A 129,247-nucleotide genomic window follows, 5' to 3' on the forward strand; every position below is an offset into this window, starting at 1 on the left:
ACTAGAAAACAAGAAAGAATCTGTTTTCAATTCCCAGCTTCGGAGGAGAGAAAAAAAGTATTTTCCAACTGCCTGTGTTTATTAGTGAACTAAAGTGCTATCAAACTTCCCACAGAAACATTGGAGGCATTGTAGGATCCTTGTGACATTCTTGAAAATTGCTTTGGAATAGGGCCTAGCTTGGTGTTACACAAAACTGGATGAGAGCACTATTTCTCTTATCAAGAATTAGTCTTCAAGTATTTGTAGTGTTTTGTGGATCACATCAACTGCAATCAGATTAAGATCTTTAGTATTAACATGCTGGAAGCATCTCATAGTTTCTCGAGCTTATGTTTTGAATTTCAAAAATGCACAAAAACTGCTCAAAGTGCTAAATCAGAAAAACTCACAGATTTGTACTACTGTATTAATGTATCACTTCTGGGCTGTTACTAATTAAAAATTCTTAATATTATGAAGTGCTTGATAAAGCATATGGTAGAATGGATGACTCATACTCTTTGTATTTCCTCTTCTACTCTGTCCTATAACTACTTTTCTATGTGGTTAAAAGGCACCTGAGTGCCGTTGCTATTGCTAGCGGCTCCAGGCCACTCTGCCATCAGTTTGTCTTTGATTACCAGCTAGCTTTACCATGAGTTTTCTTGGTAAGTATACCTTAGTGGCTGCTTCTCCTCTTGTACGTGCTGCTTCATTTGTTTCAGGTATTTTTAGAGAGGAAGTTTGCGTGGTAGTTGTGCTGCTTGGTTGTTCGATAACTTTGAATAACTGTGGTCCTTTTATTGATCACAATGTTATGGAAATACAATGTGATGTGCCTTACAACAGGGCCCCTTGATATAAGAATAGTAGGAATCTGACTTCAGTCCTTCCATGCAGTTAAGGCGATCTTTGGGTAGCTTCTTGATGTTATTGTGCAGAGTTACTGACGTTTTAGTAAGATTTCTTAACTAACTCTAGAAAGCTGAAGGTACACTAAGGTGATACTGAAGAAATGGGAAGTTATATCAGAGTATTCTTTACCACAGAAGAATGGCAGCTATTCACAAGCAGATAAGCTGTGTGAGGATCTGCTTTCAGATAGCATTTGCCCAGTGTCTGTGTGTAGTGGCTTGCTCTTGTACTGAATTACCTCACTGACGTTTTGCCTTTTTGATGCGGTTGGAGTCTGTGTGACTGTTGAGCTGAAATACCACTCTACTGTGATGTGTGTTTAATGCTTAAAGTCTATCTTGACTCTTTCCTGAAGCTGCCCTAATGGTGAGAACGTTTCTTCATTGGGAGCTAGATCATTTTTCAGAGTGACAAACTTCTCATAAAAGAAGCATTCATACAAGTCAAGGTACAAGTTGCCGTTCAGGGCCTTTGCTTCCTCAACAGAGCTTTGAGATGCCTTATAGTACAAACGACCAATCAGAACTATGGGAGCTGTAGTTTTTTGCTTTTGGTAAAGGGTACTGTTTGCCTAGGAGAGGGAGTAGCTGAGTATTTTCTAGTGTGCGTGATCACAGTTACTTCTGCATGTGCACAGGTTAAAGTTTAAAAATCTGTTGTGATAGAAATAAATCATTTTATACAGTAGTAATATGGTAGAGCAGTGTGATAGTTTGGAGGGAGCATCTGTATGATGTTAGGCTAGATAGACCCTGAAATCTAGTCAGCCAGTCAGAAGTGATATTACTGAAAAGGGAAATTTGATAAATAATGCCAATAAATGCATGAAAAATGTCTTGCTAAGCTAGACATTGTGTTCATAAAGATTATGCTAAATCCCTCGTTTATTTGTAAACACAAGTATGCTGTAGAAAAGCTAAATGCTTTAAATAATTAAGCTCTTATTTCTATAGCTTTAATAAAATATTATTTCTTCCCCTCGCTCTCTGGATCAGTAGTCTTAAGGGAAGAGCAGAACTGGTCAGTAATAGAACTAGAGGTCAAGGACCTGAACGAGATCTGGTCTGCAGGGATAGAAAGAGACAAACTTCCCTTTCTGTCTTGAGATGCTGGGAATTTCTCACTTTTGCGGTGACTTTTGTGGTGGACTGGGAGTGAATGTCACAGTGCTCTTGTTGGTTTTGCTTGTAGGAGCGAGGGAGGGAAGATGAGAAGTGATGGGCTTCAGCGACTGGAATTTTACTTGCCAGTCTTGCTTTCTCTGGTGTAGGCTTTCCCTATTACGTTCCTGGTCGCTAACGGAGTCGGATGTTCTTTCTTCCCCTAGGGCAGCAGATCACAGTGTTTCTGTGATCTTATCACCCTGCTAGCTGATGCTAGCTGACACAACTTCCTTGGGTCTTTTTCCCTGTTAATGGCTCTCCCAGTAAGGCTAAGACTAGAGTTCTTTCCTTATAGAAAGAAATTCAGGATGTTTTGGAATTCTTAGTTGGCATTTTTACATCTCAAATACAAAGATGGCCAACACTCTAATGGAAGGGTCCTGAAAATCTCTGCAGAATCTGTTACTCTGTCTCAGAAGAGCCACAGGAATGGCATCTAGGTTGGAGACACCGTTTGCAAATCATGTTACCTTTTAGGATAGGGCTGAGATGAGCACAGTGTATTGATGTTTGCTTCATTCCTCAGAAAGGGATCAGGTGTATGCAGCAGTCTCTGGTAGCACAGTCCTGCTGCCAGCTATTTTGCAGCTCTGGCAGATCTGCACAGCTTATAGCCACACGGAACTTGACTGGAGGAAGAAAAGAAAAAAAAAAAAAGAGGAAAAAAAAAAAAAAAAAACCCTCCTTCAGTGTTGATTGCGGGGGGGCAAAACTTAGACCAGAAAGCTGCTGTATGAATATTGCGTAGGTTGTAGCTTCATTTAAGCTGATTTTGCTGAGATTGATTTCCTCAGTCTTGGAGGGTGATGGGAAATGAGCATGCATAGCTTGTTAGAATCTTTTCACCTTTAAGTGGTAAAGCCGTTTCAAAAGTACAAGCCCCTTAGACACTGTACTCATGTTGGGAGTAGTGACTTAGAAAAACTAAGCTGCACTTCAGTACTGTTTCAGCAATTAGGGAAAAAACCTCTGAAGTTGACTTGCTTTTGTTTTTAAATAGCATTCGTGACCAAAATCAACCTTCCTAACTTGGATGCGAAACTAATGAACAAAAAAGCAGTGGACAAAGGCAACAGGTGAGATATATATTATATATATATTTTTTTTTTTCCTAAAATAGATTATTCTGGCTTGGAGACAACACCAAACATTGGGGTTTATTTTATCTAGTGGCAGTAGGTTGTTTTTGAACCAGAGAAAAAAAAATCCCAAACTTTTTTTTTTTTTTTTTACATCTTTTAACAAATTAGAAAGATTAACACAGCTAACGAGAAAAGTGCATTCATCTTTAAATTTATACATGAACAACATGGTTTACTTACAGAGGAGTAGTTACTGCTGTAAAATAGTAAATGCGCACTTGAAGTACCCATTCTCCTCCAGTTCTTTACTGTCTCTGCTCTGCAGTCTCTCTGCAGCTCAGCATCTGCAGATGCTATTGGATCAGATTTTCAACTTGAGCATCTCTGCATTTTAATCATTCCCTCAGGTATCTGTTTAGCTGTAAATAGACACAGTTGCATTTCATAAGCTTGAGAATGTTTTGAGTATTCTGTTATTATCCACAGAATATTTCAGATATCCAAGTAAAATTTGGGCATTCATTTACTCTTGAATGCCAGAATCCAGGTTTGTGCTCTATTTTTCTGATCAGGTCAGGTTATTGCTGGTCAGGTTATTGCTAAATGCAGTGTAGAGGAAAAGGGTGTGTGTGGCTTGAGCAGTTAATGGTTTTTTGCACTCCTTGATTGAAGCATTGCTTCCATATACAATAACATACATCTGCCTCCTTAGGAAGTGAGTTGAGAAATTACTTGATTTCCTTGATCCCTGGTTAGTTTTAGGTTACCATGTATAATGTGAAGAACTTTGTAATTTTTTTTTTTTTTTTTTGCTGTAGTCTGTCATCGTTCCTGTTTTGTAACCAAGAATTTGAGACTTGACTTTACTAGTGGAGGTGTTTCTGCTTGTTTCTGCATAGTTGATTCCCATGCTTTGCTAGCTATACTCTATGTTAATGCTCATATTACATCTCAGCATCCTTTTTTGAGGTCTTCTGGAAAGCATTGAATGCTATGTCAATTATACAAGTTCTCCAAACTTCGTAGGTATTTATTATGGAATTCCTTCTTTGCAGCAAATCCCTCATCAATAATGTAGATAAATGAGGGCCCTGGTGGAGCCATTTCTATACTGTCCTATCCATTTGCCTAAAATCACTTTCAGTTTTTGTGGTGATTCAGCTGTTGTTGTTCATGCACTAACAGCAATGTGGGTATACCAGAATTTTGTACTTCCAAATTAATTTCTTTTGCCCTGTTACCTCAAAAATCTTAGGAGAGGTGTGTCTGCATGCAAGCTACTCTTTTTGTTTATTTATTTATTTCTGTTATCCAAGCAGAAGACGGATTGTGGGATTATATCTTAAAATACATTTTCTCTTTCATGAAAGTGTTCACTCTTTCAGTTGAAATGAGCATATGTCTGGGCTCTAGTTTCAGACACTTTTCAGCAGGCCACAGGCATCTAGCTGGTCCAGCTGGTAATTCCCCATATTTAGCTAGTATTTTTTGAGCATTTAAAACAAGGTTCTGAAAACTGCATCAGTGGTCAGCAGTTAAACAGTACTTACTGACAGCTTGAGTGAAGAAAAGGATCTAACATTATTAGTGTTTGAGTATTTATTTGCTGTTAAATCAGTTGCTTGATTTATTGTGGTTCTTCTAAAGGGAGTTAGAAATCCCCTTTAGAAAAGGTGTGATGGGTTGATAGAGGCTGAGCAAGCACCCTTTCACAAACACATTTAGCTGTGAAAATGGCAGAGGCAGAATTCACTTGGAAAGTTCATCTCCCTTTCCTAAATGCTTGTTGTGTTTCAGCATAATACCCATCCTACCAAATACAGTTATTCATAGGCTGTCATTTTTTTCCTCTCATTAGTATCATTTCTATAGCAACTGCATAAGCTTCTATATAGATAAGCGGTCTTACTTTTTTTTTTTTTTTTTTTTTTTAAAGACTATGGAGAACATTGTTAATATTTTAACACAAGTGTCATTGCTAAGGTCAGTGTTCATCTCTCTGGTTTTAAAATGGACTAAGATGTTGTTTGTCAGTTTGGGTAAGATCCCCACTAGCGTTAAAGTCTTCACAGAAATCATGGCAAATGTTCCTTAAACACTTTTCCTCTTCCTGCTTGAGGTGATGTGATGCATTCTTTTCAGTAAGAAATCTATTTTTTCCCAAAAAGCATGCAGCAAAGCAGACATGTACTAAGTGAATCTTTAATTCTGTAGATTTGGAGACTGTTATTCAGCAACAGTTGGCACTTTGTCATCTCTCATTTGTTTAAAAACTTATCCTTAGGATCATTTGTCATCTGTTTTTTTTGTTTGTTTGTTTGTTTTTTTGTTTTTTTTTTTGTTTGTTTGTTTTTTTTGTTTGTTTGTTATTGGCTGCTTATGACTTTGCTATAAAAGAATATTTGAAGAGTTGTGTGGCTATTCGAGTTGTCTTCACATCTGTGTGTGAATTGCAGGCCTCCTTCATGTTTAGCTTCCAATGGATGTAACTCGTTGAGTCTTACACTACAGCAAAATTATGGAGTTACCTGGAAGAAAGTAGTTAATTTGGTGCTGTTAACTGCTTTGGATAAGAGAAGAACCTCTGATTGCAAGCCATTTTTGGTACCTGATGTCCTCAGTTTTGGAGTATTCGGTGTCTAGATCCTCAATCTTGTTTTCATAACCTTTTTTGATGTAAATGTATATACACACACACTTAGAAATCGTTAAGTGCTGCTGATGCATGAGTGGTGGTGACTGTGGATGACAGTTCCTGTAACTTACTGACAGTACCAAAGAGTACCTGTTTTCACCTTTTGGGTTTTGCAGGTGTAGTTGCCCATAAAATGTTTTATTTATATATGATTTTTCCCATTTTTCCCCTTGTTAAATTCTTCATTTCTATTCAGAAGACTTGTGTCACAGTGCGGTGCTCCCTGACCAGGCTCCTTTTGCTATTTCACACCTGGAAAGTGTAATGTTTTAATATTAAAGCTTAGTTGGAAGGTCCCCAGTCCCTGGGAGTTGCTCTCTGAAATTCTTTTGTTGGTTTTCAGGTTTCAGAATGTGTTGGGCTGAGCTCTGAGTACACTTCCCCCGTGCTGGTCTGGCTAGTTCAGGGACACGTTCACACGCTCTTGATAAACTCTTGAAAAAACATTTGCACCAGCTGATCCACTCCCTGGGCTGTGGGCAGTTGATTCACCCAACTGTCACAGCTCTTTATCTTAAACAAAGGCCACCCGCTGGTCCCCTTGGTGTTGAGATAAGTCAGCTTTTTCTTTAGCTGTTGTACCCTGTATCACCCTTGAGCTTCCAGGGCATCTTGCCCTCACCCATCTCCCCTGAGATTATAGGAGATTATTGGTCAGTCACAATGTGCCACCCGTGTGCATCCATTTGTAGCCTCTTACAATGATTTCCTCCAAGTTTCCCTTCTGTTGGAATTTCTGCTATGCTGGAATTTTTGCTAGTCTGTTTGTAGAAGCGCCCCAAACATAGGAATCAAAAAGGCTGTATCTAAAGACTTTAAAGGGTGAATGTGCAGCATCATTGCTGATACACAGCCTGTAATAGTTTGCAACATCCAGCAATTAAGCAAAACAGTGGATCTAGGTGCCTCAAGAGTAGTGTTAGTGATTCTGAAGTCCACACTAATGTAGCCTTGAGTGTCCTGTTGTTTCAAATACTATTTTTATGCTATTCCAGTGTGTTGGCTGTGACTGTCCTCCTTTTGTGGAAGCAGTGATGCTGCGCTTGTTCTAAACCATAATAAAATACTTTGGAAACGAAATGCTAGTTATTCAACGTGGTATCTTCTCTTGTTTGCAAGCAAAACTGATAGCTGCAAGGCTGTGTGGTGGATGTCTTTGAAAAGCTAATTGTGGAAAGGTTATGGATTAGATTCTGCATAGTTTATTGGAGCATTTGCTCTGCTTAAATCTTTCCTGTTCTATATTCTTTGCTACCTGTGATTCATGCAAATAAATGTCAATAGGTCTTGTCTTTCAGACGTATCTCCCAGGTCTGATTTCTCCTATTTTATGTGTGTTTGGTGTGAGGAGGGATCCTTCTCTGCTTCCTGACTGAATAAGTCTGTGTTCCTTTTTCAACATTTAAAGACAGACTATTTATTCAGAAATTTGTTAGATTGACAGTAGGCTTGAATTCTAGAGAAGGAACTAGAAGAGGGCAAAACCTTCATATTCTCAGTGTACTTTCAGTGCTTAAGTAATTGGGCACCCTAATACTTATCCTCAGGCACATCAGAGGGAAAAAGAAGCAGCACTTGAGACCTTCATCTCTCTTTTCAGGCAGTGTTAGACCCAAACTGAAGCAAGGATTTTTCTGGGTTCTGCTGTGGAAAGGGTTCAAATTTAAATGTCCCATTAGGCACCTTGCTGCAATGGAATGGCTATCAAATATGGCCTTGGGTGAATTTGTACAAAAACTCAGGATCATTGAAGATGACTGCTTCTACTTAGTGTAGGTGCTTTCACTCTTTCAACTTGATGAATCTTTTAAGTGTATTTCTTTTCCCCTGTGCAGAGTGCGTGACTTGGAGAGGTAGGACAGCACTGCATGGGGTAGCTCGGGATTCAGGTTGGCATAAATACACTCTCCTCTTGAGCGTTTTGTGCTTCATATGAAACCCTTTCGCATCCACATTTAATGCATTTCTGAGAACTTAAATTGAAGAGGAGAAACAAACTGGAGGTTCAAATTACTGAATGTAATTGAGTTTTTGTAATTGGATATACTGGGCTCATGCTGAAAGCAGCTTGACTCAGGGCTGCAGCGTGGCGATGGTTGCTTCACGTGTCCGTTACGTTGTTTGAAATAACTCTGCTGTTGATTGTTCTTCCTGCTGCTGCTGAGTACAGCTTAGCATGGTCTTAAGCAGAAGGCCAGTGGAGAGCTCAATATCTTTTAATTGTTCTGGTGTTAGGATGATTTGTCCAGTTGCTTAGAATGGTTTGGTGGTCAAAATTGTTGCTGGGGCCTCCCTTGTTTTGGAAGGGCACCGTGGTCTCATATGTAATAGAGCTCTCAAAAATTACTATGTAATATTGTGCGTTCTAGAACGTGGAAGTTGGTAAATGTTAGTTTAAGTTCTTATTTCTGCTTCTCATGCTTTTTCCTACTTCATAAATATTTAGTATGTAAATATACTTAAAGGTAATGTAGCATTGAGTACAAAATGAAGGCTGTATGCCTTTGAGTAATGGAGCCTAACTGACAAAAAATTCTTTTAAATCTTGGTTTCCTCTTAAGATGAAGCTTTATAAAGCATTTTTCTACTTACTGAAGCAAAGATGAATGTACAGTTTATTGTATGCCTGTGATGGTCTTGCCAGTCTGACAAGAGCAGTTCTTGAGATTTGAACTTGAGTGCTAGAACACGGTCTGTTATTGCAGAAAGGGAGTGTGTGGCTGGGGCCGAGGGATCTAGCCTGGAAGGCCTTAAAGCACTGGGGAGGGAGGACAAGTAAAATCTCTGCCTACTTACCTGGCCTCTCTTTGCAGCCTGGTGGCCAGTTCGACCATATTTAGGTGTCCTTACAAGTTCATCAAAATCAGTGGCTTGGTAAGGGAGGAAAAACCCAGCTCAGTATTCGCCATCTCTGTACCCTCCATCCTAAGGTGGAAATCTATGGCATAAAATTTCCATGCTGACCTATTTCATTATTCTGCTCTTAGGTCAGCACAGCCACAAGTACCTGTCTGTCTAATACTTGAAGTAGATGGGAAGGTTCCTACAAAACTGCCCCAGCTCACAGTGCTGGTAGGGAACAGTCAAGGCTAAGGGTTGGCATCTTATATTGGGGATTGCAATATAAGGTGTGCCGTGTGAGGGGGCATATGTTGCTAGGCCCTTTCTGGATGTGCATGGGTTACAGAAGACTAATCAGTAGGGAACTGGGCTTTAACTGTGTTGCTTGCAGAGGAATCCCGTTCCTTGCTTGTTCAAGGCTGCTCTGCCGACTTAGACTTCTATAATATACATACTTTTACAGGTGCAGTTATGCTGTGTCATTATAAAGCCACCAGCACCTTCCTGCCTGAGGACAAGAGTGACGTTGGGAACATGCAGAGAGCCTCAAGCTGGCTTGGAGATGCAGTGACTCTGTGCTCTACTGCACTACATGAGAGAATTGCATCAGTTAGGGTTTTATTTTCTTGCTCTTCAGTAAATGACAAGGAAAGGGAACAGGGAAGAGGTATTAGGGAGCTAAACATTTGGAAATATGTCCCCTGAGAGAATCCGGAGGGTATTTGGGACAGGTGAAGATGGTGGTGATGGAAAGCAAGTCACAAGCCAAAGACTGAGTGTGTGTGTGTGTGTGTGTTTTCTTTGCCATAAACTATTAGTATAGTTAAGTGGCTCCCCAGGACAAGAGGGACGTGGAACTTCTAGAGAGGGTCCAGCGTAGAGCAACAAAGATGATGAAAGGACTGGAGCATCTATTGAATGAGGAAAGACTAAGCGAGCTGGGCCTGTTTAGCCTGGAGAAGAGAAGACTGAGAGGGGGTCTGATCAATGTATATTAGTACCTGAGGGGAGAGTGCAAAGAGGATGGGGCCAAACTCTTCTTAGTGGTGGCCAGTGATAGGACAAGGGATAATGGGTGCAAGTTGAAACACAGAAAGTTCCATCTCCATGTGAGGAAGAACTTCTTTCCTGTGAAGGTGACAGAGCCCTGGCACAGGCTGCCCAGAGAGGCTGTGGAGTCTCCTTCTCTGGAGATCTTCCAGACCTGCCTGGATGCCACCCTGTGCCACATGGAATCATAGAATCCTTAAGGTTGGAAGGGACCTTTAGAAATCATCTAGTCCAACCCCTTGCTCTAGCAGGGACAGCCAGAGCACGTGGCTAAAAAATAAAGGGGGGGGGGGAGGGGAACCCCCCAAACCATCCAGTGAATGGTGGTTCTGATCTGCAGAACTCCATCTCTGCATAGCTCAGATAGGGCTATTAACCAGAGTACCTACCCAGTGTTCAGTATTTGGCCAAAACTTGCCATACGGTTCTCTGTTGCAATTGATCTCCTTCATGTATTGCATTCCTGCAATGATTTTTTTCAAGTTATTGGATTTTTGAGGCTATTTTGTTTTTCAGATACTGCAGTTTCTTGCCTTTGGGGCCTGCTTGTTTGTTATACCTCTTTTAGATCGCCTGCAGATAGAGCTTTTTCACGTAACTTATTCTTTCCCCCCAATAACGTAAAAGGCTTAAATATGAAATGCTGTGATGCTCTTTTGTCCTTGGGTGTTCTTTGTAACTAGCTGTCACTTAGCTTCACCGTTAATTTGCATCCTGTATATAGTTCTGAGTTCAATTGCAAACCTAAATGAATATAATAAATAATATCAAATATGGAAGAAGTCAGGCTTGTTTCAAGGGTGCAACTATCAAAAGTAATGTATGACCTCCTTTTCACACTAGAGGGCACTAACATCCCATTAAATTTCAGTCAAAAACAATTTTTATTGCGTCTATAGTGTTTATAAGTTAGTCCTGTGACTTCCCTAGTGAGGCCAGAATTCTTACTTTTTTGTAGCCTTTTCTCTGTAGAAATGAAAACTAAAAATAGTTGTATTCTTACAAGGGTGCATCAGATGCTTGCATTAGTGATATTTTTATAACCTAAACAGTAATTTGGGTAACGATTTCTGGAAGAAAAGAAGGTAACTTTCAGCTGCATTTTTCAAGTGCTTTCATTGTGATACTTTTCACTCAAAGCTGGTAAATAGGAATATAAAATAAAAAGCAACTGAATAACTTCCTATTAAAAAAAGAATTAAGATCTCGAGTATACTTCTTGAAGTTCGTAATGGAAGGAAAATCAACGGATGCTGCAGGAATAGGAAGTTATGGGTTAATTGCATGCATTTACCTAGTAATGCTTGTTATAAAGAAAATGTGGGGGAAAGAATCCCTACAGTAGCAGTTAAGTAATAGGTTGTAGTAGAATTTTCAGTTGTTTGTATCAGGACACTTAAACACATGTTCTAAAATTACTTACTTGAATCTAATGCTTGGGCCTCAGGGCAGTATAGCTGTTTAAAGTAGTTTGGGTTTTATTACAAATTTCAGATACTGAATCTTTCTTAAAAACACTTGAAAGACTTGTAATTACATTTTTGTCCTTTGTAGGAATGGTTATTCTGTTGCCTTGGAGATGATCCTGCTGCCTTAAATGTAGGACAGAAGATTAATGGTGTGGGCAGTATGGACCTAATGAACGGACAGTCCAGCAGTGTTAATATTGTGGCTACTGCTTCAGAGGTAAGGATTGCAAAACTTGCTTCTTGAGTATTTAAGACCAGAAAACTTAACTCTTTTGTAAGTGTTTTCAGGAACTCTAGTGCTCTCATTTCTGTGGGTGGGAAGTGAAAAGAGCAATATGTAGTATGGCCATAATAATAAGCCTTGTTAGGCTTTCAGGAGAAAATGTTGGGACAATGCAGAGATCCCATCTAAGCCTGTGATTCTCTGCTTGTTTTTCCATCTGCTTCTGAAATTGGGCATTTTGATTTCTACGGCCTCCCTCGGGATGGACTTAAATTCATGCCTCTTCCTAACACCCACTCAGGAAAAGATCTTCTGGGTGCTTTCCAGTTTTGTGAGGTAGGAGTACTGAGAATAGAGGTTAGAACTGAGTGCCTAAGGGCACGGGTCTGCAAGGTGAGGCTAAATGGGTCTTGGTTTGCTTTCAGAGCAAGGCGGGGTGGAAGGACACAGTGATTGCATGCTCTAGGCATATCTCCAAAATAAATAGCTCATATCTGCGTTCAGATATGAAATAAACTTCTGGATGTGACATCTCATGCCTCAGTGTGATGACTTTTTGTAGTAGGTGAGCACAGAATCGAGGTTTGTATCTATATAGCATAACATAGTATGATTACTAATAACATAGCTATATTCAAAATGAACGGTTAATTTTTGAAGAATGTTTGCATTTACAAGGAAGCTGGTATCTTTCTTGTTAACAAAATCGGCATGAATGATGCCCAGAAATGTAAGTGTTGTGCATCGAAAACCACCTTTGAAGCCTACTGATGCCTGTTTGAGACCTTCTCATTTTAGAAGTCTCTGTGAAAAGGTATGTTTTGTCTTGATAATTTTTTAGGTAGAAAAAATGCAGTCATGTTCAGAGGAGGGAAAAAATGATTATAAGGATTAATAAAAGAATAAAAACCAGTGCCTTTGTTTGTATTTCTGCAGAAGAGCAGCAGTTCTGAATCCCTAAGTGACAAAGGCTCAGCTGAACTGAAGAAGAGCTTTGATGCTGTGGTATTTGATGTTCTCAAGGTTACACCAGAAGAATATGCAGTAAGCACCTGATCGTGGGTGAAAGCCTGGGGGGAGTGGTAGGAGGGAGGGGAAAGGGGGCAACTCTTCCTCCCCTTATCTGCTTTTGTTATGTGCTTAACTTTTGTTATCCCTGAAGTTCAACAATAGAGCCTGTGCTATAGCTCCTTTGCATGCCTGTTCTGCTTGCTTGGTTTTGGGGGGCCATGTTATCCTGGGCTGTCCCTGGTATTTTTCATTTTTTTCATTCCATGTAGATTACATACAGCATAGATTAAAGATTCTTAAAGGTGTATGATATAGCTTAATTCCAACATGAGGGCAATGCAACATGTTTGGCTTATTTTAGTGACAAGAATATCCTTGCCATGAGTTTTTCTTAGGATGTTGTAATGAAATATTTTGGCTTTCATTATACCTATCAGCCTATAAAGTTTTAGATTTCTGTTCTTCCATTCCTCAGTGATGTTTAGGCAATTGCAGATGTTGGCAGATGATATACATATGCCTAAGCTTGTTAATGATACCAATTTTAATGATGTAAACTTAAAAAATTCTGGCCTTGCTAAATATTAGAAAATAGTCCTGTATCACAATAAGTCATATAAAAAGCTTTATAATATTGGCCAACGTTATGGAACATGATAGTTATTTTTCCACTTTTCAAGGTAAAGCATACTTGTGATTAGCTTATACTTGAGCTGTCTGGGTACTATTCTTTACTATGTTACATGAAGCCTGTGTGACATTGTCAAGTCTCTTTGCAACTCTTTTCCTAAAATATTACTGGGAGTAGTTCAGTTGGATCTGTCTTGTGTGATGCAGGATTACAGGTCCTCAGGACAAATCATATTTATTTCATCACTAGTCTGGAAGTATTGAAGGCCAACAGTAACAAAGACAGTGAACAAGCGGGATTGATGCTTTCATAGAGCTTTTATTGGGGATAAACATTGAATATTTCAGTTAGTGTTGTCTCTTCCTGCATGTGTTGCAGGAGAAATTGTTTGAGTTTATACATGGCTATAAGCACTCATATCACATTTACATGTGCTTTCTGGGCTGGATCTTACCGAAGTTCCCAAATGCTTTTATTTTAAGGCCTGCCTTCATTTTGAGGAGGATGCCAAAAATGCTTCAAGATGAACCTACTCTGCAGTACCTGGTTATCTTATGCAATAAGAGAGCTTTAATGCTGCTTAAATATGCCTAGTTCTCATTTAGATATCCGAGTATCGCTTTGTGATGCCAGGAAGCAAGTCAGATTTGGAAGCGTTTGTGCAGGCTTCAGTATTTCTCCTGGTACTCAGAAAGACGTGTGGTGTTTGGCTTTGGAGTGTGCAGTTTGTTTGTTTTTCCTTTAACTCATTTTGCCTATCTTGGAATTTAATGTGGTGTATAAGCTATGCAAAGCTATTCCTGAGATATTACTATTGCTGTGGGATCAGAGGAGGAGCTCCTAGCTATAGAAGGTTCTAGATGCACGTGGCTTTCAAGGGGTTTGAGGTGACCACGAGTAAGTTAGGTGCTTTCTCCTATGAAGAATCTGCATGAATTCAAACCTGCATGTTCTCCACCAGGATTCCTTAGGAAATCCAAGACTTCCTATCAGAAGACTCTGATCTGCTTTATATTCCCATGGGAGTGGGAGGAGGGTGACTCTCTCCAAGGATGTCCTCATAGGCTGCACACACGTTCAGCACTGGCACAATTGGAGCAGAGGAGCAGGTTGAAACAACTAGAGCCAAGGGGCTGCCACGACCACTGTGTGGTCACTCAGGGTTTTTTATTCCAGACTGGATTTAATCTGGTCTCCTGGATCAAATATCACTATGGTGGATGTTGTTCAGACCACACCAAAGGAGTGTTGGATCTTTTGGAATTTCACATACAAGCTGTACTTGGGTTTCAAAATGACATGCAATTGTCGGTGCAGCCATCCATAGTCGAAGACAGTCTGTGCTTTTTTATTTAAAAAAAATATATATATATATAAAAAGAAGATTAATTTCAGGAATTTAGAGAGCAATGAACTTTGTCAATTCCAGAAAAAAAGAGTATTTTGTAAGCATTTTAAAATACAATTACATGATTGTACCCCCTTTTTTTAAATACTGCCTACTATAATATGCTGCTTTCTTAATTTCCAGCAAGAGTCCATGTTTTGAAAAAATCATGTCTTTATTCTTAGCCTACTTAAAGGATTTCTTCCTGTGATCAGGTCTGAGGAGCTTTTGAGGTGGCATTCTGAGCAGCTGAGCAAAACTTCCAGTAGGCAGCACCCAGCCCATTGTGAAACTGGGCTTTAATTAATGGTTATTTCCGTAGCAGGTTCACCTGCTTTTTCCACTAGTTCTGGGTTGTTTAGGTGCTATTGTTTTCTGATAATTCTTGTAGAAATGGGTAAACTAGTGAAAAACTCATGTAGAAATGGGTAAACTAGCGAAAAACTCATGTATCGTGGAGGAAACCCTCTGTTTGAGCTCCTTGTTTGCATTTTGGCCACTTTCTTCCTTTGGATCCTGCCCTAATAGCAAACTGTAAAATCTTTATCTGGGTTTTGAATGTTCACATGAAGGCGGGAGTGCTGCAGCATGGTCGAGGCTTGGGGAATATCGGAATTGATGAGAATGCAGAACTGTTAGTAACCCGTTTCCCTTGGAACGGGCATGTACATCTCACATTGAACATGGATGTGTTACCAGTTGCTTCCTCAGGATGAGGAAGCGGCACAGACGACTGACATCTGTGATTTAGGGAAGGCTGAGATCCATTTCTGCCTGCACGGTGAGGGCTGTCTTCAAAATGTCTTTTTTTTTGAAGTGGCGAATAGAGGAGATGCTACAGAGCCCACAGGCTATCTTACACACAGAGAGAAAATAAAGTGACAAAGTCCGTGCACTAGCAATGCGAGGAAATTGCTGCACAAGAGCCAGCCTGACCGCTGTCCGTGTAATGGGTAGGGAGTCTTGGCTCATAAAACAAAAAATCCCCTTTCAGGGTGTAGATACCACAAGGGTTGGGAGTTGCCTAGTCAAGCCAGCATCAGCATTGGGAAGTCTTACTGCATATCACTGTATTTTGGTGGCAGTGTACAGAGTGGATAACTGCAATTATCCTGGAAATGAGCAAAAATCTGACACTCAGCAAGTAGGAGAGAGACTAGAATTGGAGGATTTGGCAGTAGTTTGTCATGAGAATGAGCTCTCACTGCTATGAGACCGTAAGACGACTTTTAATTTCCCAGCGTTGGAGACAACCCTGTTGTTTCAAAACTTGAAATCTGTTTAGTGAGCTAGTGGGTAAGAGGCAAGATGGGCTAGAAAAGCTCCACTTGTAATCCTGTATTTTCTATAAGCTGCTTACCCAGCCAGAGAAGAGACTGTTTGTATGTTTGCAGAGGGGAAATGGTGATTTTCATTTCCATATCCTTCCTTTTTGGCAGTCATCTACCATTATCACGAATGCAGTCATTTTACAAATGGATTCTGTTCACACTGGAGCTCATTTGCTAACAAAGATGTGCCAGAAGTTCTTCAGCCCTTCAGGAGTTTCTAGTGGAACCAGTAGGAGAGGGTTATTGTGGGAAATGGGTAATACTGTAGCTGTGCTGCCACTGCAAAGACTGGAAAAGGCCCAGCTGGTCTCTCTGAAGGCTGCTGTGCAAAGGGCCAGATTAAAGCTGAAACAAGGGAGATCTTCAGGAGTAGCTGCTGCCGCAGTGGAAAAATCAGGGTTTGTTTTAGCCCATTGCAGTTGACAAAGGCAAATTTTCTCGGAAGATGTATTGAACACTGTGTTTTACAGGTTTGGGGGGAAAAAAAGCAGAATGCCTTTCAGGGGGTATAAAGCAGGACACATTAGTTTTGTAGCATGAAGCCTGCAGACAGGTTTCCAGCTGGGGCTCCCAAGGAGGCTGCTGCTGTTTAAATCCGCCTTGGGCTGCCAGGAGGGCCCGAAACCACAGTCCTGGTGCCAGGAGTGCCTGCTGGTGCCTGGCCCCGTGGAGGCAGCTGTTCCGGGTGCTCCCAGCCTAATGTCAGGATCCCAGGGAACACTGCACGTTCCCCGTGGAGGGAGAGGTGTGGATTGGAGCGCATGAGGCCCAGTTCTGTAGGTAAAGGGATATGCTAATGGTGCAGGGGGCTGCTGGTGAGCCTGGAAGGTGGGGGGAAAAAGGAAGATGCTCTGGGGATGTGGGCTCCAAATTAAGATGCTGGTGAACCTCACGCCAAATAAATACTGGTGGGGGTGTGTGTGGTGGGCTTTTTTTTTTTTTTTTTTTTTTTTTTTTTTTTTGCTTTTCAGTAAATTGCTATTTCTCAGATTGCTACTGTTTAATTATTTTGACAACTTTTTTTCCCCTCACTTTTCCATTTTATGTAAATATTTGGTGTAAATATTTGAGGTAGAATTAAGGGAAGCTCAGCTTTATAAATCCATTGCTTTCTCTTTCTGCCAGTTACCTAAGAGGGGTTATTTATTCTTTGCAATGGTCTTCAAAAATGCAATGGGAGAGGCTTGGATTAGGAGGTGTGCATACTCCTTTTCTTTTTTTGTTCTACTTAAACTTTATCAGATGGATGCCTGGAAAAAAAGAAAGATCATTGCTTATTTTGTGAAGGATATTCAAGTCATGTTTCCTTAAAAACTTTTAAGTGAAACGCAGGAGTTTTCTTGGAGACTTCCTTAACACAGTCAAACACGAAGATGCCCTTGTGTGAAGAACAGGATTGTTTCTGGTCACTGAAGCAGCTTCCCATCGCTCTGGAACCACATTGCTTGGGGAATAAAAGTGCAGGAATGAATCTTACCCCCCGAGCTTCAGAGAAAATAGGACTTCTGATTTTATGCACTCCTGTTGCATTTAGCTTTATTTTACCGAAGAACCCTGGTGAGCATGCTCCAAATGAGAGCAAGCAGAGCAGCTTTATTACAGTGTGTGGAGGAACTCTTGGTAAGTCGGGAATGGACTTTGTGAACCTAAGTACAGTTTCAGCAAGGAGCAAGATCCCAGTGTTTGCTTAGGGCAACAGAATTATTTTACTACTGATACAGTGCTTAACAGACTCGGCTGTTCTTTCAGGGAAGAAAAATATTCTGGGAGCCCAGAGAGACTGTGCTTAAGCCAAGTTGGAAGGCTTAGATATTTTTCATTTGAAGAAGTCAGATTACAGAACAATTTATGAAGTGCTGCTTGCAGAACCAGCATGGCTTAAAGGAAAATCAGAACGTGGCACACATTCTTCAATAACCAAACTGTCTTTTTTTTTTTTTTTTTTTTTTTTAAACATGTCAGACACAAACTTCTCTATTTTTGAAAAATATTTTTTCCCCCTTCCTCACAATGAGCTACTATGCAGGAGCTAGTCCTTGTGGCAGGCACGTGACAGGTAGGCAAAGCTGCAATGCAGCAAGTAGCCAGATAGAATGAGCTCTTGCTTGAGAAGATCTAGGGACCAGAAATAGGAGATTATAGTGCAGATTAAATGACAATTGCCAAGTAAGGGTCTGGAGGAGGGAAAGGAGTCTTCCCTCCTATAGGAAAGGAGCTTGATGCATTTCTGCAAGTAGGTTATGGCTTTTGGGGAAGGAAGGTAATCCCTATGTGCTCACAGAATTGAGAGGAGGAACTGGAAATATTTTTGTATTTTGTTTCATGGGACTTCTATATGTTCCTCAAAGGAAAAGTGCAGTGAGGTAGGTTTCTCATTCAGCTGGATATAAATTTGCTATCTTGATGGCCTTGACAGAAGGGAAAATGTCTTCTCTGGAGATCTTCAAAACCTGCTTGGATGCAGTCCTGCGCCACGTGCTTTAGGTGTCCCTGCGTATGCAGGGGGGTTGGACTAGATGATCTCTGGAGGTCCCTTCCAACCCTAAGCATTCTATGATTCTATGATTCTATGTGCTTGTCACTTGAGTAATGTGATGTACATTTTGATGTTACCAAGTCCACCCTCAAAACCTCTGACAGCTAAAATGTTTTTAAGCTCAATTGTGAGGATTTCATTGAAACGTTTTGCCTAAGGACGTGCAAAAACTCCTGTGGTTATGCATAGGGGAAGAAAGCATCTCACAGCTGTGCCAGTGCCTTTGCCAGAGCCTTACCTGCAAGGTGGTCATTCACGTTTCCAAAAGAGGGTTTTCTCGTGCAGGGTTCTTCAGGGGGTAAGGATATATATTACTCATATATATTAAATAAAGAGGGACCAAAGTGAATAAAAACTTATATTTGGTTCTCTCAGCTCTCTAATATATAAACTTGCTAGACACAACACGTGTGAGACAAAAATATCAAGTTTTCTTACCTTTGTATAGCCAAAATGCTTATTTGAAAAGAGCTACTTGGACAACAGAATGAGGTAAACACTGGGTAAGAATAAGCTCTAGGCTTTAAATTGCATGAATAATCTTGAATGTACAAAGCTGAGAGCTCAAAGAGCAGAGGGGTTATTGTTGGCTTGCTTTGTGTAATAAATTGATGTGAATGCCTATGTTTTTTGGTTCAAATATCAAAACATTAGGGCCACGGTAGGGTAGGGAGCTATCCAGGAATTTGCTTTGGCTGCGTTAAGGAGCTGGAAGGAGGACAGGCAATTTATTGCATCTCTGCGTTACAGAAACCAGTGTCCTTGTTCATCGGGGTTGGAATTGCTCATGGTTTGGTCTTGGTAAAAGTTTTTTATAAGGTTTGAGTGGTGCCATCGAAGATAAATAGTGTCCTCTGAAATGCCGTGGATGAGAACAACAGACTTTTGTTTGCTCCATTTTTGGCTCTGCAGTGAGCAAGCACTTTTAAAGAGGTAAACGGGTGTTTAGGCTTTATGATGTTGACTAATGTTTAAATGTGTTTATAAAATATATTTTTCAACTCATGTGCAGTGCAGTGTCACACATACAAACCAAAACAGCTTTGTGCCTGTAAACTTAGGATTTTGAATTGGGAAAATTTCTCAGGTTCCTGCAACTCCTAACAGAAATGACGAGTGGCTGAAGAAAGGGACCTGCCTAAAAGAGATTCCTCAAAAAGAGTGACAGTGTAATACGGTATTAATGAAGAGGGGTATTGCTTTTGGTGAAAGCAATAAATGTCCAAAAACAGATAAATAACCAGCCTGTAGGCTAATGTACAATGCTAGAGGTAAGAAGCTTCTTTGTTAAAACTTTTTTAGCAGTCTCGCTTTGTTTCTATATAATCCTACATGTATTAATATCAATTGAAAAATCTGTTTAATAATAAATGTTAATCCTGAACTTCATAATTTGCATATTTTTTCTCAATATTAAAATGCCATTCCCTATTTGAAATGTATGTCATTTTTGATGTGTGAATTCTTCTGTGCAGTTATTAGAGAAATCCTTGTTGCATAACTATTTGGTATTGATTCCTATACTAAAGTAGTGATTTGTAGTCAGTATTCAGGTGAATATTTTTCTAGTTTAACTAAATTTAGATCAATTAAGAAGAAAAATTTGAGAGCTGGAAAGGAAGAGCACTTATTTCCTAGCCTTTTCTCTCCCGCAGTTCGTATGAACAACAAATGAGTCTTCTGCTGTATTTTTGAGGCTAATGTTGTAATTTTGTTTTACTGGAGAGAGCTGACACTTGAATGCCACTAGTTAGACGTGTGAGTGTTTGGCAAGACGTTTGACTTCCCCTATGCCTTTATTTTCTTGTTGTTTTTTCTCGGTCCTTGTCAGATGTCCTTCTCTGCTCAAGTAAAGAAGTGCCTTTCTTATTTAATTCCTCTCAAGATCCTCAAATGTCTCAAGGTGTGCCACTGCATTGCCAAGACTGTGCTGCCTGGGTGAAACATTTATTTCTTCCAAGATCAAGTCAACTTTTATTATGCCTCCTAGTAATTGTAAGAAACGAATAGAATGTTTGCAGTCAGCATGTCTGTTTTTAACTTGAAAGCAATCTTCAGTTTTTGACACAGGGTTATTTGCATTTTCTTTAGTTGCAGTGGGTACAAGGGAACAGAAAAGTTGGAGGCAAAGAATATTTTGGACTGCTCTCATATTCCTGTCTTGATGTTCTTATCAATTGTTGACTCAGGCTGAGGCATTGGTCCATCTGTAATGCTTGACCTTATTTAAAAAAAAAAAAAAAAATACAATGCGAATTATTCCCTGGAGACTGGTATTCTGGCTGATTAGTTGTTAAACCACCTTTTTTTTTTTTTTTTTTTTTTTAAAAAAAAAAAAAGCCCTTCTGGGCATAATTTTTAAGTTGGCATTTGAATATTCTCATGTAAATCATCTGCCTTGTAGCACATGCGTGTTGGTTCATGTTGGAGGACCAAGAATGTTCTGGTTATGTACAAGGACAGGATTTACTGCCACCAAAAGTGCATCCAGCCAAGCCCATTGTGGTTGTATGTTGCTGTCTGTAGTACATGATTTCATTTGGATGAGTCTGATTTAGCTTCCCTTCATCTCAGGATGGGGGGAATATAAAATGGCTTTTTGAAGTGCTCTTTAGAAGCAGCAGCGTGTGACTAAAGCCGAGTTCCCCCCCCAGCGTGAGGCCGCACGGCCTCGTTGCTTTGGAGATGCTCTTTCCCGAGGAAACAAAGACTTCCCGAGAGCTCTGGTGGCAAAATAAGCACTTTTCTCCTGCAAAAGAATAACAAATTGCATCAGTGTGTTGGTTACAGACATTGCTAGCGATTGGTATAATTTCAACACTTTTGATTGCCCAAATTGATGCTGGCAACTCTGTCTGCTATAAAGTACAGATGTTTCTCTTTGACCAAACACATCCCTTATTTTTATCCCTTATTTATTTGTTCCTACACCTGCTTTACTTCAGTTAGAAGGTCATAGTGTGTGTGTTTGCTTTTCTCTCTCCCTTTTTGGAAAATTGCCTTCATCTCAGAGGCTATTTTCCTATGGCAATCAGTGGACATTAGCTTGCGAGAGTCACAAAGCCGCCAGCCTCTCCTGCAGGGCAAATAAAAGGAGGAACTGCAGTTTTCAAGGGTGCAGGACAATATCTGTGCAACCTTCCCTGAGGAAGCCAAAAAGATCTCTGGACTCGGTGTTAAAAGGGAACTGCAATGTCTGTCAAATGGAAAGAGTCTTTCCCAGCTGCCTGTGTTCTCTTTGAAAGAGGTGATTTCTTTCCTTCGCACATAAGCAGGCAGGAATCCCAAAGCCTGCACTTCAACTAAGGCTCTGTGAATACTTTTCAAAAGGCAAAGCTTTTGATTTTTTGAAAAATAAAGTCCTTTGATTTCACCTTTGCTTACTGTCCTAAAGATGAGGCACCCTTGATTTAAAAATACTTATTAATTCTGACTCCTTGCAAATAAAATAGCTGTAGTTTTTGGTTGCTCTGCAACTGAACAATTATTTAGCTGGCTGGTTCCTATGCCTCAAATAGGGACATAAAGACTGAAGAATTTTAGGGATATTTCAACAGATTTTTGCATAAGTAGAATAAGATTGAGAATTTCAAGAGAAACTTTGAGCAACTGAAGTTCCTTCTATAGTTTCCTCTGCAGTGTTTCTAAATGAAAAGTGACTTGCCCATGGAACTGCAAGATTGTGCCCATGAAAATAGTTTCTCATAATTTTTTGGCGTTCTCAGCACTTGATTCTTTTGTGCTGGGCAGCTCTGCATTGAGCTGTAACCTCTGAAGCTAGCTACCGAATACAATTGAAATAGTGGAACAGAGAGAACACCTACAGTTGTTACATTAAGATGCTGCGCTGCATAGGAACAGGATTAGTTTTGAGCTTAACTTATGTCTTTTTATTTCAGGGTCAGATAACACTAATGGATGTCCCTGTATTTAAAGCAATTCAGCCTGAGGTGAGTAGTTCAATGGGTTTTGTTTTCCATTTTTAATGGAAGGGGGGAAAAAAAAAGTTCAGGGTTACTTTGCAAAGTCAGCCAGTGCGTAAATTCTGGAATTGGAAAGTGTAAGTCCATTCAATAAATCTTACTTTTTTTTTCAGTTCTTGTATCTCTGAAGCAGATGGTTTTAGACAAAGGTATCTGGAACCAATAGTGTGTTTGAGGAAAGAACTGTTGGTGTTTAAATGTGTTCAACTGATGCTAGGGGTGAAGTATCTCTTATTAATATTCTTGAATGTTCAACATCTTGGCTATACTGATCATAATGTTTTTTGGATTCCATAAAGCTTTTGACTGTGAATTCAGTATTTGATTACAGCTCCCATTAGGTCAAAGAAAATGCAAGCTATTACCTAACCAATAACTGAAGTTACAGTATTCCAAACTATGTATCTTTATAGTCTGTGCTGACATTTTTTGTGACTTTTTTTAACAAACATGGAACTGTCCCAGCCTTACAGTTGTGAGCCTAGCTGTGTGTATTGACGTGTATTAAAGGTATAGTGGGAAGTCCTTCCTGAACTTGACGATGCCATGGTAATAAATTGGAAGCAAATGATACTTTGCAATTTACTGAGGCTTCCACAACTGAAATGTGTAATCTGAAAATAGTTCCTACTCTCTGTGTTTAAAGCTTATTGTATAGATAAACTGCTATTCTGAACTATGGTTAATGACTTTGTATCTGTCTTTTGTGGTGTCCAGGATTTTATTGGGCTGCAGTTATATCTTTTCTGAAGCTCACTTTGAAGAAGACATCTAAGTGCTCATTGCATGAGGAAATAAAGCAGTGCCTTTGCTCATCCTTTCCTAGGTTTCTTTGTTCATTTTGATTTATTTATTTTGGATAAGGGAAAATTATCACAGCTGCATCTTGTACTTGAGATGCATGTGATTTGTGTATCCATTAAGATAATATATTGACGTTTTGGGATCTCCATTTTGTTTCCAAATAACTCCATATTCCTTTCGGTTTGCAGCCTGACTTAAATTATGTTTCAGAGTCTACACAAAAACTATAATAAACTATAAATTTGTTTATTTTTACTGAAATTGAGTAGCATTTTTGTGGGCATTGTTTTGCACTTCTCAAGGTTTATTTTTCTTGCCCATTTTTCAGTAGTGACAAGGTCCTTCCAGCTCATGAGTCACTTGTTGACCATAGAGCTATTGAATTAACAGCAAGCTCTTGTTGTGTAGCTGTTCATTTGTTTTCTTGGGGATCACTGAAGAATGTTTTGCTTTCAGCAGAGACGACTGCTGAAGAAACCCCTTAATTGTGGTTACTATTTGATCATTTGTCACAAATTTTCAAAGACTTTCTTTTGGTGTGTTTCTGCAAATGATTTTTTTGTGCTTTTAGCTTTCATGTCTTCAGCAAACAATTTTCCATCCTGTGTCCTTTTTTTGTTTGTTCATTTGCTTTAATCTTTCAAAGATCCTTTTGTTTGATATCTCTGGCTTTCTTAGGCTGCCTCGAAGGTGTGTGGTGTTTTTTTTTATTTATTTTTTATTTATTTTTTGATAGGCAGAATGTTTCCCTGTTCATTTAATAGGACCCTGTTTTAAAAATTACCCTTTGCAAAGTTTTCAAGTCTTTGGCCATCTCTTCCTGATCCTTTTAAATACTTTCTTCAAAGCAGGGTACTCTTCTTTCTAAGTGTCACAGCTGCCTAGGGTTTTTCTTTTATCTTCATGCTTGAAGGTGTTTTGGATGCTTTTACAGATGCCTCTTCTAGCCATACAGCTTTTAAGGACTGGATATCAAAAAATTCAAAAAACCTTCATTCTGCAGGTTGTTCCAGCTCGGTGATTGTAAGGCATGGGAGGGGAAAAGCAGAACAAATTAAGTAAGTTTATTTCTCAAAGCAAAACTATGGAAATCAGGAGGGGAAAATAAGCCAGTAAAGCTGTACTGTAATTCCTTTAGAAATTTGTTGGTTCTGCCCCATGCAAATTCCCATCACATCTATGTTTCTCGGAAGTATTCCCTGAAAACTAACCTGAGATTGAGGAAGCCCTTTTGTCACTGCTCGCATGTTTGCAGGGAGGTAGTTGAAGGCCTTGACAATGTGCAAACACCCTGTATCTGCCAGTGCTCCAAACAGGGGCAGGCGAAGGTATGAGGGCTTGGATCTGCCAAGCCTCCAGTTCCAACCCAGGATGGAGAAGGGACACATGGGTTGCTTTCCAGGTCAGGAGCAGCTATGGAAAAGGATTTTATCCCATTTTCAGGAGAGAAAAACAGCCATGGAGCATCCCCAATTTGCCTAGGGGGTTTTGACAGCAGATTAATGACATGTGTTTAGCGCTCTGGATTTCTTTGAAGCATTGATCAGGCTACACATGCCATAACTGCGACTTGATTCAAGATGCAGGTCCTCACACATACCTTTAGGTGTATACTCAAACCCAGTTAAATGTGTAATCAAAAAATTAAAACATGGAGCCTATTATCCTGCTTAAACTAAATTGAGGCTTTAATGAATGAGTAAAATGCATTGAGATTGTGTGTGTGCTTTTTTTGTTTTTGTTTTTCTCCCCGTATATCAATACTCAGTAGATGCTCTATTTAGAAATTGCAACTTTTTTTCCATGTGTAGTGGGAGGGATATAGAAACCATCTTCTGTGAATGTTTTAAGACCTGCTGCACATTATAGATGTTGTAGTTCATCAACAGTTCAGTTAGAAGGTGTGACAACTTCCACCTTCTTCTGAAAGTCGTTAAGACTGAGTTTTTACCATTTAATGTCCTTTCATCTATGTTCCCAAATAAGGATCCTGAAAGACGTCTTCCAAGAGGCTTTTTTTTTTTTTTTTTTTTAAAAAAAAAAAAAAAAAAAAAAAACTAAACACAACCAGAGATGTGTTCTCGTCCTCTTTAGGAAGCGTGCAAGAGGAACTCTGAGCATCATAGTTAACCTTGGCCACCTAAATTCCTGCCATGGGCTACTCCTGCTGTCCTGCTGTGCTGTTTCAGGCCTGGGGAAGAATCCATAAACCAGTGGCCCTGCCATGTCTGCAGGGACTCTGGACATGCAGGAACCTGCTCTTTCCTGTCGTTATTTTTTCTCTACTGCACCCTCGTATGCTGAAGTTATTCTCACTCCTAATCTGTTGCTACTCAATCTTTTGCTGAAGTGCTGACTATTGTTCAACTTAACAAAACTAGCCTCTTCAGAAGAGAATACTGGAAATAGTATAGTTCCTTCCTGCTGTTACTGCAAAAGATGACAGTTCTGGTTTTTCCTTCAATGCAGCCCACTAAAATAATGTGACATGTCTCGATGAAGCTAATGAGGTTTTACCAATTTGCTAGGCTTGAAAATAAATGCCCTAAAGAAACTTAAAATCATGAGACATGGTGCTCTTTCTAGCTCAAGCTTCAATTTAAAGCACTATTTTGTGTGGTAATGAAACAGGCCTTGTATTTCCCTTGTTTTTAATAATAACAAGTAGTCAATTAGGAAAAAAAAATTCTTAATTAAATAAAAGATGAATCCTAAAAATAGGTCTTGAAACAGTTCATGAATGATATTTATGGACTCCAAACTCTCAAAAGAAATGAGAACAAGTGTAACTACGTATTTCTAACTTTGATGTCTTGCTGTTAGATGCAAAGAGTGGAAAAATTAAGTACTTTCAAACAACTCTGCATTTATGTTACTCGCTTATTCAGTAAAAATGAATTCTCATCCTTCTTTTTCCAGGAATTGGCAAGTTGTGGATGGAATAAAAAAGAGAAGTACAGTTCTGCACCAAATGCAGTTGCTTTCACCAGAAGATTTAATCATGTGAGTTTTCTTTTTCAGTGTCATTACATGCATGTGTTTTAAAAAAAATTGCCGAGTGGAGTGTTCTGGCTCATAACTTTTATTGTTTTCAGCTAAGTACTTTAGATGTCTGCTTAAAATTCTTCCTTATACAGGAAGGATACCTTACAGCAGACCAGTACTGATGAAATAGCTGTGTTTTTCTTGTGCCCTGTTTCAGTTTAGGGTTTTTTAGTAAATTTCTGACCAATAAAATACTAAGTGTCTTTCCCTGTGGATGCCATCTGTCCCTTTCATAATGACTAAATCATCATTTCAAGTTGAAGACTTAAAGTATAGAAGGATGCTTGGCCTCATAATTGGATATATATTTTTTTATGATGCAGTTAAGTGTTTTTCCTGGAGAAGTTTTTGTCTTTAGAGATTTGAACCCTTTGTAAGTGTGGGTTATTCTTTTTAAGGTAATTCTAGGCAAACTGAGTTCTAAACAATTTGAGTCAACAAAACTTGTCTTTTAAATTGTTTGTGTGACAGAATTTACTCAAACTTTCTCTCTACCAAATGAACTTACAAGAAAGAATCTTAGTATTTTCCACAGTGAAACAAGTAAGTCTGCAGGTAGCCAACGGTCTCAAAAATGTAGTGCTTTTTGATGCCATATTTTATGTTTCAGAGGAAGTACCTCTCTCCTTTTGTAAATGTTTAATGTCTCAAACGTATAAGTTCTATTCCAGACCGATTTTCTGTGCCCAGTTGTGCTTTTTTAGGCATCTTTGTTAATGTTCTTAAAAGCTTGGCTTGGCCCACAGTTACTTTTTTTTTTTTTTCCTACCACTTTTTTAAATTCTGATTTCTTCTTGTTGTGGCCAAATGAGATATTAGATTTAGAACAAACAAATGAACGAAAAAGCCTCTGTTGAGATTGGCCATCCTTTCAGAAGCAGTGCAAGAAAGTCGAGACTCGCATGGGGTTGGCAATAGCAGCTGAGAATGAGAGTGGTGACGCAGGCAGTTCCTGCGGGCTCCAAGTGACCAGGCCTAGAGCGAAGCCCATTCCTGTCTGTTCCAGGTGCTCCTCAGTGGACTCTGCTTCCTACCAGGCACTTCGGTGCTCACCTGAGAAGCAGTAATGTTTAGAATTAAGCGATCAGTAAAAATCTCCATGGCTTTTACATTAATCTGGACTGAATCTGGAAGTTCATTAAACTTTCATTAACTTTTGAAATTTCCCTGGGTTTAAATTATGCATTATGCCTCTGTCCCTTTCCTTCTGCCCCCAGCTTGCCGGAGGAAACCCAGGTGTATTTTAAGTGAGGAGCATATTAAGTTGCTAACAGCTGCTTCTCGGTGAATGGATCTGCTGATAGTGTTTTGGCAACAGGAATAATGACGCACAGTAGCTGTAGTCCACAGAGTGATGTAGTAGCATGTGTCCAGCATCAGCCGTCTGACCATACATACGGTGCCTGTGCAAACAGCTTGAGCTTGGGAAGATAACTCACTGAATCATTACATACCACAATGCTTTAAGTCTTAAAGCATATATTGGTACAAGGTAGCCTGTAGATCTACACATCTACTATTAAATATTTTGTTTTTCTTAATATTTTCTTTCTCTTTTGCAAGTTTTTCTTAAGAAAAATAGTTGAGCGCTATTGTTGTAACCAGTGGGTCTGGCAGAGTGGATAGCTGTCAGGTTTGCTTGCTTCCCATGTGGCTGTTGCCTGTTTTAGAAGATTATAATTTCAAGCAAAGAAAGGTCTATCATCTTCTGAAGTTTGCTGTTAGGCATTGATCTGAGAAACTAGTTCAGAATCCATGTAAAGTTAACCTTAAAACCAAATTAGTGAAAGGTACCTGTGGGTAAAAGTCTTTCCTGAGCTTCCTATCCTAAGTAAGTAGGAGCTATGCTGTTGCGCAGCTAAAAATGAGAGAAACTTCAGGTTGATTGGGCTTGAGACGTGAGAATGGTGCCACAAAATTTCCCCCTTAAAAATAAACAAATTTTGTGTTTTGTTAAGTGCAAAATGCTGACTTTAAGTAGTGCATAGCAAGGGGAAAACTTGTGTTCCCCTAAATAGGGGGCTGCTGCTGAGGTGAGGGGTGGTCATGGCTTTTACCTGAGCTGTCAGAAACTGTAAAATGTGGGGCCGAGGGGGTGTCCTGCCATTGGAAATCCCTCGAGCGCAGCAGGGCGCCTGCTACCTCAGCGCGCCCCGCTCTCCTTCGGCGGAGCCCCCTAGGGGCCACAGCATTTATGGGCAGAAGGTTCCAGAAACACCAGGAAGGCGCCAGGGTTTTGAGTTAAAGGTGCTGCTAATTAAAAAAGAAAGGTTATTTAGCTTTTGGAACGGTAATTATGAACTTAAAAGCACCAGTACCGGTTTAAAATTGCTAGCACAGATTTGATTATGCACATCAGGCAAATATGGAAAAGTGAAAAAGCTGTGATTCAAGGAAGGATATGTGCAAAAAATCAAACAGTCTTTTATATGCTGAGATTAACAAGGAGACCTTAAACGCACAAATACTTGTAAAAGCTTAAACACTTGGACTGTTATCTAAGGTGTTAATGCCTGAGTGCTATGGGGCAGCTATGGGGAGTGAGAAATGATGCAATTTAAATGCGAGAGGACTGCTGTCAAAATGACTATATGTATGGAAAAATAGCTAGTGATTCAAGTAAGAACCTGGATCAAATAGAGGAGTTTTATATAGCCTGTTAAAACAATTGGTTTTATTTAAATCTTTTTTTTTTCTTAATATTTGGTAGAAAATGAGTCAAGGTATTGGTAGGTCTCTGGTAGGACAAGGACAGAAGTTCCGTTAATCTCACTGAAGACGTTTCGTGTTCAGAGGGTAGATCCCTGCTCAGATCCCTCTCATTGTCGAGGAGCAAGTTGGTTTTCTCAAGCTATATAGCTACAAGAGAACATGAAGTTGAAGTATAACTTTTTTTTGATAATACTTTGAAGGGAGGTCAAATATTTTTGCATTCGGTACTTACGTATTTTATAGGAATGCTCTCTGCACAAAAACTGTCACCCTGACAAATACAAAAAATGGTTATCTGGAGCTATTTCGCTTCTTTATTTGCCCTTTTCTTAAGCCTTAAGATAAAAAGGAAAGGGGAACAGCTCCGTCTTAACTTCACTGGCTGATACAACCAAAGACCCACAGAAAGCAGATGCTGTATAATATGTTCCACTTTGCGGGGTCGTCCCAGTTTTTCATTGACTTCAGTAAGAAATAAATTTGAAAAGTTAGAAATGTTATCAAAACTCTTTCAAAACAAAGCTTGTTTTTAAAAAAAAAAAAAAAAAAAAAAAAAAAAAAAAAAAACTTCAGTGTAACTATGATGCGAAGCAACTGGCCTTCATACTGTACTGAATATAACTGATTTCTTGCACAGCCTTGGAGTCCAGTAGAAGTTAACAGGTAAGAACATGAAAGCATGAATTTGAAGGCAGATTTTTTAAGTATTAGAAATTTCTCCAGGCGAACTGGAGAAATGATTTGAAAAACTTGAAGGCAATTGAAGACTAATATTTATTAGGCTTAGGTGGGAATAAATTGTGCAAATGCAGGATGGGAGCTACCTGTGTGGGCTGCTGCAGAGGTAGATGAGAGGATCTTGGTTTTATCACAAATTAGAGCTTCATGTGAGGGCAACAGGCTGTGCTGCTCTGGAAAAAACAGTGAAGTTCTTAAGCAGTAGTAGCACATTTATTTAGAATAAATAAATAAATCTTAGGTGGTTTTGAGTCCTACTCAGTGACTTTAAAGCTGTGAAAAAGCTGTGTCTGGTCTTAGGCATTATTTTGTAGAAGATATTATCCAGCTGGGGAACTAGAGGAGGAGAAAGAGAGAAAGAGAATGAAAAGCATGGGTTTTTTTAATTTCATTTTTTGAAAAGCTGAAAGTTGCTTATCTTTAAAGGAAGAATTTAGATGCCATCTTAAGCTTTTGAGTAACGGAAAAAGTAATTGTAAAGGAAAGAGGAATCATTGTGTTTCTGTCAATGGTGAATACAGTGAACAGTAGACTGTATTTATGAAAATAATATATTGGATTTTTTTCCAGATGTTTAGGACAGTCTAGATAAAATACTGTGAGAATTGATACTTGGGAAACAAGAATGATACTTGGGAAACATGAATGTGTTAAAAGCTTAGAATTAATTTTGTGCAAAGATCTTCACTAACACAACATGAGAAAATCGACTTTCAAATATTAAAGCAAGGAAATTTAGAAGCTGATCTTAGCAAGTCTTTAACATTAAAAAAAAGAATTAACAAGTTCTTATCTCAGTTGTATTGGCTGGAGTTCTTATAGCATAAGCTTTTCTATATTTATTCTTTATATGTGTAAACTGAATGTCATGTGACCTTTCAAGCCATTCCTGAAATGTGAATATGGAAAAAAAAAATTTGAAAACTGTAAACTTTATTCTTTTTAGGTAAGCTTCTGGGTTGTTAGAGAGATTCTCCATGCACAAACCTTAAAAATAAGAGCCGAAGTTTTGAGCCACTATATTAAAACAGCTAAGGTAAGAATTTTTTGGAGAGGGTGGGATTTACCGTGGTGACAGTTCTCGTACTTAAGTTGGTAAGTTCAAAACTTCACATAGCTACATACTTGTCTTGACAGCTCAGTTGTGCTTGTATCTATTGACATGAATAGGTGCTTGGCTTATCTATGCAACAAAATTGACAAAAATGGTGACAAACTAAAATCCCCACTTACAAGTTTTTCTTTACCAAAAAAAAAAAATGCTCAGCTAAGGAAACGATGCTTTCCTTCAAATGCCTGTTGCTGGGGATGTGAGTTGCACAATGTGGCCCTTCAAACACAATCAGACTTGTTTGTTATGTTGCAAAGAGGGATTGTTTTTTCCTAGGTTGTTGCTGTCATGGGATGGCAGGTGTATCGCCCTTCTGCACCACAAAGTAGTGCTTGCCCTTTATCAGTAGTTCTTAGTGGGCTGCTTGGATTTTACAGCTGTGAAAAACTGTAGGCCGGGGGGGACTGGCAGCAGGGCTGCTTTTAGATAGGAGTTCTGCAGCACTCTTAACTGGTGAGAAACATTTGGCCTGCTTCAAAACCACCAGCTAGAAAAATATCCTTGCGCTGTCCCTTTTGGTATTTCAAAAATAAAATCCCCCTTATATTTAGCAACTGCTCAGAATCAAAATAAATCGGTCATATTTTTGTCCCGTTGTGAAAGGCCTCGTGAGCACAAAAGCTTGGGCAAGCTGGCTTTCGAGGGAGGGAAAGTCCATTACTTTTTTGCCCATAGTGTTCTGAGAAGTCTGATTTCTTTGCTCGTGTTGTGTTTTTCTATAATCCTCATTTACCTTAGTGAATTTTCTAAGTGTGTCAAACAAGCCTGGCAATACTGGGATTGAATATCCATTTGTGATTAATATTCATTTCATTAGTGGTGAAACCTCAGTTTATCTGCTTCACCAGAAAACTCCTGCAAGTAATTCTCTTCTCTAGATGCTCAAAGCCATCGGAATGACTGATGATGCCCAGGAGCTGAAGGAACAGCCTTTTCTACTGAGGCGTTTCGAACCTTTTCAGGATGATAGTACTAATGATTAATTGGCCAAGGCATATTGGCTGCTGAGTACAGAGGGAAAAGAAAAGAAGGGAGCAAAGTTCTATATCTGAAAGGAAGCACTTCTCCACGGTGTTTGTTTGTAGATTTAAGAAAATTACTGATGCTTGGTGCATTTGATTTGTGTTTTTTTGTTTTTGTTTTTTGTTCCCCCCCCCTCCCCCCCACTAGTTATTGTTGTCGCACTTTTTCAACGGGAGAAGCACTCCAGTTGCACGGTTTTCAAATTGCTCATTTGATTTCCTTCTGCAACAGTTATTTTTTTTAGGTGCTTTGATGCAGTATCAGTACTTGGGTGTTAAAGGTGTTTCACAACATTAAATACTGCTGTGTTTACATCATGCACAGCTGGGTTGTCCTTCTTAGCATGTTGAGTTTGAAAATTAGAAAATTTCCAGCATTTTGGATATATGATCCTCTCTCCTGCTTTTTTTTAAAGGAATTGAATATAGGTGACATGGATTACGAGCAATCTGAGCTATCAGTCAGCTAATAGGACCTAATGCAAAACCCTAGGTGAAGTGCTGACAAATTAGAAAGGGGTGCCATGAAACGTCATTTAGATGCACATCAGTTCACTATAATTAAATCATCAATGTAGAGTGTATGGGATTTCCATTAAATACTGCCATGAATTGAAAACGCTTTGTGTACATTTAGCTCAGTTCTGCATGCATCGTTCCCAGCAATTGAAAAATCTGCTTGTGTAATATATATACTTTTGTCCACAGAAACTGTATGAGCTGAATAACCTGCACGCTCTTATGGCGGTTGTGTCTGGCCTCCAGAGTGCTCCAATCTTCAGACTAACTAAAACGTGGGCGGTAAGTGAGCAGCAGGACCATTGAGGGGGGTTTCTTCCTGAAAAAAACTTATTTTTAAGCTTAAAATAAGCTTTTTAAAAAGCTTATTTTCAAGGATACAACGATTGTTACAGATAGTTTTGATCCCTTGTGCTGCGTACATAATGTTTCTAGTGCCTTTTAAGTCTGGTTTCCTGTTGATTTCCGCCCCCCCCCCCCCCAGATTCTGGCATAGAAATATTTTCCTTTGAAAAATAGTTCCCTGCAGATTCTATTAAATGCAGAGGCTTCTAATTTGGCCAGAAGCTATTTTGTATTTAGTTGCTGGAAAATCCTGAATGCCAAAGTGGGTCATATTTTAATCATTTAGGGGCTTATATTTTTGGATTTTTTTCTATAGAGAACAGATGTTCAGAAACCCCAATTCACTTCCCATAAAAAAAATTGCAGTTTCTTTTACTGATAACTGAATTTAATGATTTTGCCCAGTGCACAGCATAATTTTCATGGTTACGGTAGCTGCACCAAACAGTATCTTTGCATGTCTGCCTTTGTACCATTTTTTATATACTTTGGTAACATTTTTGTTTGACACCTCTTTTCTGATTAGAATATTAATAACTTTTGCCTAGTTGGGTCCTTGATCAGTAGAACTTCAGGAATAACTCTCCGTGATGGAGGAAAACACTGAGCTTGATTCAGCCATGGGTTGTGCAGCTGTTGAGTTGTATAAGGAGGGGAGATGGGCTTTGGCTTTCAAGTGTGACAGAAATAATCAAGTGACTGAAATTCTTCTGCAAGTTGTCCATGTAAATAGATCACTTAAGGGTTAAAATTTTCAGACAAGATGTGTCAATGCAACTTGGTCCTTTTTCAACCTCTGAAATGCCAGGTAGACTCTCCCACACTTCTGCAAGCATTTCTCATACAGTTCCTAGGCAATCTTTGTTTTTCCATCATCTTATTTAAGCCTTTACAAAGTTGCAATGTGTGCTGCAGATTTAGATGTCTTTCTCTTGGAAGTTCAGGTTTTTTTTTTTTGATGTAATTCTAAGCCTTAGTATATTAAAAGGAAGAACAGCCATGTGAAAAGGGACACGATATAATTATGGTCATTTGAAAGTTATCCAACAATTGTCTAAAATGGGGACCTTGGGAAGCACTTCCTGGCTGTTTTTGAACCAAATTCTGTTACAGGAGTGATCTTTCTTATGCTTTCATCCGGGAGCACAAGAGCTTGCAGCAACCTACAGTCATCTCAGCTTCAGACCTAGTAAAGCTAATTGCTGTGAATGTAATTGCTGCCTCCAAAAGCAAAGTCACCATTTTTTGTTGGAATGGAGAGTTTGAGGAAGGCCTGAAGTGTTTGCTGGGTAGTGTAATGTTGCTAGTACAGGATGAAGTGCACTGTCACTGGGAATGTGTCTGGCTGTGCCTCAGTGTCACTTGTCTCATTGCCTACATTACTCCTGAAGTCTGTAGGAAGTAATAAGCTCTTTTAGTGTCCTATTCAATATTTTGTCCCATTCAAGATTTGAAGATAACGATGAAGCTTTGAGACAGTCACCTATATTTCTTCATATTAGAGTGCAAGCTTGGGCTTGGAAAGCATAACTGAGTAAGTATTAGACATCTGCAGTTAGGTGGTGAATTCTGCCCCCTTCCACCAGAGTCCTTAAATTCCAACTCTCCTTTCTGGCGTTTCAGAGGTGCTTGTCAGTTCTGGAATGCCCTCATTAGAGGGGGAATAGAGCCTTGCTGGCTAAGTGACCTGTGAGCCTCAGCTTTTCTGGTCTCTGCACATGTCCACTGTTCTTTGCATCCTTTGAGCATAAGGTAGAAGAAGAGGCAGTGGAAAAGATTATTTGGAAAAAGGAATGGCTCCCAAAGTGAAGAAATTACAAGCACTTCCATGCACAAAAAGGCACGATTGTTAAGTTAGCAGGTTCTCAACACTTTCCTGTGAACTTGGGGAGCAGAGGCATGGAACATTCTGGGAAAAAACTCCAAACTTGTTTGGAGACTGCTTAAAGAGTTCAAATTGATGCATCAGACTTGAAGAGGATTGTGCAGAATGGCATACTATGAAGAAAATGCAATTTAATTCCAGGCTGAATTTACACTGTTACCATTTCTGTTAGCCTTGTCATACCTTTTAGTCAAAACAAAACAAAAACCCCTATAAAACTACATTCTAACCTTCTGGACACTAACTGGAGACAAAATACTTTAGGCTATTATAAGTCATCTTTGAGAAACTTCAGAAAGGCGAATGTTATGCTTGGGTGCCTGGAAAGCATTCACACCACTGCTGTTTCTTTGCCCTGGAACTGGCAGGTGGCTGCAGCCTTACAAAATGCGGGATGGTGCGAAAGTGAAGGATGCCAATTGCTGCAACTGCAGAGCAGCGAGCCTCAGCAAACAGCTCCCTCTGCCCAAGCGTTAGTTGAGCTAATGAAGACGAATGGGTAGAAATTATAGCTAAAAAGAGGTGTTATTTGAGTAGTGAAATTGTAGCTTTCCACAAGAGGCGTTGCACTTGAACTACTGTGATCGCGTAGCTTGATTTCAACTGAAAGAGAAAAGGAAATACGATAAAAACTTAGCAATCTGTACCTGCTTAATTTTTGCCCTACTGGGGATCTTTATGCAGTGGTGAAATTCCAGCTTGAACACTAGAACACGGAGTCTCCTGCCAAATGTTTAGTATAAGCATTTTCTCCCCTTCTTTAAATCTTAGTTGGAAATTAAAGTCCAACTTGCAATAGTAGCCCAACTAGATGTATCTCATCTTACTTGGTTTCTGAGTCTTACAGAGAGCTTAATTGCTATTAATTCTGTCAAAGGAAGATGTGGGGGGGTAGGGGACAGTGAAGGAGACTCACTCATTTAAATTACATATTTGAAGTGGAGATTCCTGTGATACTGCAAGTGAACTGCTTGTTTCGTGTCAGAACGAGTACACAGTGTGTAGCCAAGTTCTCATAGTTTTCTGGAGAGAAAAAACTCATCAAATCCTTACTCTTTTCCAGACCATCAAGTTAATGGATGTGTATGTATATGCATTAGTTGCTTTTAAAGCTGTAGCTTGATTAAAGGTGTTTATCAGATCCTAGTGCTATTCTGATTTTTTTTTTTTTTTTTTGAGAAAGCTCTGTATTCAAAAATGAGAACATATTTGGAAGTTGGGTTTTTCTAGAACTGGATTAGAAGAAAAGTTCTAAGCGCTTGAACATTAACTTGTGGAAAACTGCAGTGAAGAAACGAATGCTGTAGAAGTTGGCATAGATAACATCACAATTTCATGTACTGTTAATTTCAGTCAGGTGACTCTTAGGAAGTATTTGAGAAGTATCAACTTCTTGGGAAAAGTGGTATTTGAGTAGGCATCAACACTTACACCTTATTTTTTGAGTCTATTTTTAAAATAATTCGCAAACTAATTTTCTCTGTAAACTTTGAAAGTAGTCATCCTTAAAGAGTAAATGTTATAATTTAAAAAATATATTTAAAGCAAAAAAAAAATCTGTTTAAGGGCAAAAGAGAAGATAGAATAATCAAACTTTAGCGTATCCATTTTCTGCTTATTTTCTAGTTACTGAGTCGGAAGGATAAATCTACATTTGAGAAGCTGGAGTATGTTATGAGTAAAGAAGATAATTATAAAAGGCTTAGAGACTATATCAGCAGCTTGAAGATGACACCATGTATTCCTTATTTAGGTAAGCTGAACTGTTCCTTGGGAAAGCATTGAAGAAAAACACGTTGTACTGATGACTACAAAACCTGAATACCCTTTTAAGCAATGCTCAAAAACTCCCTCAGTACATAAGCGAGTACCATTTGCCTTTGGTACTCTGTATATGGCAAGCGAAAGCTTCCTTAGCTTCAGGAAGAAATTCCATTAAAGCTCCTAACAAATTCAGGTTTTGCATACAGTATCCGTTTTCTAGGAAATGGGTTTCCCGTTTTCTAGGAAATGGGTTTCCCGTGTGTTGTGCAGATACCATGCTGCCTTCTGGAGAAGCCCTTCAGCTGTTAGGCCTGGTAGTGCTCAAGAACTAAATACTTAAGGTCACACAAGTGATGGCCTTTAAATAAGGAGAAACTATAAAGCGGCAGCCTATGAGATACACGTAGATCTTAGTAGCTGCATAAAATTAAATGTTTGCCCATTTGCTTTGCTTTCAAGATAAGTTCCTGTGGTCACTAAAGCTCAATTTTAGGCTGTTACCGAAATCTGTTTTTTGGGGGGGATGCTGCTTGTGATTTTATCCATTTATTTAGCTGGGCTATTAATTTTATTTAATCTGATAGTAGTCTTTTTGCTGAGATCCTTGTGCCTGTCAGGAATTTTTTTGCCTTCATACCTTGATCATTCATTGGCATTATAATCTGGAACGATACACCTAAAATATATAAAACTGTTTTGTGATTTGTTTGAAGTTCTGCATTCTTTTTGCTCAATTAGAAAAATATCTTGTTGTGGCGAGCCAATAAGAGTTTAAGTCCCGAGCGTCCCTGTGAAGTTGCCTGGCTTCCTTCTGGTGTTATTTGCTGTTCTAGGAAATCATTTGACACTGTCCTCTGCACTTTGAGTCTTCAAATATTTAATGTACAGACAAATGTTTATGGTTTGTTGTATTTGATTATTTTTAAATTTCCTTCCTTTTTGTGCAAGCATGTGTGTGTGTATGCACGTGTGTGGATATGTAAAGCAAAAATGTTAGAAAACAATTGTAAGTTCTACTAGCAAGAACCCTTTAGATACAGTAGCAACTTCTTGTCAGACTTTTCCTGTAGAATAAGCTTTGGGCTTGCCAGTTCTTTGAAGTCAAACGTGCATTTCCTTTCTGCTTGGAGCAGGCAGGCAGGAGTTTTATCTTCGAGCTTTGCTGAGCCCAGTTGTAGTTAAAGAATGTTTTGTTATCTGCTTTCATGCAGCAGGAATTCTTCCTAATTCTGGAAATTAGGAATTCTTCCTAGTTCTTCCTGGGTCTCCTCCAACCTCTATTTAATTTATTTTTCCAAAGGAATAATGAATGTGAACTAGTGCAGTCCCCCTGAAACTTTTATAGAGTTTAAATGCATGATAAAAGCATTGTCTCTAAGGTCTTAGTCATGATAAATCTGGTTCTATCTTGGCAGACTGGCCCTTGAGTCAAATTTTATCGTTTGACCAAAGCTTGAATCTCCAGTTAGACTTGAGCAGATTTGCAATAAGCTTGGGGGATGCTTCAGCCTGTGCTGAAAACCTTTTCAGGAACATAGGAGACAAACTCTGAATTTCTGAAGTCATTAGGAAATCATAGAATCACAGAATGCTTAAGGTTGGAAGGGACCTCTAGAGATCATCTAGTCCAACCCCCTGCACACGCAGGGTCACCTAGAGCACGTGGCACAGGACTGCATCCAAGCGGGGTTTGAAGATCTCCAGAGAAGGAGACTCCACAACCTCTCTGGGCAGCCTGTTCCAGTGCTCTGTCACCCCCACCGTGAAGAAATTTTTCCTTAAGTTCCTGTGGAACTTTGGATGCTTCAGTTTCTGGCCATTTCCTCTAGTTCTGTCGGTGGCCACCAGTGAAAGGAGGCCAGCACCATCCTCCTCACTGCCTCCCTTGAGACACTGCTCAGGTCCCCTCTCAGCCTTCTCTTCTTCAGGCTGAACAGGCCCAGCTCCCTCAGCCTCTCCTCATAGGGCAGATGTTCCAGGCCCCTGATCATCCTTGTAGCCCTGCGCTGGACTCTTTCCAGCAGCTCCACATCCCTCTTGTACTGTGGAGCCCAGAACTGGACACAATACTCTAGATGCAGCCTCACCAGGGCTGAGTAGAGGGGCAGGATCACCTCCCTCGACCTGCTGGAGACCCTCGTCTTAACACACCCCAGGATCCCATTGGCCTTCTTGGCCACGAGGGCACACTGCTGCCTCATGGTCAACTTGTTGTCCACCATGACACCCAGGTCTTTCTCCGCAGAGCTGCTCTCCAGAAGGTCGGTCCCCAGCCTGTACTGGTGTCTGGGGTTATTCCTCCCCAGGTGCAGGACCTTGCACTTGGCCTTGTTGAATTTCATGAGGTTTTTCACCGCCCAGTTGTCCAGTCTGTCCAGGTCCCTCTGGATGGCAGCACAGCCCTCTGGGGTATCGGCTACTCCTCCCAGGAATTCAACTCAAATTCAACTCAAAAATTCAACTCAAAGCATTTGAAAATAATAAGTTGTCATACACAGGGTGGACCAACCTTAATAAATGCTACTCTGACACTCCATTAATCATAAACTGGCAACTTAAGATCTTTCTTTCATGACTCAAGAGTTTGTACAGTGTGAACTTATCATGTTCATTTTGTAATTTTTTTTTTTTTAGCAGAAGGTAGATTTTTGTGGAAAAGTGTGTCCTCTTCCAAGGAGAGGAAGTCTGTAGGTTGAAGAAATGAAAACTGTCAAAAGTTTCTTGAAGGAATGCTTCAGAGACTATTTTCCAGCTTTTAAGTTTACCCGAACTGCTCTTTTATCCGCCTGCCACAGCAGAGGGGAAAAAAGGGAATAGGGCATAGGTTGCCCAAACAAAGGGCAGTTTCAGTGTTGTAGTCTTAAACTTTCGTTTCATCTAAAATTCTTGGGGTCTGGGGATGGCGTATGCTGGCTCCAATTCTGTGCCCTCTGCTTCTGTGTGGGAGAGAGTTCATTTTCTAAACCTTTAGTATATCTGAACTCTTGTTCAGCTTTAATTGCTGCTAATTTGGAGCAGGGGAGGGATCCCTAAATTAGATGTCATGATCCTGACAGGGTTTTCTACCATCTGTGTGAATATGAAGGCAAGAAGTAGGAAGAGAAGCACTGAGTAATTTGGTCTTCTAGAGCTTATCAACCATTTCTACAATGATCTTATTTGGGATGCTTTACCTAAGCGTGTTACAGAAAGTAGGATATGCAGATCTTGAGGAATCCTTTACACCATGGAGAAATAATGTATTTTTTAATTCACCACTTCATTTTGAAAGCTTCAACAGTGACATGGTAAGAGATTTTCAATGAAATAATACCAAAATAATTCAAATAAATTGTTAAATAATGAATTTTCACATTAAAGAAAGATGGTGTCATTTCACATAACTGTATCTAAGGGTTGATTTGACCTGGAAAACTATAATCTTTTTAAGTGAGAAAACATAGAGCTTTTTTAAATCTGTATTTTTTAACCAACTTTAATATTTGTTAAGGTAATGCATGTTGGACTAGAACGAAGGTAAATATGCACTGCGAATGCAAACACCTGCTGCTGTGAGTTACTCAAACCTGTAGGCTCTAAAAATACCATCTCTCACAGTAGAAAATGGTTTAAAAAACAGGGTGGGGGAAACACAACGAGAAAAAAAGAACAGTTCTTGACCTGCTTTTTGTAGAGGCAGATTGTGCAAAACAATGATTTAAGTGTAACAATTTTCTGAAACTCAAACTCTGGACGTTTGATCGCTGGAGCACTGTGGGAGTCGGCTCCTCAGTCTATAGGTCTGATCATCATCTGAACTGCTTTCAGGGAGTAGGAGCCTCCCCGGTACTCGGCCCAAAAGATGCCGTCCTGGTATTTGCTCCGGTAGTGGCCGCCCCTGTACCACACGCCGTTGAGGTTGGAGTGGGCGCACGCGTTGTACCACCAGCCGCCCTTGTGGAAGTGAGCGCAGTTCCCTGGGGAGCGGAAAGAAACAGGTCAGCTGCAGCCCGTGTGGCCCAGCCGAGGCGCGTTCCTCTGCCGTCTCCCTCGGCCTCTCGGGGGGAAGCCTGAGGCGCTTCGCACCCTGGTGTGCTCATCTGGGTTGCTGCTTTTACCTAACTCATGTGTTCTGCACTCATCCTCGCCTGGCGGGGTGGGTGTTAAACCACGTGTCTAGTGTTCCTGTTTGCTGCAGATGCAGGGACGCACCTGAAAGCTAAGGCGGTGAAGCTGGCCTTCAGGGAACTTAAAGGATGTCCTGCTCAGAGATGCTTAACCGGCACTCCTGTCATTTGATGCGGTCCCAAGCACCACTTGGGGCAGCACAGCTCTGCAAAGACTAAAGTTTAGTCATTTTGGTCAGAATATCCCTTTGAGATGATTTCTCTTATAAGGAGGCGGGAACAAGAAGAGATCTGCCTCTTTTTCAGGTGCTGGTATGTAACTAAGGCACTTTCCTGTTGTTCAGGAGACTTGCTGGGTGGTGGCTGCAGCACTGGTCTGAGGTGTCACCCAGGAAGGTGCGTGCACCTCAGTCATGTACGAGTAGTAAGGATGGCATTTAAATATAACGTTTACTCAAATGTGTTTGCTTGAAGAATTTGATTAGAATTGAATTTGAGCTGTGCAGTAGCTTGAAGGGGGCTTCCTCAGTGAGACTTTTATCATTACCTGCTTAAAGCAACTTTCTATGGAATTATCAGAATTCCCCTGGTTTGTGTGTTGTGTTGCTTTAAAGGTGGTATCTCCATGGGTGCCTGCTATGTTGACTCTCTCTTACCTGTGTACATATCCCTGTCTCTGTCCAGCGTTGTGAACTGCTTTCCGTTGTGCCATATCATGGAGTCGCCGGCGTTGCCCTGGTACGTGCCCAGGCGCAGCCGATAGAACTCGCTCTCGGGCTCCAGGCGGAAGCTGCTGTATTCCGCGTAGACCTTCTTGTTGCTCCAGTCTTCCAGTTCAATCAGGAGCCTGTAGTTGTCCTGGTTGGTAAGCATGTAGATATTTTCCAGTCCCAGCCAGTACTCTCCGTCGATGTTTCCGAATCCTTTCTGCATGCAACAACATGAGACTGTTAGTTTAGTCTGCCTTGCTCATCAAAACATGCGTCAGCAGGAATATTGTAAAACAAGGGCACTTGGGTACTGGAGGTCTTTCATGGTTTCTCCATGCATTTAAATGCTTTCTTTCTGCTACTCATAGCTACACACCGAGTTGATCTGCTGGCAGTATAAGGTACTACCAGCATCGGTAAAGGCAGCAGAATTAGCAGGGTCTGTTTTCTGCGATGTCCTCTCCTTTGGAAAGCAGAGCAAAGAGAGGAGCTGAAGAAATATTGCGCATAGTAGGCTAGGGGGGATCAGTAAACATATATGAGTAAGGAAATGGAAGGTGTTGTGGCTTAGCGTGGAAGGAGATTTATAGATTGACAATCTCGTGTTCGAAAAAAACAGCTTTTTGTTGCCTTTTGTGTCCCAAATGATGGTACCTGATTAAGCTCGCTATAAACTTAATCAGTCAACTTGTCTGTAGCCTTCACTAGATTTGTTAGAAATCAAATCGTGAACTTTTGGTATAACTGTGAAGGGTTATTTTACACCTAGTGAGGAAAACTGCTTGTCAAGGTGTGGAGCTCCAGCCAGGGAGGGTGTTTCCATCACTTAATGTGAGTGGTAACTGTTGGGCTTTGCAGTTTCCTCCAGCTGGGCAGGAGCTGCGGTGATAACCCCCTGCAGGGGAGTCTCTCTCCTGCTCCCCAGGAAATAAACATCCCGGCTCCTGACTCAAGTTGCAGTTCCACTAGGGGCTTGAGCTGATCTGGGATCGCGCTGCTGCCAAAAATGGTAGTGCTGCCTTTCTGCTGGCTCCCGGCCGTGCTGGTGGCCGAGCGAGCGGCAGGGCCACGAAGAGCCCAAATGGGGCAAGGGCGGAAGGAGAGACTGTCCCTGTTGCTGCTGGCGCAGTCCTCCCTTTGCCTTCTCCCTGTTTCCTGCCTGGCGTGTGATGACTCCAGAGCAACGTGCAGTCGCTGCCTGCAACGCTCTGTCCGCTCATTTTGTGAACCAGAAGGTCAGGAAAGTCCTATAGGCAAATTAAATATTCACATAACTAGGAGCATGTGAGGAGTGCCACTGTAATTCAGCCTCCAGAGCTGAACTGTGCAGAGCTGAGCTCCGAATATGTATGCAGGAGCGTTCTACCAGCCCTGGGTCTGGAGAAGACTTCACAGTGAATTCTAAAGGTGGAGGTGATGTCCATTACGAAGAAGCTGACATTGAGGCCCGGATCCTGCAAAACTGTTGCTGTAAGTGTTTACCTCCTCCACTTGCGGAGGCTGCTTAGGGGAGACGGTTTTGCTTCTCAAGCACTGCACTGTAGCTCTCAGCGTCTTAACCGAAATCACATGCTTAATTAGGGCTTTGTAATAAATGACTTCCCAGTCACTATCTAGAGTAACATCTCTGCACCGTCATGTTGTGCTCTGAGATATTCTGTATTTGTAATGCCCAAGTAAGTTAAGGAAAGCAATGTGTCCGAATAATACGCTTTCCCCTGAGGGACTGCAGTGCCTGCTGACTACATCTTCTGTACAATTCATTTAAATTGTCTCACTTAAGCAACTAACCCTTTACTTCCAACATTTCAGTATTTATGATTCAGTTTACACATTTGCAGTGAACAACTACCCTGGAAATATTGTCCTCCCCACCCTGCCTTGAGTACAGTTGATAATTGCTGCCACACCAAAACAGCTGCTGGTTTTCTGAATTCCAAAATTTACCTTGTAACTGTCCCAGTTCCTGAAAAAGTTGACAGATCCATCTGTTCTCTTCTGAATAACTGCCCATCCTCCAGGGTCCAAGCTGTTCTCGCACCATAACTGCATCGGTTCATTGCTATTTTCAGGTTTGATCATATAAATCCCGCTGTTGGAGTACCCAGCTTCTTTGGCTTGTTGACAGTCTTTGAATGGACCTTTTTGAAAAGAGGCACTGTGAGCTGTCAGGCTTGGCTACGCAGTACACAAAGTGGTGAGGAATATTCTGTGTGTCAGGGAAAGACTTGGAGGTAATGCGAAGCCACTAATAAGGTTAAAACTACCATGGAAAACAATATAAAGTTATGGTCTCAGATGAATTGCATACCCACACATTAAAAATGTGTGTCCCTGTATCCTCTGCGTTTTACGAACGCGTTGGTTTGCTGAACAGCTAATAACTCTTCATGTATCACCTGGGGTTTTAGCCTCATGTACCCTGTTCAAAAGTGCCTGCTCCAGCTTTTGGTATTCAAAAAGTGCTTTGCAATTCTCACTGGTTTTTCATCTGTGCAACTTAAAATGGTTTGGTGTGAATGTGCTTCATGACCCTAGTGCATCCTTTTGAAACTTGCTGAAGTTTAAAATCATAATGAAAAAAAAGCCAATCCTCCACACATCTGAATACATACAGTTTTTAGGTAGTTTCTCTAGGAAATATTTACTGTCAAATATATTGATAAGAGAATTTAGAGAAATAAGATGATGATATACTGCTTAATTTCTTTGCCTCCAGGCACTTTCCCATTTCCTGGCTCAGCCAGTTAACCATACAGAGGATTTTTATAAGTTTCCTGTGCTGCCCTGGTATGCTACATGTGGAGAGGCCATGGAGAAGGCTCTGGGCAGCTCCCAGGGCTCGCTCGCTTCCACTTGGGAAGGACAACGCTGCTTTAGGCCATGGGAACACTGGCTTTGCCACTTGCCCCCCTATTTACACAAGAGCATCTAGTCCTTCTCTAAGCAGCGTGCAGCTTATGTGCTTCTGAGATCTTTGCTTTGCTCTGTCAGCATTTCACACTTATTTTTCTTTTATAGCAGATTTTATGCTAGCTGTCATGACTTCTGCTGGGTTTAAGCAGCTGATGAGAGAGCAGTTACTTGGCCACCAGAACAACACCTGCTCTTCATTACTTATTAGAGAGGGGTGCCCCAAGTGGATTGGAAAATCCAAATTCACTAAATCTGAAAATAATTCCCTGATGCCTAACATAATTTAAAGGCTAATTTTTCCTCAAACCTACTTGAAAGTGTGGAGAACTGTCACAGGCAAAGGTGATGTGCAGGGAACCAAAATGCCACCTGTGAGCTTTGCTTTAATTAAAGCAGAGGTCGAGTGAAAGTGGCCCTCACCCCACCCTGAGGCTCAATGAGAAGATCAAATTGATACTTGCAGGGTTTTTTAGGCTGTAGATTTGAGGTGGTAAATGCCAGTTGCACCTAATAGGAAATCCTAGGGAGATTTTGGTCTAAGTTTGGGCTTAGTTCTGTCTCATTCCCTTCTCTTATACTACCCAAAGCAAATTTGGATTTGCGTAACTAAATATTGTAAAAACATAAAGCAATAATGACATTAGAAGAAGTGAGAGTGGAAAATGTGTGTGTGTGTTTTTTTTTTTTTTTTCTTTTTTAAAAAGAACGAGTTGAATACTGAGATTGGCTCAATAGATGTGCTCTGTACTATTTCATATGCTGTCAGCTGGAAGAGGAATTGCAGCCTTGCTTCACCATGAGACCCGAGCAGATTTTGGAGTGATTTTTAAGTAGTTTTTGAGGCAGACAAAATCGTACTAGTCCGTTTATGTAACTAACTTAGGTCACTACTAAAATTCAGCTCGCATTAAGGCCACAGGATGTAACTTGTCTGTTTTTTGACTCTCAGTTTGTCTGTGCTTAAGATAAGTTGGGGTTTGTTTGGGCTTCCTTATTCTATAGCCATAAAAACAATTTTTAAAAGGAAATTCTTTGCTGCCTGTAATGGTTTTAAGTTCAGGGCATAAGAACAAATGCACTTTTAATTCTTGTGCATGGGAAATGCTGACATTGGGGTACATGGGCACTCTAATTAAAAAGCATGGTGTAACATCTGTAATTTTCCTATTCAAAATGCAGTGAGGTGCATGATCTTTGTGAGGCTCTGCTGAGAGTAGTGTGTAAACGCATCATTATTGGAATGCTGCAGAGTGGATTTCCTGGGGAATTTTCTAGTATCCCCTTTTCCCTACAGTTACAGCTTGCAGTATAGTGGGAATTGGGCTTGGGTACGTTGGCTGCTGTTCCAGTGATTGTGGTTGCCCATTCACAGCAATGCTTTTTTCTCAGCTTTGAGTAACTCCTACTTTTATGCAATTTATACAAAATGCGTCTCCTAGAACAAGAGGTCCCTCCCCCCCCCCCCCCCCCCCCCCATTTTGAATTTTACTTCCAACCCGCACTTCTAAGATGCAGGTTAACCCTTTTGTAAACTTCTGAATGTGCAAGTATTTATAAGGTGAAACTTCTTCAGAAGCAGTAGGAGAAATACCCTGAATTGCTGATCTAGTTTTTTGTTCTCTCATACTCAAGTCTTTGACTATCCTACTTCTAATAGGGGCTGTTTGATTTTCCCTTGTCTTATTTGACATATTTATAAATTATAAATAGTCCTTATGTTTCAACTGGAAATTTCATTTTTCATTCACACAAACTATTTTGCTTCTGTTGTTTACCTTAATCTCAAACCTTGGAGATAACTGGACATTGCCTTGCGCTTTATGATAAATTGTGTTTGTTTTTAATGATTGATGCTCTGCCAGCAGCGGTAATTCCCAACCCTCATTTCCTCAGGGCACTGCAAGGAACACTTAAACTACCGATTGGGGGACTTAAATACTAATGAAGTTGAATATTCTTAAAATTGCCTGTGATTTCTTTGTGTTTCCTTGCAAATACGGATGCAAAATCAGAACTTTTAAGCAGTGGGAAGAGGGAGCGAAGGCTGTGGTGGGTGCTTTAGAGGAAGATGCTTAGTGGTGTTGCTTCACTGTGTATGCAACAAACACATCCCAGGAGAGGAAAACATGCATTTTAAACAAAACTCTGAATTATTGTTCAGAATCATACTTTGGCTGTCTGACAGACGTTAACGTAATGCTTTTAGCAATTTGCTTTTGTCATGATCTATGACTGAAATTCTCATGACATCTGGCATTTTAGTTGGGCTCATGCCTGAATTTTTCACAGCTGCTGAATAAAAATAATTGCTCTTTACATCAGCGGATATTTACTTGGAGTGTTGCAGAGGAGTCTCAACTGTGTCTTCCGACTGGGACTAAAAGCAGTTAAAAAAAATAAAAGGCATTTGCTGTGTAACCTAACAAAAGCAGGAGAAGAGATGGTTACTTGAAAATTATAAGGAAAATATGATGAATCTAAGGATTCAGAAAAGCATGCTATAATTCTGTCGAACTTGCGAATGATGAAAGTGCTCAGGGATTCTCTCAGGGAGTTTAATTTGGAAAGAATTTTTTTCCTCCTTGATAGTTTTGTTTCTAGAGCAAAATGAATCTGCAGTGACCTGAGAAGTGTAACTTGTGAAAATGTGATAGTTGTCTGAGTGTATCTTCATATTTCGTATTATTTATGGTATTAACTTTCCCTACTAATATCAAATTACTGAGAATGTGGCTGCTCATTTTATATTTTCACATTTGGGTGCATATACTTGGATTTGCTCTCGAGTATTTCAACAAAACAATAAAAAAACCAAATAACAAATCTTGTATCAGTTGTCATGGTGTTGCTGGGTATAGGCCTCTCTTTTAAAACCATTTACAGTAATATTACAATTACAACAGGAATTACTTCTGGCAAATGTACCTGTATAGCTATTAAGGGCAACTATTTAAGATTATTTCAGTTATTTAATGCACACTAGCTGGTTTTGCATTCCCTGTTGCCGATCACCATACCATGTAGCTAATAGCATCCTCAAAGGAATGGTGTTAAAGAGCATAGGTGGAAACAGTGTTCATTCCCATAACTCCAACTCAGCTGCTTCTTATATTATAAAACAAGACTTGTGAGTGAAAGTTAAGTACTTCAGACTGATATTTTTTGAGCATCAACTATTTCCTCAAACAAATCCCATACAATGATAGTGTAAGAATGAGACTCTTTGGGAAGCTTAAGTCTAATGCTTTCTTTGGGGGAGTAGGGGAGGAAAATGATAGTTGGGGAAAGGGCGAGCTGTGCTGGGTGCTTAATCGTTGTTCTGGTTGCACTGCTCTAAAACACAGGAGTTTCGGCTCGCGTTAGCGGCAGCGACGCATAACTCACCTTCGTTAATGAGGGCTAGCGGGGGCACTCGGAAAGGGCTCTTCGTGGGCGCCGTGGCGGGCTCGGGGGGCGGCCGCACGTCCCTGTCCCTGGGGTAGCCGGGGTCCCGCTGGATCTCGTTGCCCCCCAGCAGCACGGGCGGGTAGGGCTGCCCGTGGGGCACGTGCTGCGGCACCACCTGCACGAGCGGCGGCGCGCCGTGGCCGTCCTGCCGGGAGAAGAGCCGCAGGCACTGCTCCTCCAGCAGGGCAATGGTCACCGACTGGTTGTTCACCAGGTCGGTCAGCGCAGCGTACTTCACCTCCAGCTCCTTGTACTTTGTTGCCATCTTCAGCATTTCTGTGGTAACGTTAAGGACTTTGTTTTCCAGCTGGGAGAGCTCCAGGGAGTTATCACGCTTTCGAATTATCTCATGCAAGAGCTGCATGTAGAGTTGAGTGACCCGTGAGTTCATATTACGGCTCTCTTTCCTCAGTAATTTCACTTCGTTGACTATGTTTCCATCCACATCCACCACCAGTTGCAGTATGTCAATCTCCCGCTTCTGCTTGGACAGTACATCCTTCAGGTTTTCTATGTCCATCCTTGTGACTTCGTCTTTTCTGTTACCAGTAGCCGGTCCGTTGGTGTTCACACAGATGGGCCCCGTAATTTTTTGTTCTGGGACCAAGAAGGTGTAACCACATTTCTTGCCTTCCTCTCCGCTGCCCGCTGATCGGGGGTGTCTCCGTTGGGATGCTCTGCTGAGCTTGGAGCGGCCTCTACAGTGTCCGATAGACAACAGGAGGAGCAGCAGTGCACCCAAAGTCCACTTAAATAGCTTCATCTTCAAGCAAGTATGAGGGAGCTATTGAACAGAGAGAAGACAGAATGTTTAGTTTCAGAGCTCATTATAATAACCACTGTTCTGGGGGAAGGCGCTCATTTGCACCTGAGCTATCATTAAAACTAAACTGCCTCATCTGATGGGATTTGCCATGCAATGTGCATGTGGACAAGTGTTTGGAATCTGTTGCAGGGGGTGAGTGCCCATCAGATGGGGTTGCAAAGAACAGCTTTCTATCCTGAGCAGCAAGCCCTAAAAAATTGCTGGTTATATTAGAGAATTTGTAATGAAAGCACTTTCAGAAACAATGTTCCTTTTCACGTTGTGTTATGTTTTTGTTATAAATTTGACTGCTTAGATCTGTAGTCTGTGCAATGAAAGCATGGGGTTATAAAACCGTTTTTGCAGAATATCTTGAAGGAATGAAAGCAGAGACAGAGTGGCTGATATATATATATTTTTAATCCAGATTACAAAAATTATAATGTTCATAATTTGGATTAAGCCAGCCTTTCTGTACTTTCTTTTGGGTTTGCATATGGCCATATGTATATAATGTATGTACTGTAGGCACCTCTACTCCCCTGTATACACATATGCTTTTCAAGCTTACTCTGTGTAAGCACACATACTTGAAAGACATGAAGTAATATATTAACCTGGCTTTGATATTAGTGTTAGATTAGACTAATGTAGTTGTCTTTGATTAAAGTATTGATTAAAACCACATTAACCATATTAAAACCCTACAAGTAACCTAAAAGCCTTAAAAAATGGATAACACAGCTTGCTCAATCCTTTGGTATCTCCTCAGCTAACTTTTAAGACGAATGTTTTTAACTTATGGCTAATGGATCTGAGGTGGTGGTTGACCGCTGAGCGCGGCTGGGAGCCCCCTCTGGGCCGTCATGCCCAGGAGTGTCCCTTGGACGCCCTGGTGTTGTCTACAACGCGCCTGTCTTCACTGGCAGTCATGTTACAAGTTCTGCCTCAGGGAGGAAGGGAAGCTGTTTGCTTTTAACACATATCAAAACCTCTTTCTTACTTGACATAAATAGCAAGTATACAGAGAAGGTCGAGAAAATGTATTTATATTTAAACATTTATGCCTGTGTATTTTATTGCTGGTATGTAATAACTGTTTTGGTATATAAGCCGCTGCTGGGCTTATAACGATAAATAGTGTTTTCAAAAACAATTTGCTTACATTTTTTTAGTACTGGCCTGCGAAAGGTATGCTTTGTATGAAAACACTGGAGCATTGTTTTTGGCGCAACAATTACGTAGTTTTCTTTAGTTTCAAACATTTTGAATAACACTTGGCAGTGCTCTGTTGGAAATTCATTACATTATGAATCATCTTTTTGCCTGAGTCACGGTAAAACATGGGAAATAGTATTGGGTGATTCTCAGCTTGACAGAGAGGAGCTCAGTTAACTGTCTGGACTTCACTTTCTACGTGTTCTCTAAACTTTTTTTCAGTGTTTTATGTGCAATGTTTTCCCATGCAGAGAAAGCACCTTCATGACACACTAAGGATGACACTGTAGTGGGAGCTGAGTATTCCACTCTTCCCGCTTTCAGCATGTAACAGCTTCTTTGTATCCCCAAAATAACCTGTGTGAATAACCTATGAATCTCTGGTCATTATTATTAAAGATCCAGTACCCTCGTTGAAATACAGAATGGCTGTGGGGAAAAATAGCCCATTTAACCCTTTGTTTTAACACAAAAGCACATGTCCCTGAAGAGGGGTGTTGCACACATCCTGGCGTGCTGCTGTTTTATTGCATCTGCGGAAGGAACTTCAGTACTGCTCCTGTCAGCACAGAAAACCTCATACTGGTTATGTCAAAAATCTTCCAAGTTGGGGGTAGGGCTTCAATACCATTTTAAGCCGAATACCATTCCTTTTTTCCTCCCCACCCCCCCCCCTTTTTTTTCTTTTCAGGCTGATCCTAATACAAAAAAAATATATTTCAAAAATTACTCTGACCGTTTACTTTAGAAAAGTGCTATTAGTAGTAAGGTACAAAATTCTGCTTAAGAGCTAAGTAAAGCTTTCAGTGAAAATCTATTATAGCATGGGGTGTAATATCCGAAAAAGCGGTATGTTTTAGCTGTCTAAACAAAAAGCTATTTGTTCCTTGTGGAAATACCGTGGCTGACAAGTCAAGGCATAAAACGTGGAGCTCCGCAGCACGGAGCAGAAAACCTGTTCTCTCCGAGCCCACAAAGGCCCCTTCTACCCGGTGGCCTCAAAGTGCAGCACGTCAGCTCAGTGCGCGTCTTCATCCGGAGCATTTGTGCGAAATGGCAAATACCGAGCACCCTCGGTGTGAGCCTGCCTTTCCAGCTGCATGCGACGGGAAGAGAAACAGCCAGGTTTCTTAGCAAAGAGAAGTGATCCCACTGAGGATAAAGATGCTTCCATGGCATCTATGAATATGGTACCACATCATCGACTTTCTTGTTATGCAGATTTTCATTTTCTTCTAAAAGTTTGTCTTAGCGAGTAAAATCAACAAAATTATCCAATAAATGTCTCCATCTCCATCTTTTATTTATTATTATTTTTTAGTTTTAAGCAGTGTCTCTAACCTCAGAGGCTTTACTGGAGTGGAGACAGTGCTACTGTAGGAGAAGTGTTCACATGGATTTTTGATGATACAGTATCTGTGTACTCTATAAATTACTTTGCCCTGTATAAATATGTCTCTTCCTGGCGAGTCTCTCTGCTATTGGTAAAATAACAGTATTACTTACATTTGTGTTGAGTAGGAACCAGGAATAATAGATTTGGTTTTCTTGGGCAGATGTATAGTGTACTGAGTCACAGAATTTTACTTTTGATATTAACAGGAATGTTCTGATATTAAGAGCAATCTGATTCATTTTAGAAAATGAAATCTAAAAATCTTCAAGTGCTTTTGAAGTAGCCATTGGAAGTGTGTCACTCTTAAGCCGAACTCATAGAAATTCTCTGTGAGAATTGCAAAGTTTGCCACACCAAATGTTTTGAAAGTATAGTACAATGTCTTCACGTTCCTGTGAAGTTTTATGCACTTCTTAGGGCTTCTTGGCAGCTGGAGGGGTCTCTCCATTCTTTGGATCTCATTATGTTTATATGCAGCATTTTAACAAGCAGAATAACAGCCAGGGGTGTTTGGTATTCAGAGATGAGTTATTTAAGTGCCCCAGAATTCCCTATGAGACAGGTATGGAAGACACTGAGCAGTGGTACCCTTTGCTTCATTCACTGCTGTATAAATTTTAAAAATTGACCAAATAGTGGATGGTATGAGCAATAAATTAAAAGTTGTAAAAAATACTGGAAATAGGAGTGCAAAGAGTGCAAGTTAAACTTCAGGATTTCTATGCTGAGACCAAAATTCATGTAAAACTTTTCCTCATGCTTCAGATTTTTCGTTTGGCAACAGCTTAACAGTAATAGTCTATCGTTTATTTAAATTATCACTTCAACATTTGAACTTGCCTTAGAAGATGGCAAAGTAGGAGTTAAATTCTTGCATGGAGATGTTTTTTCTTTAATGTTATTGACTCAGCCTTTTTTGTGAAAGATTTAGGAATTGTTCTAAGTGTAATGCTAAGCAAAAGCTTGGCTAACAGTGACTGAGGAGAGCCTGGTGGCCAAAGTACAGAGGAGATTTCAGATGTTCCTTTTGTCTGTTTAGATTCTTCCCTAGAATATGGAGACAAGCACAGAAGGATGGGTTCTCTCTCTCTCTTTCTCTCTCTCTCTTTCTCTCTCTCTCTCTCTCTCTGCCTTGTTGCTTTTTTTCATAAATACTAAATTTTAATTAAGCTTGCTTACTCATAACGCTTTGTGTCTTTTTCCTTACTGTCACCCTTTCTTTCTCTTTTATTTTGTCAGTTTCCCGAGAGTTTAATACCAATATGTAACTCTTACTCTTTCATTGTTTTCAATTTATGTATTGTGGTGTTCTTTCAAAGATGAGGAAGGGCATACACCAGAAAAGCTCTTTAAATTTTGGGGGGGGAGGGGGGTTCTCTCTGTGCTTTTTGTATTCTGGCTTTTTTAAAAGCTTTCTGTTTGTTTTGGCTCACAACTGGATCCCTCCTCCTCACCGCTGCCCCCAAAGCACTGCAACAAAAACTTTATTTTCCACTTAGCACACTGATGCTTTCTATGCTGCACTTCATGTTTATGAAGCCCGTCAATTGTTTGGCTGGTAAACCACTTTAACCACAACTTCAGCTGTGAACGCTCATTGTTTTGAAGCTCCTCTTCGTGGATCTGCTGCGGAGCGGCGGTACTGTTCCCTTCCCTGACATTCTCCACGTTGCTCCATGAAGGGGTTAGCGTCTGTTTCAATCGCTTGGAGAGGGTTGATTTTTCTGACCCAGTGTGCGATTATAGGTTAGTTTTTCCAAAGCAGCTTGGGCTGCTTTTGAAGATTTTAATCTTAGAAGTCCCTATTTAAAAAAAAAAAAAAAAAAAAAAAACCCTTTCAGTTGCAGAGAGAAACGCTGATTAACTACTTAGAGGTGCATGGAGCATGGATTTACTTGGGATTTTTTTAGTGGTTTTAAGGAGGTATCCATTTTCTAGCTCTAGTAATGCTGGGTCTGTGCTCTGAGCACAACCTTGCCTTCCCTGAAGTCAAGAGGAATTTGGAGTTTTGCTTTGCGGTGGGGTCAGAATTTCACCTTATATTCTTACCACCCCAATAATGCGCTCAGCAAAGAATCTGGCAGTGTTGATTTTCGCTAATTGTATATAGCACAAATCCATACAAGTCTTGCAGCTGAACAGCTCTGACTCGCTCATCGTTACCAGTGAAGTGAGGGAGTTTCTGCTCCCACGCAAATCCTCTGAAGCTCTTCCCAAGTTCCCAGAGTCTACCAAACTCCCCAAGAGTGAGTTCTGTATTTTTAGCTGTCAGATAGCTGTGGGGCCGAGAGCTGGGGCTGCTCACGGACATAGGCATGTGATGGAGTGGGTGTAAATGGCTCCTAATGAAACTTGTAAGTAAGAGTAACTTTAAAACTTACCAAGAAGAAAAAATCCTGCAGCTGTTTCACTTCTGGAGTGGATGCAAAATCCAGAGGCCAACTTGCAGATGTGTCTTATGCTCCCTGATGGTGCAGGCTGCTAATCCGCGGCTGTAGCAGCGAGCTGCTGCAGTCCTTCTCCCTTAGATCCAAACCGCCTTGAGGAAGCGGGCTTCTCCATGCGCTAACCAAGCAAAGGACATGGCTGTTGCAGAGCGCTGCCTGCGCCGGTGTGTGTTATCCCAGCGCAGAGGCTGCGGCGTTCCCCTCCTGCCCGCGGGCCCAGGTTCCGTGTACATCACATCGGCACAGGGAGGATTTTAAGCTCGGCCCGGCGCGCGCGCCCGCGGCTCTGGCGCACTCGGCCCCACTGATGTCAGCGCCGCCCACCAAACTCCTCCTTCGCTCTGGAGGGGGTAGGGATGCGGCCGCGGGGAACAAGGCAGCCTGTGTGCCCCTCGCAGGGAGGGTACCAGGTGGCAGCAGGCGCTGCCCCCCGGCAGCAGGCGACTGCAAATCAAACATTTTTACTGGGGTGCCGAACGAGGCCTTTTAAGTTGTTACAGTACCGGGCTTCAGCTGGAAGAAAGAATCTTTCAGGCTGATAAATCTCCGTTTGTGTCGCCGGGAATAAAAGAGGCAGGCTGGGTACAACAGGGAAAACAGCGCGTTTGGAGGCTCGGGGACCGTTGGGCTGAACGTCGCCTTCGGGTCCTGACGTTTGCTTAATGAGAAGCAGTCGCAGCTGTTAAACTCCTAAAGCTGCCGGGACATGTGGAAAGCATTAAAACCGCGCGGGATGCCTTTGGGTAGTATGAGGCTGTTCAAGAACATCTGATTAGTGTTAGAAGTAGCCAGAGTCACAGAGATTGCACCCTAAGGGAAATGCAGCGCAGTGCTTTTAGCTCTGTCAGTCCTCAGCCAGCACTTCAGCACATCCATTTTGTTTTCTTGGATCTTTGCCTTTATGTAGGAGATGCCCATTACATTTGCGAGTTACCGTTGTGCTCTCTCAACATTTGCTTAGATTTCGTAGAATTGCATGAAATCATTCTAGAGAAGAGCCATCTACAAAAAAGATCTGATCTAAAAGAAAAAAAAACCCACTACTTCTAAAGAATTTCTTCAGAAGGATAATCCTATGAATGTGTTAATTTATAAAATCATGTATAATATTGCAGGAGCATATTCATAATGAATTTAAGCATAAATATTAAGCATGATTTACTTCTCTCTATGGAAGATTGGGACATTTTAGTGGCCGTTTGGACGCTGACTAGCAAAGTTGGCCTCCAGGCAGCTTCTACAGCTCAGATAGCATTAGAATATAAATGTGAATAATGCATTGCTCATCTCTCTTTCTATTTTATAATAAACTACTACTAGCAGCATACGAGATTGAAAAATGTGGTAGTATATCAGGTCATGTGTAATACCTTTCTATTCACTTTTTTTTTGGTGCCACCTTTCAACCACAAGTATTTTAATTTGTTTCTCTGTGTGTGCGCACACGCACATGAATGTGTTGACTTTGGAGCCATGCCCAGAGTTTCAGTTTCAAGAACCTACTGGCTTGGTGCTGTACAAACACAAGAGCTGTTCTAGTGAGGCTGTTCTGGTGAGGTTGTGTTCATTCTCTTCCACCTGTAACTTCTTGTTATGACTCTGGTTATACAACCTTACGTCAGAAAAATATAAATAGTTTTAGAAATTCCGGATTAGGTTAATAACAGCTTCTTGAAAATATCATTTGAGTTTGGATATTTTTAAGTCATGTAAGGCTTTTGTATTGTGGAGGTTATAGGAGAAGAGTTTTCCTTTGCAATGATGAAGTTGGTTGACAGATGCTTCATTTATTTGATACAAGAGATGATCAGACTTTATGGGTAAATTTTCAAAGTAGATAAAATTATAAGCAGTCTATTTACGGCAATAATATGAAAGGACGAGGATTTTCCTCTGTTTTCCATGTGGCCAAAGGATTGGCACAACGGTAAGACTACAGAGGTGTGAGGGAAAGAAATAAGTAGAAGACTTGAAAAGCTATATCTAAGCCCATGGGATTTTAGTGACTAAAGTTAATATGAACTTCATAAGTTGTATCACGTTTCGGTCTAAGTTCACTTTTTGCATGGATATAATTTTCCATGTTAGGGCAAATAGAGTTTTTTCTATTTCTATTCACATTGGAAGGTTAGAAATAAGGTCTTTCTCCTCTATTTTGTTTTATCTTTTTGAAATGTGTTGAATTGGAGCAATAGCAACTGCATAAATTTATTAGTAATTTTGCTCCTGTATTCTAGCAATTTGTTTAATATGCTTCACATTTGTCAGAGGAATGATGAATTGGTAGTCTGACAAGCTCAGGAATTATGAGCAGTTGCATATATGCTCATAATTGCTTTCAGCTTTAGAAACAGTGATGCTGTCAAAGATGAAGTCTGATTGTACGTGCCTGGTAGGATGTATGCAAAGAAGGAGTCTCCATCTCCTGTTCTGATTTGTTGGATCTAGCTGCACATGTAATATGGCACTTGCAAATACAGCCAGGACAAGGGTGACAAAATTGAAGGTCAAACGAAGTCCCCTCCAGAAAGGAGTGGTGCACTCTCCTATAAATCCAAGCATAGTTACTATTCTTTTATTCTGAAGTGCAGAAGTTCTTGGAGATCCTACTGAGATTATTTTCCAAATACATAAAACGTAACACAGCGAGGCTATACTGTTATCAATCTCCCTGTACATTAGTCAAGGAGAGCAAAAATTCCACAATACTTCTTGCCTTTATGGTAAATGTGCAACACTAAATTAAGGAATTCGGGTTTTTTTCAGGTATTTATCTCTCAGACTTGACATATATTGATTCTGCATACCCATCAACAGGAAGCATTCTGGAAAGTGAGCAAAGAACAAATTTAATGAATAACATACTTCGAATTATCTCCGATTTGCAGCAGTCCTGTGAATATGGTAAGATAGCATGTTAATTTTGCAGCATTAAACAGAATAACCTCTAAAGTATTAATATTTGCCTTCTGTAACATTATCTTAATAAGGTCTGACCCATTGGTAAGGTCGGGACCACCCCTTGCATCCCAAGGGCTAAAGCATGAATTTCAACACTGTATATATGTGATAAATATGCACATCTCATGCGGGAAAGGCTGGTTCTCTATAAGTACATTCTAGAAGGTAATTCGGTGTTCGCCTGTGAGCGGTACAGTCATTACAGCTGTCATCTGTTCTCTAGATATTCCTCTGTTGCCTCATGTCCAAAAGTATCTGAACTCAGTTCAGTACATAGAAGAGCTGCAGAAGTTTGTAGAAGATGACAATTACAAGTAAGTATGAAATGCTGCAACGCACTTAATTCTTTAGCAGAAGTAGCTTTTATAACAAAAAAGCCTGTCACTTTGTCTCTACTTGCACCAAGAGTTTATGGGTCTCAGATTATTTTGCTAAGTGATTTGGCATCCAGCAAAGCTGAGGGCTGGACGCGTGTGGCGGGAGGCAGCGCTGAGGCAGGAGAGGGGCTGATGTGGAGCTGCCGCGTGAGGCAGGAGCCTGTTCCCTGGCTGAGCCGCTCCAGGAGCTTCTCACCCTTCCTGCCACCACTGTGGTGTTCAATCAGCTGCTTGTATAGCCGCCTTCCAGCGGTGGGAGGGCAGGCACCCTGAAGGAACAGATTATCTTTGTGAAAACAATGATTTATAAACGGTGGCCTGCCGTTTAGTAACCCTAATTAGAGTTTATGAGATGGCGGCAAATAGGCACCCTTCAGTTTGTGTGAGAGGGCAGGTAACAAGGGCGCAAGCTGCCGGCTTCTCAAGGCTCAGTCTTCAAGGGTGGTTGGTCCTCTGGCGCGGCACTTGTCCCCGATGTGTAGGCATCGAGCTTTAGCTTCTTGCTGCAGTGTTTGATAGGCTGCTTCTAAAATCACTCTGTGCTTATTCCTGAGAGTAAAGCTCCACGGTTAACCATTTGAAGCAAAAAATGTTACTTGGCAGCGGTGGCTGGTTCTCTGTGGGATATAGTCTTCATGAATCCCACAAACCACTCTTCTTCACCAACTGGGAATCAACAGTAGTGGGAGTTGTGTTGCTGAGGAGCCACCTCACCCTGTACAACCCCAGGTCTGAGGGCTGGAAACAGTTGCATGTAATGCAGTGGCAGGAATACTGTTAAAACCTGATTTTACACCTATGAGTAATGCATCCTCCCAGACTGCAAAATGTATGGGGACAGTGTATTTTGAAAAAACAGTGTTATCACAAGAGAAGAACTTTTTATCTCATGAGGCGTTTATGAAAAGGCTGGAGTTGGAAAAACATGACTGTGACTTGAATTGCTGTTTTGTCTTGCTCAAGAATCTTATTTAAGAAAGCTAAACTTTAAAGCTGCCATGAATCTGCACAAAACTGTCTGGGAATGAGCGAGAGGAGCTGTCAGATTTTAAGCGTTTTCTTCTAAAAGTTAAAAGAGGTGCTTTTCTGAACTTGCTGTATCCAAAGCTTTTAGCTCTGCACATTTTGCTAGCAAGACATGCTTGGTCTCTTTTGGAGTTACATGATGAGCAGTCTACCCCTTTGTGACACTAATGGAGGTAGCATTGAAAAACGCTGAACTGTTTTAGAAAAAGCTTAAATCATTGACCCAATCAGCCTGATTATGTATTTTCCAAAGCCTCAAAGAAGGATTTTGTTTTCTTAGAATAGTAGTGGCAGCAGAAGGCTGCCTATGCGCATATGTGCTCATGCTTTTATTACCTTGCAGAAAAGTTCAAAGCAAAAATTATAGTGCATAAATGTTTTTGCCAAGGTGGTGGACAGTTTGGGTTTTTATGCTAGGATAGAGGTATCTTCAGAGGTATTTTTTCACCCAAAAGGGGAGGGAGGGAAGTTAAGAATACTATATATTGAAGATAGTAACTGTGGAAGTTTTGTGTTAACTTCACAATGTTTCTTGCAGTTATAGAAACAAGAAGCTTTCAATTATAAATCAAAAACAAAAGTTCAAAATTGTGTTCAAAAAATGTACTTTTGTATCCATTTCTTCATAAAGTAATTTTTATTGCTTCTTTAATGCAGGCTTTCCTTAAAGATAGAACCAGGGACCAGTACCCCACATTCTGCTGCTTCCAGAGAAGATTTAGTAGGTAAATGCTTAATAACTATGAGAAGACTTCAGCTGGTCAAGCACTTTATTTTTGAGTTGTGAACAGAGAAGATATTTGCTTGAGGTGTAAGCACTGTGTATTGGTACTAGAACTCTAAAGTTGATATCTAAGCTCTTTTCAAGGAATTGGATCAGCTTTTTAGGTTCCCGTGTATTGTTGCACTAACTTGGCAACATCTTTTGGAGTGAAGAGTTATTAATACTCCAGTTTGTCTGTCTAGGCAGAACAGCTTCATGTAAACCTCTTCTTGGAATGACATCCTGCCAGAGCAGTTTCATCTAAACCTTTTATCAGAATAATATCCTTCCAAAGATGCATGCTATTTTTCATCTATATCTGAAGTGATTGAAGATAGGTGTTTCAGAATATGAAGATCAGTAGGATGTGTTTACTGTCAGTGTGGCTATTGCAGTCAATTTGAGGATGTTTTATCTTGCACAAAAGGGACCAAATACGTTTTTTTCTAAATATTACACTTATAGCAGGGAGTTTTAAGGCTATACGGTATCTCTTGCCATTTGAGTTTAGGAAGTTATTTGTGCAGCTCGCCCAGAGTTTTCGTAGAAGTAACCCAGATTTTACTTCTGCATGGTCTTAGAATTGCTCTCTCGTTTGTTCTCAGGCTCTGAAGTTGGAGCATCTCCACAAAGTGGACGGAAAAATGTTGCAGCTGAAGGAGCCTTGTTGCCACCAACACCTCCTTCACCGAGGAACTTGATACCCCATGGGCATAGGAAGTGTCATAGTTTGGGATACAAGTCAGCATTTTATTTAACCTGAAAATCCTAAATTTTGTGATGCAAATTATGTATCTTTCAATATAAAAGCATTGCCTTGAAAAAAAGTAGTATTGTTTATATACAGTATTTCACTTAAAGTCCAATTTTTGAGAAGAAATCAAGCTCAGAATATAACAGTAGTTTTCCAAACGAAGACAAGTTTTTAAAATTGTCTGTGTGGCTATTGTGACAACAAGTATAGTTCACAAAACACAAGATGTTTTGGGTTCCTGTTTCTGAAATGAGCTGTGATTTCTTATAATCTGTCTTTTATAAAACTGCTCTTCCTGAAATTTCTCCCATGGATCTCTTCATTGCAGGATTGAAGAAGAAGCAACCTCTTTCACATAAGTCATGAGTGCTGATGTGATGTGATCTTACATAAGGAGCAGTTTCTTTGTTTCTGTTTTTACTGTTCAGATGATAAAACTTAATGGCTAAATTCCAGTGCAACTCATTCAAAGTAAAATAGTCATTTTGCTGATGTTCTTATAGTGATGGTAGTAGATATAGGTTATTACATGAGTTTCTAAAATACTGGTTTTAGTTCTTTTTCTAACTAGGAATAATTCTGATATTTTGATCATCAGCCCTTTTGTCGCTTTTCCAAAATGCAAGATTGTAGATATTTTGTAATTCAGCTCTTAACATTTTATGAACAGGAATGAAAGTGCAAAGTTTAATTGTGTAAGTGTTAAGACAGGTATAAGAAACAATCATTTTAGGTCTCGATTTTCTCCTTGCTTGTTTCCAGTTTCATCCACAAAATGAATACGGCCGAATTTAAAAGTGCAACATTCCCCAATGCAGGACCAAGGCACCTACTGGATGACAGTGTCATGGAACCTCATGCTCCTTCCAGAGGGCAGGCCGAAAGCTCCACCCTCTCCAGTGGGATTTCCATAGGTAGGAACTGTAAATACAGTTGGGGGCAGCAAATGAGTTTTAATTGTGATTTTTATACTTGGAGATTATCAATGATACTATTCAAAAACACCATTTTAGAGCAAACTTGAGAAATGTAGGTATGAAAAGTCAGGGATGGGGAAGAAAATCTAGGGCACTTTCATACTTATTTTTGTGTGTTTGTTTTGAAAGTTCTTATGATAAACGATCGCTCTTCAACACCTTGCTAGTATTACTGACATGCCAGCAGCTTGACTGTGATTGTAATTATGCGCTACTGCTACTTTAAAAGACTCAGAACTGTTTTAAGGGCTGTTTTAGAGCTTTCTGATCTTTTCTTGCTGAAGGATCTGATACAGTCTGTCTAAACATCAAATGTGAAATACTGAGGCTTGTAAGAAGAGTTTGTAGGAGGATTTTTACAGCGCTGTGTCTTTGTGATGCTTTCTGTAAATCAGGAGAGCTTGTCAATTTGTGTGTTTGTCAGCCTCGTGCCAGAGTTTGCTGTTAACAAATAGCTAAGAACATTAATTTACTTCAGTGAAGCAATTTACAGGCATGTTAATGAAGATTCCTCTTTTTGTTTTCCACCAGTGGACACACTAGGCTCAGATACATATGGACACTTCCATTTGCATTTCTTCAGTTAGTTCTGTGGCAAATACTTTTAATCTCTGATACAGATGAGTTACAGCATCACAAAACTTGAGATTCATGGCTGGATGAAATTATCTTCTGTATATTAGCATGCTAAAACAGAGTGGTTAATTTAGCTGCCTGCTTCTCTTTGCAAACTGCAAGGATGTATAGGAGTGATGGACATATTATGGTACTAAGTTTGAGCCATAGTAGGGCATAGCATAGTACATTTTTTATGACAGTATAATGGATCTTTCAAATATTAAGAACACTAATTTTCGCACTGAATTATTCCTATAGCAGCACCAATGCAGAAACCCTCCAGGATATGGGATCACTTGGAAATAGGGCCCTGTAACAAGACAACCATAGTGAAATATCTTTGCCAGATGCTGCTCTTAATTTCAAGGACCTGAGGCTGCTTGTAGGTTTTCCACTATTTTGCAATCCCCTATGTTGCATCCAGTATGCTGGGCGGATTATTTTGCTGAAGAGCTTTCTCTAAGATTTCAATCTAACACCTATTAAATATTGTACATGTAAAAGTATGACTGCACACGCTCAGCCTGGCATCAAGAAGGAAGTTCTAGATACTCAAAAAAAAAAGGAGAAAAGGAAACACACGTTGTTCTTACTATTTTGGGTGGAGATTCAATTCTGACTTTAGAGTATTTTCTCTTTTAGACTATTCCTTTAACTTCAACAAGATGGATGAAGGTTTTGAGAAACTAAAGCCCTTGAGCATTTGCTTGAATCTTTAATAGAATGGAAAAAACAATGCTGTAGATGCAAAGAAAGGTATTTTAAATCCAAATGAATTAATTGAAGTCCCCTTAAGAGCAGTACATTTTCAAATCTAACTGGCATAAAATGCTTACAAGAAAATCAGCATTTTGATGAATTACTCTATTAAGCCACCCTGTCGGAGTACCTGAATTCTAGAAAGGGTTGTATTTCTGGTTTAGCAAGTGAAGGTGCAGTGTGTACATGTGCTTACAGGTTTGGTGCAGAGCTCCGCACAGCCGACGCCTGTCTCATTCCTTGCCCTGTGCAGCAGGGCTTGGGTGTTGAGGACCCCACGTCATCAGCCGTCTGCTTGGGAAGATCCAAGAGGTGGTAGGGTTGCAGGCCCAGGGAAGGCTTTTTAAATCCTGTTTAAATGTGTCCATAAATGCTTGCTATTTAACTTCCCTGCTGTTGCAAACTACTTATTCGTGGCAGGCTAAATTCAAGAAGCGTTCAATGCTTCAGGCTGAAAAATGCATATGAAAATGGATAGATTTGAGGCAAAAAGAGGGCTATGCACAGGGGCTTTAGGATTCTCTTCCTTTCTCAGTCTTTATTAGCCAGATTATTAAGGGGCCTCTGTGAGATCTGGGCAGCCGTTGTGACCCCTTATTTCTGCCCCATCTTCACGCAGTTACACACTTCTGGTTTCTGTAACTCTTTAACCGTCGGTGCTGTTAACACGTGGTGGTTCTCAGGCAGCTTGTTCTTTGAGCTGTTTGCCAGTCTTCACCCCATGTTTTTTGGCTAGCAAGCTAAACTTGAGCTTATTGAAACTTTATTGTACAGTAGCTAAATGGTACTGCAGTAGTTAAAACGCCTGCAGGGATTTTTTGGTAGAACAGTGGGCTCAACAGGGCAGAATGTATCTTGTAGGAGATGGGCTCCGTCTCCCTGGCCTCGGGAGGCCTGTGCTGTGTCAATACAGCCTCCTCGTTTTCTCATCTGGCCTACTGACCAGTTTTGGGCTTTTCACGTTAGAATTTTAAGTTGTCCTGGGTCGATGACCAGGTAGTGACTAGCACTCTGAAAACGCCATAAAGCTGGAGCCAAAAGAGGTTTGGTTGCGCAGCGGGGAAAGAATTTTTGGTCTGAATAGTTTTGAAGCATTTGGGGGTTGGTTTGTTTATATTAACACCTGTTGAACTTTGGGGACTAGCGTGCGGATGAAGGCAGCCTGTGTTCGGCGCCGGCTCTCAGCAGTGGGGAACGCGCGCGCGGGCCGGGGACGATCCCGGCTCGCCGTGCCGGGCGCCCGCGCTCCCTGTGCTCCTCCACAAGTGCCAAGTGCTGTGCTCGGCCACAGCACCAGAAATCCCCCTTAAAAAAAGAGCCTGGAAAGTCTCAAAAGATCTGCACTATCCTTCGTGAAAACCACTTGTGCCAATGGACCCCATTTCTACGACAGGAAAAAGCCTTTGTGTCAGATAGTAGTGGAGAACAACACAATTCCAATTTGTCTTAAGCACATGGAAGTGATCCTTAATTTTCTTTCTGTAAAGAAAACCAAGAAAACTGTCTTGTGCCAAGTGGTTCCTAATGAAAAATTGCAAGTTTTATAAAAGATTACTTAATTGAAAGGATTTAAACTACCAAGGATGTGTTATTAAGTTTAACCTGAAGACTTGCTTGAGGTTGTCAAGGGAAAAAACAAATATTGAGTACATACTTGAGAAGAATTTAAGAAGGTGATATATTTTTTAAAGTACTGAATGAATGAAATATTTCCAGTTGAGGTGCTGGTCAAATAGTGTACTTAATGTTTAAGCAGAAATTGGCTAAGCACCTAACCTCTGCTAAGTTAAAAACAGTTTCTTTCACTTCTGTTTTGTTTTGGAGAGAGGAATGTAATATGTAATTTCTGCCTGTTTTAGAAGGGTGTTTTTGTCTGTGCATCAGAACTTGTGTTGTGGAGGTCTTTTGGAAACATTTAGAATCTAAAAAACTCTGTAATGTTATTTATAGCTATTAAAGAAACATAGGAGACTTCAAACATTAGAAATCAACTGTTGCCACATTTCTGTTACAGATTTTGAAAAACAATAGGTTTCAAAACATCCAGCTGAGATCTGGATAGGAGTAACCTCCTATTTTTCTATACTAACATTCTGTATTTTAGCTTTATTTTTTGCACACTGAGAGTTAACAATGCTGTGACAAAAATCAGTGTCCTTTTACAAGTGGAAGTGGTTAAAAGTATTATAAAGTTCATTTCAACATTTTTTTAATTGAAAGTATACTTTGTATACACGTATCTAGAATTGTTCTGGTTAAAAAAAAATTGTAAGTTCGAGAAAATTTGAAAAAAGGCAGGTATATTTAAAATACGTGTGTATATTGTTTATATATATACAGATAGTTTTTCATATTTAAATGCTAATTTTCAGACTGAAGGTATTTACTGTAACTGTAAATGTAATTTGTTATTTCCCGAGCCGACACTTTATTTAGTGGTTGACAAATCACTTGCCCTCGTTTTGGATGATTTCATGAAGTATGAAAGGCGAAGAAGCTCTTGTGAGTTGATGTAATAAATGCGAATCAAATAGTCGAAGATACCAAAATTTTAGGGAAGTATTTGTTACACATTTAATATCCTGAAAGGCAACTGATGTAACAGAACTAGTTAGTTTGATCATGAAATAAAGTATCGTCCGTTCTGATCTTTAAGGTAGCAGTGATGGCTCGGAACTTAGTGAAGAGACATCCTGGCCAGCGTTTGAAAGGTAAGAAAAGCTGCCACCCAAAGCAGGCTCTTTGTTATCCAACACTTTTTTTTTTCCAATTTTTTTTATCTTGGAATTAGGAATTAGCTTAGAATTTCTCTGTCTTTGAGAAATGATGCTTTGTTTTAATGGTCAGTGATCTTCTGTGTGTGAGAATTTGAGAGCCAATATTGATTAAACCATCGTAAGATCACATGGTAAGTGCTGGTTTCTGAGAAGGAGCTTGTGCTCACTAGTGGTTAGGAGGGCCTGCTCTGTTTGGGTGCTTGTTTGTAGCTCAAGATCTTCTAAGCAGACGAGCCAGAATACCACTGAACCCCAGACTGTTCTTATGTATTTGTATATATGTAATATGTATATACGTATTTGTATGTAACCATGAAATATGTTTTGGATTTTAAATACTCCAAAATGTGTATGTTAAGATAAGGAGAGCACATCCCTAGTTTTGATCTGTACAATGGGCTGCTATTCTTATCCAAGCAAAGGAAAAGCATCAGTTGGGTGATAGCAGTTAAAACAAAAGTGGGAATATATCCAGTTGTCTTAGTGACTACTTCCTATGTCATGTGAGTGGGAAGATGATGTTGCCCAGTGATTTGGCAACAAGGTTTTTGGATAGGAGGACTTAAATCAATGCAACAGCCTAACAGGAAGAATGAGGTGCACTTTATTACCTGGGAAATCTCTGTGTGTGGAATATCAAATATTCCTCATTTTCCAAGCCCTCCTGTTGTTTGTAACTGGAAAATGCAGAAAGAATGAGACCTAGAGTCACTGATGATTTTTTAAGAGCAAAGGAAACTTATTCTGAAACTGGAGAAAGAAAACTTTCAGGACTGGCAGTCCCTTTAGGCTCATCAAAAACAGTCATAAGAGACTTAGAACTTAAGTCCTGGCAGTTGTATCCTGTGAGGGTAATACAGGAGGTGACACTTCAGTCCTGTTGGTTGCCGTCTTTAGTGTCTCTGAATAGGTTGACTTGAAATAGCTCAAATCCAGAGCCATACTCTCCGTGTTATACAAAAACAAGCTTAAAGGTAAGAAATAAATGTATTTTGTTTGTGTGCAAAGTATATTGCAAACAGATATACTGCTCGTATTACAGTTTGGTTTTCTTATTGCTTTGCCTAAATCTTGAATGTATTAAAATGTTTTGAAGATCTCTGGAAGTCGGGTTTATTCTGGAAAAGATGAGTAGGTGGTAATTCATACATAGCATATTGGTAATTCTCTATTCAGCAAAGAAAGTGTTTTCACCTGGTGAGAAATGAAAGTTGTGCCTTTTGTTTAATGCTGTGATATTTGTGCTCTTTCTTTAAAACTCTTGCTTTCCAGGATTTTGCTTGCCTGGCGAGTGCTATTCTGATATGAGATTAAAACCTGAAAATGTTGCTTGCTTAGATGCCTCTGGTAGAGAAATACGGGCTGTCCGTACTGGAACAGCGTGCTCGCTAGTGTAAAACATCTCCAACGGGACAGTTTGTTTATTAAATGTTCAGGGTGTAAGAGATGTTCCCTATAAACTTCTCCCATTCTTGTATTTAACCACCTGATTTCAATAAAATTAGAGCTTATTTTGCGTCTTTCAAGAAAACAAATGATACAAGCAGAGATTATAAAAAGGAGGCAGCAGTAGAGCAGTATAAATCAGCGTGTATATATTTGTATTTCTGTTGACTTCAATGGAATTCTGGAACGAAGCCAAGTCGCGCATTCCAATAAGACTGGAATCCCAGCCCTGAACGCAGATACCCACCTCGTAGGGGCCTGCGATGGGAGATGCAGCTTAAGGCCTGCAGACCTGGAGACCCGAGGTGCTGCTGCGCGTGCCTCGGCGTTCCTGCCACCGCAGCATTTCAAGCGGTGGCAGCCCGTGCCACGGTACTCGTGTGCGCCCTCCCTTCCAGCAGCGGGAAGGCTGTCTCAAGTGAAGCGGTCGTCCTTTCTCTTGGGATGGGTATGTTGGAACTAGCTGCTGTATCGTGGCAGACAGCCCTGCTTTTTGTTGCGTTGTTGGCATCACCCATTGGTTTGGAGATGGAAAGCCCAAGTGTCAAGTTGTTCAACGCTTTGCTTTAGTTCCGGTCAGCTCCACAGTCTGGGCCTACTTACAGAATGGGCAACCAGTGTCTTTAGTCAGCAAAGCTTTTTCTCATAGTGCCCCTTCTTTATATTTTGATTTAATCCAAGCAAATGCTGATTTTGTTCTTAAAAACACACTAATCTTTTCATACCAATATGAAACGCAGTATGATCTTTCATACCAATATGAAACTCATTTCATACCTCAGTATGAAGAGTATTGATAAAGAGCTCAGATAAAAGCTATCTACCTCTTCGTGCATTTTTCTGAATAAAGTTATCCTCTGTAAGAAGTGGCTGTGTGACACACACACCAAAGTTGTTACTCTGTTGTAGGAATCATGCTGTTTGTGTGAATAAAAGTGTATGTAATACGTGCAATTTATAATGGAATCCAACAGGAACAGGTTGTACCATTCCCTCGGTCCGGGGACAAGAGTGGCACGAAATGGCTATCGCAGCCACATGAAGGCCAGCAGGTACAAGCTCCCCTGCAGTCAGAGGTCACAAACCTTCCCTGTGCTGTTGGTGATCTGGTTTAATAGTGTTGGTGTCTTCTGGTGTTGCCTTTCTAACTTGCGTGACAAAACAAGGGCAGAGACCTCTTTTTTAAAGCTGAGCTTTCCTCTTCTATGACTTCCATGCCAGATGGGCTCGTTCCAGGGTGCAAATCCAAATTCTGAACCATTGCACCTTTAGGCCAAGGTGTTTTCCCACAGAGAGCTCCTCTGCTGGGTGGCACCAGGTGGTGGATGACACTCAAGATCTCGTCCTCGCTCCCAGGTTTTAATTAACTGCTGCCTTAATTAATCTGTGTTTTTGGGGGAGAAAAGTCGTGCGTTGAAGCAGTCTCCAGCTCTGGCAGGGGCCGTTTGTGGGACACGCTCGCAGTCGTGTCCCTTGTGTGCCCCGGGGCCGCAGCTCGGAGAATCTGGCCTGAGTTGCCATCCACACTGCTGCTGGGGCAGGTGGAAGGCAAAGCACGGTTTATTGCCAGCCATGCTGGAGACACTGCTTAACTTTCCTAGAAAACCGCTGGGGCCAGCAGTTTAGATGCATGTTCTGACTGGCATTTCCTGAAATTACTCCTATGGTAAATTGCTTTTCTAACTGAAAATGTTATTTAAGCTGGCCAATGTCATAAGTTCAGTAAAACCAGGTTTTCATTTCACAGTTTGGGGGCTTTCCTTTTAGACCCTTACGCAGGGTGGAGGGTTAGTAGAGCACCAGATGTATTAAAGCACCTAAAAGCTGTGGTTCAGGTTTCTCTCCTTTATCACTGCTCCTGCCACTGTTCTCGCTTTCTGATATTTTTAAAATTGTGCATGTGTGATTGAGCTTTTGCTTCTTCTTTGGTGTGTTCATGATTCCAATATTCCTAACAAAAACCACTGGCTTTCCTGTAAGAGCTCAAGGAGAGGCTTTAACACATGCAAAATATTATGAATATACTGTGAATGTTTGCCAGTTAGAATTAATTGTTCTTGAGTTTTAGTGGTCTTGAGTGTTAATTATTTTTAGTTATAGATTACCTGCCTGGCTGATTAATTTTATGATCACTTTTGCTTGTGATTGTAAATTCCACAAGAGCAATCATTTTAACAGCCAAAGTGTTTTTCCACCGTTTAATCCATTAAATAAAATGCTGGCACTTCTAAATTAAAATACAGATGTTTGCATTAGCTTGAAGTAATGATTGGAGAAGTACTTTAGGAAAAATGTGTTTTCACACCATTTTTTTGCATGCTGCTTTCAGCTCTCTAGAATCTGAAGATTTGGCTGTTCATTTGTATCCAGGAGCAGTCACTATTCAAGGTGTTCTCAGGAGGAAAACTTTGTTGAAAGAAGGCAAAAAACCTACTGTAAGATTTCGGAATTTATTTTCTCATCTTCCTTAGCCCATCTATGAAGCAAAAATGGCCCTGGTACAACCAAGCTGAGTGTCTTGACCTCCTTTGCTTTACTGATTAAGGCCTAGGGGCACTGCCACCGTTCTCATTCCTTTATTTGGTGAATTTATTGAGATTGTAAGGCTCTGAAAGGAAGAGGAGGTGAAGCGTAATGTGGTGTGAGGCTGCATACACTTATAGATAACTTTACAACAAAGAATGAGCATATTTTATTATTCTGAATGGCAGATGGGTCATGACAATTTATTAATAGGTGGTAGCTCCAAGTAGTTGCATTGCAAATGTTTTTAATATTAAGAGTAAATCATATGGCAGTGCATATAATCGAATGCACCCATCTTTGCATTATTTAGCTCAATGAATTGTACCATAAGGGGTGCAAAAAGGAAAAGATAAGATGCAGAAAAAAAATCCTGAATTAGTGAGGAAAAGCATGTTTTATTTTTGCTTTTCTATATTCTTTGTGGATTTGTGGGCCTATATGAATCTAACTAGAAACAGCAGAATTGAAGGCAAGAATGATGACTTGGCTTGACAGTGCTGTCATTTTATTGCAGAATGATGTCAAATATTTTATAGCTCCATAATACAAAGCATATCATTTTTTTTTTCCTCTCTCTAGGTAGCATCTTGGACAAAATACTGGGCAGCGCTGTGTGGAACTCAACTCTTCTACTATGCTGCAAAGTCTCTGAAGGCTACAGAAAGAAAACATGTATGTAAATGGGCATCTGCCAAAATTAAATGTGCTTCCCTGATGTAAACACAGAGTAGTTTAGGACTTGCTTGGTTTCTAGGCAGTGCCACCTGCCTTTCAGTCAGTCTGTCACTTCGTGTGGAGCTGGCTTAAGGGAAATATCATGTACTCCTACATGTTACTCCAGGAACATCTGCTCTGCATGTGCCACAGGTCTCTCAAAACTGTTGGTGTGGGGAGAAGGAGCTCTACTTATGTCTGCCTGCTTTTCCAAGGTGGAAGTTGCATCTTTTGAGGCTCTCCAAGCGCTACAGTTTGTACTCTCTTGAGATCTAAACAAGCGCTGATGTGGAAAGCTGAGAAGTCACTACCTATAAAATTAAATATATCCTGATCTTATGTGTGGTAAAATCATACTCCTCTCTGCTTTTTGTGTCCCATCTTGTACCCTGTTAACTACTACTCCCTACAAAATACTTTGTATGTTACACAGAGCCAGCTCATCACATGATGTTGGCTTTCTTCTCCTTCACTGCAACTTTATTTGAAAGAGCTAAAAATACTTTGCTTGTGTGGGAAAGTAATAAAAGGATTTTCTCTAGATGTTCCAGGGATGTTTTGCTGTGCATAGTTCACTTTTCACTGGTTAGTTTATAAAAGAATAGTATGTGCCACAGATGAGCTCTGCTAGAAAACTGGGTACATTTTGAGAGGGGTCTTTTTCTGAGTTCATTTTCTACTGTAACCATTAATTCCAGGCAGTAGCACTGGGCAGTGTTTCAGTTTAATTTATGACAACTGTCACTGAAGAACATTTGCTTCGCATAAAGTTATGTAATTTTAGAAACTGAGATGTGCTCTGGAATCCTAGAAAGGGGACTATCTTATTTCTTTTTGGCACAAAACACTGTTTCCGATTTCTAGCATTTCTGTATGCAGAGGGGCAGAACTTAGGATTTCTGATTTAGTAGACTTCTGGATATTTGAATTTTCTATGTGTAAAGTCCATGTGTGCTGTTGCCTTAGTTTTTTTTTTTTTTAAAAGAGTAACTTTCATTTTCCGTGGAAGTAGTTAATTAGGAAACAATATTCTTCTACTCAGTCATATACCTAGTTATTTGTAAGGGGGTTTGCATAATTTCTTTACCACATCCATCTGCCTCATGATTGCTGGCTTTAATTGCTTACGTGAAAGCTAAACTGATCCTACTTAATTCGTCTGTCAGTTAAGAATGACTGTCCTGGTCCAGGCATCCTGTCTCCAGAGGGGCTGGAAAAGCGTGTGTGTTTGTGCTCATTTGCCTCTGGTATCAGTGAAAAACTCACGGAAGGACCTCCTGAAAAGCAGAGGTATTTGGAAAGAGCAGACTCATAAGCTGTTATGAGCAGAAATGTTGAAAACGCAAACTGCTAAAGTACATTAAAAGACGCAACCCAAAGAAAACTTAAACTGACATTATGTCACCAACAGTTGGTTGCTTGTTTTCTCTGGAAACACTGAGAAATGGAAAAGAATTTTTTTTCCTAATACCAGGCGTCGTGCTCCTGTTGCAGATGTGATACCTTTAGGCTTTATGCCAAAGCTGTCCTTGTTTTCTTTAAGGAACAGCATATGCATTCTGTAAATGTCTTTTGTTCATTGTTTCTCCTGTGAGGGTCTGGAATGATGGAAGGCTTTTACCATACTTGAACTTGCTCCATCGGAAGCCTTCGCAGCACTGCAGGGGAATAGCCCTGTGCGCCAGGGCGTGCTGGGGCTGTGGTCGCGGCAGCCTGTTCTGGGCGACCCTGCTGGAGCAGACGGATCTCCAGAGGTGCATTCCAACCCCTCCAGTTCTGGGACTGGGTTAGACTAATACCCGGGTTAAGACTAAAAACTGGGTTAGACTAAAACAGACGCCTGGGTGATATACAGGGAGAATGAGGGGGCATGCATGGCTGGTCATTTTATCCTTTGGGAATTAAGTACATCGCACTTTTGTATGGTGCATTTGCTTAGCCATTTCCTTCTGAGTAACAGTTTTAATCATTTGAAGGGTTTTACGCTTTCTTTAGGAAAAGTAAAAATAAATGTGTAAAAAATCAGATCTGGTATCTGGTTGCCTTGAGACTCTGTTAGTACAAAAGCCTTCGCTTTGGTCTACACGATGGAGTGGTTTCCATTTAGAGGGCTCTTTCAGAAAGCATTTTCTGAATTTGAAAAACTATTTCCACTAACTTTTCTTACCCCCAAATCACTCAAATTTGTTGAAATATCTACAACGAAACTGCTAGTGAACTGAGACAAGTTCTTAGCAAGCTAAACACCTCCAAGAATTTCTTGCAGCCTTATGCTCTCCTATTTATTTGTTCAAGGATATGCCAGCAGACTAATAATTTTAAAGTAAATTTGGTTTCTCAGGTGTAGTGATGATTAAAAGATGATCCCAAATGTAGCTGTCAGGAGTTGTATTATTTTAATCAAGCCAGTAGCGCCTTGTGAGTCGATGTATTTGCTCCAGAGTTTGTTATCACCCAGAGTATCGGCTTTATGCTGGAATTTAAAGTGGAAGCTATTTTGCTGGAGAGACCAAAATTAGGGGAATAGGAGGAGAGACTTTAGTTTATTAAACAACCTAGTACTATAGGTGATCCATAACTTTCCATTAGCCCTTGTAGCACTTTTTAGGCTTTCACTGGCGGTTTAGTTTTCCCTCCGTGTCACTGCAGGGTTATTGTACAAAGCCTTGTTTTGTGTTCTGGAGCTTATGATGATGGTTTGTCAAGGACCCTGCTTCAGTTGTTACTTAGTTGTAATTTCAGCAGGAAATTCTAATGGAGAAAAAAACGTCAGTGGGCAGCAGTTACATGGGGTTCCCTCTATCCAAAATATTCCCGACATCTGCGGCCATGGAGAGATCTCCATGCAGTTTCTTTTCTCAAGGCTTCGGTGACAAGGAAAAGACTGCTGGAAACAACAAACTCAGCCTTTGCTATATAAAATTTCCTGGCTACAGCTCTCGTGGTAAATAACTGTCTTGATTGTAGGCATGCGTTTGACTGTTCTCTTGCTATTGCTCCAGGCCATGGAGACAGAGCACTTGGAATGTGCAGACACTGGAAGCTCTTCCAAGCTCTAGTAACCAACCCCTTTGGAAAATTGCCTCATAAAGATCCCCATGAAATCCAACAAAAAGGGCAAAAATTGACTCCCTTTTAGACGACAGGCCAGTTCTCGCTGTGCCTGCGGTCAAAAAAAAGGAGCACTTCCAGTGGGTATTCTGGGCATGATCCTAATCCAATGGAAGAGGATGTCCTAGATTCCTGGGTGAGATGAATTCCATTAGCACTGGATCAACTTCAGGGTGGGCTGGTTGGTTGTTCTTGTCTTGTACTAAGTAAGTACTAAGTAAGACTACTTTATGGAGTGGACTTTGCATGGTAGGTAGTGAGCAGGTTTCAGTCATCGAGGTGGTAATGAAAAATTGCCTCGCATGAGTACGTGAATCCAGAGATGAGGGACAGGAGAATCCCCAAAAAATGTTTTGAGGTCACTTAAGGTTTTCTCTTGTGTTTAAACGGTGCCCGCAGGAAGCCTCCATAACAAAAATGTAAAGCACTTCACCTTCAGAAAAAGTCATTAGTGAAAATAACCATATTAAATTCAGGAGAAAAAGGAGAATACATGAATAAAAGGCTGTTCTGGGGACTGGGATGGAAAAATTGTGTGGCAGGATAGCATACTCAGGAGATTATTCCACGTTCTTAGGATTTCAGAAAGCAACTGTGAGCCTTTACTCAGGAGGATCCTTCTGCATTCCAAGCCTTTCTTCCACGTGTTGTGTTCAGAGCTATGCCCTTGTATCGGGGCTCTGGGGACCTTGGTAGCCACTGCTTAGGCCCGTGGGTGGCACATGCTGCTCAAGCTGGCTGCATCTTATTTTTGAAGGTGGTGTCTTCAGAGAGTCCGTAACAAGCCCTTCATATGTAATTCCCCTTAAAAAAAAAAAAAAACTCCTGAGCAATCTCCATATTTTATTCCCTTTTCAGTCCTCCGCTCAGGCAGAGCTTCCTTGCATATTTCATTACTCATTGCAGTGCATTGATAAATGATTCTTCAAAGAAATTCTGGTTTCTGCTTGGAAAGAACTAATATTTGCGAAGAATTCATATTATTGAGCCCTCATTTTCTTTATGTAATGAAATACTGTCCAATGCAGCTTCGTAATTTATTTCTTTAAAAGCATCGTTTTCTTCTGAGATGCCTCCCAAAGGCAGCAGAGTGACTTCAAATCACATAGGCCCAAGTTTGACAGGTTTTACGAGGAAAGGCCTTTTCCCACAGTTTTATCCACAGTGATCCTGAAAGCAGCCACGCATTTCCAAGCTCAATAGGCAGATCCTCACTAAGAACAGACGTTCTCCCTTTCACACTGAAGTTATCTGTACAAACAGCCCTCCAGAGTCTCCACATTCAGTATTTCCACTGAGGCTCTGAAGATCTGCTGTAAATGTGCCACTGGGAACTCGGAATGGGATGTTTCCCGCGCACGTCGCTGCACAACACAGAGGTGAAGGCAAGCCATTGGTATGTGCACAGAGCTAAAAGCTTTGGAGTAACGGGACTGTTCCGTTATTTTGGACATGGTTCACATACATTGGTTTTCAAGGGTTGGCTCAAGTTCTGTTCATTTAAAGTTTTTCTGAGCTTTAAAAGGTAGCCTGTTGCACAACGCCCAGACAGTACAACTTTTTTAGATACTCAAAATCTCGAGTGGGTGTATGGTTTAGATTGGCATAACTGACATGAAATTTGCAAACTTCATGGAATTTTTAGTGAAATAATTATATTGTCTTGTAGAGAATATTTGTTATAAGCTCATGTTTCGCTTGTGATACCCTCAAACTAATTGGCAAGAGGTACCTAATTGCTACCTCCTGCTGGTACTCCCTTCTTATTAGACTTGTAACAATAAAGCAGTGTTATTTTGAAAGGGATAGGTAAAGCTTTAGAAGCTTTAGAGCTTCTAAAATATAACTGTAATTAAAAAGAGGTTACTATTACCTCGTTGTTAAAGAGTAAGATTTCAGAAAAACAGAACACATTTTATAGAGCAGGATGCACCAAGTTGGTCCTTCCGGGCTCAGAAGTGGGTTGAAGCCCTGCAGAAGGCAGGAATGCTCCGTTTGAATGAAAAGCCCACGAGCCATAAAGGTGGTGGGAAGAGGAGACTTGGCAACTAAAGACCTGAGAGAGAGAGAATTAGCTATTGGAGAGGTGACAGGACTGAGCAAGTAGTGAGAGGTGCGTTGTGCTAATAGATAGAGTCTAGGGAGAGGGAAGCCGGTGGGTTGGAAAGCAGTTGGATTTAATGAGCAAGTAGCCTGAACTCAGATGGAAAGCCTGAGAAGCAGAAAATAATACTGACCAGGGACATGAAACGGAGCTGCCGAGAGGAACTAGTGAAGGGAAGACAGGTTCCAAGCTTGGAAGAAGTGGCAAAAGTTCTGTTTCAAAGAACAAATAATACCTTGAGCAGGAAGAAACCTTAGTTTTAATATCCTGTCAATAAATGAACATGTTATGTTTTGTGAACACGCTTATAAAATATTCGCCTTATTTGATTTCTTTTATTTATCAAGGCGTAATTTTTAATTACGCGGTTGTGTTGTCCCCAGGACTTGTGCTGTGTGTAATAGTAACAGACTATTATAACCAGTAGACATGCTGACTTTGAGCAATTATTGCACAGGTTTAGTTCTTCTGTTTAACAATTGAAAGATCAGCTTTTTAAATGTTTGATTTAATGTTTTAATGTTTGGGTTTTTTACTGTGATGGCCACATGTGTGCAATCATATGGTGAGGAGATGTTTGTCACACACGGTTTGGTTTGTGATACTTCTTTTTATTTGTTCAGAATTTCATTCACTGCGGAAAAATCTGTTTTCACTAATTCCATATTAAACTCATAGCCTGCATTAGTTTTATGAAGTGCTTATGCTTCCATTAAATTTAATAACATTATTGTGTGTCTATAACAGCAACACTGAGAGGAGTCACCTTTTTGAATACTTCTGTGCACTGCTGTCAGTCAGGTTGAAGCTTTTTTACTTTTGAGTCTTCTCTGCTTGTGTTTTCAGTTCAAATCCACTCCAAGTAAGAACGTGTCTGTAGTGGGCTGGATGGTGATGATGGCAGATGACCCTGAGCATCCAGATCTCTTTTTGTTGACAGATTCTGAGAAGGGTAAGTACCACCAACACGCAGAGTTCAGCAAATCCCAGAGCCAGCACTTACCCTGCCGGGTGTTTGAAGGCAACTGTAATGCAATTTAGAAGGGATATTACCTTCTGCTACTTCAACTGCTCTCCAACATGTCATGTTTACCTCTAGTGTGTTATGGGAAGAATTATTCCTTAAAGAGACTTCCTTTCTGCCTATAACAGTTCTGCTTACGTATTTTTAAGTATTCATTGGCATTTTTTAGACTATTTAGACTATTCAGAGACATTTTGATATGCATGAAGATAAGTGACAATAAATAATTAAGTTCTGCACAAGACTAGGTGCTTGACCAGTCTGAATCCCCTCCAAATAAAAGCAAAGTCCAGAGTCCATTTTTGCCTATTGAAATGCATCACTCTTTCCATGGAATACAGTGCAACTTGACTGTTTTGCAGAGAAACCAAATGATGAAGCAGGAGTAGCTTAGCATTATTCATTGCTTTGTTCACTTACACACTCCACTATATTTAAATTTTATTTGTTGCAGAGTATCTATCCTGTGGAATTGATAAATTGCGAGTCATATAAAATATGGGCGCTGATCTGCCTAACTTCAGCAACAGCAACATGAAACACTTTTGAAGTAATTGGCCTCTTTGGGTCCAGCATGCAATCAAGTGCTGTATGATACTAGATATTGACAAAACTGGCCTGAGATATGTCAGCATGTTCAGAACTCATTTTCAATGATTTTCAAAGATGGTTTTTTAGAATGCATTTCATGAAACTGCATATAAAAGAAATTGGAATAATGGCATTGAACTACACTGTATCTTAGTTCTGTGGTTCTGAGAAATATTTTCTTCTATTTGACTCTGATCTTAGTTGAAATGCAGAATGTCTGGAAGCGAGACGATCCTTCACGAGCTCAGGCTTCTTGTGGACTGGCTCAGACTTTTTAAGTTGCTCCTGTGCCAGTCAAAGTGTAAAGTAACAGGAACTTTTTGCTATTAAATACTTTGATAGCATATCAGTTTATTTACATACAGAGAGTATTTTAGTATAGTAGTATTTGTATTTCTTCATTTTTTCCTCTCTCTCTCTCTCAGGAAATTCATACAAGTTTCAAGCTGGAAACAGAATGAATGCGATGCTCTGGTTTAAACACCTGAGTGCTGCCTGCCAAAGCAACAGACAACAGGTGAGCACAAAGTGCTGCAAAAAAGTCGGCGTTGACAGATTGTCAAGATGACCGAACTATAATGAGTTGCTTTTTAGGAAGAGCAGAGTGCTTTGACCAGCCTGTACACTGATTTCACATGCCCATTGATTTCCCATAGCTTTCCTTTGGAAACAAGTCCCCAGAGCTGCTGTGGTGAGGAAGAAAGGTCATTAGCCTCTTTCAGGGCTGATTTAAAGCAATTGGGCAATTTGGGAAATGGAAGGAGTGCTCTAAAAATCTCTACTGGGTGGCAATATTCTTGTCATTGCCTCTTCAAAAGAGGCTATTTGCAGTTATAAAAAGCTGTAAGTTGTAGCATTCAATATCAGCTCCAGGTAGCTATCCAGAGGATCATTTTGTCAGCTCTTTGGCATGGCTGCTTGTGTGTTTTACTAAATTGTAGGAATATATTTTAATCCCAAGTATGTTTCACAGACTTTAAAAGCAAAGGTAGAATTTTCTGAGAGTCCAAAAGGAAGAGAAGTCCCACTCCAATCCTGCTTAATTCTCTTGTTTCTCTATAAATTCTTCCTGACTTTTTCACATCTGCAAAAATACCTTTTGAGGTGGTACTTGTGTCTTACTGAAATCTTCCTTCTCCTTTGCATGTGTGTGTGTGTTTCCCCAAGGAAAAGAATTATTGGATCTATTTTGCCTGCTTCTGCTTGGTCTTGCTTAAAATGGACAGGGGAACAAAAGGGTCTTTCCAGGTCATTTTCCATCTTTTTTTTTTCTCATTTCTGCTTCCGAGCAAAATCTAAGGAGTCAGGAGAGGTGCAGTAGCTCCCTTGAAAGCACCTGAGACCGTGGTGAGGAAGCTGCGTGTTCCTCACTGGAAAGGATGGGAATAGTAGCAGCTAGTAGCAGCAGACCAGTACTTCCTCTAGAGAAATGCCTGGTGGTATTGTTGAAAATGGAATATGTTGTTTTCTTCCTGAGAGAATGACTGCCTAAGAAAGGCAGATGCTTTTGACAGTATAGGCACTTAACAAGCTGAATGCTGCTGGAAACCATTTGAACAACTTTAAAGGTGTTAATGGTGTCCTGGCTGACTGTTCTTTTTCATGTAGGTGAATGATAAAGGTAGGCAAGAAATACTTTTGTCAAATGGCATCAAATGGGGTAGTTATGTTGCAAAATAGCTTTAGTATTCATGCAATGTAGTGATGCCTACAACCAACACTTAGGTTTTCTATAGGAAAAGCCTAGAGAAGTGTTTATATAACCAACTTCTTTTTTTTTGTAAATTAATCTCAAAAATGCTAGAGGGTATCAATCATATGCCAGGGGAAACACTTCAGATCCTTTAAGTGCAGTCTAGCAAAGAGTAAAGGTTTATTGATGCTGAAAGGCAATACATCTCCAGAGATCCACATTGTAAAAATTGTGTAGATCTGTCTCATTAGAATCACCTTAGGATATTAAACAGGAAGCTCTCTGTTGGGGTGAAGGGGAGAAATGTTCATAAAAATGACAGACTTCGCTGAGAGAAAACTACTGTCTTGCTTCTGACCTACCCTTCTTGTGTCATTTCTGACAGCATTGCCTTCAGTCCGCCCATTTTTCTAATAATTAACACAAGAATTGCTCTTCTCCCTGTTATTTGGGAAAATCTATGACAAAGATAGATTTTGCATTTTGTTTGAGTTTCAAAGGCTCCCTGACCTGTGTGCTGAGAAATTTCCAACTGGGACTTCGTAAATAGGAGGCAGGTGAGAAGGTTCTGCTTGTGCAGTCTGACACTGAGACTGATCAGGTTAGCGTAATTTCATCTGGGGTTTGAGTTTCAAATTTCACTAAAATTAACAAGATATAATCTAAGACAATATATTAAAACCACCAGCCATGCTCTAGTTTAATATCTTTGCTCTACTTGGGCTTTCTACAGCTTTAAGTGTCCTTGAATGATTAATTAGAGTTGTGTTTTTCTCCTTTTTCTGCGATAGGATGAGTGCTACAACCTGCTTGTGAATAGTCTGTGAAACTGGAATGTGAAAAGCTACTACACCTAAATAACAGCAGATGTTATTTTATTTTTTACTTTCAGGTTCCTGCCAACTTGATGACTTTTGAATAATGGGCTAATTCAAAGCGAAAGAGAACAATTGGAACCACCTCATGTTTGAGAATGAGGCCCTGATGAAAGATGTGCCAGCTGTATTCTGTGCCAGAACAGAGCCCGTCACCTGGATCTCTGAACTCTGGAGCGCCGAACAAACCACTAACGGCTGAGGAATAAGTCCCCTATGGGAAAAAAAAAATGGAGTTGCAACATGAATTGCCATGGACCATGCTTCATAACGTTCTCTGAACTGACCTGTGGAAACCACTGCCTTAAAGAGTGAAAGGAAAACCAACAAGAAACACCAAATAGTGTGTGTGAAACTTGTGGCGGTGCTGTGCTTGAGTTAAATAGATTGTAGCTAGTTTGGGTTTCTTTTAACTTTATACTAATTTTGGAAATAACTCACCTTTTTAGGTATTCTTAAGAAAACAAACTGATACTTAAGGGTTGCATCAAAAGCTGGGTTTGAGCCAGGTAAAAGAGGTACTACACTGCGTTCCGGAGATGCTGTTCCGACTGTAGCAAGATTCCCGGCGGGAGCTTCCCCCAGGCACGTCGCCTGGAGCCGCGTCCCTTCTCCCAGCCTTGCGAGTGTGGGAATGGTCATGAAGGCCCCCTCAGCTTGGCAGCTGGCCCGCAAACCGCCGTGCCGTGCCGTGCCGTGCCGGACGGGAGCCACAGGCCCAGCAAGCGGCACGGCAGCTGAGCACTTAGACACCAAAATTCCTTTTTTTGGTACGTTGTTAGCCAATTTGTTAGCCAATTCCTGGTTGAAACACAGTTCACGTGTTGTGGGTGGCTGGTGTGTGTGAAAGAGACCTTTGAAAGCATTGCTGGGTCAGAGCTGAGTGTTTTCCTCCCTTTTTATTTCTATGCTTTTCACACTTCTGCACATGAAGGTTTCATAACCTTGCTAAGGAGGTATTTTACTTCTCTGGGTATCTTAATTACCAGCTAGGGAACACTGTCAGTGTAAGATGTTTCATAATATCACTTAAAAGACATACATTTTAAAATAATAGAGGCACAATTTCAAGCGTTCATCCTCTCCTTTTGCAATTACTGATTTTATTACCTGTCTTGCTCAAAATATATGACATTGTGCATTACTGATAACATGGCCTAAATCAGACCTTATGTAACAGAAGCTGTGTTGATCTTCAGGAAAGTACCTACTTGAACAAGGAGAACTTAAGGAAAGAAAAGGTTTAGGACTATCAAAATTCATTTCTTGAGAGAAATAATTCTCAAGTCACTGAAATTACTCTCCAGGAAAAACATTGGGATTGTAAAAAGGGAGCCATGCTTTACCTGTGTGTGTTATGCCTAAGAATTTGGTTCTTGCTTTATTTGGGTTTCCTTGAAGTCAGATGGAATTTCTTAGATGGTTAGTCCTTATTTAATCTTCAGAAATATGATTGTTTTAAAGCAAGGAAACATTGTCCAAAATATGAATTTTATATCAGAACTTATAGTCTGTGAAAAAGTAGTAAATGTTCCATTGACCTCGTGGTTTAGTGGCGGTAAATAAGCTTGCAGACTCCTCCATGATGCTGCTTTTTGAACAGAAACAAACTATCTACCAGTCTGTGGCAGAGTTCTCTGACGGTGTAATAAAGGTTTCTAGTACTAGTGCTTATTTGGAAAATGTACAGTTCATTTATTGCATCAGAATGGAACCCTGTAAACCCATTGGTTATTTTTTCCAGAGTCAAAATTAATCCTGTAGTGGAAATGATGGGGGTGGGAGGGAAAAAGAGAAGGATAATCCAATCTCACGTTAAAGAAGGAAAGGAACACCAAAACAGAGAGAACTCACCTCTCTGACCTGGAGTAAACACTAATAGGCTGAGTTGTATTTCCAAGAGCTGTTCCTGTGGATTGACTCTCGGGAAAAAAAAGGAGGAGGATGTTTCTGTTAGAGCTACACCAGAATCCATGGGGATTGTGTCCCTTGTGACTTCCTGCCGTTCTCGTGGGCCGTGACTGGTCTATCTGATCCGAAAGACATGGGTTTCGGCAAGAAAACTGGGATTCATGCTGAATCCCAGTCCGTCTCCCGGTCTGACCCACGCTGGGTGCGCAGTGAGGACGACCTTCGCAGTGTCACTGTCGTAGAACTCACACAACTTCTGTTTGGGTCGTCTTCATTTAAACAGAATTAATAATGTGTGTTTCTTCTCAACAACTAAGTGTTTTTTAACAATGTGTGTACTTTTTTAAGCATTGTGGATGATAGCGCTGTGAAATTTGGATTTTTTAAACAAGCTAATACAGAGTCACTGCAGCATAACCGTGTCTGTCCTCCTGTTGGTGAACGGAAAGAGGCAGCGGGAGCCCAGCTCCGCTTTGCTAAACAGAGCCAGATCAGAGGGTGGTGTTTGTTCTTCCATTTTCCCAGATGTCTTATGTTTTTCTGTGGCGGGAGGATGGTGGAAAAAACACCGCACGAGTCATCTAGCGCATTGTTATTGTCACAGACTTTCTTCTTGGGCCTCCTACTCCTCATCTTTATTTTCCCACTCCTGTTTTTCACAGGACAGACTGACTCTTGTGGAAGGAGTTTCTTAAAATCCTTCATTACAGTGATAAGAGAGAATAACAACAACACAGAAAACACTGTGGGCATTTGATAAAAGGAGTAGTTGGATGCTCTTCTCTAGTACACCTCCTTTTTAGCCACGTCGTCCTGCAGGGCGCAGAAATACCGCAGTGTTACGTCTCTTGAGGCAGGCGGCCCTCAGGAAGGGGTGAAGGGATCAACTGCTCCAGCGTAACTTCAGAAAGAATCAGAGAAGTCATACACGCTGTAAAGAAAATAATAATGATGATAATGAAGCTTGGGCTCAGAAAACAAGGCCACCACGTCTTGTCCGGGTAAGACAGTGATGCAGGCTCGCTCCGTTGGGCAGGTGTCTTCAGTCAATGCTGTGGTGCGCTGCTCGGGCGCGTTAGCTCGTCAGGAGCTGCTGAAACAGCTCAGCTCATCTTGGACAGCTCATTTTGTGATTTTTTTTGTTTTGTTTTGAAATTGATGCTTCTGACAGTCCCCTGATTGCAGGAACATGGACAGAAATCATTCGGAGTAGCTCTTTATAGCAAGTCGTTAAACGTTAATCACCCGCTGACTGCTGATCACTTGCCTTCATTAAACCAACATCGCTGGGAAACCATGAGCAAGAGAGTCCGGTTTAAAAAATTGAGGCAAATGCAGTAAAAATACATTGGGCTCCTCTTACTTAGATGTTGACTCTTCCTACAAGATGTTGAATACCCACTGCTACCTTTTATCTTTCCAGCCGAATCCTTGTTAATTTTAGCTGGGTTTTTCAAATTTGGCTTCTATGCCTGTGTTCTTAGAAACATAATAAGGATATTTGGGTTTTTTTGGGGAAAAATGGTAATTTGATAAATCTAGCCCGTTGCAGGCATTAGTTGTCAGCCCCTCAGCTTGTGCGATAGGCAGCTCCCCAGTTGGGCAGTTTTAGCCTCTTGCTTGAAGAATTGGTGCTTGTTTGGGGGAACCAGCAGATTAACTTTCCTCCTTGCAACTCAGCTGTGGAATATGTGGGTTTTTTGCCAGCAAAAGCATTTATGTGTATTTGAAAACATACATGGAGTAAAAGCAAGCCCAAAATACAGCAGGATTTTTAGTTACCTTTCCTTAATAGAAGCCAACTATATTTTTTTCTTGCAATGTCAGACTCTATTTGCATTTAAACATTTGGAACCGTCCAGCTCTATTAATGAGACAAAAACAAATGTCCAAAGGAAATGCTCTCCAGCTGAAGTCACTTTAGCAAATCTTTCCAAATCAAGATGAGAAATTGCGTGATGTTTTTTTTCTGGCTCTGTCCGTACCTTCTTTCTTATTTTTTTGGCTTTATTTTGTGGGGTAACTCACCAACATTAGTAGTTCTAATCTTTTAATGTTTAATCTATCTGGCTATAGTGTGCTGCCTGTTAGAAGGATCAAGACACTGGGACACTAAATCGCATCAAATAATCTGCTCGTTCTCCTCACAAAGGTCAAGTTTTTAAGTTTTGTTATTTAAATACCACCCTCTTCTTCCCCTTTTACTCTAAAAATGGCTTGTGCGTAAAGTGATGGGCTTGAGGAAGTGCTAATTAAAGGAATCTGTACTATGCACGGAATTGGAAGCGCTTAACCCTTCTCCAAACCGTAGCTATAATTTCCACACGTCTGGGCGTTGAGCACGTGGGTTAAAGAGGGCTTTGGGCACTGCCCAATCGGTTCTTGTATTTTGACGAGCACAGCGAGTCTCCGTGGAGGCCCTTTCACTCCGTGAGAAGCCGTGGCCGTGGCGTGAGCGGCTTTGGTACCTGGTGCGTCTCACCAGGCTCTCATCGGTGAAGTACAGCAGTGCTCGTTAGCTTGGCTTTGTACAGCTGGTATCCAAAATAGCTCCAGCTGCTTCGCTTCTACCTGGCGAGTCTCCAAATAGGTCTGGTGAGGAGGAGAGGGAACATGGAAGAGGGTCCTGGAGGTGCAGGCAGAAGGCAGGCTGATGGGCTCAGCCACGAACGCTGCCGACTCACAGACCCCCCTGGGGCCGCTTGCGTTGCTGGGAAAGGGATGGAGGGAAATGGCAGCTCCTGCAGGTCGCGGCCGGTGGCCAGACCCTGCTCTCAGGCCGCTAAAAGCATCACGGATCTCCCCTTCGCACCGTGTGCTTGCTCAGCACTCTGCTTCTTTTTATTTTGGTAGTTCCTGGCCTCAAAAATGTGTTTCCCGAAGGTATTTCCTACCATTCCAGACCTGTTCAGAGCTAGAACTGAAAAGCAGCAGCAACTGATTTATCAGATACTGAAAGAAGGGGTTCCTAGGATGCTCTGTGTGTACAGACAGGTATCCAAATGCCAACACTGCTGAGCTGCAGCGTGGGGAGCACAGGGGAATCATGGAGCTGGGACAGCCACAGTAGGAGCCGCATCCCCGGGACGGGGAGCCCGTCGTGCCGCGACACGAGCTGTTTCAGCAGCCGTTCCCTGCTCACGCGGGGCACTGAGCGCCAGGGCGAGCGCACCGTGACCTCCTCGAGTGACGTGCGGCTCGGCCGCCCTCCGGCCTCCCCCTCTCTTCAACCTTTCAATACTGCAGTGCATGTGTGTGTGTGCGCGGGTGAAAATTGTGTGTTTGCAGCCGCTAGTTGAAATGAATTTCAGTACAGGTTTCAAAAGTCTTTCCTACTGAAATAAATGATTTAAAACATGGACTGTGCCTGAAGTTTTAATTTCTCATTTAAAAAAAGAAAAAAAGAAAAGCATTGATATTGCAACCACGTTTTGGAATTTGCCCCTTTCAGAATGGTGCCTGAGATCAGCAGGATCTGAGATCAGAATTTATTTCCAAAGACCCTCTGAAATTTAGCATGGAAATACCACCTTTGTTAGTCATCATGAAAGAAATCCATAACCCAGCAGGAAAATGCAGATCACTGAAGAGAGTTGGATTTATTTCCTTTTACAGATCATCCTGTTAGATCATGTTTTTCTCTGCATGATACTGTACAGTTTATCAGATATTTCTTTTGTGCCCCTCCACATTTAGGTCTCACCAAGCTGAGTCGCTGCAAGCAGACCTCGTTGCTTGTCACGTTCAGAGCCTTGGGCCCTTCTCCCTTTCCTTCCTGCAGCTGTCACTTTCCAGCAGCTGAAGTGAGAAGGGAAAAAGCAGATTTTCCCCTTCGTTATTGCCAGCTTATGGGCTCGAGGAAATGCTTTGTGTCAAGAGTGCAGTGCCTGAGAGAAGTGGACGGAGCTGGAATTGGCGGACACAATTTTACTCAAATCGAGGCAGGTATCCAGGAATCCTGCGGTCCCGTCTCCTCCTTTCCTGGCCTGTTGCACGGCTGCTCCCAGGAGGCAGAAGCAGACGGGGCAAGGAGGGAGGCACCTCATCCCCTCCCTCTCACCTGGGCTGTGGTGGTTTTCCAGCCTCTGGTTCTGCAACTTCCTCTCTTTTTCAGTTCTTCATTTAACAAAAGCCCCAGGAGGTGGGGGAGACCAAGCGATGGGAGAAACAGATGAGCTAACGCACAGCAAGGTGCTGCGAGATGCAAAGAAATGATGAGGAGCAGATTGTAATTTTTTCTTTGTAGAAATCTTCATTTTTGTATGCGATACCACTAGGTAACAAAATTGTAAGCAGATGATGATACCGTTTTGGGGTGGCTGCCTTGGACAGTGTGGAGGCATGTTATTGTAAGAACGATTAAATTGCATACAGAGGAAATCCATAACCTATGCTTCTAATTTGCAAGTAATATTTTTGTTAATTTTAATTAAGTCTAGGATTATCACTGAAAACCATATGTCCTTGTGTAGGTAATACTTACTTTTACATTAGCTTCTTTCAGTGCCTGGTTTTTGTTCAGTTGGAACTTGAAGACAGAACTCAGGAATCCAGATCCAAACTGAAAACTCCTGCTTCCCTCCCCGAACTAGTTCATGGGCAGAGCTAGCCTGCACTAGCAATGCTCGCCTTGCACAAACTGCTTTTTCAAAGAATAGAATTTATATAATGTGATAGAGGATGTCAGAGGAATTGATAAACAGTTCCCAGGAATAAAATGATACAACTTTTGTTGTGAAGTATTCAAAATGGCCTGTCTGGAGGCAAACTGCAGAGGGAAAAATGAAAACAGACCTTTTTCAAATTTGAGAAGGGTTTTTATCTGTAGCAACCCCCCTAAAAGTCCCAGGCATTTTTAAAGTGAAAGAGATATCTCATGTAAGAATAGAGCCAGCAGTAAAGTGCTAATATATCTTCAGCCTTCTTTCCAGGTAGGAAAATACTTCACTTTCAGTAAGGAAAAAGGATAAGGAGTGGAACTGTTTTAAGGTCTAATAATACATGCAAACATGGAGGTAACTCGTTGCTCAACTGCAGCCAAGGGGGAGCTGTGGCTTGAGTGGCCAAGTGGGCAGAATCCCTCTAGTATTTTAAGGCTGCTCTCTGGAACATGGAAGCGGCTCGTTTGCAGGGGGCAGAGGGAGCAGACACAAGGACAGCCGACCTGGTCCTGGGAATAACTGCCACCCACGGTAACTTCTGACTCGGGACACGCAGCATGAGCCAGCACCTGAGGAACTTGTGATCCGTGTCCCAAATATTGCACGGAGGCGCTTACACCAGGGGTGCCTTTGCTTTAATATCCCGTGCCTGATACCTGCACCCAGCTGATCGTGCTCCCCCGTGGCGTGCAGCTGAGGGGGAGCCTTTAGTAAGGTGAGCAACTTCCGACCCTTAATGATACAACTTCATAGTTTTGCTTTTTAATGTTGTTTACTATGATGATAGCTGTAATAATGTAAATATTCCTGCTGATCTCTTAGATTCCCTGGCATAATTTGCCTAAATGTGCATTAATGAGAAGTGCAAGGAATGAAATATGGTGAAAAGTTTAAAATAACCCTTTTCAAATGTGAACTTTGCAGTCATCCTGTTTACAGAACAGCCCTGCAAACAGCTCTAGCAGCAGAGTGAGGAGAGCCGCAACTTGCAGAGCGGGGGAGGAGCTGGGGACCCCTCAGTACATGACAGAGACCCCTCCAGAAGGAGAGACACGAACAAGCGGCGCTCCTGACCATGTCGGACCAAGAAGTCTTCACAGGCATTTAAGCAGCTGGGCGAGAGACTTCATTGGGGGTCTGAGCAATGCCACCATCTGCTGCAGAATCAATCTCTTATTAAGGCCCTGAGGATTTTTTATAACCCTAGCCCTGCAAAAAGGACCTCACCGATGAGAAAGCATACATGAGAACATGTATACTTACAGTGAGTGCTGTATGTTGAACCTCAAAAGCTGTGGGGAGATACCCCTTCAACCCCTTTGGCAGATGGCTGTTCAGCCAGGACTGAATCCCACTGCAGACAAACTGGGCTTTATAGAGCCCAGCCTTAGTGCTGGTGAGAGGGGGCAGAGACCTCAAGCGCTGCAGAATGGAGCCACTTGACCCTGCAGCGTGTCAGGGTGGTGGCTTGAAGGGGCCGTATGCAGCAGCACATGCAGAATTCGTTGGTTCTCAGACATGTTTGAGACTTGTTAGCCAAGTGCCACGGGGAAAATAAGGATCGTGCTCTAAGTATAGAGGCGCAGTGTTAATTAACATTTTTTTTAGTAGTATTAAATATAAGAACTATAAGGGAAGGAGAATCCATTTTCGGTGCCTCTGGCTTGTAGTAATCATGCACACTAATAAAGCTGTAGAAGAATATTCTTTATGTGTGTGCTGAAAGCAAGGTTGTACCTAAAGCTCTTGCGAAGTCCCTTGCAAAGCACAAGGTCTGTTTGGGGAGGGGACAGAGGGATGGGGGAGGACACGGTGATTTCTGCTACCCCATGTCCAGATGGAAGGATTTTCAGGAAGGGTTTGAAGCTGTGCATGGGGGATAATGGAGAGCAGAATTAGTGTGACACGAACACACAGTCACAGCCAGTGTAAAATAAGCTGCAAGCCTTGTCCTAAATGTTATTTTACATCTTGTCACAGATGTCTGTATTACTTGCTTTGAAGTAGATTTCATTTTAGGAGTCAAAATACTTCAATGTCTACGTATTAAGCGTATTACATACAGCTTAGCATTTAAGTTTTGATGTGTTAAGAGAAGGAAGCTATTTGAGGACAAACTTATTAACCATTTGGTTATGTGGGATATCTGCTAGCTGTTATGCAGACACATAGCATCCTTGGGATATCCATTACCCAGGTTAAATCATATGATTTGATGCTGCTATGTGAAGGTAAAACCATCCATGGCCGGGCCATGTCTTTCAGATAGTCAGACTGACAAAAATGTTAAGCAAACTAAATTGTATGAATTTAGTTGCAGACAAAATGATCTTTTTACTCAAGTTCACAATATCGCAGCTGCTGTAAGAAAAGGTCTCTAGATAAATTTTACAGGGCTGAAGGTTTTTAAACAGCACATCAGCCAGTGTTCAGAAAAAAAAAAAAAAAAAGCAAGTGGTTTAATGCATTTGGATGACTGTGAGACAGCCTGCTGCTCCTGCAGCCCTTCTGCTGAGTGCAGAAGGGGTACATCATGGGGTAAAACAGTTCCTTCAAAGCAAAAAGGGAAAAGTACTGATTAGCTCTAAGTATAAAAAAGAAAGTATGCAAACCTCTTCATTTGCTGCCATGTTCTGGTCCTTTTCAAAAGTGAAAGGAAGTAACATATCCCATGCGAGGGACAAACCTTTGGTTTGGAGGGACATGCTCCTTTGGGGGGACAAACAAGATGCAAATAAATGTCTTTTCCTGCTCTTCTTGTGCGGAAAATCTCGCTGTCAAGAACTGAATGTCCAAAAGGAGACAGAGGAGTCCTAAAACTTTATTCGAATAAAGGGAGAGTCCACCGGGCATATCCCTATGGGGTCTCTCAGATTGCTGGGGGACGCAGCCCCCCTTTTATCCTAATTTCCCGACCTCTCCTTTTCCCCATTGGCCAAGGTACTCAGAAGTTACAGCCTTCCCGGCCCGCCTACACCGAACTCCGGCCTCCCGCCATCTGTTCTCACCTGAGCTCACCAACTCCTTTGTCCCCCTTGCTGAAGAATGTGGGGGAATTCCCCTATTTCCCTTTGTAAAGGCCCCCATCTCCTTGCAGATGGCTCTTTTTGTCCTTCTCGGCTCATGGCTCCACTCAGTCTCCCCTCCCTTTGTCCTGCTCTTCAGCCAAACTGTGGAGAAACCCTTATTGATGAATACAGAAACTTGAGTATTCCGCTCATTCTGAATGTACAAAGATCTTCTGAAAGAAGCCTCCATTTGCCTTTAAACTCATGGAGGTCCTCAGTTAAACACAAGCTCCTTAACATGTTGTTCTCACTATCTTTCCTAGCTAGTTAATGACATCAAATGCCTGGATGATATTAATGCAGTAGTTGCCTGTTAATCTCAAGGCCAAGTATATGCAATGAAAACAGATAAAATTCTAAAATAAGAATATGCTGCTAGCAAGGAAATGACTTGGATTAAGTCAGTGATGTTTTGCATGTTGGTAATGAGATGAATTTTAATCTCTCATTTCATTTCAAGAGGTATTTAGGCACCCAGCACTTCATGTATTCCCTATGCTAGTGCTGCCAAGTCTACTTTCTAATTTGCTTAACTACTGTTTCAAATATATGTTATTCCTGCATTGGGAAACTTGCTCTTGATCTATATCCTAGAGCCCCATGAATGAAGAGAAGCACCTCAAGTAGAAGAGAAGATGTCACATGAACAAAGGTGCCTAAACTGGCTAGGAATGAAAGGTAAGTTTCCTACCACCCAAGAGGTGAAACTTCTGTAATGGCTGCTCAGAGGAACAGTTGGGACCTCAGTGAGTTGACCTCTCAGTGCCTTTTTTTGTGGACCTTTAGCAGGTCGAGAAAGGAATGGCAATATTCCTGAGGCGTTGGCAATGCCAAGGGAGAGCACTGATATAAAGGAAGTCCCTTATGGTCTGTGCTATTCTATGGATAATCTGAGACTGCTGAAAATAACACTTCTTCTTTTTTTTTTTTTTCAAAATTCAGATGGTATTATTTTAATGCCTTTGCCTAGTTTGTAAGCTACAAAAAAAAAACTTAGTTTTAGTCCTTAGAGCTAAAATAGACAAGTCATGATACTTGAGAATTAAAGAACTGGAGGTCTCAAATATTTATGGGCCTCTGTTTATCTTATATTATCAGTCTCAACTACTTTGAAAAGCCAATTTAACTGATCCATCTTATCCAAAGATGAGGCTGACTCCCTCTTCTGTAAATACTGAAAGGTTAATCAGAAAAAGCTGTGTGCGTGTTGATATTTTGTGTGCAACTAACTACAAGCTACGGAAAAATACTCGGTCTTCTCTAAAAGATTGGGCCCCAAGATTTGAAGTTGTAGCACGTTTATTGTGGTGACACAACTTCAAGTCATGTGAATCGGGAACCATACGGGATCCATTAAAACACATGGAAAGTGGGATTGTATCTGTGAAAGCATTAAGAGTGCGTCCAACTCAGAAGTATTACTTAAAAAAAATTAAACAAAACTCAAGTGTCTTAATAGTTAGTTGACAGTGCCAGCATGCTTTAATTTCCACTGAGACTTTGAAGTTGCCATGATCTCCATTTAAATGGAAATAGTGTGTTCGGCGGATGTCACTAGGAGCTTTCTTTTCTCCCAATATGTTTGTATTAGAGCAACTTCTTGACAGGAAATCCTGCTGAATATGTTTGTCTTGGTGATGTGCTTCTGCTTTAGAGAAAAATTGCTATACCAGACAGTTTTCAGGCTGAGAAGCTCTTATTTCTTTAATCCCGTGAATTTAAATCCAGCATAGGCTGCTAGATACAGGAGTAAATATGTGTTGTTGCTGCTTGGGGCTCCTTCTGGGAGGAGGTGCCTCCTCCCCAGTGCACAGAGGATTTGCACATTTTGTTGAATTTTAAAGCAGCATCCATCCATCCATCCTTCCTTCCTTCCTTCCTTCTGGAATGTGTCCATTAAATACATAGGTGAATCTGGGCAATCCTCTCCCTCACGCCTCAGGTTGCTGCTGCTTTTGTGCTCCCCTTCGCCCTGCTGCCGGACTGGCCTGGTCTCCATACTCTGGGCCCCGGTCTGATGCACGGCAGCAGCAGCTCCCAGATTCAGGCACCGTCTGTGGGCTGGATTCAAAGGCCTTCTCAACATTACACTGCAGGAGGACACCCTTACTCGCCTCCAAAGTTGTCCTTTCCACGTGCAGTCCAGCATCTCTGCATGGAAAGCCTCTTCACAGAGAGGCATTCAGGGAGTAGGACTGAGTCCATTTTTCTGTTGCCATGAGACTAAACGTTTCATTAATGTGCAGTGGTCTTTGGTACGACCATTCAGGAAAATGTTCTATTACCTGTATTTTCCAGTGTCATAAGAAATACTACTAATTCTAGCTCAGTGAAAAAAAAAAAAAAAAAAGTTTTGGAAGTGCAGAGTACTTTCTTAATCAACACCTGAGAATTTACCACCTCAGCTGAGCGCAATACTGACTTTTTGCCTGAATATATCAGCATTCATCCAAACGGGAGTCCCAAATGCTTTCCAAATCATGCAGAAAGCAAGAAATCATTTCCAACACCTATTGAGTTAGTGAATGCTGAGGAAACGGTTCACACAACTCTTGAAATAGAGAACCAAATCTTGTATGTAGGAATCTTTCTAAATGTTGCAAGTGAATCTGCCATGTGTTAACCACGGAGCTAAACCTACCTTTTTTTTTTTTTTTTTTTTTGTCTCTGTGAAGAGCCAGTGGGTTTTTAGTTACTTCGATGCATGTGACTTGACTTACATTTCAGTTGCAAGGTGGTGCTTCCCATGGTACACGTTTCACCTGTTAAATTCCCAACAAAAACGGGGAGTCTTTTGGAGGAAAAGACACATCTGTAAGAGGAGGCCCTCCCTTATGGAGGAGCCGAAGGGAAGGACACACTCCAGAAACTTCTTTCCCTAACTGGCGTATGTGTCTCTTAACTGCAGGATTAAAACTGTCACAGCCTGTTTTTCTAGGGCTGCAGCTTTGTAGCAAATGGCAAGATGACCTTCTTTCTATCTGAATTCTGGAAGAAGTAATGGCAGTAAGTTCCAAATAAGATTTATGCCAGTGGGATTTAGCTTTTGTGGGAATGCTACCTCTTCTTCACGGGAAATCTTGCCTTGCTGTCTTCTGTCTCCTCCTCTCCTGGGAATCTGCAGCAGGGCTGGTGCAGGGGTCCACACCGCTCCGCAGGTCAGTTGTGATGGTGAAATCCCAGAAGACACCATCCCCAAGCAGATTTGTTTCTCTCCTTTCTGTTCCACCTTCAACTCTTGTTCTTTTTACCATGATTTTTAGGGCTGGCTCAATATTGTAATGCTTCAGATGGACAAGATTAAGCAAAATCGTGCCTCAGATTTCTGATTATCTCCCTTCTGTCTTATATTAACACTGCAAATCTGTTTCTGTTGTGCTTGTGGTTGCGGCCTTCTTTTTTTCTTCTTTTTTTTTTCCCCCTGCCTGAGATTGTCCCAGAAACGTTGAACAGAGAGCCTAATGATTTCCAGGGCCTTCTCTTGACATTTTAGCTTGGGAGAATGAGCAATGCCTCCACTGGGGACTTCCCTGGCAGATCCATGCCTGAGCAGCCAGGGCCGGCTTCCAAGAACATTAAATTCCAGCTGCTTTTCCATCCAAGGCAAGGTTAGTTTAGTATCCCCCTTCCTCCCGGTGTCTTTGCAGCAGGAGATATTCCAGCCAAGGCATTCGTCATGTTTCGGAGCCTCCCTGCTGCGTGATTTATGCCGAGAGCACCAGGGGGAGAGGGCCCAGAGCGGAGCGCCAGGAAGGAGCTCCCCGCAGGTGTGCGGAGGGCGCAGGATGGCGCCGCTCCCTGCATCCACTCACGCCTCCAGCCACCGAGCGGGGCTTCTGGCCCCGTGCGCGTGGACGGGCGCCAGGCCCAGTGGTGCCGCGCGGCGCGGGAGGCCCGGCCGCCTCGTGTGGAACCGCAGCAAGGGGCTGGGAGAGGGGTGACCAGCTGCAGCTTCCAAATTGCTTTGCACATCTCATGTCCTAGAATCATAGAATCACAGAATGGTTAAGGTTGGAAGGGACCTCTAGAGGTCATTTAGTCCAACCCCCTGCACATGCAGGGTCACCTAAAGCATGTGGCACAGGACTGCGTCCAAGCGGGGTTTGAAGATCTCCAGAGAAGGAGACTCCACAACCTCTCTGGGCAGCCTGTTCCAGGGCTCTGTCACCCTCACTGTCAAGAATTTTTTCCTTAAGTTCCTGTGGAACTTTTGATGCTTTAGTTTCTAGATGTTTCCTCTAGTTCTGACAGTGGCCACCACTGAAAAGAGGCCAGCCCCATCCTCCTCACTGCCTCCCTTGTCCTGAGTACGGGAATGTCACTGTGTCGTTAAGCCGCAAAGAACCGTAGGGAAGGTTTCAAAAATTCACGTGCACTCTCAGAGTTGGTTTCCTCTGCGAAGTCGTGTGGTGAAAGGAAGTGCAGTGAGCGCAGGGTGCCTCAGCACCGCTGCTTGGCGGCCGTCGCGTTGTCCCCGCTGCCAGGCTGCAGGAGCCACAGCGATGGCGCTGCGCAGAGGAGCAGAACCAAGCTGAGCACAGCGCCGCAATCACACCTAGGCGCACGCCGGACACTGCTCCGGGGTAGCAGCCACCCCATCCATGTCCTCTTGTTCGCTCTGCTCCCTGTGCCCTCCTGCTGTGCCCCCGTTTGTTCCTCTTCCCCTTTCCCTTCTGCTCAAGCTTCAGGAGACCAAGGGTTTCAAAAAGTGGAGTTTGTTTCCAAAACTAGAGTTTGTCTACAAATCTGCATGGAGACCCAGACCTCTAAAATGCTTTAAAGTCAATACTTTTATGCCCCTGTGTATTCAGCTGGCATGGTAAAATGTTTTGTTTTCTTTCTTCTCCAGGGCCTATGAGATCACTCAAGTATGGAGACTTGGCAACGTCACTGTATGCACAGAGACGGCTGTTTGAATTTAGGACTGAGTGTCTTTCTGGCTAAGGATAAATTATTTGGTGTGTTAAATGAGGATTTGTTGCCTTTTCTGGCATGGATAAGGTTGGTTTATTATCACTGTCCCACCGTGATTTACACCGGACTGCAATTCCTTATCCTTTGGATAAGAAGGTGCAGTTTTCATGTTTTATTACATAACAGCATAGTCATTTATTCTGAAAAAAAATAGTAGTAGAAAAGAATGTTGTAGCTTGTTTAGACCAAGGAAAGGCCCCAAAAAACAAAGTAAAAAAGAGTAAATACAAAAATAATGGTTGGGTTGCAAAAACAAAATGTCCCCCTGGGCTTGCGGGTTCCCTTACATAGGAGTTTGTATATATAGCATTGGACAGTCACTCTAAACTGTGTAATCCCTGGAAAAGGTGAGTAAGGGTTTTCATAAACACGTGGACTTCTTAGTGAAGACTCACTTTATATATAATCTTGTTTAAAAAATAAAAAAGTTTTTTTTTTTTTTTTTAATTTGGTTTTGGCTTCCAAAATGTCTTGCAGCACTTGGCAGGACAGACAAACAATCAAAAAAAAAACCCAAACCCAAAAAATAAATAGATCTGATCCTAAAAATCATATGTACGTGGCCCTAAATAAAATAATAAATGGAGGAAGTCTGGAACAACAACTATGATTATTGCCATCTCATTTTTGTGTGTGTATGTGTGTATATATAAGTATATATATACACAGGGGACAGAATCTATCACAGAATCTATGCTGCAGGGGATAGAATAAATGCTTGCTTTTTTTCATTTTTTTTTTAATGAGTTTTTGCAGCTTGATTTACAGTGTCTGGGTTCAACTTAAATTAGTGTTACCAAAAGTAAAACATCTGTACATAGAAGCCTGAGAAGATTAATAGGATTTACTTGCTCCCGAGCCCCGCAGCGCAGATGGGCCCACGCACCACCTCCCTCTCGGCAGTTTTGTTTGCGTTGCGCGGGCGGCTCCTCCATCTCCGCTGACGTTTGTGATGCTGTAAAACGTAACTGCCCTGGGTCTGGCCCCTTGATTGCACGCAGTGCCAATGAGTGTCAGTCATATTCACCTACATATTCATATGTAGCATATTCACCTACATCTTTTTAATGGGAAAACTGCTTTGTCTTAGAGTTTTTGTACGTGTGCTATTTAGAGTGCAAATGGGGCTTCCTTCTTTACAGTCTTTGAGAAATCGTCATATCACTTTAAAAAAGAAAAAAAAAATGGGGAAAAAAAAGAACTGGTGAAAAAATGGGGAAAAAAAAGAACTGGTAGCCACAGTGCTGTCAGTGTTGGTGACTCCCTCGTGGGTCTGTGACTGTCCTCGCTCTCGCGGCGAGTGGGCCGAGCAGCCCAAGGGTTCCCCTGGGTCTCGCCGCAGCCTTCGCGCTGTGGGGGCGGCCTCGGCGGAGGTGCCACTAGGAGGCTGCAGCCCCGACCCCGCGGAGCCCTCAAGCCGAGGACCAGGTTTTCCTTTTCTACTTGGTGTAAGCCGGTATTTGATGAGTGCTGGGGTGGAATCCTGGCCGAGGTTTGTCAGGGGCTGGAGCTGTTGCATGTTTCTCTGGCATTTGTGCAGACTGATTTCCAACACACACATGATGTTGCCATTAAGGCAACGTTGGAGGTTGTAAGATGACAGATAAGCGAGTGGGAGGGGAAAGAAAAACAGAGCGATAACCAAGACTGCTGCCCGTTGAGAGCTAAAGCAACAGCACCAAAGAGTTGGCCAAGCACCTTGTGGCTGCTTTGATAGTCCCTCATCACAAGTAATAAAACACCTCGCAGGTTATTCTTCTCCTGCGGGTTGTAAATCCTAATGTAAAGCTGCCTGTGTCCTGGGGACCTCACAAAGGCATCTGCTATCAGAGTCCGGCCTGCTGGACACGCGAGGCAGGCGCAGGGATGAGCATGGGAGCAGCAGGAATCGCTAGATGTGTCATCCTTCTCGCAGGCAGCTCCTGGGAAGCGGAGAAGGCAGCTAACAGCCCTTCTGGAAATGCAGCCAGCGCTTGGGTCGCTGCTGCTGTTCGCTTTTCACAGCCAGGCATGGGGAGGCAGATGTTTCCCCTCTGGACAGAGACCAAGACAGCGATTCCCTCCCGTCCCCTCGGCCTCACAAGCGACTGCAGACGCTCGGGCTGAGCCAGGACAGAGGGTCCAGGAGGATGGTGGAGCTGGCAAAGGCCAGAACGAAAGTCTGTGCTTAGCAGCCTGAGAAGGGGAGATTTTGGTGCTGTGTCAAGGTTGCCACGCTGAATGCGAAATCTCTAGGCCACGTTTTACAACAAAACACTAGCGCATTCAGTGTTCCTTACCCCTGCTGTGGAATGCATGGAGCCATTACTGTTGTGTCTTTTCAGTGTGCTTTGAACTGTGTCTGGAGGCTTGGGGAATTGCTTATTTCATTTTTTTTTCATTTGTATTTGTTTAGATTCCCGCTGAAATACGGTACTGTTTATATTTAAGCAAAGCCTCCAGCGGGCAGGAATGAAATCAAAGAGCGTCGTCGTCTCAAAGGGCGGATTGGCGACTGACAGGCACATCTAGCTGAAGGGGGCTTTTCACCAGCGAACAGGGCAGCCGGGGGGCTCGGAAACACAGCAGCGCTTCCCCTGCCCCAGCCTCTTCCCTGAGGATCGGGGCCTGGGTTTCGGCAGCCTGGAGAAGTGAGGTCTCGGTGTCCGGGCCCGGGCTGCTCCTTCCCGTCCGCGCTCCCAGAGCAGCAGCCGTCTCTGCTCTGTCTCCTTTCCAGGGGAACACCTGATGAGATTTCAGCTCCTACACTAGAAAGCTCCTTAATTCGTGTGTATTTTTTATCAACCTGTTCTCACTTGAGAGAATGGATAAACTCCAACTTTTTGGTTAAAACTCTCAGTGTCAAGTTCAGAGCTGGTGTCCCTTGGTTGGTCAGAGGATCGGTTTGGGCTGTGAACATGTGGATTTGGGGAGGAGCACCTACCTGTACATGCGGGGACACAACCCAGCCACGTAAGGCTTCTCAGCAGCGAGATGAGTTTTAGGGAGGGTGAAACTGAGGAAATTTGGGGTCTTGTGCTAGAGCCTGACTTTGTGGTGCTTCTTTGATCTTAGGTAGTCAGGAGCTCCCATTTCTAATGGGACTCCATAAAACTTCCCAGTTAATGTTACCCCCCAGATTAAGTGGATTAATAGCAGTAGCCACAGCAGGCATCCTGGCCTTAGATGAGGCCATCAGCTTCTGGCATGTACTAGCCATCTAGCTGCTAGGACAGGGAAATAAGACCAACGGTGTCATTCAAAACACCTCCACCTTTTTCTCTCCCTTAAAAATAAAGGGGGAAAGGGGAAACAAGGGCATGTAGCCTCAATACTCTGCCGATCCCCTGCATGCCTGCTTCAGTCTGTGCCCATGTCTGTCGTTGCAGTGCAAGTTTTTGTTATGGGGCCCTCGGCCAAACATCAAACCATTTTCCAAGGACCTGTTTTCAAGGAATGGCTTGATGTTTTCATCATATTGCAGCCCACAGCGTTCCTGATTGATGCTCTTTGTAGCCTGCCTACCTAATGGCATTCTACTGGATTGGGAAAGCTTCAAATGCTCAAGATTAACCATGGTCAAAGCCTGTTGTTTGACATCTTGACCCTGAGAATCTTCCCCTGAAGTAGCATAACTTTTAACAAACAACACTAAGGATATCTATGTAGAAGCACTTCTTTTCTTCATCTTTAGCCTGCCAGCTTTAGCCTGTCATATCTTAATTTTGTGCTGTTAGATTTAATTTTTTTTTACCCTGAGTTGGTTTCATTAGTGCCAGTAGCAGAGACTACAGCAACTGAATGCATTTCAGTTGCCTTTCACATTGCATTTTCTGTCTTCTGTCTTCCCTTTCCAGGGAGCACTAAAACCCTATGGCTAAGATCCCATTCCCAATTAGGAGAGCCACATGCGCGGGGAATTGCTTTGCCTAGTGTCAAAACGCCTCTTCTCTACGTGTTCTTCATTTGCTCTCCGGGTTTCTGAGCCCGGCTTACACAAGATGTCTGCAATGTTTTTGTTTGTTCCCTTAATTTCGAGGGAAAATTTCGAGGTTTTAAGTTTCCAAGGGAGCTTCATGTCGACTTCAGCCTTTGCTGTGGGGCTTGATGGCTCGGGACAGGCTCTGCGCCTGCTCCTGGCGCTCAGCACGTGCCGGCCCCGTGTGCGCCGGGGCGAGGGGAATGAGGGCGCAGAGGTGTGTGTTTGAAGAACGGCCTTAACAGGCTCTTGGAAGGAAGAGGTTTTCAAAAGCGAGAGTTTGCTTGGGTCTCTTTTTAATACTTAACAAGTTCCCTTTGTTTTCCTGCAGAGTTTGGGGGCTTGCTCATTAGCTCATCTAGGAGCTTCCGCTTCCACTTTATTCCTAGTGTATGAATGGATTAAAAAAAAAAAAGGCAACTTTTCACCTTCCAAAGCTGGTAGTGTTTTTTTTTCTTTTCTCTCCTTCTTCCTTTATCCTTGTCTTTTCACAGTGTAGGAATGGTGCAAAACACTCAGTGCTGGTTTCCAGGCGATCTGTTCTTTTTCACCCTTCTTCTGTGTCTCGAGATGGAGGCCCCGGCCATCCTCTGAGATGTCAGGAATTGCAGGGTGAGATTTATGCCACAGTCCGGGCAGGCATGGGACTACGTAGCCAGGGTCAGGCATGGGGCAGCGATGACTCTGCACTCCAGCACTGCAGAGGTTCGCACTCGTGGTGAGAAGTCTCTCCTCAGCAGCAGGATGCTTGAAGGTGCACCATGCAAAAGCATTTATGGAAGCAAATATTCCTTTTATTTACCCCAAAATAAGCACAATCTGTGTGCACAAAAGAGGCTGAAGTCCTGATTTTTTTTCTTTCCATCTTGACTACACTGTGTTAGCTGCTAAGAACAGCAGCTCCTCAGGTCTCTGGTAATGTAGTCTTCACCTCAAAGAGGGATTTGAAAATATTTAAGCATCTCTCTTGTGAGGCTTCTTGTTTCCTATTTGTTTTTTTGTTGCTAAGCAGTGCATTTGTACCGCCCTCCCCCCCAACTTAAAATTTACAGCTCTCCAATTGTCCCACAGCCTGATTCTGCACAGCCTCACATCTGTAACGAGTTTTCCATCTGCCAGTTTTCCCAGGTCGCCCCATCCATCCACAAGTCTGCAGAGGAAAAAGCCTTGTGGTTGAGAGATTTTTTTTTTTTTTTTTAGCTTCCATCTGTACTTAATTTTCTTGCAGGGCTGCATGTGCCTGTCTGGGGCAGGGAAGCGGGGAGGGCGGAAGGTGAAGTCACCCTGTCCCGTTGCCAGTGAGAGGCAGGGCCGGGCGAGCGCAGCCCCTGCGCGGTGCCTGGCGGATACCTCGGAGCGGGAAGCACCACAGCCGCCCGCGCCGCGTCTGCTCCGCGCTGCCGCCCACATCTGACGCTGCCGCGTGGCTCCTGCAAACGCTTCTGGCAGCCTTTGGAAAACTTCCTTCTGTCAATATTTGAATTTTCAAACCCATACGAAAAAGCTGCCATGACGTTTCTTTTTTAAAAGCCAAGGAACAGCCACAGTGCTCCCAGTCAGCATCCCCTCTCTGCCATCAGCCTGTGCAGCTGTTGCAATGAATTTTTCCTTTTTAAAGTTCTGCAGACCACCGGGTAGCGCCAGGGCGGAGCGGGGCTGGCTGGGAGGCTGCTGGGCTGCTCCGCGGTGGCGAGGGCAAGCAGAAAGGACTGGCTGTCTGAGCAACCCCGAGGGCAGAGACGGCGTCTCCTTGAAAACGGGCAGCGATCTGAAAGGAGTTGGCCCGAGGCCCGGAGCCCGGCCTCGCTTCGGGTCATTTAATGCAATGCAAGGCCCTCAGCGTGTCGGGGGGGCTTGGCCCTGCCATGTTTCAGCTCCTCCAGGTCCCCTGCAACAGGAGAAGCAGCAGGAACTTTGCAGGGCCAGTGGGCAGCATCCCGGGGAGACGCTGAGGTTGGATGCTGAGGGGTGGAGGACCCAACCCAGGCCATGCACCAGCTCCTGACCAACTATGTGAACAGAGGGAGAGGATCACAGAATCATTATGGTTGGAAAAGACCTTCAAGGTGATCAAGTCCAACTGTAAACCCATCACCACCGTGTCCCGAAGTGCCTCATCTGCAGGTTTTCTGAACATTACCAGGCGTGGCGACTCCACCGCTACGCTGGGCAGCCTGCTCCATTGTTTCACCACTCTTTCTGTGTTGAAATTTTTCTACAAAAACAGATTTTCCCCTCAGCTTTGCGAGGGGGGAGCCCGCGCATAGGAAAGCCAGCAGCGCACGTGCGGAGGGGTTCGATGGCCTCCCGATCCGTGGGAAATCAGCGCCCAGCTGCCCTCCTGGATGCGGAGGTGCTTTTTGACAGATTATTTTTAAACCTAGCTCGGTCACGCAGCTCAGGTTACCGCAGGCGCTTGTATTCACGCAGCTCGGGTGCTGGCCTTGGACAGGGCGGGCAGACGATGACAAGGAGCAAAGAGGGGAAGCAATGGCCTTGACCTTGATAGTTTTAGGCAAACTTACACATGTTTAGGAATGACACAGGATGTCCATAAGCCAAGGAACAATGCATCAAATCTCACTATTGTTTTTCATAACGGACAAGTGCAGCTTGCTTGGAAGCTGCTTTAATGAATAGAGTAACTTTTACTTGGTGATAATAATAAGGGCCAAAAAAAAAAACCAAACCAATTTAAAAACATGTTAAAGAAAATCAAATAGCAAGTGACAGAACCCTGAAGCAGTAATAAATACAATTTGCTTGGATTTAAGTACATATTGGTGCTTGTATCATTAGACTGACTACCAGTACAGAAGGGGCAGAGCCTCAGTGAGAGGCTTTCAAAAGGATTACCTGCAGAGGTTTGCTTAGCAGAAACAGCTTGAGATGACCGGTGTTCCCGAGCAAACGCTCTTTGGGATGATGTCCTCAGCACAGAGGATAAATGTCCTTTGTTAGAATAGCCCAATAACAATCTGAAAGGATGAGAAACTAGCAACTGGGGAGCCAGGATTCATCCCTGTTGATGTAAAACTGAGGCCTGGAAGCCCAGTAAGTGTCCCCACTTACCAAGCCGGCTTGGTGCCCGTCCTCGCCGTGTCCCCGCAGCTCCGCGGGCGCGTGGCCCTCCCTGGGGCTCCGCTTCGGCACGGCCGGGTTAGCAGCTTGGTCATAAAATCACTTTTGGCAGGGGCCAACTTTAAACAACGGCTCTGTTCTGCCTCAGTGTCAGCCTTTCGGGCAGATTCAAAGCAGAGCATGGGTGCAGCAAATCCCAAGGGGCCAGACGTGTGGCCGTGCATTCCCGGGAAAAGGATGCTCAGCCTGGGGCAGGGGCAAGTGAAAGAGTTTTGGGTCACCTGCTGAGACCCAGGTGCGTGAGGAGAACTGGGAATCCCACCAGGCCGGTTCCGAGTGCTGAACCTCCGCTGATCTTTTCCAAGTCTCTCCAAATCCTCCCGTTGTGTCTCCAGTCCTGCACGACCTTGTGCTTCTGGCTCCCTATTTTAAGCAGTTTAGTGCTGGCTTCATGAGGAGCGAGTGGGCTGGGGCAGCAGGAGCTCCCCCAGGAGCAGACTCATAACAATAACGTGGTGAGGAAATTAATCCAATTCTAGTGTAAAGTGACCCAAATTTGAAATAACACTGACACCCTGTGGAGATATGTGGAGGGATGTTCTGTGAGCCCGGCCAACTCTTGTTCCAGGAACGTGGGAGAAATGCCTGGCTGTATCCCTGCACGTCTGCTTTTGGATAAAACCTTTTTTTTCTTTTCCCCACTGAAAAGTTTCATCTTTTTATAGAGCAGAAGTCCAATTAAAATAATACACACTCTCTATAATTTTTTTCTATTAAAAGTAACATATAAATTATTGTGTAGCTAAAACCACAGAAGTTCATTTACCAAAAAAGAGCAGCTCTTGCCTTCCAAGAAGCATTTTGCAAGATTTACAGAGTGTATCTGTCATGGGCCGAGTTTCACAAGGGATTTCTTGGTCATGGCCTATCGGAAAGAACAGCTCCGCGCTGCAGAGAAGTCTGCTTTAAAAAGCTGCTGCTTTAAAAATGCCAAAGAATCAAAAACTGTGGTTCTAACTGGGCATTTTCAACGTGCAGAGCAGCAGCTCTGTGTTCTGCTTGCGCTGGCTGCAGCTGTGTGACCGTCCAAGGGGGTCCTGCTCCCGTCGGAGCCTGCGGGATCTGCGCTCCAGCGCTGCTGCGGGGCACAAGGAGCCCCGGTTCACACAGGATAAGCTCCCCTCCCACTCCAATTGAGGACGGGATCCCTGCTGGCACCCAAGGTTAACAACGAAAAAATAAGAGGATGCCTAGTGAGGAGGTCCCTGGTAATGTGAGCATAGGGGAAAAAATGGGCATATGAGAGCACTCCATATTTTTCATATTCTCTCTGCAACACAGTGAAATTGAATTCTGCACGTTCAATATTCACACTGAGAATGTCTCCTCTCAGTAATTTCCTTCAGGCTGGTGCTTTATAATGTGTTTAATTCTCATGTTTGCATTGCCTGCAGAGGGAACAATTATTTCTGGGTCAGATGAGGCGGTGTGGGGACAGAAGGCACAGCAGACGTGACATGTCATCGTACAGAGTCAATTGTCGCTAGAAATATTTGCATGGAGAAGTTTGGCTTTTTGCGGAGAAGACAGGGGCGCAGTTATGCTCAACTAGTGGCATGTTTGGGAATGACGTTTTGGTCTTCTGGCATCCTTGGGAATGACGACCAGTCTCAGTGCTGGACCATCCCTTCCCCTTTGGAAGACCCTCCATCTTAGAGGAAGCTCTGGCTCCAAATTAATAGGACATCCAAAGAGGCCATTGCCCCTTAAAAGAAGAGGTATTCAGCCCCAGGATGGTGGCCCAATTGCAATTTTATTTATCTAACCAGCAAGCTCAGTTTTCCCCCGACATTCATACTTCAGCTGGGTCAAGATGATCAATATTTAATAGTCTACAATCAATATTTAATAGTCTACACAAAACTGCTGTGCAGGGTAGCAGTGAGCTGGCCACCCTGTCACTTCGTTTTTAAGAGGGAGCCCTATCTTGGTGATGGGTGAAGGGATTTCTGCGCAGACCTTGCTTGTCTGTTTGCAAAGAGCTTTGAGATAAAAAGTTATTTATAGACTTTTTAAAAAAATCTTAGGCCCAGCTTCCAAGACTGGAAAGGCTCATGGAAATAGGATTAAAGACTCAAAACAAGTTCAGTCCCAGATGGCTGAGCTTACCCCTCAACACTCTCCCCCCAAAAAGGGGGAAGGGGAAAAGGGGGTCTTTCAAATGCACCTTCTTCCTTGCAACCATTCCCAACCGGTAAAGCATGTCCCCTCGGCCAGGCCAACTTGGACCTCTGAGCTGTCTTTCCATCAAGTATCTTTCCATGCAGTTGTCTCCTAAATTTACTGCCTGGGAACGGTACTGCAGCCTCCCTCTGAACAAAAATAGATGAATTCATCCCATATTCTACAGCAACTGTATAAAGCCCCGAAGAAAAATGGTCAAGAGGATGCATGTAGGGCTGTGTTTTGCCCTGTAACCATGGAGCACAGACGGCATCCATCATTCCCTTTTAATGACGGTGAGGGGAGTTTGGGTGCTCTCCCTTCTTGCCAGGAGATAAATTGGTGGCTCGTTTCATTAAGGCAGCTCTCTCCTGCCCTGCATCTACCTGTGCTAGAGGCAGCCAAGTCAGGGTCGAGATCAAAGAATTGGAGGTCTGGGGGTCTTAGTCTCTCCCCTTGTCTTTAGGGTTCTTCCTCTGGCTTGTCTCAGCACTGAGCTCGTTATGGAAAGTTCGGTTGAAAACCGAAGGGCTTTTGCACTGCGAATCAGATAGAGCAGTGGCATCCACACGGGTCCGCGGACAGCCTTGAAAAGCAGCAGGAAGAGCCGTAAGAGCCTTTGTGCATCTTGCGGGGTTCACTCTTAAGTCAGGTACCTCTGATTTAGGTATCTTTAATTATCGCAGGCTAATAAAAGCATACAAAAGAAATATATACAAAACCTCTATACATGGCTGGCATTTCATCCCAGCAGAGAGAGACTTTTGGACCTCTCGGGTGGACGGGGCTCACTTTGAGAAGCCAGTGAGAGTGCTGTTTTCTGAATCCAGTATCCCTACACTTACACCTCATGGGAATGGTAAAAGCCCCCATTACAAGTATTGCTCCTTTTCTTTGGCACTGTCTTGCTCCATGGAAATTGCTTGCCAAGCCAGGCAGCCACCCTCCTTTCTTTTGCTCCCAGCCTGCACAGGAGCGTAAACTTTCACATAACACACACGGCTTTTGTTTACAAATTCTACCTTGCAAAACGGGCATTTGGCTATCGATGCTTTCTGGCACAACTCAGCCATGTTTGCAGGGCAGTTTAAAAATAGGGCCTCTCTATATATATATGTATAAAAAAACAGGGCTTTCTAATCCATTAAGGCAGAATTAAGGCAGAAAGTGTAAGATCAGCCTGTGTAATATGAGTTTGTGGTGCTGCACTATCTACGGAGCAGCCTACCCATCTGGGTGGAGAGGCTGAGTCTTAGTGTTGTCCGTTGCCAGCATCATAAGCAAAAAGTCTGATTTGTATGACTTTAAAAAGCAGTTGAAGCCAAGGTTAAATGCAAGGCCATGCTGTTAACTTTTCCCTGAAGCAGGTTAAGGAGGGGTGATGCAGAATCTCTTTGCTGGCCGCAGTTTGCTGCTAGTGGCCGCAGCTGCTGGGCACCCACCTGGGCTACGTGCTCCTCAGGTGCCAGCAAAGCTGCTGCGGACTCGCAGCCGAGCAGCTGGTGCTAGTTCGGGTGCTTTCGCAATTCCCATCATGCGCAGAATCCAGGAACTCCCAAGTCAAAGCCCATTGCCTCATGGGAGGAACACACAGCCAGGGATGGCACCTACTTGGTTTGGGAGTTTCTCTGGTAGCTTGTGATTGATGCTTGACCCTGGCGTCACCCTCTCTGAAATCATTTCTGTAACTTTAACCTATGGTTTCCACTGGTTTATGGTTTTATTTTATGCAGATGTCTTCTGTGGGCCAGCACTTAACACAATTCTGGGTCAAAACTCTTGACTTAGGAATTTCTTTTGTATTTTATGAGCCTGTGATTTTAGTCCATGGCCTGGATCCCTGAGTAGGAAGATGTGTGCAGCATCTGGTGACAGTGTGTGTGTTGATTTAAAGCTTTCTCTTCTGGGCATGCCGAGATTTTCCTGGAGCAGATAGAATTATTTAACAGTCCCTCTGGCTTCCTTCCCACCCTGGCCCCAGCTTTTGAGGCAATATTTTGACTGCTGTTCCACAGCCAGAGCTTCTTCCCGAGCCCAAGACAGTCCTTGCTGCCAGTTTCGGCTCAGGTTTTCTACGCAAGTTCTCACAGCTCTTTGTCTTTGCAGCCACCGTCTCCACCTGGTCCCCTGTCATCCACCGTCCCCATCTCCACGACTCCTCCATAACCCAACGCACTTGGCCGGTTCCAGCTCCTAATGTTTCTGTAACTGTACCCAAGCGCTCAGCAATGAAATATTGATGTGCAAATTAATAATGAAAGCCGTAATTGTAGTTGGTTTTAGAACTTTAATTTGCTGAGCAGTTAGCAGTGATGTAGTCCCCGACAAGGAAACTTGTGTGAATTGAGGTATCTTTTCTTCTAGCAATAACTGTGCAAGAGAAGTACCCTGTATATGGATGTCTGTGAAGATGTTTCGTTGTGACTCTCGGAGGTCTGGAGGGGGAAATCCTAAAATATTAGTATGCTTATCAGTGGTCCTCTTAAAAAAATCTGTTTCAAAAGGCTTTCATGCCTAAACCCCAAAAAAAAATCTTTTTCTAATTCCTCGTTTTAATTCCTAAACCTCCTGCGGCGTTAAGGACACAGTGAGAGATGGGGTTATCTAGGCTGCTGTAAATGACTGCAAAACCAGAATCTATCCTGGAAGAATGGAAATCTGTTAGTTGCTCTCATTATCCTACTAATTAAAACTTGGCATTCCCTTGTTTCCCTGCCTCGCTTTTCAGATCTGCTTCATTTGCAACTCATCCAAGGATATAGGGATGGTTTGTGTGAGAGAGCAGCTTGCAAGTCGAGATGCAAGGGACTCCACTCCCCTCACGCAAATTAAAAAACAAAACCAAAAAAACCCTCAAGTTTTGTCTGAAGTAGCCACTTGTGCAAAGAAAAGCCAAATGCAATCGGAAGAGAACTGCTACCAGGTTCATAGGGAACACTGCAGGCTAATTCCGGACTAAGCAGCAGCAGTGTAGGCAAAAAGGACAAAAAAAACTCAGGAATAGCGCAGGGAGCTGGAAAGATGGAAGAAAATATTCTGGATATCAAAGGGCCTTAGAGGTACAGGATGCCGAGGCGGCAATATGGAGCGAACGCAGAGACGCCCTGGGTGCAGCAATAGCTGCGCGTCCTCCGCCAGCAGCTCCTCCGTGCTACTTGCCCTCAGGTTTGCACCAGTGGCAATGTCCCCTGCCAAAGTTCCAAGTAATTTCTGCTAAATTACATCAACACTGGAGCACTTTAAATCTAATTAAGAATGGATAAACATAGAAAAATGAAAAAAAAAAGACAAATTATTTTAAATAACTTTTGCATAGATTTAAAAGTTATATTAATCTGATACGTAAACTTTAAAACGAGGCATATATTTTAGGTCCATCGTTTGAGATTCACAGAAATTAGATATCTCTGAATATTTTTGTACGTTGTTATAGGAACTTTTGTCACAAAATCTATTTGAGGCTGATACATTTCTTACATCCATTAACTAAAGTATAAAACCAGACCACCAATTATTTGGAATTCGTAAAAGATTCCCTGAGGAGCTGCACTCACACAGTGCTCTAAATGTAGATTGCAGCGTTCGGTAAGAGCTTGGTATTTTTAAAGCCCCTTAAAATATATGTTGTGCATTTCCATTGATGTTATTGACTCATTCTGAAATGTTTAATTCCTTTAACTGGAGTAATAAAATATTAAGCATGCTGCACAGTTGCAGCTTGGCTAACGCAAGTGAAATGCTTAATTCTGATTAAGCAGGAGGGTTTCCATGCATGGGCTCTATAGGCCAGAGCTCAACAGTGTTGAATCTGGAGTGACCCACAGCTACAGGGATGTCGGGGCCAGGCAGGGCTGAATTTGAGGACTCAGTGGGACGGCAACGAGGGGCCCGCGTAAAAAGCACTCTCAGGCCAAGGCCCTCCATAAAAAGCGGAACAGAGCAAAAAAAAAACCTGTTGGGGAGGTGTCTTGCTTGGGGAGAGTGAAAAAGTGAGGGGGGCAGCAGCAGTTGCATAGCTACAGTCACATCATTTTAGTGCTTATTGTTCCTCTAGAAAAAAAATGTAAATTACACTTTTGATGGCTTTTCCAGAGGATGATCTGCTGCAAGACCATAGTTTTAACCCTCTCATTCTTGCTTAAGTTTCAAGAAGGCACTGACTGACTTTGAAAGTCCTTACTAAAGCCTCTCCTCCATCGAAGCCACGTTGGGGCTTGCATCTGGATGGAAAGCATTTCAAGTAGCGCAATGAACACACAGGGAATTCTGAGCCAGACCTTGCCCCATGTGCAAGGCAGGTGAACAGGACCCTGTGCATCCTCGCTTGGCCGTGTTGACCAGGCCTTTTTGCCCTTAAGGGTCTTTAGACTTGGCCTTTGACTCCTTTTAAGGGGACGGAGTTCTGGAGCGCGCAGGGACGTGGCAGCGCTCGGGCGCGCCACGGCGGCAGCGACCCCAAGATGGCGCCGCGGCCTGTGGGGAGCGGGGGAAAAAGGCGCCGCTCCCGTCCGCCCCAAGGGCCGCTGCTATTGGGGGAAGGGAGAAGGAGCTCCCCACAGCGGCCGCCTCATTGGCCGAGAGGCGGGCGGCTGGCGGGGCGCTGGGCCTGCCCATTGGCTGCGGGGCGGGGGCATGGCGCCGGGCGGCACCATGTTGGCGAGGCGGCGGGGGCCCCCGGTGTGGGCCGGGGACATGGAGCGGGGTGGCCGCGCGCGGTGAGTGCGGCCAGGCAGGGCCAGGCTGGGGCCGTCCCGGCGGCGGTGGTGGTGGTGGCGGGGCGCGAGCGGGGGCCGCTGCGGCGGCTGCCTGCGTGGCTCGGCGGGGCGGCGGCACCTGAGGGGCGGGCCCGGCCGGCGGCGGCCGCCTCGAGGCGCCGCGACAGCCCCGGCTGCGGGCGCCGGGCTCGGCGCGGGGCCCCGCCGCCGCGGAGGAGCCATTGGAGCCGTTGGCGGGCGGCGCGCGCCGCGAGAGCGCAGCGCCTCGGGCCCGGCCCGCGCCGCGGCCTCCGGGCGGTGGCTGCTTCGCAGGTGCCGAAGGAGCCCCCCGGAGCCGTCCCGGGCTCGCTGGGCGTGCAGGGAAGGGCCGCGCTGGCAGCCGGTAGCACATGGGGGTGTTTATGTGCTGCCTGGCACGGAGAGGAGTCCTCTGCCCCTGTGAAGCCTCGTTTTATTTTAATAACGCTGCGCACTGTCTTCCTGGGGCACGGTGTGCAGCTTGCAAGCTTGCAGCGCAGCTCGTGTGGTTGAGAAAAACAAGATCTGTGCTATAGAGCATCGTTGCTGGCTATGGGCTGTCCAAGCAAGGGGTTTTGCAGTTTTTGAAGCAAGCCTGTCCCGCTCTGGGTGGGTAGGTGCTTACTGGGCTGCACAAGCAGTGTCACAGCTCTAGGATGTGCTAGTTGAGGCCCTGGTGCTAAAATGCTCCTGTGCTCTTGGGTCTGGGTGAACAGGGGGGCCTGCAAAACACAGGTCTGGTCCTGTGAGCTGCACATCAGCATATCCAGCTTCATGCCCTTGGTGGAGCAGAGCGGCAGTACCCTGGTTTCTTCTTAATTAGAAGGTGACTCTAGGTATGTCTCCTCTCCTCAAGTCTGACCTACTTAGTTGCAGCAAAACTTGCCTCTGCTCCCAGTATGGAGAGGTGCAGGTGTGGTGGGTTCTGTCCTTCTGCACGTGGACGAAGTTGGCACCTAAATCTGAGCCCCAAATCTCCCATTTTGTGTTCGCTGTGCACTGCGTCCCTTCTGAGGAGCGATGAAAACTGGTTGGTGCTGTTTTATGGCAGACTTGGGCTTATTGCTGCTGAGTGTTAGATGGGTACCTGGCCCTTGGCTGGGTTTTTGGTGTCCGTAAAGTGAGTAAATGTAAGAATGTCAAGTTAAGAAGGAAAACGACAGGATTTTCCCACTACCTTGGCATGGCTTCAGAGCTGAACAAGGCTCCCTAAAATATTTCTACCATTCTTTATTGCTGTAATTAAACACCTGCTCGTAACAGGTGGAACTTCCATAATTTGGGAGAGGGGGGAGCTGTTCCCTGAGCAGCAAAACTCATGGATTCTTCTCCTGTTTGCTGCTTTGTACCTCAGCACTTCAGGAAACCCTCCATCCTGCCTGTGTCCCTTGTACTGTACAATGCCTTTGGCTCTTCCTCATCCAGAGCTTCCCTCTCCTTCCCAGGTGGTCAAGGCAAGCAGGCAGCTGAGGAGCTCGTGCTGAGTTGCTGGGAAGATCTGGAGCAATCGCTGACTTTTACGGTGATAGACACGGATAATACCGTGGTTAAAGTACTTGAGCTCTTCTATTTTATCTGTGCTCCAGCTCTCATCTGGAAGTTGTGGGTGTGTAAAGGAAAGTTCATATCTGTGGAGAATGGGAGTTTTAACAGAAGAAGGAGGGGCAAAATAGCAGATAAGGAAATATGTAGGAAGCCTTAAGCACCAGGCGACTAAACTCTTACCCAGTGTGATCTGCGTACAGCGAGTGGAAGTGCCTGAATGACTCTGGGAAACAAAAACCTAAGCTAAGGTCTGCAGGAGCCTGGTGAGAAAAATCTGAAATAACAACATTTATGCAGAGAGAAAAAGCTGCCGAGGAGTCTGCCAGAGAGTGGGGGACAGGAAGAAAGATTGATCTGGTGCGACTGAAATACATTTTAGGAAGAGGAAAATGGTACTGCTGTATACACTGTTTCTTGGCGCCTTCTTCCAAGATGTACTGGAGAAATTTTAAAGAACTTTTCATAGGATCACAAGCAGCATAGTGTATTTAAGAGGAAAAAAATATTTAAACAGGAATTAGAGCATGCTTGCCCATGTTTATTCCAGATAGTCATCTGCCTGAACTGTGATATTTGGTGACCCTTGCTGACAGACCAGACGTTTGTCTGCTGTGAGACCTCTTCTTTCATTCGGGGCATAATAAAAGCCTTGTATAATGTACACAAGGTTTTGGAGATGGTAGCTTTCTAGCTTTATGGTGTAAAAATAAGATTATGTTGTGTGACTTAGTGTTGGCCTTGCATCTTTAATGGAAATTATTTTCCGAGCTCCCTTCTTGCGGACTTTGTAGGCCACTTAACAGCAGGTGTGATTTTGCTGCTCTTCATAGCAAGCAAGTTTTGTGCTGCTCCTTTCCCTCCTGGTTCTGCAGGTGTGATGTTAGTATTTAATGCTAGTAGGTGCAAATGACTATAACAGATGCTATTGTTTGGGTATTGACTTGGGAGAATTGTTACTTGCCGAGAATAAAATCGGTCAGGAAATATCCTGAAGAGATATTAAAAAACAGGAAGCCTGTATTCAAGCGTAGCTGCCGACTACATTGTGAATATGCTGATACTGTTTTGTATTCCATTTTTATTTATTTATTTTTCTTTCTAATGGATTTTTAGGGATATGGTAAAATGGTATAAGAGGGAATTGGGTGTTTCTGTATTCCACTGGCGTATGAGTGGGATTTGGGTAATGCAGCAATTAAATTCTTTGGATTAAGTCTTCTGTGCACTAATGATAGCTGGACATGATGCTAAAAAGAAGCTTAGCCAAAAAGCTACAACCAAATCTTACAGCTACCCGATGTTGGTAAGAGCTCGGTGGCTGCCAGCCCGTAGCAGAGGAGTGTGTGTGTGCTGGGCTGCACGCGGAGGGCTTGGCCTTCGCGCTGGTGTCGCATCAGGCGGGAGGCTCAGCGTTTGTTTGACTTCTCCTCCAGCGTCCTCTTGTTCAAGAGCATCTAGCATCATTTTGTGCACCTCGTATTCCCGTGGCTCTTGGGCAGAAGAACTCTGCTGCTTTCAGCTTTGTGTGTGCGTGTCCTTTTTTTTTTTTTTTTTTTTCCTCCTTCTTTTTCCTCTTCATTTGTTTCTGCAGCTCCCTTTTCTATATCTGTCCTCACTCCAGAGTCAACTTCACGCTTCCTGAGTTTTCATAATCCTCTTTTTTTTCCAGTCCATCATGACGGAGGCTTCTCCTCATCTTTGAATTAGCCTCATCTTCAAATTAGTGTAAATATTTTCTTATGATGCCATAGTGCTGTCACTCTTACCATCTTTAATTTAAAACAGTAAAGCTTAAGTTCTCGCCATCCATGATTGCATTTTTCTGTGCTCGCCTTGTACAGCAGCAAGCTTCATGTTGGCACCTAGAGCATAGTGTGCCGCTCTGCAGCTACACGGAGATGGATCACGGAGGGCTCGGGGATGTTCTGTTGTTTGCTGGAGAAAAGCTGCTCATGACCCATTTCAGCAGCCATCAGGACCAAGTCAGGTCAGCCACACCTGCTTAAAGCTGCAGGAAGCAACACTACAGTAAGAGCTTAGTAGGGGTGTTAGGAGTAGCTGTGACTTGAGGGAAGATGTTTGGTGAGGATTTGCTATTCAGCTCAGAGAGTTACTGAAATGTCCTGTATTTTTTTTTTTTTTCTAAATTCTGTGTAACTGGAGATGCTAAGGTCTGTGTAGTTGGAACTTTTAATCCAAAATTAGTTTCAAAGCTGTCACACAGGATAAGTAAAGTAAACAAGAGATGATGCAAGTAGCAACTCTAGTTATACTGTGCCATAAAAAACCTTACTTCCCTCTAGAGAAGCTTGGTGTTCCTGAAAATCATCCCAGGAAAATGTGTACCCATGTTAAGCTCCAAAGCTGTGGAACCTTTCTGTTCAGTTGACCAGCATTGGGGATTGGGGTGAGAGGCTTTTTTTTTTTTTTTTTTTTTTTTAATGTATATCTCTATATACACACACACACACAGAGTTGTCTTAACTGTAAAAGTAACGTTTGTTGTCTCGACTGTCTCTCTGGGAGACTGTTTCTATATCTGCAAGGATTCTGGTCCTGTCTGTACTCACTCTTGTTTGTTCTCTCTAGTGGGCAAGCTGTCATGTTGCTTGGAGAAATCATATGCCCTCTAAATGGAACTGAGATAAACAAGAGTTAGTTTTAATTTCTATACAAGTGCCTGACTGGTTGTCATTTGGTCGACTTTGTGCAGTGGCTGTGTCACCTCATTACGGGAGAAGCAGCAGAAGCCTTTTCTGTATTAGTCCTGCCACAGCTCGGGTGGTTTCCTCTGATTTACATAGTTTCTGCAAAGAGAAATCCCTGACTCTGAATGTTCCTCTGGGATGTGACAGTATTGGCTTCTATTCGGTTCTCAACTATGTTCCACTAATAATATGAAGATAATTTCTATTTTTGTAACTGAAATGCAGCTGATTAACTGTGTATTGTATGGTCTTTATGTGCTAAAATTTGACTGGCAAAGGATTGTTGAGAAGTGAGGCCTATCCTGCAACCCATAGCGAATACAGAAATACAGTGTGACTTTAACTGGGTGTATGAGATTTCTGGGAAGAGGCAGTATTAAGGTTTTATTTTTGTTTTTCTCCGTATTATTTTAGTGTTAAGGTTATGGATATTTTGTATATTTTTGTGGCTCTTAGCTTTATAATTGACTGCAGAAGCTACACAGGTGTAAGGAAATCAGAGTGTCCCAAGTTCTCTTTGAGAATGAAGATGAATTAACTAGAGTAACTGCAAATGAGAGACAACAGGCAACCAATGTCTTTTCTTACGAATTTCACCTTCAGGAAACTAGTCTGTGCAGCTGCACAATTGTTGTTAGATATCAGAGAAATCTACCTGGGAGCTCTCTTGAGGAATGAATCTTTAGGAAATGGAGGTCATAGATTCTCGCGAAATAGGAAGGCATTTGTGAAATTGGAGCTGTTAACCTGAAGTATAATTCTCTGAAAGTGTTTTGCCTGTTGTAGTCACCCTAACAACACAAGCTGTTGTGATTTCAGTTGGGCAGAGCTTGTGTCAGTCATTCTTCCTTTTGTCTCCCTGTAGCCTTTGTGATCTACACGAGAGGCACCTTATGTTATAACAGAAATGCTGGGGCCTTAGGATACCAGTGTATATAATCTAGGCTTAAGTACCAGAAATGGACTAGATTTTGAATGTCTTGGGATCTAAAGGAAAGGATTCCTGTAAATTTAATTATGTTCTCTTGCTTTCCAGGGGTACTAGAAGATGCTTCAGTGGTAGTACCTCTTTCACAGTACAAGTTATGAATGAAATTCATTAACTAACATCTCCCTCCTCACCCTGAGCTCCAATAGACTTCCCGTAACGCTTGGAAGCAAGAGTCAGGGGAGAAGGGTTGAACGTCACCATGAAGCTAAAGCAGCGAGTTGTGCTGTTGGCCATCCTCCTGGTCATTTTTATCTTCACGAAAGTTTTCCTCATTGACAACTTGGACACCTCGGCTGCCAACCGTGAAGACCAGCGCGCCTTTCACCGTATGATGGCGAGCCTGCGCATCGAGCTGGACCCCCGGCTCGACCACACCATGCAGTCCCCTTGGGAGATCGCAGCCCAGTGGGTTGTCCCCCGGGAGGTGTATCCCGAGGAGACGCCGGAGCTAGGGGCTGTCATGCATGCCATGTCGACAAAGAAAATAGTGAAAGCTGATGTTGGTTACAAAGGTACTCAGCTGAAAGCCTTGCTAATACTCGAAGGGGGGCAGAAGGTCGTCTTCAAACCTAAGAGGTGAATATTCTCTTCAGTGATTGAATGGTTGCTGTTTTATGCATTTTTCTCTCTATATTATTTCATTAGTCTTTTATAAACAGAATCTATTAGTCTCTTTGGGAGACAGCAATGGAGTCACGCTCATCTTCTAGTAAAACTCGGTGACTCTTCAGCTGACTCCCAAGACCTGTAAATTTGGTGCTCAAAACAGCCTGTCTTTAGGTTCAAATAATAACCTCAGTTCTGAGGGAATGTTGGTTAAACCTGATGCTTTTGAGCAGTATCTTCCTGATTCTGGAACTGCTGGTCCTGGCAGTGTAGTGACACATCTCGCCGAATAATAGTCGTGCGGAGCCTGCGTGTGAGACTCACAGTTCAAGACTAGGGAAAGAGAATTGTCAGTGGTCTTAAAAGCAGATCTGGTGTCCAGTGTTTCTGCATGATGAATGGAAGAATGGCAAGAATAGGTAGAAATGAGAAAATAGGTAATCTAATTTGGTTTTACTTTGTGAGAAAATGCATTTCACTTCACCCATTTGCACCTTAGGCATAAAATACCACAGTGAACACTATCTGAGGCATACCTCTTAAGGAGTATCTAGACTTGACTCAGATGTCATTAATCTCTGAAAATTTTATATGGCTTGACTGGTTGGGTAACATTATTTAAAAAAGAAAGGGCCCTAAAACAAATCAACACTCTGCCAAAATATACTACTGTTATTGCTATGTGTGTCTAATTTCTATTTCTACTTTTCATTCTGTGTTTTCTCTACCAAAATAAAGGGCCTTTTTATATCCAGTATTCTCCTCAGATTCACACACTCTGGTCTTCTGTCAACCAGAGATTGCATTTGCTGTTTTTGCCACGACATCAGATTGTATTTTGATGTCAATGTGCATCCCTTCAAACCCCAAATGGTTTGCAGAGTTCCTGCTTTCCAGTATAAATAGTCTCCTGTTCTCTGGTTGGGTTTGTAGTCTTTGTTCTTAGATGTGACTTGGCATATAGTTGAATTAAAGTCATTAGTTTGAATAGGCCCAGGTTTCCAGGCACTTGAGACCCCTGTGAATTACTGACCTTTCCTCCTTATTTACTCCTTCACCAGCCTGTCCACTGTTTAATCCCGTTAATGGTTTTTCCCTCTCCCATAGGCAATCATTTTGAAAGTGACCCAAGTCTGTTTAATTTAGTGTTGTTCCTGCACTCGTTACTCTGCATGGCAAAGTTGACAGGAATCCTGCTTGAATCACTTTATCTGACTTATTACAATTACAGATATGCCAGGGACTATGTTGTGGAAGGAGAACCATATGCTGGCTATGACAGACACAATGCAGAAGTAGCAGCCTTCCACTTGGATAGGTATGAAATTGTTGGATTACTTGGTTTTATTGTCTCTGATACTTAGTTTGTCAGAGTGGGGGAAAAAAACCATATTTGAAATACTGGACTGTTTCTAACTTGTCCATATAGCAAATTGAACCCGAGAATAAGAATAAAGAATGATTTTGTGAAGCTTCATTTTAAATGTATGTGCAAGAGCCTAATATTTGCAATTTTTATTTTTTTTAAGGAAAAAAAGGCATGGTTGATGAGGTACTGAAACCACTGATGTTCCATATAATATGATACAAAGAGCTTAGTCAAGTCCTAATGAAAAATCTGAAACACTAAAAGTATGATTAAAAAATGAGTCTAAATGTCTAGGGTGATGATTCTAAATATGAATCAGTGCCTCCTGGAGGAAAAAAAAAATCGGGCATTCCCATATGGTTGGGGTCAGGGATTTCCAGGTGTTGTTGTGGACCAAGCTGGAGATGCAACTACCGTAAGAAAAACAGTTACAGGAAACATAAGAAAAGGATTGGAAAATGCTAAAGGCTGAATGTTGATAGGTACAAAATGCAAGTTTGTGTAAGCTTCATCTAGAACAAATGATTGCAGTCCTAGTTTCTCCTTTTTAAAAGGACTGTTTTGCGATTTCAGAGAAGGCTTATTAAGCTAATTAAGATGCTAAAAGATGTGAAAAATTGTCATGTGAAAAGACTTCTAATCTTGAGTATAGGAACAATGAGGCACTAAAGATAAAGAACAGAATAGTCCAACTTAAACTGAGATGTTATTCTTCCTTTTTCAGTGCAAAAATAAGAGGCTTCTTGAATTCATAGGTTGTAAGAGATATATTCATTAGTCCTAACTCATCTTTGGAACCTATTGTACAGGAGAGAGAAATGACTGTTGTGGGAAGGTTGTGTGGTAACTGCTTGGGTAAAACCCAAGGCTGGGTTGGAATATTCAGATTGCGAACCAAACTGGGCTCTTTGAATCATTTCAAGACAAAAAGTTGATCCTGGAGCTGGATGTGAATTATTCATTTGTATTCTTGAAGAAAAATAGTGTTCAATTTCCCTGAAATTACAAAAATCAAGCAATGTAAAGGGGAATAATTAAAAGTCTGTTTTTGGCTGAATCAGTGTCCAAACTCCTCCCTCTTGTCCTACCTCTTTCTTCCTCTCCCTTTGGCCACGTTTTAGTGCTTGGTTTCTCTGACCTTTCTCCTCTGCTTTGAACATGCTCCTCTACCTTCTTCAAGCAGAGCTAGCAGAAACTACCTGCCCACATAACTTACCTGCGCTGTTGTTTTGAATGGTTACACGGAGATATTTTGATCCCAGGTGCTACATTTTCACCAAGAACCTGCAGGATGTTGTATGCTTCCCAGTAATGGGGCGGCTCTATTAGCCAGGATACCAGCCTTTCCTCCGGGGATTTGAGCTTACAGGGATGGGTTTTCCAGATGGAAGTTCTGCACTTGTTTATCTGTAGCTCCTGCATTTTCTCAAGCTGTGCATAGCTGTCTTGCTGTTTGTGATTTTTGTCTTTATGCTTCCTGGATTTGTTCAAGCAGATGTTTTGCCTTGCCCTTTCCTAGAGCTGTTTCATACTTTAGGGGACTTGCTGCTTGAATATTTAAAAAGCAGTTTGCAGCTGTTAGAGCAACTTTCCTTGTATCTCTGTGGGCATCTCTGACTCCTTCCTTCCCATTTTCTGAAAAAGGCACAATCAAAAGTATGTTAAGGGAGTTAAGTCTGACGTTGCACTTATGTTTGTAGTGCTCCTTCAAGCACTTTGAAAATCCCATTACAAATCAAATCAATTGGGGTCACAGAGCAAAGGCTCCTGCAGACATGAGTGGAACCTGGATCTTCTTGCTGCTGGTTTGATTATCCATTCCACCTCTTTTTTTTTTTTTTTCCCAGGCATGTCTTAGGCAGTCAGATTTTCCTACCATTCTGCCTTCCCTCTTCCCCCTCAAGCCAAATCAAGTAACTCCCACATTGCTTACTTCCAAGTGCAGTGGAACTGGAGCTTAAATGTAAGATTTTGCTAGATACTCATACCCACAAATTATAAATGATCTTTCCAGGTGAACAGCCTAAAGGCCATATGGCTGGTGCCTGAGCCTGTACACAAGGGAGATGATGGATTGTGGTTTTTATTTTTATTTTTTTTCTGGGGTGAGATCTGATTTCTGAGAATTGGAATCCTGCGTCTTTTGTTGCTCTTCTGCAAATGTTTTAGTAAAGGAGCATCACTGATGGCCTCTAAGAAAGTTTTATGTTTTGGTGCTTAGGAAGGAGGGGTCTTTCTCTTTGGAGGAGAGAGGAGATTGCCAAGGGGTTCCAGCTTTATTCTCTGGTCTTGACTGGTCGTGATTTCATGCAATGGGACCGAGTCCTTGTGTTCGTGTGTGTGGTTTTTTTTTTGTTTGTTTTTTTTGTTTTTGTTTAGAACTGCTGTCACAAATGCTCACACTTCTCTCCCCCACCTCCCCCAATGTTTTTTCACCCCAAATTAGAATCCTGGGCTTCCGACGAGCTCCATTGGTAGTTGGCAGGTTTGTGAATCTACGTACAGAGATCAAACCAGTTGCCACAGAGCAGCTTCTGGGCACCTTCATGACTGTGGGTAAGTGGATTCTCTGCATTGTGCAGCCTGGTAAAGAAAATCATGTGAAATGGGAAATAGTGATGGGCATTTGACACAGGTATGGAACACTTAACTACGGTACTGGAAGGTGATAAGCCTCTTTCAGTCCCGAGAGAAATGTGAATACTTGTATAACCCCTATTTGGTAGGGGAAGAGGACTCAGTTTTCTCCAAAAGTAGGTGTTTTGCTTTGTTTTGTTTTCTGTTCTTTCTGTTCTAGTTTCTTTTTTCTTGAGTATTTTCTAATGTTAGAAACTGTTAGAAAGTCTTTGGAGTCTGTGAGCAGACCTGAAAGAAAAAATGGAATTGTATTTGGCTAATGCAAACGCAACGGTTACTTGGGAGAATTTGTCGGACTGGTTCATCAGCTGCTCTCAGATGTTGTCTGTGCCACATCACTCTGCTGAGCATTCAAAACTGAGTGCATTGGAGCTTGGCTTCGTTGCACACAGAAATAATGCTGAGGGGCAATAATGGGAGGTACTCGTGCAAGCTCCTCCAAGGTGGTCATTAGGCACCAAGCAGTGATCTATCCTGCTGCCTTAGCCCTTTGGACTTTTCATAAAATATTAAGTTACTGCTTTTTCGTGTTTTGACAGGCAGAATCTAGAGACAGTTATTCATTACATATGTGTGTGTATTTCTATTATAAGCACTACTGGTAATCCCGCCTACTAAATTTGCTTAACCCTTCTAGTTATAAAGTTCAGCAGTCAGATGAGATTTGCCTTGCTAACCTCTTTTTGCATTCAGATTGAGTGTCTGCCTCAGGCAGACTTTATTTTTTTCTAATTTCAGCTGAAATAAGTAGTAGTCAGCAAAGATGCTGATTTTAAGCATGGCTTTTTTTTTCTTTTTTTTTTTTTCTTTCCCTCTTTATTGCCTGTCCTTGGATTCTTTGGAACCTCCTGTTCTGCAGAGCAAGAACTAAACAGAGATAATTGCAGAAACATTTCTGTCTCTTGCTGACCCAAACTTCACCAAGTTTCTGAGGTTTTGAGAAGTGATAGCTCACACATATTCAGTGGAGGTGTGCTAGGCCATGGTTGAATCTGGGGAAAATGTGCAAATTTCTGGGACAGCTGCAGTATGGAACCAAAGGAAGAAAGGCCAAGGGGATAAGGGGGAGGCGCAAGAAAATAAGACTTAGTTGAAGAATCCTTTAGAAGAACATCCATGCATGTGGAGTTGGGATTGACTCGGCAAGAGACAAAATAAGGCAGATTTTAAGGATGAAGCAGAACAGTTTAAGCTAAATAAGTTAATCTGGGCTACTGAGAGCATCCTTTTCCATAGCTACTAAGGACTGATAGGTGTCCTTATTCCTCTCCTGTCAGAAGACACCCATGAAACTTTGCCTAGATCCCATAGGAATGACATCTTGTTTGTATTTCCCTAAGCAGAAATGTGTGCCAAGTCTAGGGGCTCCAAATCCATCTGAGTTGTGTTCTGTCTTTATTTGCTTGCCTTTGTTTTTTTCAATTGTCTTTTGAAAAAATCCAGAAAACTGTCCCGTGGCGTATGTTAAACAGGCAGTGCTAAGGTTGCAAAGTGAAGCTCCTGGGGAATTAGGGATCTCAAACTCATTGATAGTACAGTGTTGCCTTAAGTCCCAGTATAATTAAAAACATTAGACAATACAGTTACTGACTTCTTTGAAAATTAATCTTTCGTGAAGTTTTGAATGAATATCTGCTTCCTCTCTTTTGAGCCTCTGCCCTTAGAGAGGAGGAGGAATGAAGTTGGGTGCAGTGAAATCTTGCTGTGGGGGTTTCTTTGCTGCAACAAAATGCTCCTGAATTTCCTGTGGCTTCCCTCGGATTTAATTCCGTTCTTGTGATGTCTTTTTTGTTTGGTTTGGTTTGAAGGTAATAGTACTTGCTTCTATGGGAAGTGCTACTACTGTCGGGAAACGGAACCGGCCTGTGCAGATGGGGACATCATGGAAGGGTCAGTGACCCTGTGGCTGCCGGACGTCTGGCCTCTCCAGAAGCATCGGCACCCGTGGGGCAGGACTTACCGGGAAGGGAAGCTTGCCAGGTATGAGAGCCTGATGGGCTTCATCCTTGTGACGATAATCTGAAATACCCTGGTGATACAGCGGCTAATTCTGGAGCCAGCGTTCCCAAAGTTGAGTCTTGGCAGTAACTAACTTGATGTGATCACCGATAACTGTGCGATTCCTGTGGTGCTGTGCTTTTTTCTGACACACCTGATTTCACGGTCTTTAAAGTTTCTTCAAGAATTGTAGGAGATCGGGCAGAGGGGGACAGTGCCAGGGGCTGGGAGGGTTGTTTTTGCTTTTGCTTTTAAGTGTGTGGGTTTTTTTTGTTTGTTTGTTTGTTTGTTTTCCCCCACTTGTGTCACAAGTTTTCTTAGGAGGGTTTACTATGATTAATCCGTCTACTTTATAACTATTTTTGTAGGCACATTTTCTTTGCGGTGCATTTAGGCTAAACTGGTAAGAACTGAGAAGTTCTTCATTTATTTAATTGTCAGCATCATTTGGGGACTGTGCTCGATGTAGAAAGAATGCTTTTGGAGAAGAAGAATGGGATCTAGCAGTTGTGTGTGCTAAGATACAGTGTTTGGGATGGACATTTTCTTGCCATGACCAAAGTATTATAGAGCTTTTGTTTTTGCAAGTCCTGGTGCTGGATAAGTGATTAGAAAGAGAATTGTAGTCCAGAACTAAGACTCTGATTATTTCCCAATGATGTGGTTGTTTTTGGAAAGAATCTCCCCCAGTGGCTTCATTGAAGTGTTTTAGAATATGCAATATGCAGTTGACTTTCTGAGCAGCAGAAGGTACCTGCTTTTTAAAAGGTCAAAATCAGATGTTTTTAGTACCCGTTAAATTGCAGTAATGGATCCATTGAATTTCTTGCAGGTATTTCCTTTTTTGAGAGACTGTTTTTTATCAGAGAGAGTCTACTTATCTTGTTAACTTGTTATTAAATCAGTATACATACGATTTTATTCACTGTGTTTTTAACTTGTATGCTTTTATCTTGCTCGGATGGTCTTGCAAGGTTCTGTTTCTTTGTCATGCCCCTTAATTATAGGTGAAACATTCTGTATGTCATGCTCTCTCTATCTTCTCCATCTGATAATTATGGAAGAATAACTTTGTGGGAATTTTCTTCCCTTGTTGCTGCTCTGCCCTGAGTCGACCTTTGGAATCATATATTTAAAATCATCTGTGCCATTAGTGTGTATAATTTTAATGGACACATAATAGGTAAAATCCCTGACCTTTGAAATCCTGCACTAATATGGCACAAATATCCAAAGTAAGCGTCGGATAAAGGGTCGCTCTGGAAAGACTGAACAAAAAATGAGAGGAAGAGGGAGCACAGGATATCAGAAGACCTTCTACAAGGAGATCAAGCAATGATCTAAACGAAAATGAAAGAGAAACGCTTGAGGGAGAGACATGGAGTACAAAGGAAATGTTTTGAGTGCAAGGAAGAGCCCGTGTTGAGAATTTGCCTTGTGGGATTGTGCTGAAAGCTGAATGCGAGTTTGATGTTGCAGGAGGAGGGGGCTAGAGGCAGGATTGGGAGCGTTTGTCATGTGGAAAGGCGGAAAAATAAGATATGGGAGCTCAGAGTCTGTATCGGAGAAGGTAGAGTAGGGTGTGTGACGACTGTAATAGTTAATTTTTGGGGTTTCCTCCTTTTGTGACTTACTGTGTGATTATTATTTTTTTTTCCCCAAACTTGTCAGTAGCCTCTGCAGCTTGTTTCCTCCGTTTGTGTTTCCAGTTCACAGATGGCTCAAACCACTTCCAATTTAACTGCTATTTTGCAAAGGAATGTTTTTAGCTGCTGTATTGAAGATGTGATGCTTGTCGTTTGGGATGACATATGGAAAGTGTTGCTGTTATGGTGTTAGTGGTGAACAGCTTGGAAAACTGTAAAGAAGGAAGTGAGGAAACTTAGAATCCCAGCTGTGGAGAATTGAGACGTGGCATCCAGTTGTAAGTTGTAAGCACGTGGTTAGGTTGTCTGTAGAAGGATAGGAGAGAAAAGGAAGACTGGGAATCTTGCCAGTAGAGAAGCAAGTGAGAGACTCTGAAAGAAGAGAGAGGAGAAGAGGAGAGAGAGAGAGAGAGAAAGTGAAGAAAGCAGCTGTGAGTGAGGGTGGACATTGTGCCTCCTTCTTAGGCCAGTGGAGATCACTAGTAACAAAGAGGTTATTTCTGCCAGAAGGAAAAGTGAGGAGAGACTGGAGAGACAGATGGCAACAGGCCAAGGCAATAGAAATATAGATGCTGTGCTCGAAGAGAGGCAAATCATAGCAAAAATCATAGCAAGTGCAAAATTGAAGCATGCCAACCACTGCTGAACGTGAGCAATGAGAAAGCAAACTCTGAGCTTGCTTTCTGTAGCAAATGATTTGTAACCTGGTACTAAAACTGTAGCTTGCTTCATATGCCTGGATGGTAGTAATGGGGTTGCTCTCTTAAGCTACATTTGTGCAAGTCTTTCTTCTTTGAATAGACTTGGCTGCTCTCCGGGCCTTTTCTTTAAGAACTAACAGAGTTTCTGCAGAGAAAGACCTGGGTGTCATGGTGGACGACAAATTGACCATGAGGCAGCAGTGTGCCCTCCTTGCCAAGAAGGCCAATGGGATCCTGAGGTGCGTTAAGAAGAGCGTCTCCAGCAGGTCGAGGGAGGGGATCCTGCCCCTCTACTCAGCCCTGGTGAGGCCGCATCTGGAGTATTGTGTCCAGTTCTGGGCTCCACAGTACAAGAGGGATGTGGAGCTGCTGGAAAGAGTCCAGCGCAGGGCCACAAGGATGATTAGGGGCCTGGAACATCTGCCCTATGAGGAGAGGCTGAGGGAGCTGGGCCTGTTCAGCCTGGAGAAGAGAAGGCTGAGAGGGGATCTGAGCAGTGTCTCAAGGGAGGCAGTGAGGAGGATGGTGCTGGCCTCCTTTCACTGGTGGCTACCGACAGAACTAGAGGAAACGGCCGGAAACTGAAGCATCCAAAGTTCCACAGGAACTTAAGGAAAAATTTCTTGACAGTGAGGGTGCCAGAGCACTGGAACAGGCTGCCCAGAGAGGTTGTGGAGTCTCCTTCTCTGGAGATCTTCAAAACCCGCTTGGACGCAGTCCTGTGCCACGTGCTCTAGGTGACCCTGCGTGTGCAGGGAGTTGGACTAGATGACCTCTAGAGGCCCCTTCCAACCTTAAGCATTCTGTGATTCTATGATCTGAAAGAGCTATACATACCTCCCAAATCAAATGGTGCTGTGGTAGGAGCTTTCCTTGAAGACATGATTTGGTTTCTCTTTTTGGCCTGCAGGTGGGAGTACGACGAAAGCTACTGTGATGCTGTGAAGAAGACTTCCCCCTATGACTCGGGCCCTCGTCTCCTTGATATCATCGACACTGCCATCTTCGATTATTTGATTGGGAATGCTGACCGGCATCACTATGAGAGTTTCCAGGATGACGAAGGAGCCAGTATGCTCATCCTCCTAGATAATGCCAAGAGGTGAGTGAGCATCAGGTAGTGGAAGCATCAAGGTACACGTTTATCTGTTAAATGTTTCTCTCTGTCTCTCTCTCTCTCTGTCTCTGTGTGTCTCTTTTCCCCCAGTATTTTTTTCTTTAGCATCTTTTATGCTGAAAACGCCAAGCTTTTCCTCTTTTTAGAAATTATTCATAAAATATTGGAGGCTTTCGAGGACTGTGGCACTTGCTCTGTCCTCTAGATACGTAGTCATGACTGCACTGCGCAAAGTCTTAACCAAACTACAAGAACTTCCAAGTTAGCACAGTATAGCTTTTATTTCAAGAGACACTCTTAAATCTTTGTTTGTCTCCTCCTTTCCCTCCTCACAAATCCCTCCCCAGTGTGTTTCCAGTTTATGGAGGATTATAAACTTAGGATTTATTACTTGCTAGCAAGTTTAAGTGAGTACCATAGTATAAGTAGATCTTTTCCAAACGTGGCTCTGAATGACCTGTTTTTTTTCTGCCTTGTGAATCTGTCTAGTGATTAAAGACTAAGAACTAAAACTGAAGGTAGATTTGACATTGGACATCATCATATTTTTCTCTCACTGTGTGTTAGGTACTTTAAACTGTGATCTACCAACCAACGAATTCTGGGAATAACTGGGATCTAGACAGATCCTTGGTGGGCTTGCAGTTACCACTTCTTTTCTCACTGGTCTTTATTTCCCCTTTTGCTTTTCCTGGAGTGGATTCTATCCCCATCTTTCTTCCCTTCTTTGTCCTCCTTTGAGCAGAAGTGGCTGAGTTGCATATTTTGTCTTCATGGATCAGCCTTTTCAGTAATGCTCGTTCAATTACGCTGGCAGGTTATGTTCCACTTGGGGAGTGCTTAATTATTGCTGCTTTCAGATTGCTGTAGGTGAACTTGGCAAAAATTGTCTTTCTCTAATGCGCTGCCAGTGAGCTAGGAGGAAGTCAGTATATCTGTCACTGGGAGTAAATATGGTATTGAAGGTCATGTCAGACCTTTCATTACAGTGCGTGCTCATAACATTACGACACACTTTCCTCTGGGCTTTGCAGGCCCTGAAGTAAATTGTTTTCCTGACAGCCTGAATAACGTTCTTCCAGCTTCTTTGAGAACAAGGACTGTGTGTGTTGGGGAGGAGTAGCTATTTAAAGCTGCTAAGAACAGAATTATTTGAGCAGAATAGTGCCTGACTTGCAGTATGAGTTATCTTTATTGAGTAGCAAGTTCTTTGTTGGAAACAATGTTATGGTGGCCAAGGGGAGATAATGAATCAGCATGTGTTGAGGTGAAGCTTAAAAACACTGAGCACCTGCTGGTAGGTGCCCCTTTGAAAGTGTTGTGGTAAAATGTGCTCGCAGTGTTGAGAGGTGATCCCTTGTACGGTGAACTGTTGGTCTAAGCTATCCAAAATGGCCATTTAATTCCTTCCCTGTCTGGCTGTGTCACACAGTCGGTGCTCCCCCTCTTCATGTGCAGAGAGCAAATGACTCCCTTCCCTCCCTTAGCAAGATGAGCTTAACTGCTGAACTCCTCAGAACTTTGTTCCTAGAGTGTCTTGGCCTGATAAGGACCTAGGTACCCTGGTGTCGCTTCTGTCTATTTGGTGCATTAGCTGGTGCCGTCAACAGCTAATACCTGTAATTGGTTATGATCTTAACTTAAATGATTTGAGCTGTTGGAGCATGAAAGTGGTTAGTACTGATTTTTGAATTCTTTACAAATCTGTTGATGTTGTGAAAGACATTAACTGTTCAGCTGGTTCATTTGTTTCTAACTTTGCTTTCCAGCTTTGGAAACGCTGCCCTGGATGAAAGAAGCATCCTAGCTCCTCTTTATCAGTGCTGCATGTAAGTAGAGTACAGGGATGCATTTCACTTTACAAACAGCAATTTCACAAGTGGATTTGGAATATAATTAAATTTGTAGCAGTTAAGCCTTTTGGCAAGCTGAAAATGTTCAGAGGTACAGCGTGATTTTATTTATATATTTTTTTTTGAAAATACTGTGCTTGCTTGATGTATTTCAGTGCTCAGGAAGCAGAGAAATGATTTTTTATTAAGGTAGTAAATCAGACAATAGGAACTGCAGGAAGTAGTGTGGCTTCAGATCTTCCCTCGGTCGCTGAGTATTTGCTATGTGCAGCAGTCTCCATCCAGCTCCTGCTGACTAAAAGTTTGCATCATAGTTAGCTCCCTTTGAGAGAACTTAAGGACTCAACGTGCCTGGCAACTTCACAACCTTCACTTTCAAATACTTTTTTTTTCTGAACGAGACTGCAGCACTGCTTGTGGTGTCGCTTTCAAAATGCCGTTTGTAGCTCTCTGCAAGGCTTTTGTTTTCGCTTTGGCCTCATGAGCTGGATTCTTCTTCCCTTTATTTTTAATAGCTGTGACCTGCTGGTTTCTGGCTTCTCGCCAGGCTGTTGCTACTTCTCATTAACAAGTAGATGAAAGTACCAGAAAGAATACTGATACGCTTGTTTCTTGCATCTGTTACTTCAAGATCTCATTAAGTTCTTCAAACCTTCCAAATTAGGTATTTATTTAGGAGTTGCCCAAGCCTTTCCTTGAGGGGTTTTGTCCCTGAAATGCTCAGGGTTTGCAGAACCCCAGAACTCTGCAGCAAGGCCCAAGCTCTTGCCCTCTGCTTGCTTGGAGCTGGGCTCTGCGTGTGCCTGACCTCCCCGGTCTGCCGTTCTCCTGGCCTGGGTGCCACTGAGACAATTGCAGCAGGCGTATGGAGAACAGTTTAACCAAATGCTTTTCTGATTCCTTAGTTTTCCTACATTAATTTTAAATGCATTTTTAATTTTTTTTTTTTTTTAGGATCTTTTGGCCCTTCCTTCTCAGCATTTCCTAAATGCAGTCCCACTGCATTGGCAGTAATTTTTTTCCTGAAGTAACATGAGTTTTCTTTTGAAAAAGCCAAGTCATTTTGCTTTCTCCTCTTTTCGAACTCTGGGAGGGGTCAGGACTGAAGAACTTCCTCGCTAGCAGTCGAAGGTGTGTCCATATAAGAACTCTTGTAGCAATTGCAAGATACTAGATTCCTGGCTCTTCACCATCAGTTGTTAAGTTTCATTTTGAGGTATTCCATATGCTGGCATTTACACCTGGACCTTTCCATCCCCAGACCGGTTGTGGTGAGACTTAGTGCCTTCCCTTTAGATGCAGCCATGATAAAGAGGCTCCCTTGAGAGCCTGATTCTTTGTGTTGCTTACAGGGCTTCAGGCATTTGATGATGTGTTTCTTGCTTCTGCAGCATCCGTGTTTCTACCTGGAACAGGCTCAATTACCTGAAGAACGGAGTGCTAAAGTCTGCCTTAAAAACCGCCATGTCGCACGACCCCATCTCCCCGGTGCTTTCCGACGCGCACCTGGGCGCGCTCGAGCAGCGGCTCCTCAGCATCCTCGCCACGGTGAAGCAGTGCACGGACCAGTTCGGGCCAGACGTTGTGCTGGTGGAAGACAGGATGACGCTCTCTCATTTGTAATGGTAGTGGGGCACAGATGAAACTCCTTTTTTAAAAAAAGGAAAACAAAAACCCAACAAAAACAAATGATAGAAAAACAGCACAATCGGTTCTGAAAGGCTGTGGCCAGGATGGACTGAAACGAACCAGAAAGCTTCCAAGCCAGAGCAACGAAGGTGGTTCTGGCTTTTACCTCGGGCTCACAGCGTGAGAGGGGGTGGGAAGCTGGAGCCTGGGACGGCTCAGCACCTCTGTGGCATCGTGGCCGTCGTGGTGTGTCCATTGTCAGCAGTGGACGTTGCACTGGCTAAAAATGGCTCTCGGTGGAAGTGTGTGGAATACAGACACTAATTTGTGGACTGGTTCTAGAGGGGACAAATGGAGATGGACAGTACAATCCTTTCCCCTCCTCTTCCGCACATACACTCTTAGGAGTTTTCGTCTGATTCAGGGTTGTATATAATCAGCTGTGAGCTGGTTAGGCATTTTACTGCTTCTCTAAAGAAGGAGGAAGTGGTGAATAATTATTAGACTGAACAATTGCACCCCCTCCAGGGGTGGGATGTTCTTGTGAATGCCGTTAGGTGTGGGTGAGGGGACCTCTGCTCATCGGTTGTCCCCTCCTTAAAAGGCTGCCATGGATGGGGGTTGCCTTGTATGTGGTAACGCCTCAGTATTATCACTGAGGTCTTATCAAAGATTCATCCACCAGGATGGAGACTGAGGGGAGGACAGGGTGGTTGCAAAGCACTTAATCGTTATGGGGTTAATCTAAGTTTCCAGAATAAATTTCCATGCGTCCCCCGGCTGCTCCCTGCAGCCTTGCTGGGATGTTCTGACGGGGGTGACGGTGCATTGGAACCGGCCCCTCTGATGGTCATGTCGAGGGCGCGGAGGTCTGTGCAGGTTTGCTTCGTGGATGGGAGCCTCGGCGCTCGTTCTGTGTCCCTCATCCTTCAGCAGCGCTTCAGTCTGCGTTGCAGATGCACTTGTGGCCATAAAGCTTGTCACGTCTGCGACAGATTGAAATCTGTGTCTGCAGAAGGGATGAAGCTTTGTCATTTTGTTTCCCAATGCAGTCACTTTGATTTGATTTTCAATTCAGCCAGAGCAGTCCTCAGCAGTGAGGGGAGAGAGTGCTTCCTGAAGGGTCCTTGATGTGTCTATTGGACTTGAGATCAAAAGCAGCAAAATGCCTGTTTAAAAGGGTGTGTGGGTGGGTTGGTTGGTTGGTTTGTTTTTGTTTTTTCCCTCAATTTGTCTGTCAAAATTCTTCTGTGCCCGCAGCAGCGGGGCTGGCACATCAAACCCTGAGCTCTGCTGCTGCCCGGCCAGCTGCTGTACCCAAGAGAGGCGTTAGTGAAAGAGGTTATTTCAAAAATGCAGTTTTGTTTTGTTTACCTCTTTTTGTCTCTGTGTAAGCAGAACATCATGGAAGTAGAATGCAGTTGTTTACCTGAAAGTTAATTCTGTGTTCATGGCCACATCGCAGAAGGCCATGCAAGCAGGACAGGGTTGCAGTACGTGCAGGGATTGCCCTTGCTCCTCGCCGCTCTGGTCACGTTCCAGTGGTTGAGTGAGCGGGGCTGAGAGGTGCCCTGGCTACGAGTTAGGTGCTCAGTGAGCAGTTTTGTTCCAATGCAAAATAGTTTCATGATGAGGTGGTTTTGGTGTGAATTCTTTCCTTGAGAAACTGAAGGTAGCTTACACAAAGGAACTGTGTGAAGCACATAGAAATATCTTGAAGCATTTTAAAGGCATGCTCTTACTAACATGCAATATTTTGGGAAGGATCCACCAGAATTTGAAGTGTTGATTTCTATTTGATCACTTGCTGATCGTTCACAATTGGTTTGATGGCAGGTTCCAAAAAACTCTTGCTCTCTTTGTGCGTTGAAGTTAGTGTTCAGACCCTCTGCTTTTGCTCTTTTGCTTTAATCTGCAGCTCTTGGAGCTAGCTGGGATTTGGAGGCAACTTTTCTATTGAATGAGTGTCAAAGAGTTAAAGCACTGCATTGGTTTAGTTGTAAACAAGGGGTGTGAAGGATAGGGGAAAGGCTGCCTTTTTTCCTCATTTTTTCGTCTTTTTTTTTTTTTTTTTTTTTTTTTTTAATACCTAGGTACCCTTTAGTGTGTTCACACACTGGAGGTTCATATTTTGCAGCAGGAGGGAATCAATTCCTCTCTTATCCAAGATCAGGAAGAGCAGATTTTGGTCTTGGGATCATCTCTAGCACTTGGCTTGTATGCAGAACCCAGAGAAATTTTAAGCTCAATTAGAACTATTGCAAAGGGAAACACAAAGCAGCATTCACGTGCAAGCAGGGTCAGCTTGAACCTCTTAAATAAATAAATTCACATTTTTTACTTGTGAGGCCAGTGCGACACCTTCTAACTGACATTCTTAAAGCTGTGCACACTGTCACTGCCCAGCCTTGCATGTTGGAAAATGGTTATGTCGTGGGTATTGGTAATAACAGAGTACTTGGAGCACAGGAATTAAGAACTCATTGAAAAATGAACATCATCAGCGCACTCGCATTTATCTCCTCCTCCCTAAATCAGCAGTCGGGCTGGAGGAAATACTGAAATCTGCTTCTGTTCCAGAATGAATGAACTGGAGTATCTCTTGCCAAACAAACCTCAACTGAGAAATAATAATTTATTAAGAAGGTAACTTATTTGCTGTGTCAGCTGGAGCAAAATGCTTGCACCAGACCCCCCTCTTGGAGCTGTCAGAGATTTGCCTCTGGGAGCAGCTGCACGAATGGAGGTTACTAATAAGAAAACAGACTTGTAGTTGTGACTTTCTTACTTGTATCCCCCAGGGTCAGATTCCACATAAAGCAACACTGTGTGAATAAAGATTTTAATAAAGCAACATTGATGGATTGTTTAAGTCTCTCTGTCATGCATACTCATTCCAATGTGTGGTGAGCTGACAGTTTAAAGTGTTTTGCTACTAATACTTTCTTATTCTTTCACTACAGTGTCAGTGGCCTTTATTCCAGTAAGGCAGTTTCAGGAATGAAGTCTTGGCTGTGGAGAGGATGGTTGGCGCGCACACACACACATCTGTGTTGGTAAGGAGAGAGGTGTTCAGAAGTCGCACAAAAGAAAAGTGCACAGGTTTAAGTCGTCTCCAGAGAGCAGATATTTCTGCTTTGGAAAATGCCTCCCAGGGCCCCGCAGCCGCAAAGCCCCTGGAGGAGTTTCTCAGTGGTGCTGCCCTGTCCCTTCGTAATGCGCAGCGAGGGGTGTGATGCAGAGCTGACAGTGCTCATGGCCTTCCTGCGGCTTTGCTCAAGCCCTTTTCCTGAGAGAGGGATAAGCAGGCAGCCAGCAAGATCCCCCTGCACAGAGCATGGGGTTTTAACCCAGCTGGGTTAGAGCTCTTTGTCTTGGTAACTCCCTGCAGGAAGTGTTTCACACGCAGGAGGGCGATGCTCCGGTTTGGAATGTCAGGCATCTGGGAGCAAG

General features: G+C 42.4%; 3 protein-coding genes across 5 annotated transcripts; 2 read left to right on the forward strand and 1 right to left on the reverse strand.

Moving 5' to 3' along the window:
• Positions 1-11,292: 11,292 nt before the first annotated feature.
• Positions 11,293-78,830, forward strand: RALGPS2 (Ral GEF with PH domain and SH3 binding motif 2). Of its 2 annotated transcripts, XM_010226449.2 has the most exons (19): positions 11,293-11,414; positions 12,357-12,464; positions 22,216-22,266; positions 26,023-26,106; positions 30,545-30,634; positions 32,440-32,532; positions 36,107-36,233; positions 56,056-56,193; positions 56,474-56,564; positions 58,311-58,378; positions 59,022-59,157; positions 59,933-60,084; positions 64,181-64,235; positions 66,722-66,799; positions 68,077-68,182; positions 68,853-68,945; positions 75,049-75,154; positions 76,243-76,334; positions 78,403-78,830. In XM_010226449.2, the coding sequence occupies exons 1-19, from the start codon at positions 11,358-11,360 to the stop codon at positions 78,430-78,432; spliced, it is 1,755 nt and encodes a 584-aa protein (XP_010224751.2). In that variant the 5' UTR covers positions 11,293-11,357; the 3' UTR covers positions 78,433-78,830. The 2 variants fall into 2 exon arrangements, with proteins under 2 accessions (XP_010224751.2, XP_010224752.2); XM_010226450.2 differs by lacking the exon at positions 66,722-66,799.
• On the reverse strand, positions 39,989-48,199 carry ANGPTL1 (angiopoietin like 1). Of its 2 annotated transcripts, none has more exons than XM_088524869.1 (4): positions 47,413-48,199; positions 43,008-43,238; positions 41,007-41,277; positions 39,989-40,200 (listed from the first exon to the last, which is right to left on the reverse strand). In XM_088524869.1, the coding sequence occupies exons 1-4, from the start codon at positions 48,184-48,186 to the stop codon at positions 40,013-40,015; spliced, it is 1,464 nt and encodes a 487-aa protein (XP_088380995.1). In that variant the 5' UTR covers positions 48,187-48,199; the 3' UTR covers positions 39,989-40,012. The 2 variants fall into 2 exon arrangements, with proteins under 2 accessions (XP_088380995.1, XP_088380994.1); XM_088524868.1 differs by having other exon boundaries at positions 43,008-43,201; positions 47,361-48,199.
• A 30,049-nt stretch (positions 78,831-108,879) lies between the features above and the next one.
• FAM20B (FAM20B glycosaminoglycan xylosylkinase) lies at positions 108,880-126,307 on the forward strand. The gene is made up of 8 exons (XM_010226447.2): positions 108,880-108,896; positions 112,284-112,814; positions 114,076-114,162; positions 116,660-116,769; positions 118,659-118,830; positions 122,106-122,297; positions 124,082-124,141; positions 125,557-126,307. Exons 2-8 carry the CDS (start codon positions 112,438-112,440, stop codon positions 125,786-125,788), a joined length of 1,230 nt encoding a protein of 409 aa, XP_010224749.2. The 5' UTR covers positions 108,880-108,896; positions 112,284-112,437; the 3' UTR covers positions 125,789-126,307.
• The last annotated feature ends 2,940 nt before the right edge of the window (positions 126,308-129,247 follow it).

Source organism: Tinamus guttatus, unplaced genomic scaffold, assembly GCF_059628265.1.
Source record: "Tinamus guttatus ecotype Peru unplaced genomic scaffold, ASM5962826v1 Tinamus_guttatus_pri_ptg000215l, whole genome shotgun sequence".
NCBI classification, from domain to species: Eukaryota; Metazoa; Chordata; class Aves; order Tinamiformes; family Tinamidae; genus Tinamus; species Tinamus guttatus.

What these genes read in the sequence shown, in the direction of transcription:
- FAM20B (XM_010226447.2), top strand. Translation starts at nt 112,438, where the DNA reads ATGAAGCTAAAGCAGCGAGTTGTGCTGTTGGCCATCCTCCTGGTCATT. An exon ending in GTCGTCTTCAAACCTAAGAG is followed by an intron (nt 112,815 to 114,075) that starts GTGAATATTCTC and finishes TTACAATTACAG; the next exon opens with ATATGCCAGGGACTATGTTG. An exon ending in GCAGCCTTCCACTTGGATAG is followed by an intron (nt 114,163 to 116,659) that starts GTATGAAATTGT and finishes ACCCCAAATTAG; the next exon opens with AATCCTGGGCTTCCGACGAG.
- ANGPTL1 (XM_088524868.1), bottom strand. Translation starts at nt 48,186, where the DNA reads ATGAAGCTATTTAAGTGGACTTTGGGTGCACTGCTGCTCCTCCTGTTG. An exon ending in GGAACTGGGACAGTTACAAG is followed by an intron (nt 41,278 to 43,007) that starts GTAAATTTTGGA and finishes TGTTGCATGCAG; the next exon opens with AAAGGATTCGGAAACATCGA. An exon ending in AGACAGGGATATGTACACAG is followed by an intron (nt 40,201 to 41,006) that starts GTAAGAGAGAGT and finishes TCCGCTCCCCAG; the next exon opens with GGAACTGCGCTCACTTCCAC.
- RALGPS2 (XM_010226449.2), top strand. Translation starts at nt 11,358, where the DNA reads ATGGACCTAATGAACGGACAGTCCAGCAGTGTTAATATTGTGGCTACT. An exon ending in GACTAACTAAAACGTGGGCG is followed by an intron (nt 32,533 to 36,106) that starts GTAAGTGAGCAG and finishes CTTATTTTCTAG; the next exon opens with TTACTGAGTCGGAAGGATAA. An exon ending in GCAGCAGTCCTGTGAATATG is followed by an intron (nt 56,194 to 56,473) that starts GTAAGATAGCAT and finishes TCTGTTCTCTAG; the next exon opens with ATATTCCTCTGTTGCCTCAT.